This window comes from Bufo gargarizans, chromosome 4 (genome assembly GCF_014858855.1).
Source record: "Bufo gargarizans isolate SCDJY-AF-19 chromosome 4, ASM1485885v1, whole genome shotgun sequence".
Lineage (NCBI taxonomy): Eukaryota > Metazoa > Chordata > Amphibia > Anura > Bufonidae > Bufo > Bufo gargarizans.
In genome coordinates this window covers 8,149,888-8,294,066 of record NC_058083.1, presented here as the reverse complement: position 1 = coordinate 8,294,066, position 144,179 = coordinate 8,149,888, and the positions used below count along the sequence as shown (strand labels likewise).

The 144,179-nt window shown below is 45.8% G+C and overlaps 3 protein-coding genes across 4 annotated transcripts; 2 read left to right on the top strand and 1 right to left on the bottom strand.

The window, feature by feature from the left end:
• The first annotated feature begins 54,599 nt into the window (after positions 1-54,599).
• LOC122934066 (hatching enzyme 1.2-like) lies at positions 54,600-68,840 on the top strand. The gene is made up of 11 exons (XM_044289217.1): positions 54,600-54,659; positions 54,781-54,802; positions 57,980-58,039; positions 58,535-58,672; positions 60,088-60,211; positions 61,382-61,560; positions 61,719-61,800; positions 62,850-62,946; positions 63,036-63,206; positions 63,299-63,509; positions 68,707-68,840. The coding sequence occupies exons 1-11, from the start codon at positions 54,600-54,602 to the stop codon at positions 68,838-68,840; spliced, it is 1,278 nt and encodes a 425-aa protein (XP_044145152.1).
• A 2,572-nt stretch (positions 68,841-71,412) lies between these two features.
• On the top strand, positions 71,413-111,070 carry LOC122934575 (intron Large complex component GCFC2-like). 2 transcript variants are annotated; one of them, XM_044290148.1, is made up of 18 exons: positions 71,413-71,690; positions 73,700-73,807; positions 75,372-75,503; positions 78,251-78,460; positions 80,092-80,192; positions 81,876-81,994; positions 83,632-83,815; positions 85,526-85,649; positions 85,741-85,807; positions 86,824-86,936; positions 87,501-87,700; positions 89,269-89,419; positions 92,101-92,207; positions 93,649-93,725; positions 95,311-95,377; positions 96,060-96,206; positions 98,439-98,563; positions 110,631-111,070. In XM_044290148.1, the coding sequence occupies exons 1-18, from the start codon at positions 71,429-71,431 to the stop codon at positions 110,722-110,724; spliced, it is 2,388 nt and encodes a 795-aa protein (XP_044146083.1). In that variant the 5' UTR covers positions 71,413-71,428; the 3' UTR covers positions 110,725-111,070. The 2 variants fall into 2 exon arrangements, 1 of the variants encoding a protein (XP_044146083.1); XR_006388671.1 differs by lacking the exons at positions 98,439-98,563; positions 110,631-111,070 and having other exon boundaries at positions 93,649-93,778; positions 96,060-96,128.
• A 14,403-nt stretch (positions 111,071-125,473) lies between these two features.
• Positions 125,474-131,080, bottom strand: LOC122934943 (39S ribosomal protein L19, mitochondrial-like). Its single transcript, XM_044290619.1, has 6 exons — positions 130,991-131,080; positions 130,196-130,304; positions 129,455-129,573; positions 128,288-128,422; positions 126,992-127,170; positions 125,474-125,810 (listed from the first exon to the last, which is right to left on the bottom strand). Exons 1-6 carry the CDS (start codon positions 131,067-131,069, stop codon positions 125,571-125,573), a joined length of 861 nt encoding a protein of 286 aa, XP_044146554.1. The 5' UTR covers positions 131,070-131,080; the 3' UTR covers positions 125,474-125,570.
• Between the last annotated feature and the right edge of the window lie 13,099 nt (positions 131,081-144,179).

Below are 144,179 nucleotides of genomic sequence, written 5' to 3'. Positions count from 1 at the left end.
GATGGTGGAGAGAGGGAGCCCCCTCCCTCTATTAACTCCATGGATGCTGCTGCTGTGGCATCTATGGGGTTACAGCAGAGTGTCAGCATAGAGCTGACACTCTGATGATGGCGGCGGCTCAGGAATGGAGCCGCCGCCGCCATCAAACACAGCAGGGGGGCAGACCGAGCGGGGGGCAGCGCTGGAAGAGGGGGGGATGGAAATTGTCACGGCCAGCAGGAGGGGGCACTGGAGGACACAAGATGGGGCACAGATGGAGGGGGCTCTGTGACAGCATACAGGGCAGGGGCAGAAGCTTTAATCCAAGCGCTTTGCAGCGCTTGGATTAAAGAGCTGCCAGAACATATATATAGGTGGTAGCTGCACGGGGTATGTGCAGCTATCACGTATATATACAGATTGCGGTCGGGAAGGGGTTAAACCAAAAAAATTATGTTTTAGTGTCTCCACTAAAGAGAGCAACAGAGCCATAGATTTTTTATTTTTTAACGGATTGTCTTAGGTAGGTTCTCATTTTTTGCAGGATGAGGTTACGGTTTGAGTGGTTCTATTTTGGGGGGCATACACCTTTTTTATCGCTTGGTGTTTACATTTTTGTGACGTAACAGACACGGAAATACTTAATATGTGTACTTTTTTTTTCTTTTTCACTTTAGCACAATAATAGCATATTTGAAACGAAAAAATGATGTTTTAATGTCTCCATGTTCTGAGAGCTGTAGTTTTTTTTATTTTTTTTTGCAATTTTTTTATGTAGGGGCTCATTTTTTGCGGGATGAGGTGACAGTTTTATTGGTACCTATTTGTGGGACATGCGCCTTTTTGATCGCTTGGTGTTGTACTTTTTGTGAGGAAGGTTACAAAAATTGCTTTTTTGACACAGTTTGTATTTATTTTTTATGGTGTTTATCGGACAGGGTGGATCATGTGATATATTTATAGAGCTGGTCGTTACAGACGCGGTGATACCTAATATGTGTGTTATTTCCTTTTTTTCTATTGTTTATTATAAAATCAGGGGAAAGGGGTGTTTTTTTTTACTTGAAACTTTTTATTAAAAACACTTTTTTTTTTTTAAACTTTATTTCTGTCCCACTCTGGGACTTCCACTTTTGGGGGTCTGATTCCCTCTGAAATGCATTACAATACATCTGTATTGTAATGCATTGCCTTTTTGTGTATTACACTGAGTAATACACTAACAGTTTGCCTAGGAGACGGGCCTGGGGCTGGATCTCCTCGGCACCCGTAGAAGGCAGGTCCCAATGCCGTGCAAGGCATTGGCCAGCCTGTGCATGGCATCGGGCTGTCTTGTCACCCATGGGCTCCCTCATCCACCTCATGCACCTTCTATACCACAGTCAGCGCTGACCGCAGCATAGAAGGGGTTAATCCTGCTGCCATTGGCTTTTACAGCGATGCCAGCGGATCCAGCAGGGGTCCAGATATCAGCGACTGCCAGGCCCCTACAGTGATCGGGCGTGCACCGTCCTATTACGTCATATGTCGGGAGGGGTTAAACAAGTCAATTTTGTAGATTTTCTGGAAAATTTTAAAAATTGCTTCTAAAATTCTAAGCCTTCTAACATCCTAAAAAAATTTATGACATTTACTAAATAATGCTGACATAAACATATGGTAAATGTTAATTAATAATTGTTTTTATGCTTTTTAATTGTTTTTTCAATAAATGGGCACCGTTCTGTGTGCATTCCGCATCACGGATGCGGTCCCATTGACTTGAATGGGTCCGCAAATCCGGAGATGCGGAATGGTGTGGGACGGAAGCACGGAAAGGAACCCCTTGGAAGCATTATGGAGTGCTTCTGTGGTGTTCCGTGCTTCCGTTCCGCAAAAAGATAGAACTTGTCCTGTCTTTTTACTGAACGACGGATCGCGCACCACATTTAAGTGAATAGTGTCGCGATCCGCATGCGGCTGGCCCAGGGTCTGTGTCCGTGCATTGCGGCCCGCAGTACGGGCACGGAGCCATTACGTTCGTCTGCAAGAGGTCTTAAAAGCAGAGAAATTCAAAGTTGCTATTGTTTCAAAATTTCCCATAAATGTTAGATAAAAAAAAAATAAGGTAAACATATCAACCTAAATTTACCACTGATATGAAAATTACTATGTCACAAGAAAACAATCTTGGCTGGATAAGTAAAACAGAAGTTATAATTATGTAAAGTGACACATGACACGTGGATTAGAAAAATGACGCTCGGTCTTTGAGCAGAAAACTGTCCTGAAGCTGTTTAAGGGTTTGGTATGGACATCATTGTTATAGGAGTTGTTATTGTGGAACTGGAAAGTCATTCATTAGTATAGTCAGGTACAATGGTTTTCTACTTAACTACGTCCTCCAGCAAGCTTCCACATGCTGATGTCCCAATTATAGACCATGACTATTCTGTGTACCTGGCTTAAGCATTAATCAGGAGATAAAAGGCTATAATTTGGGATGAGAACCTGTTGTGGAATGAGAACCTGTGAAAACCCAGTCTATGTGCAGCGTGCCAGGGCCCCCTAAGGATTATTTCGGGCGTGAGCATACTAGTGAATGAGGTGTCAAGGATAGTAGTACTCACGGCAGACGAAAGAAAGACACAATGTCCAGTGGTCTCAAGCCCCAATCTTTTTTCTGACATTGAAGGAGGGACCATGTATTCCATCCATTTCCACATAGCAGATGCCTGGGCTGTCTATATAGTACATATTCCCTCTATGCTTGAAAAGCACTATATTGAAATTCCTCATATTCTTACATATTGATTATTATAGTGCTCGAAAAGCACTATACCGTTATTCCACATATCCTTATATTTTATTTATTCTTCTTCAGTTTTCTGCAATTAATACAGCTCAAACAACTTAACGTACAGACTCCCCCCGGGTACGCCATCGACTCAACTTTTTATGTAGATTACAACAATAAAGGTTGTATAAAAGTGGAGCTTTCTATTAGATTTTCCAGAATTTTTATTTACAAGCTGAATCATTCCCATTGGGGAAGATATCTGTATGTATTTGTCCAAACAAGTGTCCTAAACATAAAAAATTCTACAACTCTGGTCAGACTGGGGGGGGGGGGGGGGGGGAATCAAATCTTTTTGACTTTTTTGACCAACCCTACTTCCTCCACCATTTGGGGGCCATTGGTTCCTGAATGTATTTGCCAAAGTCCCAAAATACATATAGCTGAGCCTTTGTGTAAACATAATGAACTTTTTCCCCTCCCCGGGTGACGTCTGACCCAAGTACGTTTTTATTGTTTGGAGATATGGTTGACGTGTTTTTTAGCTCTCCTGTCAGGAACCCAAATGCAACCTCTGAAGATTGTGGAATATACAGGACCGTATACATCAGTTGATGACACAGTTGATATAGTTATAAATCTGGAATTATCATACATTTTTGGATGTACACCCCTAGGTAAAAAAAATCGTGGGGATTTGCAGAGATCACATTTTCTTTAGTTGCTCTCTTCAGTTCCCCCTTAGAAGAATAGAGATTGCCTTTACATGTTTACATCTATCGAGGTCATGACTGCTCTCTTTCTCCTAGCTGCAGGAGACGGGCTCAGTAGAAGTCTATGAGCCCGTCTCGATTTTGTCATCTGCAACGAGGACAGAATCTAGTACAATCTACAAGCACTTCTCTCTCCTTGTTCTAGGAATCAGGGGGGTCTCAGCATTCAGACCAACACCATTCAAAACTTTTGATATGTCTCTATGACAAAGTTTTTTTGAAAACTCAGTGACCATTTAAATGTATAAATTGCAAATTATTCTGAATATTCTACTATTAATTGGGGTTTTCGACTGTTTCTAAGTGATGACCTATCCTCTGATCAGTGGGGGTCAGAGACCTGGGACCAACCACTGATCAGCTGTTTGAGAAAGCCCCAGCCCTCCTGTGAGCGCCACGGCATCGTCACAGCTCACCAAGCACAGCAGCCGCACAGTGTATAGCGCAGGGATGGCTCCAGCTGTTGCAAAACTACAACTTCCACCATTCCCACTCTGCTTACAGAGATCAGCCTACAGCAGGGCATGGTGGGAGTTGTAGTTTTACAACAGCTGGAGAGCTCCAGGTTGGCCATCCCTGGTATAGCGGCTGTGCTTGGTATTGTAGCTCAGCCCTTGTGGTTTTTGCCATGGAAATGGCTGTGGAGGACTTCACCCTTACTATTGCAAAGGGTAAAACCTACACATTAGCGTGGTATTAAAAAGCAGGAAGTGCTCAACCCCATATGCAGTGGTGCATCTATACTGGGGGGGCAGATCCTGCACTTGTGGCCCGTTGCTAATGGCAATCCCCAGCAAAAATGCATACAATGGAGGATGCCTGCAGCGGACCACAAGTACCACAATGGACATCCTACACAGGATAGCAATTGTGTGGATGTGATAAGCAGTCAAAATGACATAACAAAGACAGGTGCACTATGCGGTCTTACTAACCCTCATACTGGTGTAAAATTGAGAATTAGCCAACATATCCTGCTTGGAGGACATGTCTGAGCCCGAGCACCACGCCAAGGTTTCTCAAGTAGCTCGGGAACCTAACGCTAAACCTACCTGAGCCGTATGGGCAATACCAGGAGCCAGTGGGCAAATTACAGGTGCGCAAGGTCCGACTCAGGTAGGTTTAGCGTTAGGTTCCCGAGCTACTTGAGAAACCTTGGTGTGGTGCTCAGGATCAGACATGTCCTCCAAGCAGGATATGTTGGCTAATTCTCAATTTTACACATCAGTATGAGGGTTAGTAAGACCGCATAGTGCACCTGTCTTGTTTTTGTTATGTCAAAGGGTAAAACCTGTAGTGGAGATCCACAGCATAAATTGATAAATCAGCCCCACAGGTCAATTTACGTTGAGGATTTTTTTTATGCAGCACGTTCTTGAAATCTCTTCCACTTTGCTTGTACTGTTTAACGCTCAGAATTTGCCACATGCAAATACACAATGGCAAATCTTCTGAGTATCCACCATGTGTGAACATATCCTAATGATATCTGTCACCCAACTTCCTAAGAATAGACTTGAACAAATCCGGGAACTTTTTGGCTATTTTTTTATATGTTTGGATATGTCACGCATTGTACCATAATTTACACATATTGCTTTGTTAACATTTTGTATAATTATAATGGTACTAAGGAAACTGTTGCCATCAAGCTTCTATGTAAACAAAAGAGAAAAGTCCTACAAGATTCCCTGGCATGACTTGTTTTTCATGTTGTGTTGCTTTTGTTGGGTATTGAAGGGTCGTGTGTCAGGGTGATGATTGGTTATTCCCGTCCTCTGGGGGGCTTATATACAGGGTCTATTGCAGATGTTTGAGCAGTGACTTACAATGTGCGGGACCATGGACCTGATGAGGTTGTCACTCTTGCTGTGCTTGGCTGCCCAGGCTCTGACAAGACCGGTAAGTCAGGATCCACCTATGGTACCTCTGTTTCTTATGTCTATGCCGGGACTGTAACTTCATGGGAACATCCTCCACTACTTTCTTCTTAGATTTAATGGTCTCTTATTTCTTCTTACAGATGGAAAGACATCAGGACCAGGGTAAGTTCACAACACTTTCCTACTATTCATATTAGTATATTGTAATATCACATGAATCATCTCCTGTATTTGTATGTCCCTGTGATTGTGAATGTCCCCATCCTGCTGACACTGCTGCTCTGAGATAAAATAATGGGGTAGACCTTCAGGTGACACATCATGGTATGTAGGGCCACTCAGGATAAATCATCAATAGTGCAGCGTAATTGCAGCTTCTCCATCCCATTCACTTGAATAGTAACTACAAATGGTCTTTGCCAATCAAGTAAACGGGACAGAGAAGCTATAATTACAGGGCTTACCACGGCAAGCAGGTAAACAGCAAAGAGAATGCGGACACCCGCCGATCTTATATTGATGATTTATCCTGAGGATAGGTCTTCAATATCAGAAACTGGACAATCTCAAGTACCAAGCTAGGCTACGTTCTTAAAGGGGTTGTCCAGGATTTTGTTATTGATGGTCTGTCCTCAGGATAGACCATCAATATCTGATTGTGGGGGTCTGACAACCTGCACACCTGACAATCAGCTAGGAGCAATACCCAGCCCCGTCCTCTACACCATGGAGGGAGCAGTGTAGTGGAGAAACTTGAGGCTTTATGTAATTGTCATAAACTGAAACTTTCTAAAGCAGACGTCTTTCCACCCAGGAGCACTTTCACTATTGTGTAGGGGAGCGGAGGTGACAACTTCCCGAAGTACATTTGTATTATTTGGAGCAATGGTTGAGATGTTTTGTAGCTCTATGGACTAACCATGCTATCCTGTGTTCATAGTGATGGCTCCATGTACTCACTTTCTATATTATCTCCGCAGATGACTCTACCTCTGACCAGGAACCCTTTATATTTCAAGTACTTGAGTCTGCAAACAAAGGTAAAGCTTCCAAAAAGTTGATTACTGCTCATGTTATCATAGAGAGGGCATCGGTCAATGACATAGCATGATGGTCATTACATGTTTTACCATAGACGGACTGGTTCCATCAGGTGCGGATTGGCCATAGACCCTACAGGGAAATTTCCTGGTGGGTCGATGCCCAGGGAGCCGCCTGAGCCCTCCTCATGGCCGGCCAGTGGAAGTTTTTGGGGATGTATTTTTGTGCTGCTGGCAGTATTTTGTGATGGACTGTGGTATTTGGCTCTGTTGGGGTGGTATAATGTGCCACAATATGGTATTGCTGGCCCTGCCTTCCATCAATTTGGACACAACTACAAAACGGGGCCACTTTTAGTATTTTTTTACAGGGCCACTTTAAGTTCCCAGTCCGCCCCTGGGTTCCACCAGAGCAACATCTCTTCTTTAACATCTCTGAACTGTAGCTCATAGAGGGGGATCCTGAACAGGGGTCTTCCCATTATAGGGTCCAAATAACTTAATAGGTTTTTAGGACAGGGCTTACCTTTCTTAGTCCCAGTGCCTAAGGGCAGGCTTAGGCCATTTTCTGCTTTTACACGGAGATATAGTTTGCTGTGATAGGGACAGGTAAAAAATGGGAGTATGACTGCGGGATCAGACTACAAATGGTTTGTTTGTAGTGTGTAACTATGGTAACACATAGGTCTGTATAGGAGCTGTATACACAAATGGTAGTTGACATTTAATTAAAACCTATTGCAAAATGAGATTTGAGAAAATCCATGTTTTTCATCTTCTTAGAAAGTCCTGTAGTGCTGACAGAGACTGATGTTCGCGTTGACACATACCGTAACGGTAGAATATGTAGAACCTGCACGTGGCCGAAGAACAGCAATGGAACTGTCCAAGTACCGTACACCATAGTTCCTCAGTCCTACTGTAAGTGACTCCGGTTTTATTTATTGTTCTGTCTTTTATATGTTTTTTGTTGTAACCGAAGCGTAACAGCAACAAAAGGTAGCTTCCAAGACAGTTGACGACTATGCATATGAGTAGTGCCTATGGTACACAACTGTAGGGACAAAACTTCTAGACAAAACTTCTAGAGACGAATTCTTCTTGAGAAGATTCTTTCGTTTATTCAGAGATAAGAGCAGCAAGACAGCGTTGAAATAAATATAAAAGTCGGGCAGTATCTGGCATGATGTAGATGGAAGTGTGAAGCAGCAGTAGGAAAATGGCAGTGCTGAGCATTTATGTCCCCAAATATGCTTTTTTATACCCCAGAGAACAAAGGAATAATTAGTATTATAATAGAGGTTTGCCGCAGTGTATGGCAATCCATAGGAGTGAATGGTGACACACCCAAATTAAATCATTGCATCATTATTATACATTTGTGAGGTCACATGTTATGTTTTACTATTCATAACCATTGATGTACCTAAGCTGCACCTCCAACTTACGCCTCTTTATACTTCATGATAGTTAATTGGCTAAACTTTTCCTAACACGTATGATAATGAATATCTAGTGCATTTTTTTACCTTCGATCCATCGTCCTCTGATTCCATTATCCTTGAAAGTGTTTATTTGCCATAAACTAAAGAAGCTGACAAGTGTCTACTAACCAAGTATCTACAAGAAGCAATGGAGGACATAAATATGTCACATAAGGCTACTTTCACACTCACGTTTGGTGCGGATCCGTCATGGATCTGCACAAACGCATCCATTCAGATAATACAACCGCATGCGTCCGTTCAGAACGGATCCGTTTTTATTATCTTTAACATAGCCAAAACAGATGATGTCTTGAACACCATTGAAAGTCAGTGGAGGACGGATCCGTTTTCTATTGTGCCAGATTGTGTCAGTGAAAACGGATCCATCCCCATTGACTTACATTGTGTGTCAGGGCGGATCCGTTTGGCTCAGTTTCGTCAGACGGACACCAAAACTCTGCAAGCCGCGTTTTGGTGTCCGCCTCCAAAGCGGAATGGAGGCGGAACGGAGCCAAACTGATGCATTCTGAGTGGATCATTAGATTCTCCAACAGCTTGCCATTGGTAAAGACTATGGGGTGCATCTATTATCCGCTCTTCTCCAGAAAACCGGTGCCAAAAAGTTGCAAGGTTTAGCACACACTATAGTTGCACAACTTTAGTGGGGTCTTATGCACCGCACGCCACTTTTCAAAGCAGCAGGTGGTGTGGGGGTACGCCAGACCAGTGTGCGCCTCTTAATAATTGTGGGGAATCTGATGCCTGTAATATGCTGGTCTAAAGGGGTTGTCCCATGAAAAATATTATACAGTTTTAGAATTTTTTGTAATTGCATGTAATTAAAAATTTAGCAGCCAGTGAGTTATTCAATAAAATCTATCTGTATAGCGCCACCTGCTGTTTTTTTTTTCTTATTTCTTTGTCCTGCTCACTGAGATGGCCGCACATGCTCAGTTTCATCCTTTAACTGCCTCCTGAGCTGTGATAGGGAGAGCATGGACACGCCTCCTGAGCTGTGATAGGGAGAGCATGGACACGCCTCCTGAGCTGTGATAGGGAGAGCATGGACACACCCCCATAGCTGCAGCAGAGAAGACACACCCCTTGAGATGTCAGCTTGATATAAATCTAGCAGAGCAATGAATGGGGAGATCTCTGGATCCATGTGAGGTACAGGGCTGGTTCTAGCTTTGTTAGAAAGAGGTTGTCATGTCCTATATGATGTCTGATTTACATTTTTTACATCAGTCATGGGTCAACCCCTTTAATAAATGCCCCCCTCTGTGTACATGGCATGGTCTAATTTTCTTTATTCTAAAACCGACTTTGACCTCTTCTCGTTTTCAGCCCCCTCAGATATATCTCTGATTAATCAGGCCTTGAGCGAATTTGGAGTGATGACCTGCGTGCAGTTTGTAAACCGGACCACGGAGTCAGACTATCTCAATATAGTCTCACAGTCTGGATCAGGGTAAGTGTTAATCTTCCCTTAAAGTGGATGTTTATAATCCGTAATAAATACCATTCTCATCCATGGACTGAGTCTGGTATTGCAGATTATCATTCAAGACCTCCAATACCAGGGAAAAGTCTGTGCAAAAAATGGCGCTGTCTTGAAAAAAAAAAGAGAGAGAAATAAAAGTTGTCACCGATTAGCCTGGGGTGCAGTCTCAGAAGCTATTGCTCTTTAAAGATTTTATTCCGGTTTTATGTGAATTTGGTTAAAGGGAGTTTAATATTGATGCCCGATTTTCCTGGAGGTGGTCTGACCCCCGATCCCTCCTTTCCCAACCAAACACCTATTTGAAGAGACAGGAGCGCTCTGGTGAGCAGTGCAGCCTCTTCCTAGGCAAGTGACGTCACATTCATCGCTCTTCAGTCCTACTCAAGTGAATGAGTCTGGGCTGCAATTCCAAGCGCGGCCACTATACAATGTACGGCGCTCTGCTTGGTAAGATGTGAGGAGACTGCAGCGCTCGTCGCGGCCTCTTCAAGCAGCTGATTGATGGGGGTGCCTGGCGTCCTGAGGATAGGCCATGAATATTGAACTCCTGTAAAACCCCTTTAGCTTAATATTCAACTCTATAACCCAATTTGTGTTTCAATTGCTGAGAATTTTTGGAGGATATTATTTTATGTACAGAGGACGAAAAATCAGTTTTGGTTTCGATGCTCGTTACTGGGCATCAAACCTTTTCTCGTAATCTGAGCTAGCTGGGCATGAGCAGGATGGGATTTTAGCCCTTTGGGTGTAAACAAGAATTTACTATTAATTCAGGGCAAGCAGAGATCTTGAAAAGGGTAAAAAACTGAAAATCAAAATGTATTAGAAAGTAGCCGAATATATGATTATATGATAAATACTCTATATATTTAATAAGATGGAAAACCGCTTTAACGTCTTAAAGGGAACCTGCCACCTTGTCCAATCTGAGGGCAAAAAGTTAGCAGGAGGCACTGATCAAACTCATACATACATATTCAAAATAAGGCTACATTCACACGACATATGTGTTTTGCGGTCCACAAATTGCGGATCTGCAAAAAAACGGATGACGTCTGTATGGCATCCATTGTAACAATGCCTATTCTTGTCCGCAAAACGGACTAGAATAGGACTTGTTCTATTTTTTTGCAGGGCTACGGAATGGACATACGGATGCGGACAGCCCAGGGTGTGATGTCCGCATTTTTGGCGTACCCATTGAAATTAATGGGTTCCTATCCAATCCGACAAAAAAAACGGAATGGACACGGAAACAAAATATGTTCGTGTAAATGTAGCCTAAATGGAATATTCAATGATTGCCAGCCTTGCCTGTGTGACTGCACGTATGAGATGTGTGTCAATCACTGATAGGACCGCCCACTGGACTCCTAAGTTCAGAATGAGCAGATATTGAATAAATAAATGATTCTTTTCCCACAAATCTATATATCATTCTGCTCAGCTCCTCCTGCTCTACCGCATACTGGTTCCTTGTAAAGACGAAGATCATTTTAGCCTGCAGGACGCATCGTATATTTCTGGTTTTACCTCTCCGTTCCGAGAGCTACATATTATTTGTTCATTAACGTTGCTGTGTGAGATCTTGTTTTTTTTCATTGCTGGAGTATTGTTTTGTATGAATTTTAGGTGCAAAATATCATACATAATCTATATTCATTTTTAATTTTAAAGTAATTTCTAGCTTTTTTTATTGTCCTTCCTCAAACACCTTAAATTATGTTTTCAATGTATTAGTTGATTCATTGTACAGTATGTGCATTTTAATATTTTGTGGCTTTTATTTAATTTAAAAAAAAAAAAAAATTTTTTTTTTTTAATCACCATTACCTCTCGCTATCCCCAATCGTGACAATAAGGAGCCCCCTGCCTTGTGATGCTATCATCGCTATTTAACGCAGAATCAGAGGGATTTTAAAGGGCAGGAATCAGAGTGTTTTTTGAGTGTATTAGTATTGCATTGGGAGAGATGTGTTCAAACTGGTAAAATAAAAAGGCTGAGCAGTGGCCTATAACATCCAATCACGTTCCAGTCTTGATTTGTTAGAGGCCTGTTTGCAAAATTAAAAAGAAACTGGATTACTAGCCTTGGACAACTGGATCTTTTTCCCTTTGCAGTAATTCTAAAAAATGTATTCCAAAGTTTTTGCTATAATTTTATAAACATAAACATATCATGATCTTCCAAGCAAGATTTTCGTTTGAATGTGTAATACTTCCTTTTCATATATTTATACGTAGTTGCTGGTCTTACATTGGAAGAATTTTCGGGAAACAGACTCTAAGCCTCGAAAGTTCAAGCTGCATGACGTACGGAGTAATTCAACATGAAGCCATGCATAATATTGGTTTCTTCCATGAACATACAAGAGTTGACCGGGATAACTACATTGACATCATGTGGCGCAACATAGACCAAGGTGATGTTTTAGTAGTTCTAGAAAGGTCTAAATGCTGGTGGTCAAACCTTTGTAGATATTGGTTGCATGGTCCTCATATTTGAAAGAACCTGATAAGTCCCTCCATACGGTTGTAGCAGGGGTGCACCTAGCCTTTCTGTTGCCTGAGGCGAAAGCTGAAATGGCACCTCCCCCCCAATGCCAATTTTTTAACTTAAAGGGACACTGACAAGGCCAATAAGCATATTGAGGTATATATATGGCAGTACAGGTCTTATAATGGGTATTACAATCATCTTAGTATCCCCCCTGTCCACATTATACATACAGTAAATTTAAGTTTTATAACCTGCTCCAACGATCTTTAATCTGCCCAAGGGGCGGCGTTTCACCTCTCTTGCGCCCAGCCAGCCTCCCCCAACTGCCGCTTTGAAGCGCCTCCCAGCTCATGAATATTCAGTTTGCTGGGCGGCTTCTGCGGTCCCCGCTCTGAAGCGCTGCGCTGAACAGTGCCCTGCGCATGCGCCGGATCTTGTGAAGTCGGGGACAGTAAGCGCCGCCCAGCGAAGTGAATATTGATGAGCTGGGCGGCGCTTACTGTACCGGACTTCACAAGATCCGGCGCATGCGCAGGGCACTGTTCAGCGCAGCGCTTCAGAGCGGGGACCGCAGAAGCCGCCCAGCAAACTGAATATTCATGAGCTGGGCGGCGCTTCAAAGCGGCAGTTGGGGAGGCTGGCTGGGCGCAAGAGAAGTGAAACGCCGCCCCTTGGGCAGATTGAAGACCGTTGGAGCAGGTTATAAAACTTAAGTTTACTGTATGTATAATGTGGACAGGGGGGATACTTATATGATTGTAATACCCATTATAAGCCCTGTACTGCCATATATATACCTCAATATGCTTATTGGCCCTGTCAGTGTCCCTTTAACCTCTTTGCCACAATGAAACCGCTCATTGACCATGGCCCTTCCACTGCCCCCCTTCTGCCGCTACCTGGTGCTGCCTGAGGCGACTGCCTCACCTAGCCTCATTGGTGGTGCACCTCTGGGTTGTAGTAATGTGTAATAACATTGTTCCCACCTCTTCCAGGTTACTGGGGCAGTTTCAACATCGTTCCAGCGAACACCTTGAACCTTCCTTACGATTATACATCAGTGTTGCATTATTATAGGTACGTCCACGTGTGAGATTCTCTTTTTTTTTCTTCATTCAATATAGTGTTTTTTGCTATTACACACACCATGATTTTTTGTTGAAAATTTTTATGTTTAAACAATTTTTCAAGATATCTATTCTCTTCTGTAAGTCAACTTTTCATAATAATATTTTTTTTCCATGGAGGACCCTAAGGAGAGATGTAGGTAGGCAAAGACTGAATTCTGTATTCCCTGGCAAGGGCACAGTGGTTTGTTGGCACCTGCTTTTTTACTCAGACACCCCTTTGATTACCCCCTGCAAATCTAAAACTTGTTCTGCAAAGTGATACTTTATTTTCACACAATTTCATTTAATTTAACAGAGAATGGTGTAAGTAGCACATTTCTAAATTACTGCATTTAAATTTCTGCCTGCATCCCCCTGAAAAAAAAAACTTTAAAGTCATGGCCTCTAGGGGTCTCACTTTAACCTATTTTGCTGTCCACTGCCTGTTGTCAGGCAAGATCCATCTCTGGTAGCAGAGACTCAGAAGAGGGCTGAGAGGAGATGGGGTATGTTAGACCTAGCTGAGATCCTGAGCCTGATAAAAAGAACCCTTCTGAACATTACAAGAGCCTCTTGTGTGTCTGTGTGATGTATCCCCTCCTTATCTGTTCTGTAAGCTCCAGAACTGAAAACAAACATAGTTGGAAGTAAGGGAAAGGATGTCACAGCAGTAGAGTGCTGGCAGATTCCACAGAAGGGATATGACCCCCTGCTTGTGAGAGAAATGAATCTAGCTCTGCAGCTGAAGAGGGGAATAATTAGTAAAAAAAAAAAAAAGACCTATTCATTCAAAGTTATAATTGTACAAAGAAGCACAGCCATTATGCAATTTTTTTTAAGAACTCAGAAACGCTTTAAAGAGTTGACTCGACTCAACCTGAGATAGTTACCCTAGGTCCAGCTTCTGACACTGGGTGACTAAGCATTTATAGTCTTAAATGGCACCTATTCAAATGGATGATCATGAAAAAACAGTTTCCTGTAATCTCCGGTCCGACAGGGACTAGCGGGAGCCACAGCGCTATATTTTATCACACTGCAACCTGCCATTTGATTTATTTTTTTTTTTATGTCAGACAACCCCTTTAAAAGTCTCTTTACGCCATCCTCAGTGCATCTCACCGTACACATTACCAGGGCCAATATTTCCAATCCTCACAACACACAGCAGGTGGTTGCAGGGTCTTCTGGGTCACTATCTCTGCTCATTACTCACTCCATTGTTACCAGGTATGAGCTTACCCACCTTACCATCTCTAGGCCACACTTATGTGGAATAAGTGAGGAAAATTGGCTTCTACCTCACAGTTTTTTTTTTTTTTGCCTTCCTCTGGATCAACTTGCAGGATAACAGGCTGAACTGAATGGACAAATGTCTTTTCTCAGCCTTATAAACTATGTTACTATGTATGTTACTAATTTTATTGTGAAAAACACAATGTAGAACCTAATCAAATATCAAAGTAATCATGATAATGCAGCATCAATGAATGTAGAACAATGCTGCATTATCATGATTACTTTGATATTTGATTAGGTTCTACATTGTCCCGGACTCTACATGAGTGTTCCTTATTTGTGGACTTTGGTGAGCTATTTGTCTGTGCCTGGTCTTATTTGTACCGGCACATCCTCTACTGTATACAATTTTTAAAAGTCTTTGTCTGTGCGTTTTTCACAATACATTTTTTTATATATATTTTATTTGATTGGAGGTGCATTGTCATTGCAGTTTTCTTGGCTGTTTATTTGTCTATTATAGTGTACAAACTCCTTGTCATGGTTAGTGTGCCCCCTCTGTCCAGTAATACTTTATTTAATAAGTCTTATTTAGTGATTTTAATTTAATTTTAATGCAAAGTTATTTTAGAACCTCCATTAAAGATGATGTCTCAAGAAAACCATTGTCCATATTTCTTATTTGTCATACAGGGGCGACGCCCTGCCTTAGATCCCATCCCAAGGTGGAGAGTTGCTCTCTAAGTGCAGCTTCCAGTCTGCTAGAGTCAAACCATCCATGTATTACATATACAGCCATTCATCTCAATGTCAGGCTGGCCGAAGCTTCTACCAGCAAGCTGCGAACTCTAAGGGGTTGACTCTTTTTGGATAATGACTTGACTTGACTTTTTGGATAATGAAAAAATATGAATGACTACAAATGAATGAAATGAAAGTACATATCGGGGCTAAATATTTGGGTGGCTTTACGTCAACCATCATGTGACAATCATTGAAAGTCTACTGCAATCTCATTAAAATTGCAAATTCTTCTTCACCCATTCTCTCTGCAGGTATGCTTATGCTGACACACCGAATTTGCCTACTATAGTCTCAAAACCTGACCCTACTGTGCCTATTGGACAGAGACTAGGGTTGAGTTCTCTGGATGTGATGAAAGTTAATGCCTACTATAACTGCAGTAAGTTGATTTCCTTATCTTCTCTGCAATTCCAATTCATTAATTCTTTAAGTTACAGTATATGATTTTTCTTTTGCTCCTGACTAACATTGTCAATTTATGTAACCAAAAATAAAGACCTTTGTAGGACAAAGCTGGTGACGGCCTCAGGATCTCTTTCTGGAAACAGCTCTTCTGCAAACCAAAGTGGTGGAAACTGCCTGTGGCTCATTCAAGTCCCAAGCAATAAGGTAAAACCCATGAATGCAGATAAAATCAATCAACATCATGGAAATGTTTGTAACTCGGTCCAAACTAATAGTACTTGTTGCTTTTTTCACAGGTTTCATTGGAGGTTACCTCTCTTAACATCTCTTCTACTGACTATATTAAAGTCTATGATGGGATGCTAAAGACATCACCTGTCCTATTGGGGATGACCTATGGATCTGGACCAATCTCACCCCTGGTTTCATCTGGGCGCAACATGCTTGTAGAGTTTGTGAGCATGGCCAGTTCCAAATTCAGTAACTTTAATGCCACATATTCAACAGGTAAGTTTTCAAGCGTTCATCTATATGTCAAAATGGATGATGGATCATAATGAAATGTTCTCCTAATCATGCATGTTTGGCTTGGCCTACCAAGATCTTAATTCAATGTCCTCATAATTATGAATGTTCAGCTTCCCCAAATTCAGTAGGGAAAGGAGTAGATTAGTGGTGGACACTGCCTAGCAAGGAAAGGATCCTTGTAGTCCGAAATTACAATATTGAGGAACTGTTTGCAATATCCAATAGAGATGTGAACCTCCTGGCACTCTGGAGAATGTTGCTTGGAGTCGGGTTCCCACCCCATATAATAATAAAGAGAATACTCCAGCACTGTGCATCAAGGCTTGTTTATTTGGAATGCGTTGTCGTATGAACGTGACGTTTCGGCCAGAACAGCCTTTATCAATCAAGTGCCGCTGTAAGGAAAAACGCCAATGGATGCTGTGAAGTCGTAGCGTGTATCCACACGCTGGATGGAGAAGTGCCTCATTCCAAATAAACAAGCCTTGACGCACAGTGCTGGAGTATTCTCTTTATTATTGCAATATCCAATAGATATTACATGGGATTCCCTAATGTCTATGGCCAGCTTTGCTATCCTTTTAGTCTGGTCATACAAACTAAATAAGTGTTGGCAGGATCCATTGCCAATATGATGTCCATGTTCTCCACCTGACAGACCCAGGTTGGAAATAATTTTCAAATAGGTTGGGGTTTTACCTGTCTGTCCCTTTCCTCCTCCCAAGATAGGTGGTGACTAGGATCAGATTTTTGTTGGAAGATGTCCTATGCTGTACCATTTACTGATGGCCCCACTTGTGATCTACCATACAGTGGCCAAATAATACAGTGATCTTATTACCATAACATAAAGAGCGCCAATACTTCTCATTCACTATCAATAGACTAGGGAATATAATAGCATCCCATGTGGATGTGTGAGACTCAACAGATTGTCCACCTCTAAGGCTAGCCCAGGTGTTTGCAAAGATGCCTGATCCTTGTCCATTTCCCTCAATATATAGACTATAGCTAGAGGTATGTTATGTGTAGTGCCAACTTTGATCAAAATTTCTCTTCTAAAAGTAGTGGAAGATTTTTTTTACCTAGATCTAGCTAATGGTGCATTTACACAATCTGAGGAGCAGCCGATTGTCGGGAAGGCAGCAAACATCTTCACTGTATGAGGACGGGCGCTCGCTACTGCTATCGATTGTCCCCATACAAAATCATTGCTCCTGGGCAGCTATGGAGACAGCACGATCTGCTGCCCAGGAGCGATGATTGAGGTGACCGCACCTCCCATCATGTCATCCGATGAATGAGGGTTTTGCTCGTTCATTGGGTCATCTGCGGCACCTTTAGACGGGAAGATTATCGGGAACGAGCGTTCATAGGAACGTTTGTTACCAATAAACTAGAAATCCAACTAAACCTTAGAGGGTTCTGGCAAGAATCTAATGTCCGACGGCTCCCCAGGGCAGCAGAGGATATTCCAGTGGGCCTAATCTCTGATGCACATATAAACCCCTGATAAAGCAAGAATACTCTATTTGGGCATACCCCTTATCTGATGAAGATTTCTTTCTGATGAATGAGCCTTAAGACTTTATATTATTTTCTTGTGCAATGATAACAGAGTTTACAATGCAAATAAAAGTGAATGTGTGCATGTTCTGTATAGATGGAAAGTAGGTCCTCCTGATCTGGTGGATCCAAGGATCCCTTGTCCTGACATTAGGCCCACAATAGATCTAAATCTATCTGCAAATCTCGTCAGGGTAGGGTGGCCAACAAACCTATAATTAGTGAAGAATATGACTAGGGAAAATAAGTCATAGTGGGTGTCAGGTAGAAAATGTGATTGTTACCACACAAAAAAAGCAAAAACACCCTTAAATAATTTGTTTTTCCTAATTGCTTATCTTTACTTTCAGTGTCTTAACAATAAGGAATGAAATCGTCAGTGAGAGGCGCCTGCAGATAATGAGGAAGACCTTTTTTATTCCATTCATTTTATTAATTATTTTTCTTAATTACTGTAAATATTGTCTATTCATTTAAGTGATTGCAACAAATGCTTATGTTTTATATAAATATTCTAAAATAAAAAATAAATAAAGCTAATTCTGTAACCGCTCCTCCAACTTCCAAGTGGCAATTATAATACTGGTCTGATCTTCTCATGCCACGCTGCTATCTAAAGTCTAATGTTGCGACTATATATGTTCTAGTGATCCAGTGCATGCCTGCCCATAAGAGCCAAAGCAGAAATTTGGGTATTACACACATCGGCATTTCCACCTATCTTCACCCTTTCATCCTTTGTACCTAAGGATCAATACTAATCGGAAAATAAAACCATGAAAACAGGGATGACCTTTGATCATATGACAGGAAAGCCACGTTCCATGATTTTCAAGGACCCTGGGAATGTCTGCCATATTGCTTGTGGCTATATATACTCTAATAATGTACAGGGAAGTAGACCTACTGAATACCTTACCATAGTTTAAAAATCTGTATAAAAATCTCTTAAAGGGAACCTGTCATCAACTTTATGCTACCCATAATGACGGCAGTATAAAGTAAAGTAGAGACAGGTGAGTTGATTTCAGCGATCTGTCATTTATAAGTTAAAAGTAAGTAGTTGCCGAGAACCAACATCACAATCATTGCAGACTGGGCCTGGAAAAGAGTCATGGTTATTCATAAAATCCTGCTCTCCCTGCCCAGCTGCTGATGATTGAGAGTCTTCTACCTAGTTTTCTCCCTTTCTCTCTAGGAGAAAACTGCCAATCATCAGCAGATGGGCTGGAGAGCAGGAAATTATAATAACCAGGACTCTTCTCAGGTAGATGTGACTCTTCTCCAGGCATGGGCTGCAATGATTATGATGCTGGTTCTCGGCAACCAGTGACTTTTAGCTCATGAGTGACACAGCACTGAAATCATCCCTCAGTGAGGTCAGCATAAAGTTGATGACAGGTTCCCTTTAAGGCACCATGTTGTACAGGTGGCTACCAATTGTCACCGTGTCCTACCTCATCACCAGCTACTGTGATCCCCAACATCCGAGTCACTGACGTGGCCTACAATTGAAGGCTGTGCTGTGATACGGAGTGACGGGGAAGGTGCCAGGAAGCAGGGACGTACAGTACAGACCAAAAGTTTGGACACACCTTCTCATTCAAAGAGTTTTCTTTATTTTCATTACTATGAAAATTGTAGAATCACACTGAAGGCATCAAAACTATGAATTAACACATGTGGAATTATATACATAACAAAAAAGTGTGAAACAACTGAAAATATGTCATATTCTAGGTTCTTCAAAGTAGCCACCTTTTGCTTTGATTACTGCTTTGCACACTCTTGGCATTCTATTGATGAGCTTCAAGAGGTAGTCACCTGAAATGGTCTTCTAACAGTCTTGAAGGAGTTCCCAGAGATGCTTAGCACTTGTTTGCCCTTTTGCCTTCACTCTGCGGTCCAGCTCACCCCAAACCATCTCGATTGGGTTCAGGTCCGGTGACTGTGGAGGCCAGGTCATCTGGCGCAGCACCCCATCACTCTCCTTCATAGTCAAATAGCCCTTACACAGCCTGGAAGTGTGTTTGGGGTCATTGTCCTGTTGAAAAATAAATTATGGTCCAACTAAACGCAAACCGGATGGAATAGCATGCCACTGCAAGATGCTGTGGTAGCCATGCTGGTTCAGTATGCCTTCAATTTTGAATAAATCCCCAACAGTGTCACCAGCAAAGCACCCCCACACCATCACACCTCCTCCTCCATGCTTCACGGTGGGAACTCGTTTTTCTTTACTTAGCTGCTTTTTTCTTGCCATAATACAAATTCTAACAGTCTATTGAGTAGGACTATCAGCTGAGTATCCACCTGACTTCTCCACAACGCAACTGATGGTCCCAACCCCATTTATAAGGCAAGAAATCCCACTTATTAAACCTGACAGGGCACACCTGTGAAGTGAAAACCATTTCAGATGACTACCTCTTGAAGCTCATCAAGAGAATGCTAAGAGTGTGCAAAGCAGTAATCACAGCAAAAGGTGGCTACTTTGAAGAACCTAGAATATTACATATTTTCAGTTGTTTCACACTTTTTTGTTATGTATATAATTCCACATGTGTTAATTCATAGTTTTGATGCCTTCAGTGTGAATCTACAATTTTCATAGTCATGAAAATAAAGAAAACTCTTTGAATGAGAAGGTGTGTCCAAACTTTTGGTCTGTACTGTATTACCTAGAGGAGGGGCTCGGGCATTCTGGGGGTCTTTATAGGGATTGGATAACCCCTTTAAGGGAATGGCTTATGCCACAGATAGACTTCATTTGGCAGATATCCATCACTAGGATAGTGCTCCTCCTCGTAACCAGTTGGATGTTCTCCAATTCCTGAATGAAGCTCTACCGAAACGTTGAATCAGCTGCGAATAAACAATTCACCAATGTTTCGCAGGTCTCCACGATCACCAGATCTAACACCCTGCAACTTCTTTCTGTGGGGTTAACTCAGTGCATCTGCCTCCAGCCACCGGAACTGAAAGGGTCACTAGATTTTCAAAAAACGTTTGACATGTAATAGAGACATATCAGAAATGTACAGAGTGGAGACCCTCACCGATCCCTAGAATGAGGAGAGAGAAGCGCCCGCATAGGGTGTTCTCTCTCTAGGCTGCTGAGGATGGAATCAAGACAGGCAAAGGGTTAAATGAAGAATAGTAAAACTTAACTTTTATTAATGATTAAAAAAAATAAAAATGTGTGTACAAATAAGGGTTTGGTGAATTGGGTACTTGGCTGGGACCAGCTAGCTTGCCCTAGTCTTGGTGAGATTCCTACACTCTAAATTCTGCCCTAACATTGGCATAGCGGAGCATCGGACTGGGGCACCCCCGCTTGTGAGATAAGGGCATAAGAAGGAGCCAATTAAGTATAGGGACTGAGGAGCGAATAATTCAGACTCAAGGCTGGCTCTTAGGCTTCTATGGAGTCCGTCCCGTGCAGCAAAAAGAGAGAGCGTGCTATGCGCATGAGGGACTCACTGCTCAGACACCCACAAATCTACACTTTTTATATGTCTCTTGACAGATCAAAAGTTTTTTAAACAGTTAGTTACCAGGGGCGTTGCTAGGTTAAACATTCGGGGCCTGGGCCCTGATGTTTTGTCCCAGGCCCTTCAATGTCCTGGCTGCCTGCTAGATATAAATTTATTGCCGTCCTCAGTAGTGGTGTTATTTACATGGGACTATGTGTTGGAGGGGCTGAAGGAGGGGATTTAAGTTATTTACATGGGACTGTATGTTATAGAAGACTGTAAAGAAGAGAGAGATAATTTACATGGGACTGTATCATATAGAAGACTGGTGGGAGAGGAGTGATGTTATGTACAGTACATGGGACTGTATTGTATAGAAGACTGGAGGGAGAGGACGGGCATTATAATTTATGGGGGCACTACAGAGAAGATTATAACTCTAGGGGGTACTGCAGGGGGTATTATAATTACAGGGGGCACTGCAGGGAACATTTTAAATACTGTGGGCAGTGGTGGCGGGCATTACTACTGAAGTCTCCATAGGAGTGCCTTATAGATTGGCCTTATTTCTATTAGGGGTGCCTTATTAGTACCGAGGGCACTGTGGGGAGTGCGTCTTCCACCTATCAGTGAGCCCAGTGACGTCACCGGCACTAATGGATGGGCTTTAGCGCTGCCTTAGCCTGTAAAGCCACCAATCAGGCCGGTGACATCACCGGGAACACAGCTAGGGCTGTAAACAAAACAGCCCTTGCCCTACACTTTACAGCGCAGGCCAAGGGAGAGCATTGGAGTATGAAATGTTAGAGGGGCTGAGTGGGGGAGAAGGGGATATGTCCGGGTTCAGCTCTGATCCCGGACAACTGCTTTAAAGGGCATCTGTCAGCAGTTTTGTACCCATGACACTGGCTGACCTGTTACATGTGCACTTAGCAGCTGAAGGCATCTGTGTTGGTCCCATGTTCATATGTGCCCTCATTGCTGAGAAAAATGATGTTTTAATTTATGCAAATGAGCCACTAGGAGCAACTGGGGCGTTGTCGTTACACCTATAGGCACAGCTCTCTCTGCAACTGCCGCATCCTCTCCAATTTGATTGACAGGACCAGGCAGTGTAAATGTCATCCCTCGGGCCATGTCAAAGTGCTGAGGGCGCGGCAGTTACAGAGAGAGCGGAGCCTCTAGAAGTAATCGTAACGCCCCAGTTTGCATATAATAAAACATCATTTTTGTCAGCAATGCGGGGACATATGAACATGGGACCAACACAGATGTCTTCAGCTGCCAAGTGCACATATAAAAGGTCAGCCCTTTAATTGTGAAAGTCTATGAGGGAGTCCTGAGGGATAGCTAAAAGCCTAGGGAGCATTTTACCGTCAGCTATCTAAAAAATATGGACTTTAGTGCTGCCCCCCCCCCCCCACTGAAGTGCCTAGGGCAGCATATAAATTTTAATATGGCCATGGCTCCACAGCAGCAGCACATTGTAGTGCCAGACATCACTCTGCTACTGTTAAGGGGGGACAATATTTGGGCATAGCTACTGTGAAGGGGGCACATATCTGGGCATAACTACTGTGAAGGGGGCACATATCTGGGCTTAACTACTGTGAAGGGGGCACATATCTGGGCATAACTACTGTGAAGGGGGCACATATCTGGGCATAACTGTTGTGAAGGGGGTACATATTTGGGCATAACTGCTGTGAAGGGGGTGTAACGGTCAGCAGAGGAAGAGACCGTAGAGCAGGACTCAAGTACAGTGCAGCAGACAAGGAGGCTGAAGTAGAAACCGGCTTTATTAAAAGAGAACTCTAACTGCCGGAGAAGCAGATTTACAATATGAACAGCTTGAGAATTCACAATAAAGATAATGGAAATTTGCATAAAGAACACAAATGAATCACAAACACAAGTACAGACAATAGCAGGCTACTCTCTTCTAGGTAGTCCTATCTGTCCCCGCTACCCGGAGTGCACCTCTACGGTGCACTAAACTAAATCCTATTCCACTATGTCCTAGCTCAGGTTAGCATCAGTGCACTCACAGTTCGGTGTCCGCACATGCAGGCAGGTACAGTCTGGGTCCCGATCTGGTTGCTTGCTTGCTTGCTTCAGCGTGGCTCAGCTCTGGCCTCTCCTTGTAGTCTCTGTAACTCTGGTTAGAGATAATCAGCAGCTCTGGACGTGTAATCAGGCAGGGCCTGGAATTCACTCACAGTTCCTCTGGTAAGTGCCTCACACTACAGCAGACAGCACACAGATACTGTGTCACAGCAGGCAGGGAGAAATCGCTCTAATCTTCCCTGTGGATCTCCCTCTCAGTGCACAGCGTCCTTCTTCCTGTGTACTCAGACACCTTCAGCCCAGGCCCTCTGCTCAGCCCGGGAAAAACACTTAACTCCTTGTCCTCTGGAAACAACTCCTCTCACTGTCCTACTCAGCCACAGTGGCCTCTGGTGGCTGGAGGGAAACATGACAGTCTGCTATATATATATGTGTTGGAAATGTTGCTGGATGATCAGGGCTGCCTCTTACAGGGGCACATGTTTGGGCATAACTGCTGTAAAGGGGCATATCTGGGCATAACTACTATGAAATGGGCACAGACCTGGGCATAACTGCTGTGAAGGGGTGCATATCTGGGCATAAGTGCTATGAAGGGGGCACATACATGGGCATAAGTGCTGTGAAGGGGGGGCACATACCTGTGCATAAGTGCTGTGAAGGGGGCATATCTGGGCATAACGACTGTGAAGGGGGCACATCTGGGCATTGCTACTGTAAAGGGGGCACAGTGTGGGCATTACTACTTTGTGCAGGTACAAAGGGGGAATAATTACTATGTGGGGGCATTTAAGGGACTGGGTGTGTATAGTTATGCTTTGGGCAGAGTTCGAGGCGTGGCCTAGTATGAATAAAATATATATACATATTGTAAACATATTGACCCATATTAACCCCTTAAGGACCTTGCCATATTTTACCTTAAGGACCAGGCCATTTTTGCAAATCTGACATGTGTCACTTTATGTTGTGATAACTTTAAAACGCTTTTACTTAGGCTAGTTTCACACTTGCGGCAGGACGGCTATTTCGCCGTGCCCGCGGACCACCGCTCCATCCCCATTGACTATAATGGGGACGGGGGCGGAGCTCCGGTGCAGCATGGCGGTGCACGGAGAAAGCCGCCGGACTAAAAAGCCTGACATGCAGTAATTTTAGTTCCCCCCGGTCCCCATTATAGTCAATGGGGACGGAGCGGCGGTCCGCGGGCACGGCGAAATAGCCGCAGGACGGATCCGACATGGTGAACAGCCTGTCGGATCCGTCCTGCCGCAAGTGTGAAAGTACCCTTATCCAAGCCATTCTGAGATTGTTTTCTCGTCACATGACAGTGGTAAATTTGAGTAAAAAAAAATAATTTTTATTTATAAATAAAATAAAAAAATTGCCAAAAATTTGGAAAAATTTGCAATTTTTAAAATTTCAATTTCTCTGCTTTTAAGGGTACTTTCACAATTGCGTTTTTCTTTTCCGGCACTGAGCTCCATCAAAAGGGCTCAATGCCAGAAAAGAACTGATCAGGCGTATCCCCATGCATTCTGAATGGAGAGTAATCCGTTCAGGAAGCATCAGGATGTCTTCAGTTCAGTCATTTTGACTGATCAGGCAAAAGATAAAACCGCAGCATGCTACGGTTTTATCTCTGGCCAAAAAAACTGAAGACTTGCCTGAATGCCGGCTATGGCAATTTTTTCCATAGGAATGTATTAGTGCTTGATGCGGCATTCAAAATACCGGAATGAGGGATCCGTCTGCGCAGACCGAAAAAAAGGTGAAGAAAATAAATGTCAGATCCGTTTTGCCGGATGACACCGGAAAGACTGATCCGGCATTTCAATGCATTTTTCTGACTGATCAGGCATTTTTAAGACTGATCAGGATCCTGATCAGTCTTACAAATTGCCATCGGTTGGCATACGTTTTGCCGGATCAAGCAGGCAGTTCCGGCGACGGAACTGCTTGCCGGATCACTCTGCCGCAAGTGTGAAAGTAGCCTAAAACAGATAGTGATACCTCCTAAAATAGTTATTACTTTACATTTCCCATACGTCTACTTCATGTTTGGATCATTTTGTAAATTACATTTTCTTTTTTTGGGGACGTTAGAAGGCTTAGAAGTTTAGAAGCAAATCTTGAGATTTTTCTGAAAATTTCAAAAACCCACTTTTTAAGGACCAGTTCAGGTCTCAAGTCACTTTGTGAGGCTTACATAATAAAAACCACCTGTAAATGGCCCCATTTTAGAAACTACACCCCTCAAGGTTTTTCAAAACTGATTTTTACAAACTTTTTTTAACCCTTTAGGTGTTACACAAGAATTAAAGGAAAATTGAGATGAAATTACAGAATTTCACTTTTTTGGCATCTTTTCCATTTTAATCCATTTTTTCCAGTAACCAAGCAAGAGTTAACAGCCAAGCAAAACTCAGTATTTATTACCCTGATTCTGTAGTTTACAGAAACACCCCATATGTGGTTGTAAACTGCAGTATGGGCACATGGCAGGGCGCAGAAGGAAAGGAATGCCATTTGGTTTTTGGAAGGCAGATTTCTTTGGGATAATTTTAAGTTGCCATGTCACATTTGAAGACCCCCTGATGCACCCCTAGAGTACAAACTCCAAAAAAAGACCCCACTTTGGAAACTACGGGATAAGGTGGCTGTTTTGTTGGTACCATTTTAGGGTACATATGATTTTTGGTCACTCTATATTACACTTTTTGTGAGGCAAGGTAACAAAAAAATAGCTGTTTTTGCACCGTTTTTATTTTTTGTTATTTACAATGTTCATCTGACAGGTTAGATCATGTGGTATTGTTATAGAGCAGGTTGTTACGGACACGACAATACCATATATTTGGTTGTTTATTTCAGTTTTACATACTAAAGCATTTTTGAAAAAAATTTTCTTTAGTGTCTCCATATTCTGAAAGCCATATTATTATTATTATTTTTTTTGGGCGACTGTCTTATGTAGGGGCATATGACTTCTTGATCACTTGGTATTACACTTTTTGTGACGTAAGGTGACAAAAATTTGCTTTTTTTACACTTTTATTTTTTTTAGGTGTTCATCTGAGGGGTTAGGCACGTGGTATTTTTATAGAGCAGGTTGTTACGGACGCAGCGCTACTACCGTGTTTCCCCGAAAATAAGACATCCCCCGAAAATAAGACCTACCTCTAGTTTTGCCTATCGCTGTAATATAAGGCATCCCCCCGAAAATAAGGCCTCCCCGATTATAAAGCATCCCCCGAAAATAAGGCCTCCCCGATTATAAAGCATCCCCCGAAAATAAGGCCTCCCCGATTATAAAGCATCCCCCGAAAATAATGCCTTCCCGATTATAAAGCAAGCCACCCCAGAATGTAAGGACCCCGCAGCTATGGTACCGTAAGGCGCCGCCACGCAGCTCACTGATTGGCCGCAGCGCAGGCGGTGCGAGGTCTCTTTAAATCAGAGAGCCCGCGCCGCTGCCAGTACAAGACTACGCCTTCTTCCGCCCGCTGCTCGCTCTGCCCTGATGGAGTTTTAGAACTTGGCTGGCACGGACACACAGTGGACGGGGTGACAGGTAGGGGGGGGAATATCTGATGGAAGGTGGGGGATGTCTGGTGAAGATGGGAGGGGGGGGGGAGACTAAAACGGTAATTAAAATGACACAGGGTGATCAGGGTGGGGAGGGGGATCATTTAAATGACAAAGGGGGATCAGATGGGGGAATCAAAATGACAGGAGGATAAGAAAGGGGTACTAAAATGGTAATCCCCCCTCAGATTCTCCTGTGTCATTTTAATTCCCCCCTCTGATCCCCCTGTGTCATGGAAAAATAAGACATCCCTGAAAATAAGACCTAGCGCATCTTTGGGAGCAAAAATTAATATAAGACACTGTCTTATTTTCGGGGAAACAGGGTATGTCTGTTTTTTTTTGTTTATTTAAGTTTTACACAATAACAGCATTTTTTTAAACAAACAAAATCATGTTTTAGTGTCTCCATATTCTGAGAGCCATAGTTTATTTTTTGGGCGATTGTCTTAGGTAGGATCTCTTTTTTGTCACGCTTCAAGCTGTTGACACCCTCACCAGTCTGTTATGGGGCCACCAGTGTCCCTGTTTGGCTGTGTTGACATCACTGTTTATTTTTCCATTCTTTTGATCCATCAGAAGAACAGAAAAATATCAAAAACACAGGTCCTGTCGTTTGATCATCCATTAGGCCTCTATCACATGGGCAGCATTTTGTATCAGGAGTTGATCATGATTTGGAAGCCAAAAGCAGGAGTAGGTCCAAAACACATAAAACATGCAAATATTTCCATGTGTGTTATCTCTGTTTTAGATCCACTCCTGTTTTTGCCTTACCAAGATTGCTCAAATGCTGATGAAAAAAACTGACCAAATATTGACCATGTGATAGAGGCCATAAAAGTCCTGCATGCATGCATCTCTGTTTTGGAGCCACCTCTGTTTTTGCCTTACCAATATTAATCAAATACTGACCAAATACTGACGGTGTAAAGGCGGATGCTCAAATCACAGGATCCGCTTTTTGGGGTTGTTCTTCTGACGGATCAGAAGATCAGAAAAACAGTGATGAGAACACATCCTTACTGCTGACACGCCCCCCACTGTCATGGGGCCACTACTTAAATCTCGGGCCACTGCACAGTTAAGTCCACGCTGATAAATTAGAGCTGACGCTAAGATTGACCTGTAAGGCCAGTTCACACATTGGTCAGTTATTTCCATCAGTTTTTGTGAGCCAAATTCAGTATCCAAGCCTACTCTCGGATTAGGTATCAAGCACAGGCCGGACTTAAGGCTGCAAGCCTGGGGGGAGGCCTGGAATGACAGAGGCTTGGAGGGAGTGGAGCTGTTAGGGAGTTATGGGGTAATTTGGTAGGTAAGTGTGAGCATTGCATGAGGGGGTTAAGGTTTAAAAGGGATGGGAAGAGCGGGAAAAGGGGCCATTTTGCAGGGACAGTGGATTTGCAGCAGCCCCATTGCCAGAACTGCTGCACCACCTCTTCAGTGGTTGTTCGGGTACCTGCAGGGATGTCGTCAATTGATGTGTTGCTGGCGCAGCTCCGGGCGGCAGCAGAGAGTAGGGGTCAGGAGTGGCTGCAGGCTTCAGTGGCAGGCCTGCTGCCGGGGTCGGGGGATCTGGCCTCTACGGATGCCCCCGCGGAAGACCAGGTATCCGGCGCGCCTAAGTCTGGAGGAGACCCCGAGGGCCCGGCACCGGGTTAGGAGCCCCTCCGGGGACCCTCCGGCACGCACTGCAGGTAGGAGCACTGGTATCAGGCTGTCGCGTACCGGGAGGAATCCTGTGGGACGGCAGGACCCTGGGTGGGGGAGGCGCGATGTCAACTCACCCGATTCAGCCGGCGGGGATGAAGCAGCAGGTTCGGCAGGTGGGTCAGGACGGACTCACCTTGCCTGGCGGGGGATAGATGCCCAGGTTTCTTCCACGAGTCGGCGGGGTCAAGATGGAGGCCCTGTGCTTCCTTCAGTGATCGGGGGGCGTGTGGCTGGCTCAGAGTCGTCTCCAGCTTGTGCAATGGTGGCCTCTAGTGGCAAAGCTGCGGTACTGCAGGCTCCAGCAGCAAGCGGTGGCACAGGCTGTGCTAAAGACCAGATGACAGCCAGAGGAGAGATCAGTGCCGGTCAAATTCCATCACCGCCTGTTCCGGCTGGTGGAATCACAGCGTCCACGCAGCCAGGTGAGATACACGGGGAATCCTCATTAGCGGTTGCTTGTCTCGGAGGGGCTCCCGGGTTTGGGGGGGGGGGGGCCCGGGGGTGTCCGTAGCGGGTGGGCTGGGGGATTTCTTATTAGGTTTATTAGGTTTACGGGAGTTAGTAAAAGAGCTGGCGGGTATGGGACCAGGGACGGGGTCACTGTTGGCCACTTGGGGTGTGAAGGGGTCAGTAGTGCCGGGTATTACGGAACGGACGGGTGGTAGTGGGGATGTGGGTGTGGGGGCCTGAGGGTTGTCAGGGGCACCATTAGCAGGGGTTGAAGGATACGGTTGTGGTCACGTTTAGATGACGTGGCAAGAGGGGAGGTGAATGCTTGGATAGTAGCGACCCATGTGACTGGGGTCAGTAACTAAATTGCAGATGCATTGTCTCGTTTTCAGTGGGACCGGTTTCGGGCGTTGGCACCGGAGGCAGACGAACAGGGAAAGAGCTTTCCCCAGAAGTTGTAGAATCTGCCATTTGGTCGGTTGGAGAGTTGGTGAGGGGATCCTTGTCGGCAGGGACCTGGGCAGCATATGATAAGGCATGAGGATTGTGGATGGAATGGTGTCAGCATTTTCAGGGGAACGGTTTAGAGGATGGGGTTCTGTTGTTGTTTGTGGGGCGTTGCAGAGAGGAGGGGTGGTCGGTGTCACGAATTGGGAAGTTTTTGGCGGGGGTGGCTTTTGGTTGTAAGTGTAGGGCTAAACCGAATGTGACAAAATCATTTTCGGTGTTGCAGGGTTTAAAGGGTTGGAAGAGGGGGTCTCCAAGGGAGGATCAGCGTAGGCCTATTTCCTTTACGCTGTTAGCAGACATGATGGAGCAGTTGGGTCTGGTTTGTGTGTCGGTTGGGGTGGTTAGGTTGTTTCGGTTAGCTGTTTCTTTGGTCTTTTTTGGGGCATTGCGCATTGGGGAATTGGTCAATCTGAGTAGGAGCCGTGTGGGTGGCCTTCAGAGAGAGGATGTGGAGTTATTTGCGGATAGGGTGGAATTTTGCATTAGGAGGTCGAAAACTGATCAGTTGGGTCATGGTTGTTGGGTTGTTTTATACCAGGTAGTGGGTTCGGTCGCGTGCCCAGTTTGGTGTCTTAATGAATTTTGGGGGGAAAAGGTTGGGGGAGAGGGGCCGCTGTTGATTCACGAGGATGGGTCTTTTCTTTCACAGTTCCAGTTTTTGGCAGTGCTACGGGTTTGTTTGGCAAGGTTGAATAGAGACCCCTCGCTGTTTGGAGGTCACTCTTTTCGGATTGGCACGGCCACGGAGGCCACTAGGAGGGGGTTGGGGGATGAGGTTATTCGTTGCATTGGTCGATGGGAGTCCATCCGGTTTCAGTCCTATGTTAGGCCTGCGTTATTATAAGAGGGGGGAATGAAGTTTCTGCAGGGTTGGGGGGCATGTGAGGGCTGTTGTTTTGTTGACATGTTGTATTTTGTGTTCCCGTGCCTGGTTTGGTTCGGCTTGCCTGGTTTGGATTATGAGGCATTCCTACGTGTTCTGGGGAGCATTGCGGGCAGCAGTTAGGCCGGATGGAAGGCAACTGGGTTTTCCGAGAGAGGTGGCAGTGATTCTCTGGTTGGGGATGAGAGGAATGCTGTGGAGTCGGGTTCTTCCAGAATTCCATAGATTTGTAAGGTTAGATGTTGCCCCTGGGGTGTTGGTGTTACATGTGGGGGGAAATGATTTGGGGGTGCGCCCCTTTAGGGAGCTCACGAAGGACATAAAATTAGATTTATTGCGGTTGTGGGCTCAGTTTCCAGGTTTGGTGACAGTCTGATCAGACATGGTGCCACGGAAACAGTGGAGGGACGCCAGGTCAGTGGAGAGGGTCAACAAAGCCAGGATAAAAGTTAATAGGGCAGTAGGTCGTTTTGTGGTGAGGAATGGCGGTTTTGCGCTGCGTCATAGGGGGTTGGAAGCGGGAGAGGGGGTGTTTTGGAGAGGGGATGGAGTACACTTGAACAGGGTGGGGATTGATTTATAGTGTTCGGCTTTGCAGCAAGGGATTGACTTGGCTTTGCAGGTGTGGCGGGACGGAAGGAGGTGAGTTGTCACCACCTTGGGTCGTGGGCGGTGGTGGGTCCTTTGAGTTGGTGGTTATGATGGATCTGGTGTGGTGGGGAGGGAGCCAAGTGGGCTGTGGACTCCCCAGGTACTATAATTTGGGGCGTTATATGGCGGGTATCTGCCCACATTTGTTGCCCATGGTTACCTTTTTTCTGCCTCTGAGCTGGTGTTTATCGGCTAGAGGTATATCAATTTAATTGAGGGGCGGGGCAGTTACCTGTCAGGTTTGCGGGGCTCCAAGGATCCTCCCCATGTTTTATGTGTTCCTTGGGCAGTCCTTCAGGTGGGAAGCCTTTGGGGTTGGTTATTTATGTTATTTATTGTATGTTCGTTATTTAATAAAATGGCTGCTGTGGCCAATACAATCCACCTGAGGTGTTGTGTCTTATAAAGAGAATCCTAGTGAGTGCTTCCATTATGGAAGCGCTCACTAGTATGCAGGAGGCAGGAAGAGAAGCGCTGTGAGCACCGTACTTACCCCCTCCTCCTGCTTGCTCTTCTCAAGTCCCACGCTGCTCTGTCCTGGCTGTTTGCAGCATCAGGACGTACAGAGCGCACTCTGACCCGGCAGCGTGGGCCCTGAGAAGAGAGCCAGGACAGAGAGAGTGGAGGCAGGAGAGGTAAGTTATTTTATTATTTTAGTCGGGTCTAATGGGGGGGACTGGAGGTCTGATATGGGGTTCTGAGGGGTCTAATGGGGGGGACTGGAGGTCTGATATGGGAGTCTGAAGGGTCTAATGGGGGGGACTGGAGGTTGGCCTGAAGGGTCTAATGGGGGGGACTGGAGGTCTGATATGGGGTCTGAAGGGTCTAATGGGGGACTGGAGGTCTGATATGGGGGTCTGAAGGGTCTATGGGGGGGACTGGAGGTCTGATATGGGGGTCTGAAGGGTCTAATGGTGGTACTGGAGGTCTCATATGGGGGTCTGAAGGGTCTAATAGGGGGACTGGAGGTCTGATATGGGGGCCTGAAGGGTGTGATTGGGGGTCTGAAGGGTCTTATTTTGGGTCTGAAGGGGTCTAAAAGGTCTGATTAGGGGTCTGACTGGGGCCTAGAGAGGTATAATGGGGGTCTTGAGAGGTCTAATAGGGGTCTGGAGGTCTAATGGGGGGACTGGAGGTCTGATATGGGGGTCTGAAAGGTCTAATGGGGGTACTGGAGGTCCTTTATGGGGGTCTGAAGGGTCTAATAGGGGGACTGGAGGTCTGATATGGGGGCCTGAAGGGTGTGATTAGGGGTCTGAAGGGTCTTATTTTGGGTCTGAAGGGGTCTAAAAGGTCTGATTAGGGGTCTGACTGGGGGTCTAGAGAGGTATAATGGGGGTCTGGAGAGGTCTAATAGGGGTCTGGAGGTCTAATGGGGGTCTGGAGGTCTAATCAGACAATTAGGGGTCTGGAGGTCTAATGGGATTCAGATATGGGGGTTTGGGGGTCTAATGGGGGTCTGGAGGTCTGGTCTGAGGTCTAATGGGGGTCTGTAGGCCTAATGGGGTTCTTATCTGAGGTCTGATATTGGGGCTGGGTCTGACATGGAGGCCTAATGCGAGTCTGATATGGGTTCTTACAGAGGTATAAAGGGGGTCTGGTCTGAGATGGGGGGGTCTTATCTAGGGTTTGATATGGGGGTCTGATCTGAAGGGTAAGGGGGTATTTTTTAGTACTGGCACACTATCTGTATGGTACCAGTATTTTTAGGGGGACTGTTTCTGCAGTATAGTATTGGGGGGGCAGGATGGGGTGTTGAGAAGGTGAGGAGGATGATGGAAAATTAGGAAAGTAACATGTCTGTTTGTTAAACTCTGCAGGGAGGAGACGCAGCTGAAAGAAGTCACCATGGCGGTCTGGTCTGAAAGGAGAAGATGAGGAAAGAGAATATCTACATCAGAGGAGACATCACTGGATGTAAGAGGTACATATGTGGCGCTGTATGACTCTGTATGTTCTGTAGCGCTGTATATAATGTTTTCCAAGTATGTCTTAAAATGGGTTGTCCGCTTTTTTTTTCATACGAGCGCTGCCTTCTCTACTCTGTTTACCTGCTCATCATTGCAATTGCTGCAGCGAGCAGGTAAACAGAGCAGAGAAAGTAGCTCTCATATGAGCACTGCCCTCTCTTCAAACAGCTGATTGGCCGGGGTGTCGGGAGACCCCTGCCGATCTAATATTGATGACCTATTTTGAGGCTAGGTCATCAGTAGTAAAAAGAGGACAACCCCTTTAACAGTAGGACTGGAGGGAATGGGTTAGGTTGAGAATTTGGCATAGGGGGGCATTTCAATTTTTGCCTCAGACAGCAGAAAGGCTAGGAGCACCCCTGCCCCTTGCCATAAAGCACTGAAGGAAGGTGGGGGGGGGGGGGGGGGCAAGCTGAACTCTTGCACCAGGGCCCATGAGCCTTTAGCTACACCCCTGGATCTAAGCCTAATAGGACCCACAGTCATTCTACAGGTATTTTCCTCCCAACATGTGGTGCTGGGCTGATTTACAGCCAGGTGAGGTCAAATACTGGACCGGATTTTAAATGCCGGTCTGGGTTTTGGCAGCACCAGGCTGTCCTTGAATAGGCAGCGAAAGGCCGTCGGACTAAAAGTCCTGCATGTCTGACTTTTTAGTTCGGCGGCCTCTGACCGCGAACTGCCGTACTGCGCCGGAGCACCGCCTCATCCCCATTATAGTCAATGGGGACGGAGCGGCGGTCCGGCGGCACGGCGAAACAGCGGAAGGACGGATCCGACAGGGTGAACAGCCTGCCGGATCCGTCCTGCCGCAAGTGTGAAAGTACCCTAATGTGTGAATAAAACACTGAACCGTTTGATCCAAAGAACTTGTATTTTGCCTCTATACTGCGTCCGCTAATCCTGTCTACCAGAGCGAATCCCCACAATTAGTGGAGGATGCGGGTAAGAGCAGTGAGGCTGGCGTGAACACCGATATTTTTGGTTTCTGCATTTTTCAGGCACGGTTGCATGTCGTACAATAAACCAGCTGTATTACAACCAGTGCCCCATGAAAAAAATGGAGGCTGTTGTGAAGGCCCTCATGGAGGCTAATCTGCAGCAACGAGAGACAAACCTGCAGCAACGCGAGGCTAATAAGCAGCACCAGGAGACTAACCAGTTGCTGCTACAACATGTTAAGGCTTTGCAACAGCAGGAGCAACCCCGAGCGTCTACGATGCCCGGAAAGCAGTTCGTACCGCGATTCCTAAGATGACCCCCGCAGATGACATCGAAACCTACCTGGCGATGTACGAGAAAGTGGCCATCAGGGAACAGCTACCCCGTGACCAGTGGGCTGAGGTCGTCGCTCCATTCCTGGCATCCGATTCCTAGCGGGTGTATTTCGACTTGCCGGACGATCAAGCTGCCGACTACCAAAAAGTATAGGGTGAGATTTTGGCAAGACTGGGTGTGAATGTGTTGGTCCAGGCCCAGCAGGTACATCAGTGGGTGTTTAAGCCGGCTGAGCCGAGGACCCAGTATTATGACTTACTCCACCTCTTGCAAAAGTGGCTACAGCCTGATGTGCTGAGTCCCACGGCTATGCTGGATAGACCATTAGCCGATATGTTCTGGAGGGCTTTGCCATACCCTCTCCAGCACTGGATTGGTCAGGTGTCTCCTGGCAATGCCCTTGAGGTGGTGGTCCTGGTGGAACGCTATGAAGCTACCAGGAATCTAAAGGAGGGTTCTGTTGGGAGGGGGGACGGCGAACCCCAGAAATCTCCACCCCAGGCCTGGAGATTTGAGACGAAAAAACCCCCCCGGGATGTACCCACGGCAGACCTGGCTCCGATAGTCTGCTGGCGGTGTCAGGAGCCTGGCCATGTAAGGGCTGACTGTCCCCATCGGGTTGAGCCCATGGACACTAACTATGGCTACCGTCAGTCGCTATATGCCAGGAGGCTGTGTGCAACAGGTACCCCAAAGTCTCTAGATCACTTGTGCCAGGTGAAAGTGGGAGACACTCCGGTGGAGGCTCTGCTGGACTCAGGGAGTTTGCTGACCCTAGTAAGGGCTACCCTGGTGTGGACCACTGGCCAGAAAGTTAGGGCGATGTGCATCCACAGAGACTAAAAAGACTACCCCACCACGCTGGTGTCTCTAACCACGGTGGTCGGTAGATGGATCCACGAGGTGGCTGTCATCACAAATCTACATTATGAACTCATAATACAGAGAGACCTCACGGGCTTCCCAGCACTGTGGCCTGCTATGAGAGTGACTGACACCCATGAGACAGGGGTAACCCTAGCAGAGGGTCCCGGCTCAGGGGTGAGACCAGAACCCTGGAAACCTGAGACCGAAGGGCCAGCGGTAGGGGTGACCGCCACTTCGGTGGAGGAGGGGGAGACAACCCCGCTAAGTGTGATGGTGGGAGACGTGGAGGACTTGCCGTCGGGTCCTGAATTGGCAGACCTCAATGTCTCCGGGGATAATTTTGGTACCACCCAACGTCGGGACCCAACACTATCCCGCACCTGGGAAAATGTGTTAATAGTAGATGGCGAACCACAACAACCTGGGGCAGAGTCAGTGTTTCCCCATTTTGTGGTTCATCAAGATATGTTGTATCGGGTAAACCAACTACGGGGTGAGCCTATTGAACAGTTGGTGGTCCCCAAGGCTTATCACAAACTTGTGTTAGATCTAGCCCACCAACACTTTCTCGGGGGTCACCTGGGGCTGCAAAAAACTCAGGATCGTATTCTACAGCGGTTTTACTGGCCCAGCATATTCAAAGAAGTGGAAGAGTTTTGTAAGTCTTGCCCGACCTGCCAGATAACTAGCCCCCAGCCACATTTCCGTAGTCCCAAAGTACCTCTCCCGATTATCGAAGTACCCTTTGACCGAATATCTAGGGACCTCATAGGCCCAGTACTGAAGTCTGCCAGAGGGCATCAACACATCTTAGTCATTCTAGACTACGCCTCTCGGTACCCTGAGTTGGTGCCTCTGGGACATACCTCGCCCAAACTCATAGCTAAGGAGTAAATGGAGATGTTTTCCCGAGTAGGACTACCTAAAGAGTTTCTGACCCCTTTTATGTACACGGTGATGAGGGAACTCATTGCTGCACATAAAACTACTATGGACGTCCGTTTACTATCCGCAAATGGACGGTCTGGTAGAACGGATTAACTGAACAGTAAAAAAAATATTGAAAAAGGTAGTGTCTAAAGATGGGAAGGACTGGTACCGCCTTCTGCCCTATCTCATGTTCGCAGTTCGAGAGGTACCCCAGGCCTCTACTGGGTTCTTGCCCTTCGAACTGCTATATGGCAGACACCCTCGCGGTCTCTTGGACGTGGCCAAAGAGGCGTGGGAAGAACAACCTACTGCACATAAAATTGTCATTGAGTACGTTACCCAGATGCAAGATCGAATAGAGACAGTGTTGCCTCTTGTTAGGGAGCATATGGAGGCAGCTCAGCGAGCCCAGAGTCGGGTCTATAATCGGCAGGCTCGGGTCCGGAACTTTAACCCGGCGATCGGGTTTTAGTTCTGGTGCCGACCGTGGACAGTAAGTTCCTGGCTAGGTGGCAGGGGCCTTACGAGGTACTCGAGAAAATTGGATATGTGAACTACAAGGTACACCATCCAGGGCGGAGAAAGCCGGAGCAGGTTTACCATGTGAATTTACTCAAACCGTGGAAAGATAGGGAAACCTGTACAGAAGACAGCCCGCGGCTGGGTTATCTAGGAGAAGAGATACTGGCCCCTCTGTCTGATGCAAGAGAGGTGGCTGCCACAGTAAAAATTGCTGACAGCCTCTCCTGTAACCAGACTCCGGAGGCCAGGGAGTTCGTTAGTCGGAACACGGATGTGTTCTCGGATCTCCCTGGACGCACTTCCATAATCCAGCATGACATTGTCACTGAGCTTCAGGCAAAAGACAGATTAAAACTATACCGGGTGCCCGAGGCTCGGCGACAATATCGGAGGAGGTGCAGCTAATGTTGCAGCTAGACGTCATTGAGGAGTCAAAAAGTGAGTGGGCCAGTCCTATAGTATTGATACCCAAGCCGGACGGGACGTTGCGGTTTTGTAACGACTTTCAAAAACTTAACAAGGTTTCCAAATTCAATGCGTATACAGTGCCCCGGGTGGATGAGCTCATCGAGAGGTTAGGACAAGCCTAGTATTTTTCTGTTTTGGACTTCACAAAAGGGTACTGGCAGGTACCCTTAACAGAGGCTGCCAAAGAGAAAACTGCCTTCATCACGCCTGAGCGACTGTATCAATATAAGGTCTTACCCTTTGGTCTGCATGGCGCCCCCGCCACTTTTCAGCGACTAATGGACATTGTGCTTCGTCTACATCGTAGTATGCTTCGGCTTACCTGGACGATATTGTCATCCACCGTACCGACTGGGAAAGTCACCTACCCAAATGCAGGCTGTAGTGGAATCCCTTCGGAAAGCTGGCCTAACTGCTAACCCAAAAAAATGTGCGATAGGGTAAGAAGCGGCTAAGTACCTGGGGTATCTCATTGGGCGCAAAGTCATCAAACCCCAAGTGAACAAAATAGAGGCGATACGGACTTGGCCCCGACCTGTCACCACTATGCAAATAAAGTCATTCCTGGGAATGGTGGGCTATTACATGAGGTTTGTTCCCCACCTTGCTACTCTAGCCGCTCCCTTGACAGGACTCTTGAAGGGACACAAGTCAATGATGGATCGCTGGGATGATCGGGCGGAAGAGGCTTTCTCCGCTTTGAAGTCGGCCCTGTGCGGGTCCCTCGTTTTGGTGACGCCCGACTTCAAAAGGGAGTTTATAGTACAGGCCGATGCCTCCGAAGTAGGCCTCGGTGCTGTACTGTCTCAGGAAGTCAACAGGGAGGAGCATCCCGTTGTCTTCCTCAGCCGTAAGCTCACCCCAGCCTAGACCCGGTATAGCATAGTGGAGAGAGAGTGCCTGGCCATCAAGTGGGCATTAGAATAGCATCTCTGCTATTATTTATTGGGGAGAAAATTCCATCCTAGGTGACTGACCACTCCCCTCTCAAGTGGATGAGCCAAGCCAAGGACAGAAATGCCCGGGTCACCCGATGGTTTCTCTCCCTACAAAACTTTACGTTTTCGGTGGAACACAGGGCAGGCCGGTTACAGGGAAACGTGGATGCCCTGTCCCGGGTACACTGTCTGGCGTGTGTTTCACCCCCTCAGGTTTGAACAAAGGGGGGGTATGTGACACAGTGAGAGGTTTGGTCTGGGAAAACAGGTATTTTCCTCCCAGCATGTGCTGCTGGGCTGATTTACAGCCAGGTGAGGTAAAATACCTGGACCAGATTTTAAATGCCAGTCCGGGTTTTGGCAGCACCTGGCTGTCCTTATAATAGGCAGCTGGGCTCAGAAGCCAGGTCTCTGTTGGATCTGGGAGCCTTGTGTCTGGATGAAAGGCTTGCTACCTGTTTGGCGATAAAACAGGTTGGTGCTGCTATCAGCAAGGACTCTTTGAGGCAGAATTGCAGCATGGTGTGAATTACGACCAACACCGCAAGGTGACTTTTTGTTTGAATATGACTGCTTGTTTTGTCATTTGCCTAAAGTGTGAAGAAAACGCTGAACTGCTTGATCCAAAGAACTTGTTGTTGCCTCTATACTGCGTCCGCTAATTCTGTCTACCAGAGCGAGTCCCCACAGTAGTAATAATCTCCATGCATCATATGTCCTGGGGATGTAACATTGGGAGAGTCACTTATAGAGAAATATTTGGGTGTCCTTGTAGATGGTAGAATAAAAAACAGCATAAATAACAACTCCTTCTAAGGCCACCAGGATATTGTCATTCAAAAAACGAGGCATGGACTCGCTGGGCGGGGATGTAATACTACCACTTTACAAATCATTGGTGCGGCCTCATCTGGAATATGCAGTTCAGTTCTGGGCACCAATCCATAGAAAGGATACCCTGGAGCTGGAGAGAGTCTAGAGGAGAGCGACTAAACTGATAAGGGGCATGGAGGGTCTTAGTTATGAAGAAAGATTAAAAGAATTACATTTGTTTAGTCTTGAGAAGAGATGTCTAAGGGGGGACATGATTACCCTATACAAATATATAATTTGTCCATATAAAAAATACGGTGAAAAACTGTTCCATGTAAAATGCCCCAAAAAGACAAGGGGGCACTGCCTCCGACTGGAGAGGAAAAAGTTCAGTCTCCAGAAGTGTCAAAGTTTCTTTACTGCAAAAACTGTGAATCAGTGGAACAGACTTCCTCAGGACGTGGTCACGGCAGGAACAGTGGACAGTTTTAAAAAGGGTTTAGATTAATTCTAAAAAGTAAATTACAATAAAGGATAACTGTCATATTTTTTTTTATTTGCTAGTTTATTAGAACTAGGCATGTATACCTGACTTAGTCTGTCAATGATTGCCAAAAGATCTGTAATTACCTTATAATAACAGGTTCCATCAATGTCTCCTGTCCCTTTCCACTGCTCTCTTAAAAGACCGTTGCTATGGCTCATCTGTCTCCGGCTAGGAAGACAGAGGGGCGGTCCTTCACACTGCATGCCTGCATTAGGCTTCAGAGTGAGGAGGCGTGTGTCTCAGTAATCCAATCTGATTGGCTGGCAGGAAGCTGCTGGCTACAGCAAGTTTGTATGTGACCTGAGGGAATGCAGTTTTGGCCTCAGAGAACTGGCAGAGGAGCCATCTTGAGAAGATCCTCATAATGTAGGATTCAAAACAGCTGTAATTAAGGGGAAAACTCAAGGAAAACAGTGGTAAGTCAAGAAACTAAAGATTGCTTTATGCACAATGCTGCTGCAGCAGTAACACATGCTAAAATATATATATTTTTTGAAAATATGACAATTATCCTTTAATGCTTATGTAGAAGTCTGAGTCTCACTTACTTCTGGGATTCGCATCCCCACCTGTCCCTGGATAGACCTTGATGGACTTATGTTTTTTTTTTTAACCGTATTAACTATGTAACTATGAAATGACCCCACCCTGTGAATAGACCATATCAATTCAGTGAATTGAGAGCGATTCTGGCTCCATAGGCCCCTTAATAAATGCTGTATCCACAATTCACTCTAAAAGGGCACACCGCACCAAAAATGTAGGAACTGATATAGTCTTCCTTACAGGTTTTTAATGGTTTTTTTTATAGATGATCTCCACAAAAAATGATTCCCAAAGATGTGGAGAGGTCATCACTTTATGATTAGTGAGGAACCAACCTGTAGGACCCCCACCTATCCTGAGAATTAAAAATATGCAACGCTTATTTAGTGCTGCATCCCCTTTCCAAGATCTGCCTGCGTTCCATTGATTTTAGGCATTGATGCTATGTCCATGTAGTCTATCGACAACAATGATTATTAATAGAGATGAGCGAATCGATTCTTCTCATCAAGCAGGGAACATCTCTGAAGCTGAGGATGCTTCCCTCGCCGCTTGATTAAGAGGGCTGGACATCTCTCTTGTGTTGCGACCTGGAAGTGTAGTGGTGCTCGCGCAGACACTGCTCCAGTAGCGTCTCACGCTGTAACTTGGAACAACAACGCAGGTGCGAGATTGTCAGGGCTGGCTGAGATGTCCGGCCCTTTCAATCAAGCAATGGTGATGCGTCCTCAGCTTTTAGAACATCTAGTTGCAGGTCCAGGACCATAGTTGATGAGAAGAATAAATTCTTATGAATTGGTTTGCTCATCTCTAGTCATTAGAAACTATTTCCAGTGGCAATATTATTATTTTATCCATTTATAGCCTCAATATATTCCAGAACACTGTACAAAGTTTATCATCACTCCGCGTCTTCACTGGGGCTCAAAATCTAAATTCTAAATTAACTCATCAGTATGTTTTTGGCATGTAAACCCACATATACATGTGGAGAACATAGAAACCCAGGTTGTATTTGAACCCAGGACCCTAGTGCTACAAGGAAACAGTACTTACGATTGAACCACTGTGCTGTCCATCCACACATATAATACCCTGAAGGGGTTTTCCACATTTTTTTTTACTTTTTTAAATTTGAAGTCAGACCTGCTCCCCACCGCTGGCTCTTTGGGATCCAGGCTTTCTTCTGCAGTGTTTGGGTCTCTGTCCTATAGATCTGGATGGATTAAATCACATGAGTCGATGTAGCCAATGCCTAGCCTCAGCAGTTAAGTGTCCTCAAGAGTCACTTGACCGTGCAGTGTGAGGCCTGAGTGGACATGTCTTCAAGAAAAATACCACAAGTTCAGTTGCTCTGACTTATTACTACTGATATTGCATGACCTGGTTGAATGAGAACCATAATGGGAGAACCTCCTATCTTATATTCAATCTATTTTAAAAAAACTTTTATTACTAGAAAACAAAAACCTTTACATTCAAAATTCAGATATTTAACCTCAGGGTTTTGCAATTTCTTGGAAAGTGCATGTAAATTGGAGTATTTAATATATTAACTGCAAGCTGAAACCAATACAAATGTAATATCAAGGCCTACTTTAACATGTAAAGATTCAGATCTGCTTGGGCTAGTAAACACCTTGTAGGCATCTCAGGTGGCTTCCTAGTAACCCTTGGTATACAGTAGCTGTTAGGACCCCTAATTGATGTTCTTATCTGGTTAGTCTACACAGTATTGGCTCATTATCACACCATTTAACAAAAAAACTGGAATCAACAAAAGGTCAAAGGGACCAATAATGAATCAATTAACTATTGAGTTTGCATATGAATTAGTTAAACGACTACAACACAATAGTGTGTGAATAACTCCTGCACTCCCCATCATCAATATGGACAATTAAAGGATACAGGCATGAATTTTAGTACAGTTGTTATTGTGGAACTGGAATGTTATTCATTAGTATAATTAGGTACAATGGTTTTCTACCTACGTCCTCCAGCAAGCCTACACATGCTGGTGTCCTCCATTACAGACCTTGAATATTCCATGTACACTGGCTTAAGCTCAGTTTCAGCATTAAGGAGAAGATAAATGGCTCTAATTTGCAATGTAATAAGGGATGAGAACCTGTTACTTGGTTTCTGTTGACTTCTATTAGGGCTGCAGCCAACAATTATTTTAGCAATTGAGTATTCTATTGATTATTTTTATGATTAATCGAGTAATCTAATAAGAAAAAAGAATTAATAAACTGTTTTCCTTTATAAAATCTCATCAGACCCCCCTGCCATCAGTCCCCAACACCCTTTGTTTCCCCCTGTGCCATTAGCCCAAGTGCATCAGTTCCCACCAGTGCCATCAGCTCCAATTCCCCCAGTGCCATTAGCTCCACTATCCCCCAGTGCCGGGCCACACTTCAGTTAAACCACGTACGCATGGTCCGTGAAAGCCTAGCCTGCCATCCTCCTGTACACCCAGAGTTCACAGCATCATTGGTTGCTATGACGCTGTGCAATCCGGTCGCCCCGCCTGAGTCGCGCCCCCACCTGCTAGATGTCACCTACTTACAATTCCAGCAGGGACGCCGCCGACACTCCATCGTTCCGCACTGCTCTGGGCCTGACGTCACACAAAGCGTCAGGTCACGGCGTGCGTACGTCAGGAGGTCAGTGCAGCGCGGGACCATGTACACGCTGTGGAGTGTCCAGAGGCCCCCTACTGGAAAGGTGAGTATTCCGAGCGCATTGCGGGCCAGCGGGAGACCACGGAGCGGGAGTAATAGCAAACGCTTCACTCCCACTCCGTGGTCACATGACACAAACAAATCCTCTATGCAAATTTTTTGCATCAGGGATTTTTTTGTGTCGAATTACTCCATTTAATCGAGTACTCGTTGCAGCCTAACTTCTATATAAGGCTGAGTTTCTACAGAGCAGCTGTAATGTGTTGGCCAATGGCATGAATGTGAAAGTAATACCTCCGTTGACCTGAAAATTTGTGCGACCATTGCCCATCCTGTGAGAACCCAGTCTGAGGCCGAATTCAAATAACCAGATTCAGGACTTTATGATGCAGTGAGTTCAGGTCATTAAAAGAGTTTTCTGATACTTAGAATATTGATAGGCCTCTCCTTAGGATAGGCCATCAGTGTCAGGTCGTGGAGATCTGACATCTGGCATCTCCACCGATTAGCTGATTTGTGCAGCTGGCAATGAAAACTATACATTGGATGGAGCCAGAAGCAGAAAGTTCTGTCCACGGTGCAGTGACCATGCTGAAACATTGCCGGTCAGATCCCATTCTGTTTGCTGAGCTACCGAACACTGGCACCAGATACTACACAGCTGATGGAGCCTTCCATCCACTATATAACACCTGGCGACTGCAAATGTCCAAAACAGTTGATCGGTGGGGATGCCAGGAGTCAGACCCCTGCCTGAGGATAGGCCATCAATTTCTAAGTCCCGGAAAACCTCTTTTTATTAAACACATGGAGAATGTGGATCTGACTTTAGAGGTTGCGCATCGTTAAAGGGGTTTTCAAGATTCCTGATATTGATGACCTTTCCTCAGGATAGGTGACATTAATATCTGATCAGTGAGGGTCTGACACCTGGCACCCCCACCGATCAGCTGTTACCTGCAGCCTCCAGCGCTGGAACTAGCGATTTGAATTGAACAGAAAGCACAGCTCGTTATACAAGTGCAATATAAGAGCAGTTCTCTCTCCTCATTCTAGCGATCGTTGGGGGTCTCTGTACTTAGACCCCCAACCATTCAAAACTTTTTTTTATGTAATCTCTTTTTATTGAATATTCAATTAGCAAAAGTTAGGAAAGTAAACACGTCACATATCACATAGGCAATTGTAGGCAATCGGACAATCCCTACAAAAGTAAAGAGAGTGAATAACTATACAGCAAATCAAAGCTAAGTGCATTCTCTTACAATGGTAGTCATTCATGTCTGACCCCTCAACTTGGAAAGAGGAAAGTATGAAGTCTCTAGGTCAAGGTGAGTTGCTGTTGTTCCTAGATATGTATATATCACGATTGTCCACTTTGAGCAAATAAAGCTGGTGATTAACATAAACTAAGTAGATGATCGGCAAACATATATAAAAAAAGAAAAACAAATGAACCCAAAATAAAAAAACCTGAGTCCATGACCCTCGGCAGGACCCCCAGGCACTCCGATTAGTTCTTATTGGCGACATATTCCAATACTAATATTTTATGAAGGCCATGCCTTGTGAACAGTACAATAATGGAAGAAAAAATCCCTACAATGTATTTCGATCATCCCTCAGCAGTGTATTCCTTCATGGCTGCCAAATCTTTAGATACAGCTGTCTGTAATTTTCCCAGCCTGCGAGCTCTTCTAGTCTATTAATATGTTGCACTAGAACAACAAGACATGAGGCGGCACTGCCGCAGACCTCTTCAGGTAAGGGGTGGTATACTGTGGAAGCCAGTCCTGATTAAGGCAATATAATGCGGTGCTCTGCTGCTGAAATAGTGTAAAGTCCAAGCAATTATGATGTGATCCAAAGATGAGAAACAACATTGGCACTCACCAATTGCAGTAGTGATAAACTTCTTTATTCGCACAATCGAAGCAAGTTATACGGGCCCGTGTAACTTACTTCGATTGTGCGAATAAAGAAGTTTATCACTACTGCAATTGGTGTGTGCCGCTGTTGTTTCCTATTAATATGTTGCACTTGGGCTTTCCAAAGGTCAATAGTTGGATGGATCTCTCCATTTTGCAGGGATAAATAGTTTGGCTGCAGCTATCATATGCGTAGGAAGATTTAGTTTAGATGGTGTGAATGTTGATTGAGGCAGCCAGAGAAGAACCAACTCCAGGGACAGTGATATATTCATAGAACATATAGTGTTTATAGCTTTTTCCACATCCTTTCTAAAACTGCACTATCAATGGGCAAGACCACCATATGTGATACATAGTACATTTTTCTTTCCCACATCTCCAGCATTGATTGTTGGGTGAGAAACCCAGGGTGAATAGAAAATCTGGTGTTTTATACCATCTAGTGACAATCTTAAAGAGTCTTATGCATCTAGAAAAGCCACTGGCGTGGGCAAGAATATACTCAATGTCTTCTTTCAAAAAGGTCCGTACTCCTTCTCCCATTGCATAATATAGTAAGGTTTTGATGGAGCTTGGTTCTCTAGCAAATTCCTGTATATTAGTGAGACCAGGTTCTTCGGAGGTGTGGGAAACAATGTCAGGTTTTCCAACCACGAAGGATCAGAAATAGGCAAGGAAGTGGCTCCATGAACTTTTAGGCAAGTGTGTATGTAGTCTAAAGTGTGTAAGGAGAGTGGTGTGTCAAAATTAAGTGTATTACATATCTCTAGTAGGGATAGGGAAGTCCTGGTATCTAGGAGGGAGGCGATCCTTGTATATCGCAATTTAAGCCACCAGCTCACCTCCGGATTCCATCCGTGATCTACTGTAGAAAACTAGGAAGAACTGTCAGAGGGGCCAGTTTAGAAAGGCCATTTCTAGACTGGGGAAGGAGGGAAGAGAGACGGCACACCTTTATCATTCCCTTGGTCATATCATTGATCCTGGTATTGGATTGTTCAGGCAATACATTTAATCATAGACAACTCTGTAAATAAGGACCTATTAAGTGTCTTTCAATATCTAGGTAAGGCGTAACCAGGCTGTTATTCGCCAGTAGTGCCCATCTAGCAAGTTGTATGGATCTATAATATAAGGTTAAATCAGGTATGGAGGTACCTCCCTGCTTCTTCTTTTATGTCAGGTAAAAGTAGGCCAACCTCGGTCTTTTAGTCCTCCACAAAAAGGAAGTGAACACTCTTCTAAAACTAATAAAACATGTGTTAGGTATTTTTATCAGGAGTGACTGCAAAACGTATAAAATCTGGGGAAGAACATATGTGGAGAGCAAGTTTTACCTTCCAAACCAAGAGGCATAAGGAATCTGTAGAGAGCTCAAGTACGTCTTGATTTTTGGAAGGAGCGGTTTATAGTTTAGGTTGAAAAGACTTGGGGGATCGGATGGCAGCATGAGTCCTAAATATTTAATGGCAGATAAAGGGCATTTAAATGGGGATGAGGCTTTTAGGTTGGCGAGAAATGTAGGGTCTACTGATATGTTTAAGGCTTCAGATTTAGAGTAATTATTTTGAAGTTGGATACCTTGCCATAAGTGTCAAAGATCTGCAATATAGTTGGAAAGGCCTCAGCTGGATTAGAAACCAACAGTAATAAATCATCCGCAAATGCTGCAGTTTTATGTGTGAACTGACCAAGGGTGAGTCCTTGAATCTGTTCTGTTTGTCCTAGTTTGAGCAGGAGGGTTTCCATACATAGAATAAAGAGCGACGGGGATAACGGGCAGTCCTGGTATGAAAGTGTTCCGTTTATCAATACTTGGGCGGACGGTTGGGAGTATAAAGAACAAATTGCAGTTATAAATTGTGTGGGAAAACCACATTTATTTAACGTCTACCTCATGAACTCCCACTTCATCCTGTCAAACGCCATCTTGGCATCTGTACCCAGAAAGAGAAGTGGCAATTTCTTATATTTCGCTGCATATATTGCCTGTGTCATTATGCTTCCCCTCCCTCTGCGGCACAAACCCAACTTGTTCTGGATCTATCAATTTGGATAGTAGTGGAGCTATCCAGTGGGCAAGAAGTTTTGGCCACCATTTAGGATCACAGTTTAAAAGAGATATGGGTCTATAATTTCCACAATCCTCTGGATCTTTACCTTCCTTATGCAGGATAGTGATATGCGCTCTCAAAGCCTGTGGTGGTAGGGGTGTGCCGAGGAGGAGGAAGTTACATACCTCAAGAAAGCAGGGCAATAAGTGTTGTCTAAACTTTTTGTAGTAAATGATCGGCAGTGCGTCTGGGCCTGGGCTTTTGCCCGAAGGGATGGAGTTTAATACCTTCTATAGTTCTGCAGCGGTAAATGGGAGCAGGAGGGAGTCTTTCTCTTCTTTAGTTATCCTGGGGGAGAGGAGATTAATAATGAGGCTGACTCATATGTTTTAATAGCGGGTGTTGGGTTGCTAGAAATATTGTATAGTTTGGTATAGTATTCCTGAAAAGCCTGTCTAAGGGCCGTAAGGGCTTTCAGGTGTGTTTCAATTTTGGATTTTTTGTGCAACATTTGAATTTGGGCCATTAAGGAGTTAAGTTCTTTTGTGCGTTGCTTTTTAACATATAAGCCAAGACCTATAAGTTCCCCTCTGATGAAGGCTTTATGAGCCTTCCAAACCACGGGGTGGAGATATTTGTGGATCAAGGTTATTACAAAATAACTCATCTAACTTCTTTCCCAGTTTCTCAACATGTACAGTTGACTCTAGTAGGGTATTATTCAGTCGCCAGGACCATGCTCGCTGGGGAATACATTTAAGCGCTATCGTCATCTTGCGAGCTGACTGTACATGTGGTTCTGAGAGAAACAAGTAGTCAATGCAGTGATAAGATGCATGTACAGTAGAAAAATAAGTATAAGCCCTATCAGTAGGGTGTGTAAGTCTCCACATATCTACTAAATGTGCCTCTGCTAAGGCCATTTTCAGCTTTTTCCATTGCCTAAGAGAGAATCCATAGGGGAAAGGGGAAACATCTACAGGTGGCTCAAGGGCCACATTTAAGTCTCCACCAATGAGCACCACCCCTTCAGCATATTTCTTCAATATTTTTAAGGAGGGGATGATCCAAGGGATTTGCTTTTTGTTAGGCGCATATACATTGGCTAAGGTTATTTTGGTGTCATACAGTAGTCTCTGTAAAAGTCTCTGTCTACCTTCTGTGTCTACATATGACTTTACCAGTCTAAATGGGATAGAGTTCTTGATAGCTATTGAAACTCCTCGGGAAGCAGATGAATATGTGGAGTGATACCACTGGGAAAATGGAGAGGTGGGGAGTTTTGGGATGTGGTCATGGCGAAAGTGAGTCTTATGCAAGAGAACAATGTCAGCCTGTTGTTTATACAGGGAGTGCAGAATTATTAGGCAAGTTGTATTTTTAAGGATTAATTTTATTATTGAACAACAACCATGTTCTCAATGAACCCAAAAAACTCATTAATATCAAAGCTGAATATTTTTGGAAGTAGTTTTTAGTTTGTTTTTAGTTTTAGCTATTTTAGGGGGATATCTGTGTGTGCAGGTGACTATTACTGTGCATAATTATTAGGCAACTTAACAAAAAACAAATATATACCCATTTCAATTATTTATTTTTACCAGTGAAACCAATATAACATCTCAACATTCACAAATATACATTTCTGACATTCATAAACAAAACAAAAACAAATCAGTGACCAATATAGCCACCTTTCTTTGCAAGGACACTCAAAAGCCTGCCATCCATGGATTCTGTCAGTGTTTTGATCTGTTCACCATCAACATTGCGTGCAGCAGCAACCGTCCACAGCCTCCCAGACACTGTTCAGAGAGGTGTACTGTTTTCCCTCCTTGTAAATCTCACATTTGATGATGGACCACAGGTTCTCAATGGGGTTCAGATCAGGTGAACAAGGAGGCCATGTCATTAGATTTTCTTCTTTTATACCCTTTCTTGCCAGCCACGTTGTGGAGTACTTGGACGCGTGTGATGGAGCATTGTCCTGCATGAAAATCATGTTTTTCTTACCTTGCAGACTTCTTCCTGTACCACTGCTTGAAGAAGGTGTCTACCAGAAACTGGCAGTAGGACTGGGAGTTGAGCTTGACTCCATCCTCAACCCAAAAAGGCCCCACAAGCTCATCTTTGATGATACCAGCCCAAACCAGTACTCCACCTCCACCTTGCTGGCGTCTGAGTCGGACTGGAGCTCTCTGCCCTTTACCAATCCAGCCATCTGGCCCATCAAGACTCACTCTCATTTCATCAGTCCATAAAATCTTAGAAAAATCAGTCTTGAGATATTTCTTGGCCCAGTCTTGACGTTTCAGCTTGTGTGTCTTGTTCAGTGGTGGTCGTCTTTCAGCCTTTCTTACCTTGGCCATGTCTCTGAGTATTGCACACCTTGTGCTTTTGGGCACTCCAGTGATGTTGCAGCTCTGAAATATGGCCAAACTGGTGGCAAGTGGCATCTTGGCAGCTGCACGCTTGACCTTTCTCAGTTCATGGGCAGTTATTTTGCGCCTTGGTTTTTCCACACGCTTCTTGCGACCCTGTTGACTATTTTGAATGAAACGCTTGATTGTTCGATGATCACGCTTCAGAAGCTTTGCAATTTTAAGAGTGCTGCATCCCTCTGCAAGATATCTCACTATTTTTGACTTTTCTGAGCCTGTCAAGTCCTTCTTTTGACCCATTTTGCCAAAGGAAAGGAAGTTGCCTAATAATTATGCACACCTGATATAGGGTGTTGATGTCATTAGACCACACCCCTTCTCATTACAGAGATGCACATCACCTAATATGCTTAATTGGTAGTAGGCTTTCGAGCCTATACAGCTTGGAGTAAGACAACATGCATAAAGAGGATGATGTGGTCAAAATACTCATTTGCCTAATAATTCTGCACGTAGTGTAAAGTAGGCTAAATACCTGTCTACATTTCTGTGGGACATTGAGACCATTGACATTGTGGGATATAACATGGAGGTTAGCCATTAGGGAATAGTTTGAGAAACGAGTACCTGAAAAAGGAGGCCCCACCACACATCGCAGAATGGACTAACGAAAACACAAAAGATATAAACAATTCAGCAATCAAGCAGAATATGATAGTTGTATCATCCATAATGTCTATGCCCTTGCCCCAAGCCCCCCCCCCCCATCCCTCTGTAAATTTGTACACAATTATGTAGAGGTAGAGTAAGAGGTGAGAACCTTGGGGGGAAAATGGCACAAACCTAAAGGGGGGAGAAAACATCCATCATTATCAGCCAGAACGCTGACTTTTCTTCCTAAAATTTAGCACCCATATGCATAAGAGCATATAAGCAATATTAAGAGTTATATAGAGTAACAAGCTAACTTCAAACCCATAACCTGAATGAGAAAGGAGACATTTTGAGAGACCAAGGGCCCAGGCAGAGAAAAGGAAAAGGCTCATGCCAACCCCCCCCCCCTCCCTTTTTTTCCCTCCCCTTCCCTGGTTTTATAAGTAAAAATACATAAATAAAAACCCAACTATTGAAAGGAAAAGAAAGGAGGCACAGATATGAAAATAAAGTCATAGTCATCTCTATGTGTAATCCACGCTGGTCCGGTGGTCTCGGTCCCCTCAGTGTCCCTCATGAGAAAATGGCATCATGATGTGTTGAGCGGCTTCTCTTTCAGGTGTCCCCTTTAGGGTCCATTCACACATCCGCAACACCGGACACCGGCCATGTGCGTTCCACATTTTGCGGACAGCACATGGCCGGCACTAAAATAGAAATGCCTTTTCTTGTCCGTGGATGCGGACAAGAATAGGACATGTTCTATTTTTTTGCAGGGCCGCGTAACGGAAGTGCAGATGCGGACAGCACACCGTGTGCTGTCCGCATCTTTTGCTGCCCCATTTAAAATTAATGGGTCCACACCCATTCTGCAAAATTGCAGAACGGATGCGGACCCATTTTGTGGACGTGTGAATGGACCCTTATCCTGTAGAGATCTCTTTGCCCTGGGGGACTAATTCTTGCGAACCACTTGCCAATGCAAGGTCTTGGGTAGGTTGGGTATGAGAACATCATGGGATACTGAAAGCCAGGATGGGACTGTAACCGGTTCAATGCCTAATTTCTCCCAGGCCTCCAGAAGATCTGCTGGCGTTCTGATAGTGACTTGGCGGCCATCTTTGATCATAGCTAGGCCGAACGGGAAAAGCCAACATATCGGGAGCTTGTCAGCTCTGAGAGCTTCAGTGAGTGGCTTCAACATCCTTCGTTTGGCTAGTCTGCTGGGTGCCGAGTCTTGAAACACTTGTATCTTAGCATCTTTATATAGTAGCTCTTTGGAGGCTCTGGCCGCTTGCAGTAATGCTGCAGTGTCAAAATAGTTCAGAAGGCCACAAATAACATCCTTTGGTGGGTTTCCCGGAGCCCTGTGGGACCTCTCTACAGCAATAGAGGTAGCTCTCTCTGGGCCCACCAGAGAGGAGAAGATGGTGGTTACAGTCTGACGGAGCGTATCTGAGTGGATCTCTTCCGGAATACCCCGAAGGTGGAAATTTTTCAGTCTGCTTCTGTTTTCCTGGTCTTCCATCTGTAGCAAGGCCATATTAATTGTGTTTGGTGAGAGTGTATAGACTCACTGTGGTGGATGACTTGTTTTTGTCTGTCCTCCAGGTCCGCGACTCTCTGCCCAATCTGCTTTGTCTCTGTCTTGATGTCTGCAATGTCTCTGTGCAGAGGGGACAGTGCCTTATGGAGGACTTTCTTGAAGAAGGAACGAGAGAGTGGTAGTTCCTCAGCTTTCCCTAGCCCCTCTGACATAGCGTAGAAACTTTCACCATCAGAGTCATCCCTCGTGGCCGCGAGTCTCTCGGTCCCCTGAGCCATCTTGCTTCTGCACGTGGAAGAGGATCCACTTTTCTTCAGGAATTTCTCCATGTCAAGTTGTTTTTTATCACTTCTAGGTGTTCCCTGACAAATCTCGGATTTGTCTCGTGCAGTTTTCACCATGATGTAGGTAACGAATGCCCGTTAGTGCTGTGGAAGCGGCAGCGTTCGTGAGGAGCTCTGAGTTAAGGCAGCCATCACAGCATGTGGCTAACTCCGTCACCATTCAAAACTTTTGATATGTCTCTATGACATATGAAAAGTTTTTATAAAACACAGTAACTCTTTAAATGTATAAATTACCTGTTATACAGAATATTCTCCTATTACACTATACATCCATCTGCTCTATAATATTCTGCTTACAGATGAGAAACCACTTTTAACGTGGCTACATTTCTTGCTGATTCTTAAGGGGACATAGAATAAACTACCTTCAATGATGAGGGTGATTGATGATTAACGCCGAATAACTACTACATTTTCTGGACTATAAGACTCACTTTTTTTTAGCAATAAAAAGTCTTGCTAAAAAGTGTCTGCACTGTGCGTCTTATAGTGTGCCGTCAAGATTCCCCAGCAGTGCCAGACCCCCTGACTGCTTCCTTACTGATCCGGCAGATTACTCACAGTACTTTGCTGGATCAATGACAGAGGTGCTGATCTGTGTGATCCCAGTGCAGTCAGGAAAGGAGGCTGAACCATGGTTCAACACAAGCACAACTAAGCGTACTTACTACTTTCACACTTGCGTTTGAGGATCCGGAAAAATGTTTGCAACGGTTGACAAATGCATTGAAATACCGTATCCGTCTTTCCGGAAAAACTGATCCGGTATTTATTATTTTCACATTTGTAAAGGACTGCGCACGCTCAGACCGGAAGACCGGATCCGTCCATGCAGCAATTTTAATGCCAGATCTGCCACTAATACATTTCAATAGAAATCAATGCCGGATCCGGCATTCCGGCAAGTGTTCCGAAATTTTGGCCGGAGAAAATACTGCAGCATGCTGCAGTATTTTCTCCGGCCAAATACCGTAAAAGGGACGGAATGGAAGACATCCTGATGCGTACTGAACGGATTGTTCTCCATTCAGAATGTATTAGGATAAAACTGAAGCGTTTATTCCGCCCCTAGGACGGAAATCAATACCGGAAAACTTTAACGCGAGTGTGAAAGTACCCTAAGGACTGTGAAAGTAACAAAAAAGTTACTCAGATGAAAGATCTGTTCTGTAAGGACCTTCGATGATGCCTTCTGTACCCTATATCTATTACTAAAGATGTACCGTACCTTATGTCTATATGTGTGTGTATTGTAGAGCTGTGTGTGTGTGAGTGCATGTAGCATAGCTGTGTTTCTGTGCATGTAGCAGGGCTGTGTTTGTTGTATGCATTTAGCAGACCTGTGTTTGAGTATATATAGCATAGCTGTGTTTCTGTGCATGTAGCAGTGCTGTGTTTGTTGTGTGCAATTAGCAGACCTGTGTTTGAGTATATGTAGCATAGCTGTGTTTCTGTGCATGTAGCAGTGCTGTGTTTGTTGCATGCATTTAGCAGAACTGTGTGTGAGTATATGTAGCATGGTGGTGTTTTTGTGCATCCGGCAAAGCTGTGTTTGTTGTGTGCATGTAACATAGCTGTGTGTTTGCATGTAGTATAACTGCATTTGTTGCGTACATATAGCACAGCTGCGTTTGTTGCGTGTATGTAGCAGAGCTGTGTGCGCATGTAGCAATTATATATATATTTTTATTTCCTGTTGTACAATCCTGGGCTGCATCTTATAGTCGTGTGCGTCTTATAGTACCAAAAATACGGGAGATTTAATTATCAGAAGCCTCATTACGTTGAGGGTATGTCCACACTTGATGTAAAATATGGATCCTGATAAAAACACATTATTGCATATCATTTTTGTCACAGAAATGGCTGTGCACGTCACCCTCAGAGGGTGAACCCCGTGGTGTGTCAATTTACATTGCGGATTATTTTACGTAGCGGGTTTTTAAGATCTCATCTACTGTACACCGTTGAGGATGTGACAGGCTCGTGTGCATCACAGGTGAACATATCCTAATGATGACCATATTTGTCACCCAACTTCCCAAAAATTAGATGTAAAAAACTGTTTAGAAGAAAAAAACTTCAGGATTTTTTATTAATTTTTTTGCTAAATTTTTGTTTTTGTGTTTGGATATGGAACCCATCTTAGGGTACTTTCACACTGCAGTGTGATCCGGCGGGCAGTTCCGTCGTCTGAACTGCCCGCCGGATCCGCCGATCTGCCGCTGACTGAAAGCATTTGTGAAACAGATCCGGATGCGGATCCGTCTCACAAATGCATTGCAAGGACGGATCCGTCTCTCCGCTTGTCATGCGTATCTTTTTTCACATTTTTACCGGTCTGCGCATGTGCAGGCCAGAAGGACGGATCCGTGTTTTGAATGCCAGATCCGGCACTAATACATTCCTATGGGAAAAAATGCCGGATCCGGCATTCAGGCAAGTCTTCAGTTTTTTCCGCCGGAGATAAAACCGTAGCATGCTGCGGTTTTATCTTTTGCCTGATCAGTCAAAACGACTGAACTGAAGACATCCTGATGCCACCTGAACGGATTACTCTCCATTCAGAATGCATGGGGATATGCCTGTACAGTTATTTTCCGGTATTGAGCCCCTGTGACGGAACTCAGCGCCGGAAAACAAAAACGCTAGTGTGAAAGTACCCTTACAAAAAAAAATACAAAAAAACAACAGCATCTGTTGTGCTTATTTTGCATCGCCATTTCTGCCTGAGATCCGTTATTTTTTACCGTCATGACGGCCCCCCACCCCATCCAAAATAAATGATTTGTTTCTAAAATAAGAACAACAAATGCTCAAAATAAAGAACCAGTTTTTTTATTTAATTTTTTTTTTTCATTTTCAGTTTTTCTGGCAGATAAAAAGAACGGAAAACGAAACTGTGATGTGAACCCGGCCTTAACGACATATATTTTTTTAATTTTTTTTACCATTTTGGATATTTACGGTGATACTAAGAGACTGGGTCCATCCAGTTTCTATGTAAACAAAAGAGAAAAGTCCTACAAGATTCCCTGGCATGACTTGTTTTTCATGTTGTGTTCCTTTTGTTGGGTATTGAAGGCTCATGTGTCAGGGTGATGATTGGTTATTCCCGTCCTCTGGGGGGCTTATATACAGGGTCTATTGCAGATGTTTGAGCAGTGACTTACAATGTGCGGGACCATGGACCTGATGAGGTTGTCACTCTTGCTGTGCTTGGCTGCCCAGGCTCTGACGAGACCGGTAAGTCAGGATCCACCTATGGTACCTCTGTTTCTTATGTCTATGCCGGGACTGTAACTTCATGGGAACATCTTCCACTACTTTCTTCTTAGATTTAATGGTCTCTTATTTCTTCTTACAGATGGAAAGACATCAGGACCAGGGTAAGTTCACAACACTTTCCTACTATTCATATTAGTATATTGTAATATCACATGAATCATCTCCTGTATTTGTATGTCCCTGTGATTGTGAATGTCCCCATCCTGCTGACACTGCTGCTCTGAGATAAAATAATGGGGTAGACCTTCAGGTGACACATCATGGTATGTAGGGCCACTTTTATAGAAAATGGGCCCTGGGTAACACACAATATAGGGCAGCATGACTGACAGAAAAGGCTAAAAAGTCGCTAATTTTGATGCAAAACAGCCCTTATCACAAAATGTGCGTCTTAATACATTTATTCTTAAAATTTGTAAAATATGTAAAAACCTCCTATCTATCTATCTATTTTCTACCGGTATCTGTCTACCTATGTGTCTCCTATCTATCTATCTCATATCTATCTATCTCCTATCTATCTATCTATCTATCATCTATCTATCTCATATCTATCTATCTCCTATCTATCTATCTATCTATCTATCTATCTATCTATCTCCTATCTATCTATCTATCTATCTATCTATCTCCTATCTATCTATCATCTATCTCTCCTATCTATCTCCTATCTATCTATCTATCTATCTATCTATCTATCTATCTATCTATCTATCTCATATCTATCTATCTCCTATCTATCTATCTATCTATCTATCTATCTATCTATCTATCTATCTCCTATCTTATCTATCTATCTATCTATCTATCTCCTATCTATCTATCTATCTATCTATCTATCTATCTATTATCTATCTATCTATCTCATATCTATCTATCTATCTATCTATCTATCTATCTATCTATCTATCTATCTCCTATCTATCTATCTATCAAATCAAATCAGCTTTATTGGCAGGACTAAATACATTTTAGCATTGCCAAAGCAAGTGGTAAATATTTGTGTAGGGTTGGGGGATGGGGACAGGTCCAGGGTGGGGGTATAAGAGTCCATAGTATATCAGGCTCCTCTCAGTCTATGGCAGGCAGTAATATATTGTGCTGCTGTGGCCGCTGTGTTCTCCTCTCCCCCCAGCAGTATGGAGAGTCTCTCTTCCTCCTCCATGGAGATGAAGTCTGGGCAGAGATCAGACAGTCTCCTAAAGTGAGTCTCTCTCACTGCTGAGTATTTGGGGCACCGCAGCAGGAAATGAGCCTCATCCTCCACGGTCTCCTGGTCGCACTGCTGGCACAGTCTGCTCTCCCTGGGCATGTACCTCTGTCGATGACGCCCGGATTCAATGAGCAGGCTGTGGGCGCTCAGTCTGTACCGGCTCAGGATCTGTCGGTCTTTTGGATTGGGCAGTTTCTCCAGATATGGGGCCAGTTTGTACTCCCTCTGCAGGCTCTGGTATACTGTCAGCTTCTGGGATGTTCTTATGTCGTTTTTCCAGACGCTAATATACTCCTCTTTGCTCTTGTGTATCGTCCTCTGGATTCCGCCCTTTCTCAGGCTATATTGGTTGGTGGATTGGGCAGGCTGGGTTTGGGTGACTTGTTGCGGGGTGCTTTGTTTTTCTGGGGCTTCTTGGTGTAGCAAGGCTTTGTGATGGTAGGAGCTGGGACTGCTGCTATGAAGATGGGCTCTGAATGATAGCGCCCTCTTCTGGACAGCAAAGTAGAGTGGGAATCTGCCCAGTTCTGCTCGACAGGCACTGTTTGAGGTGCTCCTGTGGACCTGGAGAAAGTGTTTGCAGAGTTCTAGGTGGAATCTCCTATCTATCTATCTCATATCTATCTCATATCTATCTATCTATCCATCTCATATCTATCTATCTATCTATCTATCTATCTATCTATCTATCCATCTGATATCTATCTATCTATCTATCTATCTATCTATCCATCTGATATCTATCTATCTATCTATCTATCTATCGAATAAAGTTAAAAGTAAATTCTTATTGAACAGTTAACACAGTTAAAACAAAACCCTAAAAACAATGGTGGAATTGTGTTGTTCTTTCACACTGTCACCAACCCCCCCCCCCCCCCCCCCCAAAAAAAATAATAATACCGTAGATGTACCATTCACTTCTATGGGAGCAGCGCTTGGTGGTGGACGGAGGTCTTCCAGCCACAGCTCTCCCCGCTCCGCACCTATCAGACAATAGGGACATATCCTAGCGATATGCCCCCATTGTATGTGATGGGGATACCCCTTTAACCCCAGAGTAAGACAAAAAATTTCAGTGGATCATTTTCCGTGTGGATCCAGATTAGAAAAGGAGAATCAAGTAATCTTAGTGGATTTGGTTCTAGACTAGCCAGGACCAGTATCAAAAAAACTGCAGCCATGTGTGGAGAGTATACGGAGAACGGTGTGCACATAAAACAAATCCTCATATGGCTATGTTAATCTAAAAATAAAAAAGTTATGGCTTTTGAAGTGCAGAAATTAAACTTTCTAAAGCGATTTGGGGGTTACTATCTCCTTAATCACCATGAGGAGACTCATAGGCCGTACATGCTCCTCTGGAATTCTGGAAAGAAGGGAAGCAAATAAGCACTTAGCAAGCTCTGCCTCTAATGCCACCAGATGTAAGGCAGCCATCCTAGAAGTCAGTATTCGACCCTTTAAACCGGCCTTGAGACATGACTTGGATAATAAATAAGCCAGCATCTCATCTGCAGACAGCTGTTTGGGGTGACTGCCGCCTTTTAAAGGGTTGAACATTGACTTATAGGACAACTGCCTTATATCTGATGGCGTTCAGAGATAATTAGCAGATCGCATTCCCAGAATTCCAGAGGAGCATGCATGGCCTATAAGTCTCCTCACACCAACTAAGGTGCTCTCTCCCCCAAGGAGAGATAGTACCCCCAAATCCTGACCTAGGCCTCTAAGCCAGTACTCTCTGCACTGATGGGGAGCAATCGCCCGAAACAGCTGTCTGCAGAAGAGATGCTGGCTTATTTAATATCCGAGTCATGTCTCAAGGCCTGTATGACTTATAGGATAGCTGCCTCACATCTGGTGGCATCAGAGGCAGAGCTTAAGAGCTCATTTGAATACTTTCTAAAGCGAACGTCTTTTCACCCAGGCACACGTGTGCCCAAAGTACATTTTTATTGTTTGGAGCAATGGTTGACATCTTTTGTAGCTCTATGGACTAACCATGCTATCCTGTGTTTATAGTGATGGCTCCTTGTCCTCATTTTCTATTTTATCTCTGCAGATGACTCTGCCTCTGACCAGGACCCCTTTATATTTCAAGTCATTGAGACTGCAAATGAAGGTAAAGCTACCAAAAAGTTCATTTCTGCACATGTTATATTATAGAGGGGGCACTAATGGGACATTTTCACAGCCAGAGAGCGCCGATTGATGACATAGCATGATGGTCGTTGCTTGTTCAATACATTTAAAGCACGTAAAATATGGATAGACTGGGACGGCATCGGCTGGAGCAACAGAAGGTCTTCTTTAACATCTCTCCACTGAACAGGGGTCTTCCCTTTCTAGGGTCTAAACAACCTAACGGGAACAGGGATTACATTTCTAGGCTTGATGTCTAAAGGCCTTTACATGGAGATATTTTTGATGTGATAGGAATAAGGAACACATGGAAATAAATATAACTGTAGGATCAGACTACAAATGGTTTGTATGTAGTCTGTAACCATGGAGACACATAGGTCTATATAGGAGCTGTATACACAAAATGGTAGCTGATATGTAAGACCTATTGCAAATTGAGGTTTGAGAAGATTCGTATTTTTCATCTTCTTAGGAAGTCCTGTAGTACTGAAAGAGATGGATATTTTCGTTGACACCTACCGTAACGGTAGAATATGTAGAACCTGCACGTGGCCGAAGAACAGCAATGGAACTGTCCAAGTACCGTACACCATAGTTCCTCGGTCCTACTGTAAGTGACTCCGGTTTGTTTTATTGTTGTGTCTTTAATATGTTGTTTGTTGTAACCGAAGCGTAACAGCAACAATATCAATACTACTAAAAGGTAACTCCAAGACAGTTGACGACTATGCATATGAGTAGTGCCTATTGTATACAACCAGGGACAGACTGGCCATAGACCCTACAGGGAAAGGTCCCGGTGGGCTGACGCCCAGGGGGAAACCCAAACCCTCCTTACTGGCCAAGCACATAATGACCTGATGCTCTCAGCGTTAATTAACACTGGGAGCATCAGGTGCTCGTGTACCTGGCCGCCGGCCATGAATTTAATCGTATGGCTGTCCTCAGGGTGGTGATAGAGTTGAATACTGCATTGAAGCTCCATATCTTAATTAGAGATGACTGACGGCCACCACAGAGGGATAGCTTCTTGGGCTTCTACTGTGGTATTTAGTTCTGCTGGGGCGGTATTTTATGTTGCACTATGGTATTTCTGACCTCGCCTACTTGTGTTGCCCCGCCTTCGATCAATTTGGACCCACTTACAAGATGGGGGCTACTTTTTTTTTTTTTCCAGGGCCCCTTTAAGTTCCTAGTCTGCCCCTGTAGGGGCACTACCCATTTTCAAGACTTTGGGGTACATTTTCTAACCCCTCTGCGGCAGAAAACTGGCGCTAAAAAGCTGAAAAGTTTGGCGCACGCCGTCCTTGTGCAAAACACTATGACTTTTTGGAGGTTTTAAGCACCGCTCGCCGCGTTTCAATGTAGCAGGTGGTGTGGAGCCAGCAGAGATGGCCCATCACATTTATTTTAACCGGAGCCAGTTTCCTGGGATAGATTATAGAGGAACTCTACACCAGCTCCCTTGTTGGTGTAGATCTCAGTTTAGGCGACCTACACAGATGTGCCATATTTATTAAGAGGTGTGCGGCTTTTAATAATTGTGGTAGATCAGATGCGAGGGGTGGATGGATTAAGACTGGCCTGTAATATGCTGATCTTAAAGGGGTTGTCTCATCTCCGACAATGGGGGACATATTGCTAGGTTATGCCCCTATTGTCTTATACGTGCGGGTCCCACTGCTGGCACCCGGAGCCCAACAAGGTAGTTCATAGAAGTGAATGGGGACGCACCGCACATGACCGGCCACCGCTCCCATTCACTTCTATGGGCCAGAAGGAAATAGCCGAGCCAGCGCTCACCTATTTTCGGCAGCCCAACAGAAAATGGATGGAGGGCGGCTGTGCATGCTCAGTGCACCCGCCACCACTTTCGGGCGCCGTTCTCGATATAAGTGCCGGTTCCAGCACCTATCAGACAATAGGGGCATATCCCAGCGATGTGATGAGACAACCCCTTTAATAAATGTCCCCTCTATGTACATGGCTTAGCCAAAACCGACTTTGACCTCTTCTCGTTTTCAGCCCCCTCAGATATTTCTCTGATTAATCAGGCCTTGAGCGAATTTGGAGTGATGACCTGCGTGCAGTTTGTAAACCGGACCACGGAGTCAGACTATCTCAATATAGTCTCACAGTCTGGATCAGGGTAAGTGTTAATCTTCCCTTAAAGTGGAAGTTTATAATCCGTAATAAATACCATTTTCATCCATGGACTGAGTCTGGTATTGCAGCTTATCATTCAAGACCTTCAATACCAGGAAAAGCTTGTGGAAAAAAATGGCGCTGTGTTGTAAAAAAATAAAATAAAATAAAATAGGGAAATAGAAGTTGTCACCGATCAGCCTGGGAGTCTTTAGACAGTGCGGTGTCAGAAGCTATTCCAGGTGGAATTGCTCTTTAAAGGGGTTTTCCGGTTTTATGTGAATGAGGTCAAAGGGGTTTTCTGGGAGTTTAATACTGAGGGCCTATTTTCAGGATAGGTCATTAATATCTGATCAGTGGCGATCTGACTCCCGCCCCCCCCCCCCCCCCCAATAGGCCATAGCTCTCTAGTGAACTGTGCAACCTCTTCCTAGGCCAGTGACGTCACATTTCCTACGTGCACCTCTGTCCCACTCTAATGAGCTTTTTATTTTTCATCACCGTAGCCTCTCTATCACAAAGCTACAATTGCGTTTGATCGCAGAATCACATGGATTAGAGGTCCGGGAAATGATAATCACATCAGCAGGAGTCTTGTTCAGCTGTGTCAGGGAGCAGTCGCTCTTACCGGAGCTTCTTCCGGCAGCTTTTCAAGCACAGCGTCGTCGCACATTGTATAGCGGCTGTGTATGGTGACGTCACATAGCCTAAGAGAAGACAGAGAGCCGACCTCTTCTAACAGCTGATCGGCTGGGGGGTCCCGGATTTCAAAACCCCTGCCCATCTGATATTGATGATCAATCCAGACGATAGGTCATCAATATAAATTCCCGGATAACCCCTTTAAAGGGCTGGGATCAGAGTGCTTTTTTGAGTATATTAGTATTTCAATGGGAGAAATATATTAAAACTGGTGCAGTAAAAAAGGTTGAACAATCGCATTCCAGCCCTTTTACAAAAAGTAAGAAGAAATTGGATTGCTTGTCTTGGGCAACTGGACCGCTTTCCCTTTGCACCAATTTAAAAATATGTATTCAAATGTTTTTGCTATCGTTTTATAAACCCTAATAGTGGTACTAGATAAGAAATGAGTAAAATCTTCCAAGATCTTCCAAAAAGTTTATTTCACCAAGATTGAATTTGTAATATCTCCATTTCATACATCTATCTGTAGTTGCTGGTCTTACATTGGAAGAATTTTCGGCAAACAGACTCTAAGCCTCGAAAGTTCAAGCTGCATGACGTACGGAGTAATTCAACATGAAGCTATGCATAATATTGGTTTCTTCCACGAACATACAAGAGTTGACCGGGATAACTACATTGACATCAAGTGGGACAACATAGACCAAGGTGATGTTTTAGAAGTTGTAGGAAGTTCCAAATGGTGGTGGTCAAACCTTTGTAGATATTGGTCCTCATATTCGATTGTTGTCTATAGACAGAGAACCTGATAAATTCTTCCATAGGGTTGAAGTAATGTGTAATAACATTGTTCCCACCTCTTCCAGGTTACTGGGGCGATTTCAACATCAATCAAGCGAACACTCTGAACCTTCCTTACGATTATACATCAGTGATGCATTATTATAGGTACGTCCACATGTGAGATTTTCTTTTTTGTTCTCCATTACATATACTGTTATTTGCTATTACAAAATCACACACCATTTTGGTTGAAAAATTAAATTTTTGAACAATTTTTGAAGATATCTAACCTTTTCTGCAAGTCAAGTTTTCAGCATAATAGTTTTAGAGGGTTTTTTTTCCCATGAAGGACCCTAGGCAGAGGTTTAGGTAGGCAACGGCTGAATTCTGTAGCCTTGTTTTTTCAATCCTAATACCCTGGCAAGGGCATAATGGCTTGTTGGCACCTTCCTTTTTACCCAGATACCCCAACAGTCCACCCTACAGATCTGAAGGCCCTAGGGACAAATCAAAACGGTGTTCTACCAAATGATACTTAAAGAGTTGTCTCGACTTGAGATAGTTGCCACAAGTCCAGCTTCTGACACTAGTCTACTAAACTTTAAATGGCACCTATTCAAATGGATGACCATGAAAACATTATGGCAAACAATGGGCTGGCATCATTTTTGATCTGGCAGGGACTACTAGGAGCCACAGCGCTATATTTAAACGCGCTGCTACCTAGCATTGGTTTTTACAAATTATGTCAGACATCCCCTTTAACAGGCAGTGGCTACTAGCCACAGGACAGTCACTTTACTCAGGTCTCAGTGCATCTCACCGTACACATTAACAGGGCCAATATTTCCAGTCCTTAGTACACACACAGTCGGTGGTTGTAGGGCCTGGCAGGCTGGCTGGGTCACTGCCTCTTGTCATTACTCACTCCAGAGTATCAGGTTTGGAGGCCACATGGCATAATATAGTACTCTGTAATACCATCTGTAATACCTTGTATTACATACACAGCTATTCATCTCAATGGCAGGCTGGCCTTGGCTTCCCCAGGCAAGATTATGCAGCTGCGAACTCAAAGGGGTTGTCTCTGATAAAACAATATCTTTTAGGAAACCATTTGGAGAATAAAAATATGAATGACTACGAATTAATATAATGAAAATATTTATTTTGGCTAAATATTTGGGTGGCTTCTTCGCCCATTCTCTCTGTAGGTATGCTTATGCCGAGACATCGACTTTGCCTTCTATAGTCCCAAAACCTGACCCTACTGTGCCTATTGGACAGAGACTAGGGTTGAGTTCTCTGGATGTGATGAAAGTTAATGCCTACTATAACTGCAGTAAGTTGATTTCCTCACCTTATGTCTTCTCTGCAATACCAGTTCTTTTATTCTTTAGGTTATATCATGTGTTCGTTCCTCGCTAACATTGTCCATTTATGTAACCAAAAATAAAGACCTTTGTAGGACAAAGCTGGTGACGGCCTCAGGATCCCTTTCCGGAAACAGCTCTTCTGCAAACCAAAGTGGTGGAAACTGCTTGTGGCTCATTCAAGTCCCAAGCAAGAAGGTAAAACCCATGAATGCAGATAAAATCAATCAACATCATGGAAATGTTTGTAGCTTTCTCTAAACTAATAGTACTTGTTGCTTTTCTCCCAGGTTTCATTGAATGTTACCTCTCTTAACATCTCTTCTACTGACTATATTAAAGTCTATGATGGGATGCTAAAGACATCACCTGTCTTATTGGGGATGACCAATGGATCTGGACCAATCTCAACCCTGGTTTCATCTGGGTGCAACATGCTTGTAGAGTTTGTGAGCATGGCCAGTTCCAAATTCAGTAACTTTAATGCCACATATTCAACAGGTAAGTGGTCAGCATTCATCTAAAGGTCAAAACGGAAAATGAATCGTAATGAAATGTCCTCATAATCTTGCATGTTTGGCTTGGTCTACCACATTATAAAGCATGTTCAGCTTCAACAAATGCCAATACTTTTTCGGTAGAGGGAATACTGTAGATAAGTGGTGGCCACTGCCTAGCTTCTGAGGACAAGTAAAAATTGAATCTGTTGATCCTGGTGGCCCGAATTAAAATATTGATGGACTGTTTGCCATATCCTATAGACATTACATGGGATTGACTGATAAAAATCTAATATCTATCGTCAGCTTTACTATTCTTTTAGGCTGGTCATGCAAATTAAATAAGTGTTGATGGGATCCACTGACAATGTGATGCCCATATGCACCACCTAACAGTCCTAGGTTGAAAATAAAGTTCCTGTCTGGTCTCTCCCCCCCCCCCCCCCCCTCCCCCAAGATAAGTGCTGACTAAGATCTTCTTTTTGTACTATCTACTGATGCCCCGTCTTGTGATCTACAATTCAGTGATCAAATAATAGTCATCTGGTGACCATAACATAAAGAGTGCCAATACTTCTCAATCAATATACTAGGGAATATAATAGCATCCCATGTGGATGTGCCCTCTTTATTAGTAACAAATTAAGTGCCATGTGAGACTCCACAGGTTGTCCACCTCTAAGGCTAGCCCAAGAGTTCCATTACTGCTTATTCAATAAACTATGAAATTTAATAGCATTCTCAAGTTTTGGCACTAAATCGGGGTCTGAGCTTCACATTCCAGGTGCCCAAACCATCATGGCCATTGGTGCCCTTTTCAGTGGTAACGAGTTGTGTGCCCTGTGAGACTTCATAAGTTGTCCACTTCTTAGGCTAGCCTCAGTGGTGGTAAAGATGGCTGTTCCTTGCCCATTGTCCTCAATATATAGCCAATAGCTATGTTATGTGTAGTGACAATTTTAATCCCAATTTTATTTCTAAAAGTAGTCCAAAATTTTTTTTATTTTTTTTTATCTAGAGCTAGCTAACCTTGAAGGGTTCTGCTAAGAATCTAATGTTCATGCCCCACACCATGGCAGAAGGTCCACCAGGGTAGCAAAGGATGTTACACAGTCTGATACACACATAGACCCCTAATAAAGCAAGGCCCCAAAAGAATGCCCCCTTTGGAGCTGACTTTGAAGGCAATATTGAGGAATTAATCTTATGGGATGATTCACAAATAAACCTAACATTGTATATTATGTCTGATATGTTCAGTGAAAACAGAATTTACAATACCATTAAAAGTGGATCTGCATGGAAAGTGTTTTTTTATGATCTGGTGGATCTAAGGAAGTCCAGTATGACATTAGGTCCACCATAGATCTAAATCTATCTGTAAATCTCATCAGAATAGGATGGCCAACAAACCTATAATCAGTGAAGAATATGACTAGGAAAAGCAGTCGGAGTGGGTGTCAGGTAGAAAATGGGATTCTTACAACAACAAAAAAAGCAAAAAACATCCTTTAATGACAAATTGCTCCAAATTGTTTTATGTTCTCTACTTTACAGTGCCATGACAATAAGGATTGAAATCGGCAGTGAGAGGCGCGTGCAGATAACGAGGAGGATCATTTTTTATTACATTCATTTTATTATTTTTCTTAATTATTGTAAATATTATCTATATAATTGATTGAGTTTGTGTTTTATGTAAATAAAATAAAAAAATTGAATAAAAAAAAAACTGAGGCGGTAATTCCTTAGTCCTAAAGCTGATTCTGTAAAGGGGTCTCCACCTACCAGGTACCATTTACTGGTGTCTTCTCATATCACGCTGATATCTAGAGTAACCTCCCATAGACGTATATATATGTGCCAGTGATTACTGGGGCAGCGCATGCCTGCCCATAAGAGCCAAAGCAGAAATGTGAATAGTATATATAGTGGCACATCCACCGATCTTCACGAGTTTAAGGAAGTTTTGTCAGCATGATCAACCCTATTAAAGCAGACATACTGGCTGGTAGGGATCATCATGCAGATTAAAACAATACCTTTCGTCTGTATGCTAAACAGCTGCAGAAAAATCTGCATTTTTATTCATAAAAAATTTGCATGTTGGAGCGGGCGGGGCTAAATCCTTTGAGCACTGGTTTGTAACACCCCCTGTGCTCTGCACACTCCCTTGATTGACAGGGCTAGACATCAGCATGCTGAGGGCAGAGCTGTTTCCTAGCATCTACATATCATATGCACTATGCACTATGTACTATAGCTTCACCATACAGAGATCTGCTCAGAAAGCTAATCTACATATTACTGCTTTATACACAGGCACAATATATGATTATAAAGACACCAGTAATATGTGTTAAAGGGAACCTGTCACCTGGATTTTCGGTATAGAGCTGAGGACATGGGCTGCTAGATCGCCGCTAGTACATCCGCAATATCCAGTCCCCATAGCTCTGTGTGCTTTTATTGTGTCAAAAAAACGATTTTATATATATGTAAATGAGGCTACTAACGTTTCTGGTGCCCAGCCATGCCCACTGTGAAGGAGCCCAGTACCGCCCCGCATCCTCCGAATCTCCTCCTTTCTCCCCGACGTCACAAAGCTAGAGCGCCGTAATCTCACGATGCACGAGCTAGCGCATGCGCAGTGTTGGCATAGTGTTCCTTCCCTGTGCTGGCATCGGCCTCGGGGAACGAACTGCGCATGCACTAGCTCGCACATCGCAATGTGACGGCGCTCTAGCTCTGTGACGTCGGGGAGCAAGGAGGAGATTCGGAGGATGCGGGGCGGTGCTGGGCTCCTTCACAGTGGGCATGGCTGGGCTCAGAGTCAGAGAACGCTGGACTCATCTCTCAAGCATGGAGGAGACAGGACTCATCTAAGGTTAATTTACATATTTATAAAATTGTTTTTTTGACACAATAAAAGCACACAGAGCTATGGGGACTGGATATTGCGGATGTGCTAGCGGCCATCTAGCAGCCCATGTCCTCAGCTCTATACCCAAAATCCAGGTGACAGGTTCCCTTTAAGTTTCTACGTATAGAAAAAACATTCTTCTTTAAAGAAAGGCTAAAGCTTAGTAATAGGTGCACAGACTTGTATGTAGAGACTGGAAGTTCAAGTACCAGGGGAGACTTATATATAAATAATAATAATAATAATAATAAAAGGCCTTACTATATTGAGGATAGTGTTTTTTTTCTTAGAAACCTGAAACTTATTACTAGTTTATTCATAGGCACAATAAATGGCTATAAAGAAACCAGCAATATTTATTAGTTGTTTAATCATAAAAATATTTGGGGGGAGATTTATCAAACTGGTGTAAAGTAGAACTGACTTAGTTGCCCATAGCAACCAATCAGATTCCACCTTTCATTTTGGACAGCTTCTTTGAAAAATGAAAGGTGGAATCTGATTGGTTGCTATGGGCAACTAAGCCAGTTCTACTTTACACCAGTTTGATAAATTTCCCCCATTATTCTTAATATGATAAGGATATAGGAGGTAATTTACCAAATTGCTGTAAAGTTGAACTTGCTTAGTTGCCCATAGCAACCAATCAGATTCCTCCTTTCATTTTCCAAAGGAGCTGTCCAAAATGAAAGGTGGGATCTGATTAGTTGCTATGGGCAACTGAGTCAGTTCTACTTTACACCAGTTTGATCAATGACCCCCATAGACTTTTATTATGTGTTAAATGTGGAAGAAAAAAATGATTCAAACCTGAGTGTTTATCATTACGGTCCATTCACACGTCCGCAGTGTTTTGCGGATCCGCAAAACACCGGGCCGGCACCCCAATAGAAATGCCTATTCTTGTCTGCAGCTGCAGACAAGAATAGGACATGTTCTATTTTATTGCGGAGCTGCAAACCGGAAATGCGGATGCGGACAGCACACTGTGTGCTGTCCGCATCTTTTTCGTCCCCATTGAAAATGAATGGGTCCGCACCCGTTCCGCATAATTGCGCAACAGATCCGGACCCAAAGTGCGGATGTGTGAATGGACCCTAAAACTATAAGATTACCACATAGCAAAAGCTGTTTTATATGCTTAGAAGCTAACACATATTACTTGTGTCTTTCTACTCATACAGTATATTGTGCTTGTGAACAGTGATGGCCAGGTCGCAGTGTTCGCCAGCGAACACATGCGGGCTGCCATCTTGACTCACAAGTCCGGCGATGCACAGGTAAGTCCTTACCTGTGCCGCGAGCCGGTCTGAAACAAATGCAGTCACCGGGAGCAGGGAGTTCCGAGAACAGCCCTCGGGGGCCTTCATCTGGCTGTTCTCGGAACTGCCTGCTCCCGTTGACCGCATTTGTTTCAGATCGGTTCCCGGTACAGGCACAGGTAAAGACTTACCTGTGCATCTCTGGACTTGTGAGTTAAGATGGCAGCCCGCATGTGTTTGCTGGCGAACACTGCGAACTGGCCATCCACTGCTTGTGAATAATGCAGTAATATGTATTTTAGCTTTCTAAGCAGTGGTACAGCTATAGTACATAGAGCATATGATATGTAGATGCTAGGACACAGCTCTGCCCTCAGTCTGATATCTAGCCCTGTCAATCAAGGGGAGGGAGGAGGGTGTAGGGCACAGGGGACGTCACAAAGCAGTGCTCAAAGGATTCAGCCCCGCCTCCTGGTGCTCCAAACTTGCTCATTTGCATATGGATAAAAACACATATATCTCTGCAGCTGTTTATGGTACAGACAAAAGGAAGGTGTAGTTTTAATCGGCATGATGTCTGGCAGTATGTCTTGTTTAATAGGGTTGATCATGCTGACAGAGCCTCTTTAATCTTTTGTACCCAAGAATCAATCAATACTAATTGGAAAATAAAACCATGAAAACAGTGACGACCTTTGATCATATGACATGAAAGCCTTGTTCTGTGCCCTCACACAGTAAAATACCCCCTTAGTGCCCTCACACAGTAGAATGTCCCCTCAGAGCCCTCACACAGTAGAATACCCCCTTAGTGCCCTCACACAGTAGTTCTGGCCCTCTTAGTGTCCAAACACAGTGTAATGCCCCCTTAGTTCCCCCCTTACACTAGGTTTGCCGCCTTAGTGTCTCCCTTACAGTGATGCCCGTGTACTGTTAATTAAAAAAAAAAAAAATCTGTAATTCTCACCTAGCCCCATTCCCTTGATGAATGGAGAACATTATGCTCTCCCTAGCAGCAGGTGTGATCCTCAGCAGGAGACAGCACAGACTTGGGGATGATCCTCAGCTGGTGCACTCTCCTCCTCGGCCCTTAATGCGAGATGATGCCATTGCATTGGCTGTGGAACGAAACCTGGGGCCTAATTGATGACAGACACTTCAGCCAGACTCAGGCCCAAATTTGGGACCAGAGCATGGCTGCCATGTCTGTCCTCCATTACAGGTCGAGCCTTGCCTACCAGTTCACACAGTTATCATTACTGTGTGTGTGTCATGCTTTGGCTGCCAAGGAGATGGATCCCCCTGTACATACAGTGGAAAACGTCACCCATAGTTGCCTACTGTCCCATAAAAAATGGGTGGGGCTAACATAAGACCTGCCCATAAGTGGGTGTTCCTGTGTAGGTTGGGGCATTTTCAGGGGCAGTGCTTAAATGTCCCAATTTTACCAACTGAAACGTTGGTAATTATGGATACCTATAGGGTCCAATTGCAAAAATACATTAGTTAATTATGTAAATATGTCACTTTATATTTGCCCTGGGTGAAGGAAACCCTAGCTACGCCTCTGGCTGGGGTACCATAAAGATGGGTATTGCACTAAGGAAGGTAAAATGTGCACAGGCTCTGGACACAGCTCATAAATGCTGGGAAATGTCACAGGTAGCATATGAATACAAATCACCACCCTGTGGGAGTCATACATCATGTACAGGATGTGATGGACATTGCAGATGAGTTGCACTGTGGACAAGGAAACACAGACAACTAGGGACTCTGACTGCTTTCCTTATATACAGTTTGTAGCTGAACTAGAACCTTCTAGTGGGAGGGTGGAGTGGAGAGGCACAACCTAAACAGAAACACTGTTGCAATTCCAGTCTAGCATCAACTTATATAGAGCTTTAATACAAGTCTATGGGAATGACTAGCCAGTTCTCCAGACATAAACATGTCTTCAGACGTAAACAACTGAGCTAAACCAATCAGAAGGTCAGTGTTTATATGTTTTTTCCCCTCCAAAACTTTGCATTGTCCTAGTAATTGTGGAAGATTTTTTAACTTCTCAGTGCAGAGATAGGAAGTCCCAAAGTCTCTCAGTATTAGCTGGCTGTGTATTAACCCTTTCCACAGTGCAATGCAGATGCGGGTTCCACCGGTGGGACCTGCACCTACATCGAGAACAGAGCAGGGAAAGTGGTGGCTGGAGGACTCCGGCCACCACCAAGCGCACTCCCCATAGAAGTAAATGGGAGTGCACCGCGCATGACCGGCCACAGCTCCCATTCACTTCTATGGGCCCGACGGAAATAGCCGAGCCAGTACTTGGCTATTTTCGGCAGCCCGATAGAAAACGGATGGAGGACGGCTGCGCATGCGCAGTTCACCCTCCAACACTTTCAGTGTAGGTGCCGGTCCCAGAGGTGGGACCCGCAACTATGAAACAATGGGAGTATATCCTAGCGATATCCCACCATTGTCTGAGATGGGAAAACCCCTTTAATAGAATTTTTCTTTTCATAAATTAAACATAAGAATTATATAAATGGTAAATAGATTATAATGAATTAAACATACAACTATAACGACAAATTATTCACCTCATTCTTTATTGTTTATCAGGGAGGATTCACATCCGCGTTTAGCTTTCCGTTATAGCATTCCATTCTAATGCGATTAAAACTAAAAATAACGGAATTGCCATAAAAGAAAAAAAGTCCACAGGACGTGACAGAATGCTGGTTTCCGTTTTTTTTGTTTTTGTCTATTCAGCGCTATTAGGACGGATAAAAACTGAATGTCTTTTAAAGTGTTCTGTTTGGCTTTCCGTTATAACAGTTCCGTTATCTTCCATTTTAATCGCATTTGAACAGAAAGCGAAACGCTAGTATGAACTCCCCTTTACAATTAATATATTCAGATCAGAAATAACCACAAAACGAACAAAATTGTTGCACAAAATGTTTTTTTTTTTATTGTTAAAGGGGTTGTCTCATCATAGACAATGGGGGCATATCGCTAGGATATGCCCCCATTGTCTTATAGGTGCGGACCAGAACCTATATCGAGAATGGAGCTCCGCAAGGTGATGGCTGGAGGACCCCGGTCCGGCCACCACCAAGCCGGCTCTCCACACAAGTGAATGGGAGCGCACTGCGCATGTGCAGCCACCGCTCTCATTCATTTCTATGGAGCCAACGGAAATAGCCGAGCCAGCGCTCGGCTATTTTCACGGGCCCCATAGAAAATGAATGATGGGCGGCTGCGCATGCGCAGTGCGCCCTCCTTCACTTGCGGGGCTCAGTTCTCGATATAGGGACCCGCACCTATAAGACAATGTAGGCGTATCCTCGCCATATGACCCCATTGTCCATAATGAGACAACCCCTTTAATGTTTGATAGAATTATGTATTTTAGAGAAATATGTACTATAATTCATATTTTATAATAACCAGTTCCAAATCGTAATTTTAAAATTAAATGAAAACCAGTAAAAATTCAACAAGTCCAAAAAATTCTGCATATACTGCAAAAGACATTGAGGAAATATTGCTCCCAATCTCATACTGATAGGTTCCCCTATCTGAATACTAGCAGTGCACCTGAAGCCCTGTTTTCAAGCTATTCATAAAGTTTTTTTACAAAAAAAAAAAAAAAAGTTCGCGGCCCTTGAATGGTTGAGCCGGACACTTGTCGGCGCATCGCGATGACGTAGAAATTAGGCGACTGCAATTATGTTTCGGAAACCGAATCGAAACCTGCGGGTCCGGAGAGCGTCCTCCAGCGAGAATGAGAACGAGGAGGACCATGGGAAAGTGGAGCGGCCGAAGAGAGCGGGCGGCCGGGGGCTGACGTGTGCGACGAAGAAGAGGGCGGAGGCGGCGGCGGCCAGCGATGAGCGGCAGTCAGAGGGAGAGGAGGATGCGGCCAGTGCTGATCCGTCCTCCCAGACTGCAGGCCTCCACAGCGCTCTCAGCTTCAGCGCGGAAAAGGAAGGTGAGCGCTTCCTGCCGTATCTATGGCAACCTTAAAGGGACACGACACTGTGAGAGACACCTTTGGAAAGCCAGTGGAGGCTGTGTATCCCTTTCCTGAGCTCCGCACCAGGGCTCCTTTATTACTCCTCTTCCATTGTGGGAGGTTCCATGTCTGCCTGTGGGGTCGCTCTCTAAGGCCTGTTTCACGCTTGCGTTGTTTCTGTTTCCGTTCAGGATGTCTTCTGTTTTGGCAGCATTCCGTTTTGTGTGCGGTCAAAAAACGTTTTTTTTTTTAGTAGCCTTGAAAACCGGATTTGTCACCCACTGACTTTCAATGTATTTAGTGACCGATCAGTTTTTTTTTTTCCATTTTGATTTTACACAATTGCGTCCTAACGGAACGGATGCGTCCTGATGTGCAAAATCAAAACGGATCAGTTTATTTCCGGTATTGATGTCCTCTGTCGGATTTGAATACCGGAATTAACAACGCCTTAGTGGGGTCTGTCGAGAGGGCTGCAGCTCTTGCACATCATCCGCAGTAGTGGTGCTGGCTTGTGATGGCCGCTGGCTCAGTTACATAGGTAGTCATGGCGACACATCACATGACTGATTTTCAACCCTTTATATATAGGAGAGCAACAACCTTCTCCAAAACTCCTGCAGCATTTACCTTGGAGGCGTTTTTTTTTTTGTGATGATGACCTATCCTCAGGATCTGTGAGGGTCCGACACCTGAGACCCCCGCCGATCAGCTGTTTGAAGAGAAAGCAGCTCTTGTACAAGCTCTGCCTTCTCTGCTCTGTGCTTGTGAGCGGTGTAATTACAGGTATGGCCTCCCCATTCACTTCTATGGGACGGATCCGTCCTGTTCATGCCCATAGAAGTTGTTGTTACAGCTGCTCACCGCTGCGATGGAAGAGAAGGCAGCGCTTGTAGGAGCTGATCGTCTAGGGGGGCCGGGAGTCAGCCCCTTCAGTTTTGACAAAAAAAAATGCTGAAAAGGTTTAATAAAAACTATTTAAAAAACGATCTATAGCCCAAAATGAGTAGAATGCAATAGTTAAAAACAAACAAAAAAAATAATAAAATGCTCGCCCCCCCCCCCCCAAGGACATTATAGACCGCTTACATAGCGCTGTAGCAAAACTATAAATGGTACCTTTTGTGTTCTAAAGGTCAACAGAGGCAAAATCGCTGTTTTATTCTTATGTAAATGAGGGTTCGCAAGTGCCCAGGGGCGGCATTTGGGCTGTAGGTGCCCAGGGGCGGCGTTTGGGCTGTAGGTAGGTGCCCAGGCCGGTCTGCCTTCTTAGATAACTCCTCCCAGCCTTTTGCTTGGCCCGCCCTGTAAGCCCCTTGCGTCATCCACTGTACTGGACGAGTGCGCAGTTCACCGCCGGCAGTGCGCATGGATGATGCAAGAGGCTGGGAGGAGTTATCTAAGAAGGCAGACCGGCCTGGGCCCTTAGAGCCCTCATTTACATAAGAATAAAACAGCGATTTTGCCTCTGTTGACCTTCAGAACAACACAACAAAGGTACCATTTGACTCGTGTATGGTTCTGCTACAGCGCTATGTAAGCGGTCTATAATGTCCAATTGTGGGGACAGACTCCCTTTTTAAAGGTTTTTTTTCCGAGATTTTAATACTGATGACCTCTCCTCAGGATCCGATCGGTGGGGGTCCTACCACTGGGTAATAGTTATCCTCTATCCTGTGGGTAATTACTGGAATACCCCTTAAGGAAGCCACTTGGACCATCACATGGGACATTTAAATTTGTTTTAGGGGCCGGATAGAAAACACTCCTTACCATTATCTGCCACTGTCATGCTTGTTGTTGCGTTGTGGCCCTGAGGTAGATGAGGCATCTACTATGCCTCCCTTCATACAGAGGTGGTAGATGTGTCCAGTTCCCTCAGACTCTGGGTGCAGGAGAACATCTGATGTGTGGTGGCCAGGAAGGCTGCGAGGCTCCTCACAGAGCAGTAACCTCCTCAGCCCTCGTGTCCTTGGTAATTACAGGTGAAGATGGTCACTTTAAGATCAAGAAGCCGACAGTAAATGCCATCATATTCAAAGTACAGAAGAAGACAGAAAATGCTGAGCAAGATACCAAGCCTCAGGAAAAAGGTGGGTAAAGTCTGAACATGGACCAAAAATAATAGATCCCGAAACTGAGGGGAGGAAAAAATGGCAGAATAGAATCCTTAAGGGCCCTTTCACACTTGCGTTGTCCGGATCCGGCGTGTACTCCACTTGCCGGAATTACACGCCGGATCCGGAAAAACGCAAGTGAACTGAAGGCATTTGAAGACGGATCCGTCTTCAAAATGCGTTCAGTGTTACTATGGCAGCCAGGACGCTATTAAAGTTCTGGTTGCCATAGTAGTAGTGGGGAGCGGGGGAGCGGTATACTTACAGTCCGTGTGGCTCCCGGGGCGCTCCAGAATGACGTCAGAGCGCCCCGTGCGCATGGATGACGTGTCATGCGATCACATGATCCATGCGCTTGGGGCGCCCTGACGGCACTCTGGAGCGCCCCGGGAGCCGCACGGATGGTAAGTATGCTGCTCCCCACTACACTTAACCATGGCTGCCAGGACTTGAGCGTCCCGGCAGCCATGGTAACCACTCTAAAAAAGCTAAACGTCGGATCCGGCAATGCGCCGAAACGACGTTTAGCTTAAGGCCGGATCCGGATCAATGCCTTTCAATGGGCATTAATTCCGGATCCGGCCTTGCGGCAAGTGTTCAGGATTTTTGGCCGGAGCAAAAAGCGCAGCATGCTGCGGTATTTTCTCCGGCCAAAAAACGTTCCGTTCCGGAACTGAAGACATCCTGATGCATCCTGAACGGATTTCTCTCCATTCAGAATGCATTAGGATAATCCTGATCAGGATTCTTCCGGCATAGAGCCCCGACGACGGAACTCTATGCCGGAAGAAAAGAACGCAGGTGTGAAAGAGCCCTAAGGGGGTTGTGTCACTTCAGTAAGTTGCATTTATCATGTAGAGAAAGTTACTAATGTACTGTGATTCTCCATATTGCCTCCTTTGCTGGCTGGATTCATTTTTCCATCACATTATACACAGTTTGTTTCCATGGTGACGACCACCCTGCAATCCATCAATAGTGGTCGTGCTTGCACACTACAGGAAAAAGCACCAGCCCATGTGCGCGCCCACAGTCTCGGCCACCAGAGAGGCCAACGCCTTTTCCTATAGTGAACAAGCACGACCACCACTGATGGATTGCAGGGTGGTCGTCGCCATGGAAACAAACAGTGTATAATGTGATGGAAAAATGAATCGGCCAGCAAAGGAAGTAATATGTATAATCACAATACATTAGTTAGTGCCTTGTATTAACTTTCTCTACATGATAAATGCCATTTGCTGAAGTGACACAACCCCTTTGTCACCTGGCCTGCTGGATGAAGTGCCAGTCCTATGTAAAGGCCTGCCCCTCTACGTCACTTTGGCGCTTCCTCTGCCAGAGCAGAGGACTTTGAGACAGACGTGGAAAATGCCGGTCTTAGGAAATGTCGCCCGTATTGCGTAGTGCAGGACTTTCCGACTCTCCGGTTACTGCAGTATGGCTGTCCATTAGACATCGGATGGTCAGGATTTTGACTGTAGATTTCACGTTGAAAAGCTGAGGATTAGTGAAGTGAGATGTAACTATTACAATTTAGGACCGGATGTCAGTTCAGAGTCCGAAGAGAGCGAGCGCGGAAAGGTGGATGTTCCCGAGAAGGAAGAGTATTCCAGTCCTGCGGGCAGCAGTCCAACGTCTTCTCCGCCATCGGCAGGTCACCTGCGACATGGTCAGTGGAGCCTTTTCCAAATGTATTTCTAGAGTGCTGTTTCTTCAGTACAGAGCCCTCTTCCCCCATATACACACACTTGTAGTGGGAGACCCGTATACCCCTCCTGGGAGGGGCCACTATGTAGATATGTACACGTCCTTTACTTCACATGACTACAGAGGGAGTCATACACCGCTATACCGCACGGCAGCATTCAGAGCGCTGTAAGATGATACTGGGGCACTTACCTATGGGATGCACTGGGGTCTAGTGACTGCCGTTTGGTTGACTATCTTCATAATTTTTATAGGTTTAAAGGGGTTGCCCAAGTTCTAGATACTGAAGACCTATCATGGGGATGCTCAACCTGCGGCCCTCCAGCTGTTGTAAAACTACAACTCCCACAATGCCCTGCTGTAGGCTGTTCAGGCATGCTGGGAGTTGAAGTTTTTCAACAGCTGGAGGGACGCAGGTTGGGCACCCTGACCTATCAGATGAATGGGATCTGAGCTGCAGTACCCTTACATGGCCACTGCACAGTGGATGGAGCTGTGGTTCTGTGTCCTTCCAGTATCTGCAGAACAGCTGATTATTTGGGGTGTCAGGTGTTGGCACCCCCCCCCCCCCCCCCTCTTTCCTTATGATAAGGCCTAAATATCCAGGACCTGGGCAAACCCTTTAAGTGGAGATAGCAGAGTGCAACCACCTCTCATTTATTTTTTTATCAGATATTTTTTATTGTAAAGAGTTATACAATGTTCATGAGCAGAGCATACAGTACAAACATTGCACCATCGCCCAATTTTCTAGTAGAAAAGTACACAATAGAGAAAAATGTAATAACAATATCCCCCATAACATTAATTGAGATCAGCAGCAAGCGTGACATATCATATAGGTATAGTATAATATAAAATAGAATGTGCGACAATGCATACATTCCAATTATGAACACGCAAATGCCCTACCCAGTCTAAGACCGGCCTACAATATTCCAGCAGCTAGAATGTAGGGATAGCCACTGACTACTCCCACCAGATTTGTCTATCCAGGGTCCCCAAATGGATTCAAATTTCGAAAGACAACCTCGTTTCAAGTATGTCCCCCTCTCTAGCCGTATGATCACATTCATTCTGGCCACAAATTCCGCAAAACTAGGAGGAGATGGCTGAATCCATTTAGCAGCAATGGTTTTCCTGGCCTGATATAAGATCCTATTTATGCCTATCTTAATGGGAGGCTGTAAGGAGTCAGAGTCGAATTACCCCAGTATACACATCCTAGCATCTAGCATGTACGTAGCACTGTATATTTTATTAATCAAAGATAGTATCTTCGACCAATATTTATGTAGCGCGCTACAGCTCCAGATCATGTGCAACAGTCCAGCTTCATCTACATTCTGGACAAGAGGAATCGGGCCGAGACCCTATTTTCTTCAGAAAGAGTGGCGATCTGTATACTCTATGCAGAAGAAAGATCTGAGACAATCTCGCCGTCTCACTAAGTGACAAAGCCGGAGTTAGCGCCAACACCTCCTCCCATTGAGCATCTGAGATGGGGCCTACATCTTTTTCCCAATTGCTGCTGATCGTTAATGGATATTTTTTCAGATTCTCCTCCTGCATTGCCCAATATGCCCTAGAGATCGCCCCGCTAGAGGGTCCCGCCACCGCCAGCATACACAACACCTGGTGGGAAGCAAATATCAAGGGCCCACCTTTGGTCTGTGTGGTTATGGCATGCCGAAGCTGTAGGTACTTATAGAATTGCCTGGACTCCAGCTCAAATTCTGTACTGAGTTGTTCATACTGCTTCAGGATACCCCGAGTATAAATCTGACCTACGCTCCACAGCCCTTTACGCTCCCAACCCTTAAAACCAGACAGCCCAAATAACTCCACCAGATTAGGATTGTTCCCGATCGGTGATAAGTCGAGCAAGTCCGCTACATTTAAAACCTCCCGAGATTTAGCCCATACTGTGCGCATTAGATGTCAGGGGAGAGAAGGATCAGGTGAACTAAATTATTTCTACCAATCCTTTTGTTCTCCCAGGAGATAGGTCGCCACCAAAAGGGTCTTCTTTCATCATTGACAACACATACATGCTCTGTGGAACCAGCCACGTACGTGTATTGGGAAGTCGGGAGAGACGGCTGTAGACTGAATGATCATTCGGCCGTCAGCTATCGAGTCCGTATGGCCAGCCTTAGATGCTGCGGTCTTATGGATCCGATGAATTTGGTGACTGGGTTTAGAGTCTGAGCGGAGTGTCGGCTGTATACTACTGCTGACACTTGGCGCGGGCACAGAAGCTTACATCACAACACAGAAGTATGGCAGTGCATGAATGGGTTAATCCTACGCTGCTCCAACAACTGTGCTCAGTGGTGCCCTGACTTGCTGCAGACGGTGACATGCCATACTGGCATTTGACTACTCCAACCAAGGCACTGGCCTCGGGCAGCTTGTGACCGGTCAGCCCAGTGATTCGCTGCAGTGGACATGTGCCCGTGAGGCAAGTCATTCCTCTCAGCATGGAAACTTAGACTGGCAGGGGCCTCCGGACAACCCCCTTTAAACCATTATTCACGTGAAACTAGAAGACGCGTTTAATTTCTACCTAATCTGCCAGTGTCGGTCATCTGCATGCGTCAGACGCTGACGAAGTCACTAGCCGTATGGCCATATTTCGAGATGAAACAGACAGAGATGTAAATCAGGACTTGTGACCAATTCTTACTGAATTTTTGTTCAGCACAGATGACATCCCGGACGCTAAGCAGATCCGAGCGGCTCGCACACGGAGGAAATTGGCCCGCACTCAGGGAGATTACATATCACTAGATGCCTCTCACGAACGGTCAGATTCCAGCCAATCGGAAAGCGACGATGAGCTTGACGATCATGAGAAGAGGATTCAATTCGCCCCAGGGATGAAAAACATAAAAGAGCAGATGGCTGAGGAAATTGGTAACTTAAAGTGGATTTTTTTATTATAATCTAACTAATTATATACAATCATTAACTACTAAAAAGTGCCTTAGATGTATTCACTTACTGGTGTGACAGATGGTTACCTCATAATATACACACAGAGATGCCGCATGCTAATGAGCTGATTTGAGTCCAGCGTGATGTCAGTGAGTCCAGCGTTTTTTTATTTTTTGTTTTTTTTTATTTTTATTCTGAGATCTAGCCACTCCCCTGCCCACCTGCTGCTGATTCAAATGGAAAATAACTGTCAATCAGCAGCAGGTAGGCGGGGAGAGTCAGGAGCTCATGAATATTCATGACTCATCATTATTAGCTGGATCTTTTTAATACAAGATGTTGGCAGATTGACTGGGTCAATTAAAGAAAGTGACCCAGCATTTTGCTAAGAGAATCAGTCACTTATTTATGTTGCCCTTAGTTAGGACACCATAAAACTGGTGACAGGTTCCCTTTAATTTGTTCCAATGAAAACAGATTTTCAATCCCTACAAATGATTTCTCATATTGATGGCCCATCCTCAGGATGGGTCATTATAAAATTGGTGGGTGGGGGGGGGGTCTGAGTCCTGACACCCCCGCTGATCAGTTGTTTGACAAAGCCGTGGCGCTGCAGCCTCCTTTCGGCTCTCCAGACACAGCGCCAGCTATATGATAGTGGCTGTGCGTGGTATCGCAGCTCGGCCCCATTCACTTAAATGGGAATGAACTGGGGCCTAGGCCACATGACCTATCAACGTGACCTGACATGGCCTACGAAAAGGCCTAAATGCTCACATAGTGCCGCAACCTCTTCATACGGCTGATCGTGGGGGTCCCAGGAGTCAGACCACCACTGATCTCATACTGATGACCAATCCTGAGGATAGGGCATCATTATGCAAATCCTGAAATGCCCCTTTAAAATGTAAAAATGTTATTATAAAAAAGGACGTGGGTACCTTAGGCCCCTTTCACATGCGCAGGTACAGTGCGTGACGTGAACGCATAGCACCCGCACTGAATCTGGACCCATTCATTTCAATGGGTCTGTGTACATGAGCGTATATTATTTTTTTTTTTCCACGCATCAGTTCTGCGTTGTGTGAGAATCGCAGCATGTTCTATATTCTGCATTTTTCACGCAGCCCTGGCCCCATAGAAGTGAATGGGGCTTCAGTGAAAAACACATTGCATCCGCAAGCAAGTGTGTTTTTCACTGATGGTTGCTACGAGATGTTGTAAACCTTCAGTTTTTTATCACACGCGTGAAAAACAAAAGCGCATTGCACCCGCGCGGAAAAAAACTGAACTGAATGCAATTGAAGACAAAACTGACTGAACTTGCTTGCAAAATGGTGCGAGTTTGACTGAACGCATCCAAAGCAAATCCGCATCGCTCGTGTGAAAGAGGCCTGCGAGGCAGACTGAGGAGCCGCTATGAGCCCCTATTCGGGAGGCAGCCCAGACCATCCCCTTTCTGCCTCATGTCAGTTTATGCTGCAGGTTTTCTCTGTGGATTTCATCCCTTGCGATTCATGGGGCGAGGTCCGTGATACATCTGCACTCTTTGCTGTGGCTGTACCCTTACTCCACGATCAGCGCGATAACTGAAGTACATTTTGTTGTAGCCTCCAGTAGCGGGTCAGACGGTGGTGATGAAGAAGAAATGGACGACATTCAGGACAAGTGGGAGGAGCTTCAGATAAGAAAGGCGATCAAGTGTCCTCAGGTCTGTATTATTTCTGACGACGTAAACGTGTGAACTTTATAGAGAGCTGCAGCCATTTATGAAATGTATTACAATAGGCAGCATGTAATACTGTGGCTGCTGCAGGGAAAACGCACGGCTGTCTTTTTATTTATTTATTTTTTCCCGTGAATTGGACCCGCACACATTTTACTCCACTGCCCTTTAGCAAAGCTGGTCTGTGGCCATGCTATCGGCACAGTCCTTACTCCATGCAGACTTTTTCCAAAAGATGTGGTGGGGACTGAAATTATAATTTTTCACATGCATTGTGTCACGGCTGTGTCATGGTCTTGTGGTAGTGGACCGTAACACTTTTGCCGTGCATGCTTGTTGCTGGTGGCAATGTGTAGTTTGTAGCATGTTTTGACACTTTCCCTTTAAGTCTGGTTCCCTTCCCATTTCTGGTGTGTATGGGGTTAAGGTGTGAGCAAGGTAGAGCTGGGTGTGGCCTCTTGGCTCCTTGCAGACGAGCGTTCCTCCTGCAGCGAGTCCGCATCACAGCACCCGGCCTGACCTCCCAGCACTGACGGGATTCACATAGCATTATATTGATTTATGATGCTATGTAACCCTTACAGTTATGGAATGTATTGGATAACACTTGCCACCTGGATAACAAGCTCTGGGACACATAGCACTTACCTGCTGCAGCAACGGGAAGAAAGATGCTCACTGCCTATACTTGTGGTTCACCCCTCTTTGAAACCATGGAGCCCACTTCCGCAGGCTGGTGGTAAACGCTGTTCCCCCTCCGAGGAACACAGAAGCCCCCTCACCGGAGGCACAACACCCAGGGTAACGCCTTGCATACATGCCAGATATTAAAAAAACAACTGACTAGACATGTAACAAAAAAAACAAGACAAGACACCACACCCTGAACATAAACCCACACACAGGTAAGGTAGGGGAACAAGAAGGATAGAATGGGAAGGCAAACTATGTTCAACAAGGTGGCCCTCAAGCTGGACAGATGGAAAAGTCCAGGATGGCAGCATAACTCCAGCTCCACCAGAAACTGAAGTCCACTCTGACCTCAGGCTCCAAGCACCAGTACTATAAGAGGCAAGAGGCCACACCCAGCCCCACCTTTCTCACACCTTAACCCCATACACACCAGAAATGGGAAGGGAACCAGACTTAAAGGGAAAGTGTCAAAACATGCTACAAACTACACGTTGCCACCAGCAACAAGCATGCAAGGCAAAAGTGTCACGGTCCACTACAACCAGACCATGACGCATTGCCAGCGGAATTGTTGCAAATTCTGTCTGAGGTTAGCTGCAGTAATCCAATAGTAAGGCTAGTTTCACCCTAGTGATAAGAGGTCCAGCAGTCACCTGATCAAGGGGGGGGATCATGTAGGAGAGGCTTTGCGGGTGGAGGGAAAACCTCCATTCAGGATAAAATTTGCGTTTTGAAATTTTTATATGGAGTTTCCCTTTAGTGGTTGTCATGTATCTAACTCTGCCCCTGATCCAACCAGAATTACAATACTTTGCTATGTTAGAGACATACATTACACTATCTACCATGATAACAGATTTTGTGGTTGTATCTCAATCGTCTGTGTATGTTTGGCCGCTTCTATTGAGCCTTGTCTCCATGTCGTTAGCGCCCACTGTTGTTCATAATAAAAAAAATTAATTCTTTGTCCAATAGACTATGGACAACGACTTGTTACACGGACACAGACCCACTCGTAAAAAAAAATTTGTTGCACCAAAGTTTTCTTCACCACCAGTGACTGTGGAAGATATTCGAAAAAGGTTGACGGCAAGGTAATTGTTTCCAACTGGTTTTCTGTTTGTGCGGGCTCTCTCTTAAAGGGGTGTTCCAGGATTTTAGTATCAATGGCCTATCCTTAGAATAGGCCTTCTATATGTGATTAGTAGAGGTCTGACACCCAGCCCCACCTTTGATCAGCTGTCCCCGAATAGCTCTGCTGTTGGACGTTGGTGCCAAACTACACGGCACGGTTCACTATGTAGTGCGCATTGCTGTTTACTGCAGGGCTGTGTAGTTCCAACTTCTACTGGACAGTGGGTGTGCGGGGTGTCAGACCCTTCAGATTGGATATTAATGGCCTGTCCCGAGGATAGCCCATCAGTATTGATAGTCTGAAATACCTAGCTAAAGGGGTTGTACCAGGTTAGAAACTGGCAGGGTCCCAGCAGTCAGACCCCCATCAGCATATCTCTGGCAGTCTTATAGAGAATGAATGGAACGGCAACAGTCATGTGCAACCTGCCGCTCCATTCATACAGGGATATGAGACCCCCATTTTTGGGACTGGTGGGGGGGATCCAGTGGTCAGACTCCCCTCCCTTCAGATCTAGTCCGCCAAACAACTAGGTGATTGAGTGAGGGATTGATACTAGGGATCGACCGATTATCGGTTTTACCAATATTATCGGCCGATATTGAGGATTTTTTAAGTTATCGGTATCTGCATCTATTTTGCTGATATGCCGATAACGAATCGGGAACAAGGATCGCGCTGCTGTCAGCGAAATCCGTGTTCCCTCAGCAGCAGCACAGGGGAGAAGGAATCAGTGTCTCCCTCCCCCTGTGCTGCTGCTGCCACTGCCACTGCCACCAATGAGAGGAGTAGAGAGGGGAGGGGCTGTGGCCACTGCGCCACCAATGATGTTGACTCACTCATTCGCTCAAATTCAACAGGAGGCGGGTGCTGGCTGCAGAATCATATGGCCGCACCCGACCTCTATGACAAGTAGCTGCCATCCACGGTAGTTAACCCCTCAGGTGCTGCACCTGAGGGGTTAACTGCCGCGGATCGCAGCTACCGCTTATAGAGGTTGGGTGTGGCTATATAATTCTGAAGCCAGCACCCGCCTCCTGTATATGAATTAAAGTAAAATAAACTAACAAAACACCAAAATATTAAGTATAAATGAAAAAGATTTACAAAATAAAGCTTTGCGTTAACAATAAACGTGTTCATTTTCAGCAGATTTTTTTAGGAATTTTTTGTTTTATCAAAAATTCAAATGCACAGAATATCGGTATAAATTATCGGTATCGGCTCAAAAAAAATCAATATCTGTTGATCTCTAATCGATACTACATAGTAAGAGAAGCTTTTCGCTGCCTCCCATTCCATGATTGATAGGAGTCCTCACAAACAAGATGCTCTCTGCTGCTCCTCCTGCACGTATAGGGGAGGATGCCAAACCCCCCACCCTCCCAGTTATGAAAATCCCATACACTAGTAAAGCATGTAGACCCCCCCCCCCCCCCCCCCTTGTTTTACTTCTGTGCTTAGCTTGGTGTGACCACCTACCTGATGACCGATTCACAACAGACAAGATGGGTATACAGCTCTAACTAGAGACGAGCTCATTGTGCTATACATAGTCTTTGTACCTGATGTTCTCTCGTTCTTCCTTGTCTTCAGAATAGCCTCCATTGATGAGGTGCACAGAGCACACATCTTAGACAGTGAAAGATACACCCGTGATCTTGAAAATGCCAGGAACACGCTGCAGAAGCTCGAGACATCATCGAGTGAAAAAAGCTACAAATTCTTCAAGTCGATGAAGGTTTACGTGGAGAACTTTGTCGACTGTCTGAATGAGAAGGTAATGACATCAGAATAGGACTAGGAGATATAACTCCTCCCATCACATCTCTCTCCTGTTGTCCATGCTGAGACATCTTGTCTACGCCGATACATTGTAACAGCTGCATAAAGGCCACCTTGTAGCTGGTGAGGAATTGAAATGCAGACTATATTAGAAAGCTGCAGAGCTTTTCATTATGGGAGATCCCTTTAAAGCGTTTCTGTCACCAGATTTAAAGGGAGTCTGTCATCAGCATTTCACTTTTTTAACCCTTCCCACAGCACCCTAGCATGCTTACAGTTAATAAAAACGTTACCTCTGGCATCAATCCTGGACTTATAAAACGATCTTTATAACATATGCAAATGAGGGCTCGCAAGTGCCCAGGGGCGGCGTTACTCTCTTAGGTGCCCTGCTTGCTCAGCCTTTTCCTTGCTTCCCCCCGCCCCTTCCTTCCCTCCGCCCGCCCATCCTTTCCCTCTGACCGCCTATCTACCAACTTGTTATTCCACCGAGATCCCGGGCCTGCGCACTCATTCCTTTGGCCGGTGCATGCGCACTGCGATGCCCCTTCCTTGTACGGCATCACAGTAATTAATGCGCATGCGCCGATGGACCGCCTCCTTTGTTGTGCTTTTGCGTCGTTAGCCGGCGCATGCGCAATAGTTACTGTGATGCCATACAAGGAATGGGCATCGCAGTGCGCCTGCGCCGGCCAAAGGAATGAGTGCGCAGGCGCGGGATCTCGGCGGAATAACAAGTTGGGAGATAGGCGGGCAAAGGGTAGGAAGGGGCGGGGGGAAGCAATGAAAAGGCTGAGCTACCAGGGCACCTACGAGGGTAACGCCGCCCCTGGGCACTTGCGAGCCGTCATTTGCATATGTTATAAAGATCGTTTTTGATGGTTTTAGAAGTCCAGGATTGATGCCAGAGGTAACGTTTTTATTAACTGTAAGCATGCTAGGGAGCTGTGGGAAGGGTTAAAAAATTGAAATGCTGATGACAGACTCCCTTTAACCCTATTACGCTAGCTGACATTAGCGATGTGCTAATGTCAGCTAAACCTAACTAGCCTATTCCTAGTTTTATCTATGCCCCCGTTACACCAGCAGCCCCCCTGCTCCTAAAAGCTAATTAGCATATTATAAAAGTTAGGGAGAACGGAGCCTCTAGGAGCAGGAACAACGCCCCCTGCGTTGTTCCTGCTTCTAGAGGCTCCGTTCCCCCACCTTTTGTCACCTCCCTCTAACTCCTGATTGACAGGGCCAGACAGCCCTCGCATCCTTTTGCCAGCCCTGTGCTCTGGTGAAATCTCGCGCCGTTCAGCATTCGGCGCAGCGAGGAAGCTGGCAGCCTTCGAGCGTCTTTCCCTCACCGCGCCTGCGCCGAATGCTGAACGGCGCGAGATTTCACCAGAGCACAGGGCTGGCAGACAGATGTGAGCGCTGCCTGGCCCTGTCAATCAGGACTTGGAGGGAAGTGACAAAGGTGGGAAAACAGAGCCTCTATAGTACATCGCTAATGTCAGTTAGCTTAATGGGGTTAAATCTAGTGACAGAAACCCTTTAAATATAATCCAGAGTGGCTCTGACTGATTTTACTCCGGATGCTCCTCTTGTCTTTTTAGGTTGCATTCACACTACATCAGGAAATCCCCATGATGTATATACCTGATGTACGCAAACACAGTGTGAGTAAACCCTTACTAACGTGCAATGTCTTTCTTAGATTCAGGAGATTTATCAGCTGGAGTCTGAGATGTCCCAGATCTTGGAGGGTCACAGCAGATCGCTGCTGAAGCGCAGACAGGATGACCTCCAGCGTGAATCTGCTGCGATCCAGAAACTTGCTGGTGGGTATATAACTAAGCTGTGGTCGCTGGCTGCCGTGCACTCTTCCTCATCACATCTTAGAAGGTTTTTATGGATTGTGTCTTTCTTTAGGAACTGGAAATGATGTGGTGGCAGATGAGGAAACGAAGAGCCACCTGCAGGACATGGAGCTGCGAAGGTGACTTAATGCTGCGTTTCATGGCCATGCATTGGTCGTTGGCCCAGTACAAAAATTTCTTGATTAACCCTCCCATCCCTCATATATAAAAGAAGCGAGCCCTGCCTCCCTCCCGCACTAGAGAGAATGTAATAAAGCAGGTCACAGTCACACCAAAGGCAACCCAATTATTTTCTTATTCCTTGTTTTTTAGCCCCAATGTAACTTTAACCCCTTTCTGCCATATGCCATGCAGTTTCAAGGTCCATACCGTAAGCTGCCATACAATTACGGCACTCGCATGGCATGGCCTTTGTAGCTGAGCCCAGGCCGTCTGCAGTGGGAGCCAGCCTTAAGTGGTTCGAAATGGGGGCTCCCTCTGTCACCCCATGGCCCCCATCATACTGGCGTGATGCAGGGAGTTGCTATGGCAGTAGAAGGCCTAACAAGTTCCTCATAGAGGACAAATATATACTGGGTCAAAAAAATATAGTGACAAAAAAAAAACTAAACAAATGATGTGCAAAAGTGGTAAATTCATTAAAAAATATTAATTTTGTGTCTGCTCAGTGGGGTCCTACCACTGGAGCCCCTACTGGTCTTGAATAAGGGGACTGTATTCCCCTTTTTGAATGGAGTGGCAGAGATGCATTTAAGTCCATTGCTTTGTTGGAGTACAAGCGCTTGGCTATCTTCACCAGTCCCATAGAGTGGAATGCAGCGTGCGTGTGTCCCCCCCAATCCGCTCAAACAGGGGAACACTGGCCCCTGTTCATGTGATCGGTGGGGGTCCCAGTGGTTGGACCCCCACGATCAGACACTTATGGATAGGAGATAAATTGTCTTACAACCCCTTTAATATCACGGTAATTGCACTGACCTACATCAGTTTTACTGCACAAAGGGAAACAAAAAAATCTAAAACGTAGAAAAATTGAGTTGCGCCCCCCCCCAACTAAAGAGTTAAAAATAAGTTATATGCACGTCAAAATGTTATAAGAATTATCTAGCTCAAGGGCTTAATTTTCCCTGTACAGGGAGAGAAGGCGACAGAAACGTGAGGATTCTGGCCAAATAGATCACCACGAAGGGATGTCTAGTGACGACGAGCTGTCTCTCGACCAAGAACGTGAATACAAGCAAGATCAAGGTGATGGGGGGGCGGGGAAGATGCATTTTGCTAATTTGTGTGTCACAGCGTGCACTTACAGAACCACTGATGACGCATCAACCACAATGTCCTACACCGACCTACCCGGCCTGCTACATGTGTCCTGATCATACCCAAAGGGCAGAGGCATAAGGCTCATTGCGGAGCCATCTCTTATACTGACCTGTGCGCCTACAAAGTGATCAACATGTGTTCTCAGCTTCTGGATGTAGACCGGAAAATGATGATAAATTGGGATGGGAAACGTTTCATTTTACAGTGATTTAGCTTTAATCACAGTGCGACCCTTCATAAGGAGCTCAGCTTCAGACCTCATTTCAGCCATTACAGTCAAGGGCGCACCTTAGTGTCCGTATTGCCCGCCACGGGTCTAATGAACAGCACGGATCTAGTGTGCTCGGATCATCTGAACCGTGGTTGAGGTTTGCAGCAGTAGTACGAATATTGTGGCCGTTTGAATAAGGCTTGGATTACGTCTTGTAAATCTTCCATTCGTCATAATTTTCATTTTATTCCCGGGTCTAATAATGTTCCCTTCTACAGAGGACGTCCTGCTCCTGTGTAAACCCATCTTTGACGACGTCCATGAGGATTTCTGCCAGACTAAGAACATCCTGTCCAAGTTTCACGAGTGGAGGGAGCAGTTCCCGGAGACGTATTACGATGCTTACATCAGCTTATGTATTCCCAAACTGCTAGGCCCTCTGGTCCGGAAGCAGTTAATAGGCTGGAATCCTCTGCAGGTAGGACATCACTTCCCATTATGTTAAAATCTGTATTAGGCCTCTTTCACACGGGCGTCCCGGATTTGCTCCACATGTGTCGCGTGTGCATTGTGAGAAAACCGCGCGAGTAGGTACACAATTGCAGTCAGTTTTGACTGTGATTGCGTTCCGATGTTCAGTTTTTATTGCGCGTGATAAAAAAACTGAATGTGGTGCCCAGACCCGAACCCGGACTTCTTCACTGAAGTTCGGGTTTGGGTTAGGTGTTCTATTCATTTTATTATTTGCCCTTATAACATGGTTATAAGGGAAAATAATAGCATTCTGAATACAGAATACTAAGTAAAAATGTGGATTGAGGGGTTAAAAAAAAAAAAAGTTAAATTGACTCACCTCATCCTGTTGTTCGCGCAGCCGGCATCGTCTTCTTCCTTCATCTTTCAGGACCTGCAAAAGGACCTTTGACGTAATCTTCTATCTTTATTCAGCAGGACCTGTGCTGACGTCACCACGTGGTGAGCGCTATTACGTCATCAAAGGTCCTTTTGCAGGTCCTGAAAGAAGAAGACGACTATGCCGGCTGCGTGATCAACTGGATAAGGTGAGTTAATTTTATATATATTTTTTTTTTTAACCCCTCCAGCCCTATTGTACTATGCATTCTGTATTAAGAATGCTATTATTTTCCTTTATAACCATGCTATAAAGGAAAATAATACAGTAAATTGACTCTTTTAACAATTTACTAACATCATCTCCTAGCAACCATGCGTGAAAATCGCACCGCATCCGCACTTGCTTGCGGATGCTATGCGATTTTCACACATCCCCATTCATTTTTATGTGGCCTGTGTTGCGTGAAAAACGCAGAATATAGAACATGCTGCGATTTTCACGCAACGCACAAGTGATGCGTGAAAATCACCGCTCATCTGAACAGCCCTATTGAAGTGAATGGGTCCGGATTCAGTGCGGGTGCAATGCGTTCACCTCACGCATTGCACCCGCGCTGAATTCTCGTCTGTGTGAAAGGGGCCTTAAAGGAGCACTCGAGGCAACCTGCATTGTGTTATGCCTAGTGCAATACATGGAACACCAGAGAGAATCTTTGTGTCATGCTTCACCCCCTCAGGCTCTGCACAACGTATCAGTGGAGTGTTCCTTTAAAGGTGTTGTCCGTAACAGGTAATTTGTAACAGGTGCCGGCAGCCTACCTCCCCTTGTGAAAGGATCATACTTACCTGCACACTGGCTCCAACACCTCCATCTTCGGATGCGGTGCTGGTTTTCGTGCTCCCCAGCATGGTAACCTCTTCAGCTAACCTCTGCTGAAGCCGATGAGGTGACCATGCCAGGGAGGAGACGACAAACCCCGGAGCGGAAGATGGAGGCACAGAGGACCGGAGCGGTGTGGAACAGGTAAGTATGATCCTCTCAGTGGGGGAGGCAGGCTGCGGGCTCCTGTTAGAAAAATATGTATTCCCAGGCAACACCTTTAAGTCACAGGTCACATGAGTTTATTATTGGTGAAATTTCCGCTTGTGCTATGAACTCCTGCATTGACATCCTTGTTCTCCGTGGCCTAGGACGCCACTGAGCTTGAGCACATGTCATGGTACTGTGACCTGGATGATTTCTGCTATAGCAAGCATGACCGTGAGGACAACATGGAGGACAACCCAAATCATAAAGTGCTGAGCGCTGTCATTGAGAAGACTGTGATTCCCATAGTTTCAGGTGAGAAAATACAGCGCAGGGATGTGTGTTGGGCCATTAAAGGAATCTCCAGTGAAATCATGAAATCGGTGCCGATTCTTCAGTCTTTCTGGATAATTAGGTATTCGATAAAATCTGCCTCGGACTTTGTAAAGTTAACAGTCCTTACATTGGGTGACGATGGAAATTCATTCTCATGCACTGATCCTGTGTTACAGCCTGTGTATTACACAGTATTCCATGGACACCATGTGTGAGTGCAGCTCTGGAGTGTAATACAGGATGTAACTCGGGATCAGTACAGGATAAGTAATGTAATGTATGTACACAGTGACTCCACCAGCAGAATAGGGAGTGCAGCTCTGGAGTATAATACAGGATGTAACTCAGGATCAGTACAGGATAAGGGTTCTTTCACACTTGCGTTGTTTGATTCCTGCAGGCAGTTCCGTTGCCTGAACTGACTGCCTGATCAGGCAAACTGTATGCAAACGGATGTCATTTTTTCTGACTGATCAGGATCCTGATCAGTCTGAAAAATGCCTGATCAGTCAGAAAAATGCATTGCAATACTGGATCCGTTTTTCCGGTGTCATCAGGCTAAACGGATCCGTTTTGTTTGGTTTTTTTTCTTTCTCATTTTTAAAGAAAATGCGCAGACCAGAAGGACGGATCTGGCATTTCGGTATTTTGAATGCCGGATCCGGCACTAATACATTCCTATGGAAAAAAAAAAGTCTTCCGTTTTTTTTCGCCGGAGATAAAACCGTAGCTTGCTACGGTTTTCTCTTTTGCCTGATCAGTCAAAATGACTGAACTGAAGACATCCTGATGCATGCTGAACGGATTGCTCTCCATTCAAATGCATGGGGATATGCCTGATCAGTTATTTTCCGGTATAGAGCCCCTGTGACTGAACTCTATGCCGGAAAAGAAAAACGCTAATGTGAAAGTAGCCTAAGGGCTCTTTCACACTTGCGTTGTCCGGATCCGGCGTGTACTCCATTTACCGGAATTACACGCCGGATCCAGAAAAACGCAAGTGAACTGAAAGCATTTGAAGACGGATCCGTCTTCAAAATGCGTTCAGTGTTACTATGGCAGCCAGGACGCTATTAAAGTCCTGGTTGCCATAGTAGGAGCGGGGGAGCAGTATACTTACAGTCCGTGCGGCTCCCGGGGCGCTCCAGAGTGACGTCAGAGCGCCCCATGCGCATGGATGACGTGCCATGCGATCACGTCATCCATGCGCGTGGGGCGCCCTGACGTCACTCTGAAGCGCCCCGGGAGCCGCACGGATGGTAAGTATACTGCTCCCCCGCTCCCCACTACACTTTACCATGGCTGCCAGGACTTTAGCGTCCTGGCAGCCATGGTAACCATTCAGAAAAAGCTAAACGTCCGATCCGGCAATGCGCCGAAACGACGTTTAGCTTAAGGCCGGATCAATGCCTTTCAATGGGCATTAATTCCGGATCCGGCCTTGCGGCAAGTGTTCAGGATTTTTGGCCGGAGCAAAAAGCGCAGCATGCTGCGGTATTTTCTCCGGCCAAAAAACTTTCCGGTCCTGAACTGAAGACATCCTGATGCATCCTGAACGGATTTCTCTCCATTCAGAATGCATTAGGATAAAACTGATCAGGATTCTTCCGGAATAGAGCCCCGACGACGGAACTCTATGCCGGAAGAAAAGAACGCAAGTGTGAAAGAGCCCTTAGTAATGTATGTACACAGTGACTCCACCGGCAGAATAGTGAGTGCAGCTCTGGAGTATAATACAGGATGTAACTCGGGATCAGTACAGGATAAGTAATGTAATGTATGTACACAGTGACTGCACCAGCAGAATAGTGAGTGCAGCTCTGGAGTATAATACAGGATGTGGCTCAGGATCAGTACAGGATAAGTAATGTAATGTATGTACACAGTGACTCCACCAGCAGAATAGTGAGTGCAGCTCTGGAGTATAATACAGGATGTGGCTCAGGATCAGTACAGGATAAGTAATGTGTACACAGAATTTACAGTAAAAGGGTATTCAAATGTGTGGCATACAGTACATGTTTGGCAGAACAGTGGATTAGTACTTAAAGGGGTAATCCGGTTACATCGCAAGAACAGGGACTCTGTAGGGGATATGGAGCCCCCGTTCTTGTGATCGGTGGAGGTCCGAGTGGTAGGCCCCCCACCCATCTAATAGTTATCCTCAATCCTGTGGATAGGCGATAACTTAAAAGGGTTTTCCAAGATTTTTTTTTTTTTTTACTGACTACCTATCCTCTGGATAGATGATCAGTATCTGATCGGTGGGGGTCCGACACCCGGGATCCCTGCCAATCAGCTGGTTGAGAAGCTGCTGCCTTCTCTCATCTCTCCAGGCACAACGCGGGACATTGTATAGCGGCTGTGCTTGGTATCCCAGCTCAGCCCCATATACAGCACAGTATTAATTGCACTGTCCACTACCATTTGTCTCTACAGTTTGTTATAGGTGTACTGGGCTATACCTGCCCAGTGGATGGTGAATGTGCCCTGTAGATATGTTTTGTATGTGTGTCAGGAGCTTTCCCAGCACATACGCTGACATTAGGGCATATAATGTGAGCAGAGCCTTATCTGTACAGTGCAGCAGGATTGGTCTTCTCTATATGAATTCAGGGTAAACGATACATCAGGACTGAAGGATTAATGTTATATTTCAGGACTTGTTGAACGTGTTTGGGATCCTATGTCATCTGCTCAGACCCGCAGACTGGTGGATTTCTGCAAAACGCATGTACTGGGAGATGAGAAAAGCAAACCTGTGCAGGTGAGATGATGTGATACGTCCATGTAATCATCAGGATTGGAAGCGGGACTCGAGAGGAGGTCATTACACAGTGTGGCTCCCCATGTAAGCAGGTCTGGCTTGGACACAACTGCTGCTTACTACAGAACTGAAGACAGATGCAGCTTACCGCTACACCGTGAACGTCCTGTATGAATGGCCGTCCTTTATACTTTCTTTTTAGTTCCAGCATTGTGCATGTGCTGAGTTAATCTGTCATTTATTTTCATAGAAGTTGTTATTTCTGACGCTGAGCTTCATATCCCCTGCTCAGACGTAGAGATTAGAGATGAGCGATTTTCATATTTTGAAATTCGTTCACACTTCGTTTGTTGGTAAAAGGTGAATTGCGTTATGGATTCCGTTACCACGGACTATAACGCAATTCTATGACGGAATGCCTTTAGAGGCATTCCGTTATTCATTCCGTCATATTAGAAGTCTATGGGCTGCAAAACGGATCTGTCCTGTTTCCGTTATGCATGGGAGTCCATTATGACATAATGAATAAAGGAATGCCTCTAAAGGGATTCCGTCATAGAATTGCTTTATGGTCCGTGGTCACGGAATCCATACCACAATTCACCTTTTACCAACAAACGAAGTGTGAAGGAATTTCATAAGCTGAAATTCGCTCATCTGTAATAGAGATAAAAGATAACATTCTGTCTCCCTGGATCTACCACTAGGGGGAGCCTTCTGCATATGCTATATTATTATAGAGCTGAATGCATAAATCGTATGCGGTAAGCTCCCTCTAGTGGTGGCTGCACAAAGACGGAATGTTATGTTTTATCTCTGTGTCTAAGCAAGGGATATGGAGGTAATTGGTAAAACGTACATCTAATTGCTATAAAGTTATATTCTGAAATGGACAAAAAATGCCTAAAATAGCGATTTTTACATTGATGTCTGATCCTCAGGGTAAACCATCAATGTGTAATCTGTGGAAGCCCCCACTTTTGGGTACCTCCCCAACGAGCAGAACAAATGGCGGTGATAATCACAGATGCTGCCCTACAGCCCTTTTACTTCAGGCTTGCACAGAGATTTCTCGTATGCGTCTCGGCCCATTCTAGTGAACGGCGTATAACAGCGAAGGGGCTGCCCACTCATTCTGCCACTAAACATGCCATGATGTAAATGTATACCGTATCTATAGGGCAGGGCAAAAGTGTGTGGTCTGACCACCTGGTCCCCCTCTGATCATGAGAACGGAGGTCCTGTGTCCCCCTGTGGAAATGGAGAAGCAGTTTAGCATGCAGAATGATGACTGGAGCGGCAGCATGCATGATCAACCACGCTCTGTTCATTCAGGGGGACAAAGGACCCCCATTGTCATGTTTAGTAGATGGAGAGAAGTTTATATATTGGCACGACTTTTTGGGATTGTGATGTATAATAGTGGCACTTTATATTTTAGGGTCTTCTCAGTTGTCTGATTTCAAGATTAAAGAAAGCTATAGAAGAAGACGTATTCATCCCTCTCTACGCTAAGAGGTACGTCCAGATTACTTCAAGTCTATTGAAACAGCTTCTTCTGTATTAATGTGGTAAGTGCGGGTAGGAAAAGCATGACTGATGGCATATGATATATGTTGTGTATAGATGGCCTGAATCCTGACCCATTCATTTTGAAAAACACATAAAAAAACTGAAACACTGCACATAGTCGCAGACAAAACTGAGTAAATTTTCATGCCAAACCATCACTTTTTCCCTGAACCGATCCTGACTCATTCCGTATCATTCGTGTGAAATAAGCCTAAGGCCCCTTTCACTCCGGACTGGCAGCGTGAGTATGCGGAAGGTCCAATCCTGACCTCCCAGCACTGACTGGGTCGCATAGCATTATATTGATTTATGATGCTATGTAACCTTTAGTGATCTGGAATGTATTGGATAACACTGACAGCATTATGTCAGTGTTATCCAATATATTCCAGAACTGTAAGGGTTACATGGCATCATAAATCAGTATAATGCTATGTGACCCTATAAGTGCTGGGAGGTCAGGATGGGAGCTGCCGCATACTCGCGCTGCCTGTCCGATGCCTGGAACTCGCGTGTCTAAAAGTGGCCTAACTCTGAATTCGCCAATGGGGTGTATGAAAATGGGGTTTCTAAATTTAATAATTCCTTTAAAGGGATTCTGTCACCAGGTTTCACCCCTGTCAGCTAAACATATGCTGATGTTCAGGGCCTCATCAGGATTCCTAATGTGGGCTTCTAAATGTGATCCGTAGCCTTATTTTGCTAAAAAACAGGTTTTACTAACCTGTCACTCAAAGAAATAAAGGTGCCCAAGGGGATGTCAAGGGATGCAAGGTGCCGGCCGCACCCACCGCCGTTCGTGCCCTGCGCCACCTTTCCAGACTTCTGCACCGCCTCCTAATCCTCTGTGCAGCCTCTCGCTCTTCCTCCCCCTCCTCCTGCTGTAAGATCTCGCGCATGCGCACAGGGCTCTGCATGATGCGCCCATGCGGACTTCTCGATTTGGCTTCTTAAAGCGAAGTGCGCATGCGCCGTCACTTCGCTCAACCCAGGTATGACCTGCACTCTGGCGCCAGCCTCTTAGAGCCCTGTGCGCACGCGCGAGATCTTACAGCAGCAGCAGCAGGAGGAGGAGGGGGAGGGAGGGAGAGCGAGCGAGCGAGAGGCGGCACAGAGGATTAGGAGGCGGTGCAGAAGTCTGGAAAGGCGGTGCTGGGCACGAACAGCGTTGGGTGCGGCCGGCACCTTGCATCCCTTGACATCCCCTTGGGCACCTTTATTTCTTTGAGTGACAGGTTAGTAAAACCTGTTTTTTAGCAAAATAAGGCTACGGATCACATTTAGAAGCCCACATTAGGAATCCTGATGAGGCCCTGAACATCAGCATATGTTTAGCTCACAGGGGTGAAACCTGGTGACAGAATCCCTTTAAGCATTAACAGAATGGTTGGCATTGAAGATACTGCATGACATAAAGGTGACATTCATGCTTTTGATTTGGCGTTGACTACAAATACTCAGGGTTCTGGATAATGCCATGATACTGGTTGTGGCCATAGAAGACTGATCCTTGGTGTCCTGTGTCTTACAGATTATTACAGGACAGGACTTCTCCACATTCTAGATTTCAGGAGAGGCAGTTCTGGTCGGCTGTAAAAGTAAGTACTGTTGCTGTGGTCATTCTGCCCTTATGCGGTATGTACATTAATGTGTGTGCAGGACTGAGACGAGGTGAAGGCAGAGATAGGCAACTGTGTAGAAGGGGAGAGGACGCACTTTTCCTACAAGAAACCACCATTTCGCATTGTGCTACAAGCTGCACTGAAGTCGCTGGGGCTGTGACACTGGGTGCAGGTGTCCGAAAACAGAGGTGACTTTCTGATGCCTGCACGCGACGCCGCGGCCCCAACAACTGCAGTGCAGGTGCATAGTTAATAATCCTCTCTCTCTGCAGAGCCAAAAAGTGGGTCGTCTTATTTAGTTAAAGACGGTCCCCGATAAACATGCGCACGCTTTACATCTTCGTCTGTCATTTTAGTACCTGTATGGTAAATTTAGTAGTTTTGTTGCCCAGTGTACTATAGAGATGGATTACAGGTGGCTGAGATGACCATATTGTCTTGTCGGCTCAGCGGGGCCCATCTCCTCTGTCCACAGCCCTTCCTGTAAATTCCCTCACAACCTTGCATCTTCTTGTTGCCTGCACTTTGCTTAGGCGGCCATCAGCAAATTATTGGCAAAATAAAATACCTGACCTAGGCTGGACCTGATGAATAAGCCAGACTCTTCTCGGGAGGAGCCTTCGCTATTTACTCTAAATTCTCTTGTTCTTCCTTTCAGTTGTTTGGGAATATTCTACTATGGGACGGTTTTCTTCAGGAAGAAATATTGCAAGAGCTCGGCCTGGACAAGCTGCTGAACCGTTACCTCCTCCTAGTCCTTCTCAATGCGGAGCCAGACTCTGAGCTGGTGGACAAATGTCACAAGGTAACGCCCGGCGCTCAGCACCGCAGTCATGATTGTCAGCTCCGCCCACAAGGCTTTTATGCTTTGCTTTATTCGGCCAATTTTTTTTTTTTAAATCAGATCTTTTTTATTGAAAAATTTATAATGTAAATACACATTATTACATGTCACAAACAGATATGACATAGAGACATATTATCCAGCAAGTCTGGTAACACACAGGGTACCAAGCCATGAGTAATAATCAAATTTCAACCCAACTCCCCATCCCCACCCATCCCGCCCCACCTTAACCTACACAATACAAAGGCGCACTATTATATATTCCTATGCAGACGTCGAAACGACAGCCACGGTTCCCATAATTTTTCAAATTTTGCTGGGCATCCACGCTTTTGGTATACCATCCGTTCATAGCTTAACATTGTGTCAACAGCACTTAAGAATTCGCCTAGGGTTGGCGGCGCTGTCTGTATCCAGTGTAGGGCGATCAACTTTCTAGCAACATATAACACTCTACCTATAGCTATTTTATGCACCTGACTAGTGGCCAATTCAGAGACGTATCCCAACACACACACTTTCGGATCAGGCGGTATCCGTACCTTGTAAACGTCCTGTATTGTCTGAGATACCATCTCCCAGTATCTCCCTAGCCTCTCGCACGTCCACATCATATGCAACAAATCTGCAGAAGCCATAGAGCACCTTGGACATTCATCCGTGGGTCTAAACCCTATGCGAAACAAAAAAAACTGTGTCTTGTAGACCCTATGGACAATGAACAGCTGTGAGAGTTTACGCCCTTCACTCAAGGAAGAGAGAGGTATCGCCTCCAGTATGTCAGACCATTGGTCGTCGGTTAGCTCACCAACATCCTTTTCCCATTTACTTTTAGCCACAAGCGGATGCGACAGTAGAAACTTATCAAGCAACAGCTTGTATATACAGGAGATCATACCTCTCCTTGCCCCCCTGGACAGAATCTGGTGCAGTGCAGCATCTCTCCCTGCCACCACAGTCACGCCTCTAAATGTGGAGTTGTACGCGTGTCTCACCTGAAGATATTTATAAAAGTGTGTTCTAGGTAGGTCATACAACTCCTGAAATCTGGTAAAGGACATGAACTTCTTTTCTTCCAGAAGGTGGCCCAACCTCAGAATACCCTTCCTTTTCCACGCCCCAAAATCAGACAGAGAGGAATTCCGGCAGCACGGGATTATCCCACAATGGAGTGTATTCCGTGTTGCCGACAACCCCCCTCAGGAGCTTAACCCTGTACCACACTGAGTGCATCAAGTAACCCAAATCTCCCAACAGACCATTCTTCCCAGCCCCTCTAGTCTCAAGGATCAGCAATAGGTCCTTAGATGACAAGCAATGCTTAAACAACTGACACGACACCTCACTCGACTCCAGTTCTATCCACCCTTTAAAATGTTGGCATTGTGCAGCCAGGAAGTATACCCAGGGGTTTGGCACTGCAAGGCCCCCTTCCGTCTTAGGATATTGCAGCGTTTCGATCTTAATTCTCGGTTGCCCCTTCCGCCATATGAGCTCGCTGAAAGTAGCATTGATTGGAACAAATTTGGACTTTGACAGCCAGACCGGGGAATTATGTAGAACATAGAGTAGCTGGGGCATCAACACCATTTTAATGAGATTGGCTCTTCCCGCCACCGACAGGTACAGTTTACACCATGCCTTAGCTTTGTTTCGAAATTTAATAACCAGCGGGTCAAAGTTAAGGCGCACGAAGTCCCGGATTCTAGGGGATATATGGATACCCAAATACTTAAAGGACGCTACACATGGAATACTTCTGTCTCGCACTGTCTGCGACTGCCCCTGCCCGTCAAGCAGCATAATTGCTGATTTACTCCAGTTAATAGTCAGACCCGACAGGGCACCGAAGCAGTCAATAATTTTCATAGCCGCTTCCAAAGATGGACCAGTGTCCCCCCAAAAAAGCAAAGTGTCGTCTGCATACATCGCCACTTTATTATTAACTGTTCCATACTGGAACCCCCGAATGTCCAGTGACTATTCGGCCCATTTTTAGTTGAAAACCCTATAGCTTGAGACCATAAATCTGTGGGAAGATAGAAAATTAAGAAAAAAAAAATCTTTTTCAGTGGTACTGATTTTGTGGCGGATTTGCCCCGTGCATTGCAGATGGTGAAATCCGTGCCGTAAATTGACATGCTGTGGATAGGAAACAGTCTGAGTCGCTGAATTTTTGTTTCTCTGCAGATAGTCGAGTATCTTCCCCAGAGCTGGTTTAGGGGCCTCAGCAGTGGCGAAACGTTGACACGACTGGGAAATTTCAGCAAGCACTTGGTAAACTTCGTCCACGCTCTGCACAAGCTGAATGACAGGTGAGTGACTGCAGGACGTATTCTGAACACTGTGGACATGCGAGACAAACTTAAAGGGGTTATCAGGATAGGTCATCAATATCAATCTGAAGGGGGTACCCACACCAATCAGCTGTTAGAGGCCAGTGTTCCGTGGCCCTTCCTACGCCATGTGACATCACCGTACATCAGTCACATGGTCTAGTTGCAGATCAGCCCTGTAGTAGTGAATGGGGCTGAGTTGCAATGTCAAGCACAGCTGCTATACTATGTACAGCGCTGTGCTTGGTGAACTGGCTGCACTACTGCTGAGCGTGGCGGCTCCCAGGAACAGCTGATCCGCAGGGGTGCCGGGACTCGGACGCGAGGACAGGTCATTATTACCGTTTCCTGTAGAATTCCTTTAATATAACCTTTCATCTGATGATCATATGTTTGACAAAGGCACCATATAAGTATAATGTTCTCAAACTACCCCCATCTCTGGTAGTCCCATAGAAGTGAATGGAGCTATGGCCACACGTGTGGTGCGCTCTCTATTTATTTCTATGGGACTTCTGAAGCCGAGTATGCTTGCTTGGCTATTTTCAGAACTTCCATAGAAATGAATGGATAGCGTGCCACGGTTGTATGGAGCACTCTCATTTGCTTTCAGGGGCCCATTCTGAAGATAGGAGCAGGTCCCACCTATAGGACCTGCACTTATCTGACAATGGTAGCATATCCTAGCGATATGCCACCAATGTCTCAAATGAAACAACCCCTTTAACCACTTCACATCCAGTCAATTTCCCCCTTCCTGACCAGGCCTAATTTTGCAAACCTGACATATGTCCCTTTATGTGTACGCTTTTACTTATCCAAGCCATTCTGAGATTGTTTTCTCGTGACACATTGTACTTCATGACAGTGGTAAATTTGAGTCTATAAATTTCACCTTTATTTATAAAATAATCCAAAATTTACCCAAAATTTTTAAATATTCGTAATTTTAAAAATTAAAATTTATCTGCTTTTAAAACAGTGATGCCTGATAAAATATGTATTACTTAACATTCCCCATATGTCTACTTTATGTTTGCATCATTTTGGAAATATCATTTATTTTTTAGGACATTAGAAGGCTTAGAATTGTAGAAGCAAATCTTGAAATTTTGCCAAAAATTTCTAAAACCCACTTTTTAAGGACCAGTTCAGGTCTTAAGTCACTTTGTGGGGGCTTACATAGTGGAAACCCCCCATAAATTACCCCATTGTAGAAACTACACCCCTCAAGTTACTCAAAACGGATTTTACAAACTTTGTTAACACTTTAGGTGTTCGACAAGAATTAAAGGAAAATGGAGATTACATTTCTAAATTTCACTTTTTTGGAAGATTTTCCATTTTAATCCATTTTTTTTCTTTAACACATCGAGGGTTAACAGCTAAACAAAACTCAATATGTATTACCCTGATTCTGCAGTTTACATAAACACCCCACATGTGGTCGTAAACTGATGTAAGGGCGCAGAAGAAAAGGAGGGCCGTATGGTTTTTGGATTTTGCTGGACTGGTTTTTAGAAGCCATTTCCCATTTTAAGCCCCCCTGATACACACTTACAGTAGAAACTCCCAAAAACTGACCCCATTTTGGAAACTAGGGGATAAAGTGCCAGTTTTATTGGTACTATTTTGGGGTACATATAATTTTTAATTGCTCTATTACATTTTTTGTGAGGCAAGGTAACAAAAAATGGCTGTTTTGGCAATGTGTTTTTATTTTTTTACAACATTCATCTGACAGGGTAGAAGATCATGTGCTATTTTTATAGACCAAGTAGTTACGGACGCAATGATATCAAATATGTCTACTTTCTTTTCTTTGTTTGTTTCAGTTTTACATAATAAAGCATTTTTTAAAACAAAATTATGTTTTTGTGCCTCCATTTTCTGAACGCCATATTTTTTTTATTTTTCTGCCGATTGTCTTGTGAAGGGGCTTGTTTTTTGAAGGAAGAGTTGACGTTTTAAACATATTTGTGTCTCCATTGTCTGAGAGTCATATTTTTATTAAATTTTTTGACCGATTTGTCTTGGGTAGGGTCTCATTTTTTGCGGGATGAGGTGACTGTTTGTTAGGTACTATTTTGGGGGGCATACGCCTTTTTGATCGCTTGGTGTTGCAATTTTTTTGATGTAAGGTGACAAAATGGCTTTTTTTATGTCAACTTTTTTTTTATTTATTTCACTTTAACACCATAGCTTTTTTTGACACAGTTTTTATTTATTTTATGGTGTTTATCAGACAGGGTGGATCATGTGATATATTTATAAAGCCGGTTGTTACGGACGTGGAAATGCCAAATATGTCTATTTTATTTATTTTCTATTTTTAACATTTGTTTTTAATAACTTAATTGGAACGTTTTATTGTTTTATTTTCTATAATTTTTTTTTATTTTACACTTTGCGTCCCCCATAAGGTCATACAAGACCTCTGGGGGACATTTACCTTCACTTTATTTATTTATTTATTTATTTATTTATTTATTTTTTCCCACCATTGATTTCTCTTGTAACTGGGGCTGACATAGTAGCCATGGTTACAGGGGAAATACACCCCCCAGAGAGGCTCTACAGCAGAATACAATGCTGTACAGCCTCAGTGCAGGGCTGATCGTGGTCTATGGAAGACCCGACAGCTCCTGCACTCACCCTGCCCTGGCGGTCACATGAACGTCCATTCAGAGATAAACATCCACCCGAGTGAGTTTTCCACGCAGATTTTTCTCGTGAATGGCATCGGGGGACACAGCACCATGTGTATATGCCCTGCTGCCAGGTGCACCTTTTACCCCATTTTTTTTTCCCCTCCCTGGGCGTCGCTTCCCCTCAGGAGCCCCCCCACCTGTTTTATCTTTTCCGGAGGGCCACGAGTTTCCTGTGGCTCCTACCCGGCGACTGCGCACCTTTTCCGGACGCTTCACTAACCGAGGCCCCGGATTTTCCCTCGCCTAGGCTGCATCCTCTTACACGTTCCCCTTGCTTCCCAGGCTTTTTTTATTGGCCCCTCCCAGCTCCTCTTGGCTCTTGGGAGGGGTTTCCTTCCCTCCTGTCCCAGTCAGGATTCGGTCAGCTGTCAAGGAAGCCTATGTGGCGAAGGGTCGTGTTCCCCTTTTCACGTTGACTGCTCACTCCACTAGGGCGGTCAGGGCATCCTGGGCAGTCCGGCATCAGGCCTTTGCCTCCCAGGTCTGCAGGGCCGCCACCTGGGCCTCAGTTCACACCTTCTCAAGGTTTTACCACATCCATCCAGTTTGGGTCGCAAGGTTCTGCAAGCGGCAGTGCGTTAGGTTTTTCGGATGGCTGTCTCTTCACACCCTCAGGGACTGCTTTGGGACGTCCCATAGTGCTTTGTCCCCAATGCCATTCACGAGAAAAATAGATTTTTGTACTTACCGTAAAATCCTTTTCTTGTTGGATGCATTGGGGGGCACAGATCCCACCCTTGTTCTTTTCTTTGTTCGGTTTACCGGCAGCTGGGCATATACCTGTGGTGCTGTGTCCCCCCCAATGCATCCAACAAGAAAAGGATTTTACGGTAAGTACAAAAATCCATTTTCTCATTAATGGCACTGGGGGACACAGTACCATGGGTATATGCCCAGCTACCATTAGGAAGCACTAGATATCAAAAAAAGGTTTTGCTGCTATTTTATTTTTTCATCTTAACTTTCTCCTTGGTCATTCCACTTCCTTTGCGGCCTTCCCCGGCCTCCCATCCCTGCCAGGACTAGGCCGTGTTTTCTCCAGGCCGCCCCCGGTGCTTCTTTTGCCCTGCTTTTCCCCTCCCTGAGCGATGCTCCCCCTTAGGAGCCCCCCTCACCGTTTTATTTATTTTTTAATTTTATTTTTTTCATTCCGGAGGGCCCTGGTCTCCCGCGATTTGCTCCCGCCGACGGTGCACCTTTTCTGGCCACCTCATTAATCGAGGCCCCGACTTCCTCCACTGCTAAGCTGCATTCTCTCCCGCCCCCTTCCCTTGTTTCCCGGGCTTATGCTGGCCCCTCCCCGCTCCTCTCAGCTTCTGGAGGGGTTCCTCCTCTTATGTCAGCCAAGCACGGGCTTTAACCCCGTGGGCACTGTTTTCTGATGAAATAGCCTCCATCTTGCCAGCAGAGTCCTTTCTCTCAGAGTTGCTGCAGCAGCACCTCTTTGGGGACTCGGCTCCTGGGACCCAGTAGGCAGCCTTGGCTGGCTGCTTTCTTTTTCAGGCTTCCTCTCAGGCCTTATGTCCTCTTTCTGAGGACTCCCATTCCGAGCCCCCCTCGGGGGTCGCATGTATTTGGGTGCGCCCGGGGATAAAGGGTTGCCACGCTGTCAGCTGGGCCTCTTCCCTGTCCCAAGCCATAGGGAACGCTGTCCGACTCTCCCAGCCTATGGCAGAGTCGCTGCTCCCACTGCCTGTCCAAAAATTGCGGCCACCTCTGCCCCCCCAGAACCCTTCCACGGATGGGGCACACTCTGCGAGGTCTCGCAGACAACCTCTGGTTGTCACAACCATGTCCCGCTCCTCCTCGGGTCACTCCCAGGACAAGTCTGAGGCTGGTGACAAACCCTTCCCTGCCATTCCATCCGCTGCCTCGGGGGACACCTCTGCTCCGATTCTCTCTCGGTAACAGAGCATCAGGCGGTCTTCCACCATACAGATTCCCTCTGGGTGGTTAAAGACCAATGTCCACTGAGGAACCTCTCCTCTCCAGGGTTGGAATCCCCCCCTAGTGGATTTTCGGATGGCGCTCCCCTGGCTGCACACAGGTAAGTCAGCCCGCCACGTGTTTAGCACGCTGGCACACCTACGTGGTGTCCCAGGTACATACATACGCCTTCCCCTTAACAGGGGGGTACTTGCACCACTGCCAAATGCTGTACCCAGCACTGCAGCTATTTCTCTGTACCAGGGGCTATATTCCACACACCCTCCTAGTCGGAGACTGTTCCCGCCAGCCGCTGTAGCCAAAACAGCCAGTCTGGTGCTAGCGTGCGACACGCAATCACAGTGGCGTAACTAGTGTGTTATGGGCCCCAGTGCAAACTTTGGATCGGGCCCCCCCCCCCCCCCCATTTATACAAAGAAGCGGCAGAATTTCTTACTAAGGGCTCTTTCCCGTGCGGCTAGTCCGCTGCGTGAATGAGAGCCAAGCCCCATTCCGGACAGCAGAGACAGCTCCGTGCCTCTCTGTGACCTTTTTACTACAAAATCACAATGAGATAAAGTTGTCACCGTGATTTTGTAGCAAAACGATCACAGAGAGGCAAAGAGCATTATCAATCATGTTACTACTCAGTGTCTCTGCTGTCCGGAGCGGGGCTTGGCTTTCTTTCACACAGCAGTTTAGCCACACGGGATCCGCTCGTGTTAAAGAGCCCTAAGCCCAATGCATGGCTACACTCACCCAGTCCTAATAAAATCTGGTCCTACCTCATCCAGGGTGTCTCTGGCGTCGGCGTGATGTCCGCTGGATCCAGAACAAGGTTCCTGTGGTGATAGAGAAAAAAAGAATAATCACATAAGGAAGGGATGGTGACTGCCCCTATGAAACTACCAGCAGGGGGCGCTGTGCTGGCCTGGTAGACTGAGCTATGCCAATGTATAGCAGGGTAATTTAGGACATTTCCCCTAAGTGCAACCACACAGTACTAATGTCTACATTGTGGCCCCTCACAGTACTAATGCCCACCTTGTGGTCCCTTCACAAAAGTTATGTCCTTCTTGTGGCCCCTCACAGCAGTTATGCCTACCTTTGTTCCTGTCACAGTAGTTATGCCCAGATATGTGTCCCTCACAGTAGTTATGCCAAATATGTGCCCCCTAACAGTAGTTATGCCAAATATGTGCCCCCTCACGGTATTTATGCCAGATATGTGCCCCCTCAAAGTAGTTATGCCCAGATAAGTTCCCCCTCACAGTGGATATGCCCAGATATGTGCCCGCTCACAGGGGTTTGCCCAGATATGTGCCCGCTCACAGTGGTTATGCCCAGATATGTGCCCCTCACAGTGGATATGGCCAGATATGTTACCCCTCACAGTAGTTATGCCAGATTATGTGCCCCTCACAGTAGTTATGACCAGATATGTGCCCCCCTACAGTGGTTATGCCAGATTATGTGCCCCTCACATTAAATATGCCCACATATGTGCCCCTCACAGTGGTTATGCTAGATTATGTGCCCCCCTCACAGTAGTTGATATATGTGCCCCCTCATAGTTATGCCTTTATATGTGCCCCCCTCACAGTAGTTATGACATATTAGGTGCCCCCTCAGTAGAGATGCCCACTTTTGTGCCCCCTCACTCTAGTTGTGCCCATCAACCCCCTTCCCCTTTGCCCCCAGTCTGCAGTGTTAGGAAAAGAAAATAAAAAAACACATACTTACCCTCTTCCCTGGTGTTGCGCTGCCACACTCACATGGCACTGCTGGCTGTGCTGAAGGCAGTTTCCCGGGCCTTCAGAGCTCCTCCCACAGCCAGCAGCGCGATGTGCGGCCAGCAGAGGGAGCTCTAGAGCTCCTGCTTCACTGATGATCTGGATACAGCCTGGCAGTGACAAGAAATGCCGGGCGGACTGTATGTGAGTGAGTGAGTGCGCGCGTCCCCCCTCTTCCTCCTCCCCCCCTCTGCGCAAACCTCCCCCACCTTGCTTCATATTAAACATGTAATGGAGCGCCCTGATGGGGGCCCGGCATTGTCACTGTACTTCATGCTGGGCCCCGTCACAGCGCTTCATTACATGTTAGTACAGCGGGCCCCTCCCCCCGCCGGGCCCGGTCGCAGTCGCACTCCCTGCGACCGCGATCGTTACGCCCCTGCGCAATCATATATACAGAGGGAGCCCTGGTTCACCAGAGTAAGTGCCTGTAGCCGATACAGTAGACTATGCAGCCGTATCCGAGCAGCTACATTACTCCCTTCATAGGTAGAGTACCTGTACCATCTCCAGACGCTGTAGTCAGTACACCTGTCTGGTTCTCGGGTGCTCCATCTCCACTGGCTGTAGCTATTACACCTGTTCTAATGTGCACCAAGAAGCCCCATTGCTCCTCTCATAGGTAGAGTACCTGTACCATCTTCAGACGCTGTAGTCCGTACACCTGTCTGGTTCTCGGGTGCTCCATCTCCACAGGCTGTAGCCATTTATTATGCCTGGTTCTTGTGTGCACCAAGCAGCCACATTGCTCCCTTTAGAGGTAAAGTACCTGTACCATCTCAATAGAACCAGAGAGGTGTAATTGCTGTAGCCATTACACCTGTCTGGTTCTATTAAGCACCATGCAGCCCTTTTTCTCCCTTACCAGGCGAGGTATAGAGGCCATCTTCTAATGTGATAGCTATTGAACTTCTCCGGTTCTAGTGCGCACCACGCAGACATCGCTGCCCTCTGACGTAGAGTTCCTGTGCCATCTCCAGAGGTTTACACCTGTCTGGTTTTAAGTCTGCACTTCACAACTGTATTTCTCCCTTATTAGGTAGAGTATCTGTACAGCCTCCATATACTGTAGCATTTCCAATGCCGTAGCTATGTTTCACTCTTATTTTAGTGAGCACCATGCAGCCACATTACTCCTATTATAGGCAGAGTATTTGCAGTATCTCCAGGGGTCATGCCCTATTGGTACAATCTGCGGCCCATACGGATCCTGCATTACTGGGCGTATCTCTCCCTTCCCTGGCTCTGATCTGTGGCCCCCCCATTCACGTGGAGTGGTGTTTCCATCTCTTCTGCTTCTAGCATACATGGCATACCTATATCCATATGTCTCCCCCCTCCCTGGGCGGAGTAGAGTTACTCTGTTGGTTTCAGTATATTGCTGGCCTGTTCAGATCTGACACCAGGTGCAGTTCCTCCTGGATCAGGCCCTCTAGTCTTCTCTTTGCCTTTGTACTACAAATGATTGATTTTTACTTCATTGTCTGACGCATTATTTTACAAGACTTTCCAGTCCTGTTATACACCAGACAACTGCTTGGCTGGCATGCTAGGTTTGTACTTTGTCAACCCTGTGAATTGCTACTGCATGCTGCACCGCCGCGTTACCCCATTTCTGATGGAGTACTCGCGTTTTTATTTCTGCTCCTTGCTTTCTTTTCACAGAGTTACATGGCACAGTCCTGGCAGAGTACAGGGATCACCACTGGATGTTCTATCCTGCAAGAGTACGCAGTGTTGTGAGCACCAGCTGCCGCTGAAGTTTTGGGTCATCGCTGATGTCCTCCACCATACAGAATCCTTCTGGGTGGTCTGACATGTGTCTTCGCTGGACGTCCTCTCTGATATGGCTGTGACAGGACTAGTGAGTGCCATACTACTGCTGGTGGGTGGACTTTTCCGCGGCTTGCACTGGTATCGGACATGGTCCCGTACCTCTTCCATGGTCTGTGTGTTCTTGGTACTCCCTTATGTTCTTTGATTAGTTGTGCTACATGGCAGAAGGGCCGTTCCTTGGACCTGGCCGGTGTATGCACCTGTCAGTCCCTTCCCCCTTCCCTGGGGGTTTCATTGTGCTCTGCTGGTAGCTCGTTCTACATGTCAGTGTAGTCTCTCCAGGCTTCCCCTGCCGACTTCTGCATCCTTTCTAACATATGGATGTCTGGGGAAATCCAGGCTGCTGTACTTGCCCCTTCTGGGACAGTGTTATACAGTTGGCTGGTCACTACACTTGAGATGGTTGGTCACCCGTGGCCGAGATGGTTGGTCACCCGTGGCCGATGTTATTTCCTTGGTTTTCGGACTATTGTTGTCCTTAGGTGGTCCGGTTCTTTGGACCTTTATCCTGCTTGGAGTCCCTGAACCCACTCTCTCAGATCATCTAGCTGGCCGCTCACTTCTGGGGAAGCTGCCCATGGCATTTTGGACGCACAGGCTCTGTATAACAGCTGCTTCTTTGGGCCGGGTTGGTCCTTTTTCCTTCCTGGGTCCTTATAGGTTGTTGCCTTCTTGAGATTCTAACCTCTCTTCCCATCCCCCCCAGGTCAAGTACCTGGTACCTAGTTGTTTAGTGCTATGGTTTGAAGTTTACATCGTATGGTCACTTTTGGGGTGGAGTTTTCCCTCGTTTGGAGAACTGTTTCTCCTTAGGCTGTTTTGGAGTCCTCTCCTTCTACTCCAATATCTCTCAGACCAGTGGGTCTCCATTTATATTATATTACCAGGGTATGTGACTGGTTCCTTTTTTTCCCTGTGACTTTATGTGGCCAGGGTTTTCTCTGGTCTTACATTTCACAGCGATTTTATTATGTCTTTCAGAGGCTTGTTCCTCGCCTCCTCTGTATGGGGAGCAGGTCTTTTCTCCTGACCATTACCTAAGACTTCCCTCCTTCGGGGGTTGGCTGTTTTCTATGACAGGAAGATGTTTCCACCTTCTCATAGGGTGTTTCTCTTTCCCCCCTTCCTTGCGGTGAAAGGAGGCTCGCTCCCTTCCCTTTGTTATGATTTCTCTCAAGCGTTTAGCCTCCAGTGCTTCTGTTTCCTCTCTACCCTGGCCCTTACATGTGGTTGGCCACGGACAGGCTGTGTTTTAGTCTGTGATAACTTAGTTTTAGTCTTTAGTTTCCGTCCTTTTTCCAGGCATTTTGTCTCCTGCCAGGCACCCCCATTTTTATTTATTTTTTTGTCTTGTTGGGTCTGTCCTCTTGGGGCTTCTCCTCCTGGAGCTTCCTTATATATGCAGAGCGCTAGGTTGTTTCCAATCCTTCCATTTGCAGAGCGCTAGGTTGCTACCTACAGACGTTGCTGCGCTACTCTCCCGTTTCCTCAGGGGGAGCCCTGGTTCATCTAGATCCTTCCTCGAGCTCTCTAGTGCACTCTTGATTCCCGCGCAGGACATCTGGTCCTGTCCCTTATCCTCTAGCGCTTTATTTTATTCCCACCTTGGGTGGAGCTAGGCGTTTCCCCTTGTTCCTTCTTGCAGGCCTGGTTTCCCAGGCACCTGTCCTTGGGATCCTGACGGTCTCCCATTTTGTCTTTGGAACCATTTCATGCTAAGGCCTCTCCTGGTCCTGTTGGGTCACATGGTTCCTCTGCACCTGTGCACCCTTCTTTTTGCATGAGTTTTCTTTCCCACCCTCGAGGACTGCTTTGGGACGTCCCATGGTACTGTGTCCCCCAATGCCATTAACTAGAAAATTGGATTTTTGTACTTGGCGTAAAATCAGTTTCTCGCTTGATGCATTGGGGGACACAGATCCCACCCTCTGTTTTTACTTGCTCTCCCTGTCACCGGGCTGCGGTTCTCTTTTCCTTTCCCTGTCCAGGACATGTTGGTTCTGCTATTGGTACAAACTGAATAGCCTAGTGCTGTGGAGAGGGTATAGCCCACTTGGGCAGAGCCAACCTTTTTTTGATATCTAGTGCCTCCTAGTGGTAGCTGGGTGTATACCCATGGTACCGTGTCCCCCAATGCATTGACCGAGAAACTGATTTTACGGTAAGTACAAAAATCAAATTTTTTTCACGCAACCCTGGCCCCATAGAAGTGAATGGGGCTTCAGTGAAAAACACATTTCCTCCGGAAGCAAGTCCCAGATGCAAGGCGTTTTTCACTGATTATTGCTAAAAGATGTTGTTTGTAAAACTTCAGATTTTTTTTTCACGCGCATGAAAAACGCATCAAAGCGCATTGCACCCGCACGGAAAAAACTGAACGCCATCGCAGACATAACTGACTGAACTTGCTTGCAAAATGGTGCGAGTTTTACTGAACGCATCCGGAGCCAATCTGTATCGTTCGTGTAAAAGATTAAAAACAGACTGCCAAGTTCAATCAGTTTGTGACGGAAGCCTATAACAAATCATCTGTGTGTGATGAAAACCAGAGGATATGCCATAGAGTTATGATCATTGGGGTCTCAACCAAGCTTAGAAATGAAGGGACAGAGGTCTCCTCCACAGTTTTCCAGGGCGGCAGCAGTCACAGCTTGCAGGGGACTGTAATCCATCCCTATCCAAGTGACGTGGAGCTTCGCTGTGCAGGGAAATCTTGTGAATGGGCTGCAGTGCTTACAAGGGTACGATCACTGGGTTCTGAGACCACGCAGTGTCCTGAGTCCCCATTTAAATTTATCTGACAGGTGTGAGTAGTGTATTGAGGAGCTGAACATAACGGTATATACACCATTACTCACTGCAGTATGTCATCGTGTCTGTCAGTGACTATGTAGATTATTTTTTATTTTATTGATTACACTAAACTTTATTAACATGACAAGATCACCTAGAGACAGGCAGCCATTTTACAAATCACCTACAGACAGCCCAATGAATACAGTGATGTAGTTACTGTAATAACCACAATATAAATTACGGTAGGATTCCACCACTAGTCCTATTTACTTATCTCACGGATGTATGTCATGTTACACTGCTGCTTACTGAATGTCAGGGATCCATATGATGTGAAGAGTGTCACGTGACTGATGCCATGGATACATCACATAGGATTGATACATGAGCTATACCATTCTACTGCATATAGGGATCGACTAACTGATATAAGAAAAGTATGTATGCAGAATTTTAAGTGCATATATATTAGAAAGTTGTATTATTTCCTATTATATAAAAAATAAATAACCATTTAACGTTTTTTTTATTTTCTTCGTTATATGCGTGTAGTACTTGTGTCTACAGATCTTGATTTCAGGGTCATTATATTTGTTTGCATCTCTTCTTCTTGATCTGTATGTTTACTTGTGACTACTGTGCTCGTTGATTGTCACCGCTGCTTACTTAAGCCTCATGCTGATGTCCGTGGAACACGGTCCGTCAGATATTGGACTGGCATTGCAGGAGCGCACGGCGTCATTGGTTGCTATGATCTATACGAGTGTATTACTGTACAGTGGCGGCGGCGTCGTCATCATCGCAGCCAATGACGCCAACCGCTCCTGCACTCAGCAGGATGCCAGTCCGGTATCTCGCGGACCGTGTTCCACGGACGTCTGCATGAGGCTTTATTGTGCAACTTGAGTCATTTGGAACACTTATTAAATCTTCAAAAAATGGCTACTCCACATGTACACTATTAAGTTTTGTCTGTACTTCCAGGAAAAGCATGGAGGTTCTTGTGTCTCTGCTGCTGAAGATAAAAGCTGAGAATCTGGCAGAAGATGTTGTTGCACAGTACAGTATCGCCGTATGACCTGCCGAACAGAGCCGCCCAGCTGTGTCTGTACATCAGCCATCGGACACATTGTCCTCACCTAAGACTGCATTTGGAGTCATACAAATGAACAAACCAACTGATCTGTTTTTTAACCAAAAACTTCAACACCCACGTGAACTGGGCCTTAAGGGGTTATCTGAGATGCATAAAATTTCAGACAGTAGCAGTAAATATCATAAAATATCAACACGAGGTCCTACTTTCCCTGCCAGTGTTTTGTTCTGGCTGCAGCAGTGACATCCAGTACAACTGTCCTTTCCTCCGCACCGCAAAATAGTGCATGCACTGCTTTTTTTTTGCGGTGTGCACCGTCTGATGCAGATCGCGGACCCCATTCAAACAGGTCGGTGCCCGTGCATTGCGGACCGCAACACGGGTACGGTCATGTTCATGAGGCCTTAGGCCTCTTTCACACTTGCGTTGTCCGGATCCGGCGTGTACTCCACTTGCCGGAATTACACGCCGGATCCGGAAAAACGCAAGTGTACTGAAAGCATTTGAAGACGGATCCGTCTTCAAAATGCTTTCAGTGTTACTATGGCACCCAGGACGCTATTAAAGTCCTGGTTGCCATAGTAGGAGCGGGGGAGCGGTATACTTGCCATCCGTGCGGCTCCCGGGGCGCTCCAGAGTGACGTCAGAGCGCCCCATGCGCATGGATGACGTGCCATGCGATCACGTCATCCATGCGCCTGGGGCGCCCTGACGTCACTCTGGAGCGCCCCGGGAGCCGCACGGACGGTAAGTATGCTGCTCCCCGCTACACTTTACCATGGCTGCCGGGACTTTAGCGTCCCGGCAGCCATGGTAACCACTCTAAAAAAGCTAAATGTATCCGGCAATGCGCCGAAACGACGTTTAGCTTAAGGCCGGATCCGGATCAATGCCTTTCAATGGGCATTCATTCCGGATCCGGCCTTGCGGCAAGTCTTCAGTTTTTTGGGCCGGAGCAAAAAGCGCAGCATGCTGCGATATTTTCTCCGGCCCAAAAACGTTCCGGTCCTGAACTGAAGACATCCTGATGCATCCTGAACGGATTTCACTCCATTCAGAATGCATTAGGATAAAACTGACCAGGATTCTTCCGGCATAGAGCCCCGACGACGGAACTCTATGCCGGAAGAAAAGAACGCAAGTGTGAAAGAGCCCTTAGCCGCATCTTGCGCCTCACAGACGACAATCCGTGATGCGGGGTGCACATGGTTTGCGGTCCGCAACACGGGCATGGCCGTCCCACGGTTGGGAGAATGCGGCCTTTTAGTGAGCCCTGGGAGTCCTGCTTCTTCCATTCACTCATAGATAAAGCCTGAGAGGCCTGCGACTGAATGAAAGGACAAGACACAATGAGGCTTATTTATTAGACAGTAAATTATTTCGACATTGCTTTTAGAGGAAATGTCACCTGATCTGGTGTCTGTTTAATTCTAGTTTTGTAAACAAATAAATAATTTTATGTATGTAAATGCATCTCGCCATGGCGCAAGTCTATTACTGATCCACCCAAAAGGGATATTCTGGTCACATCCTGTTAATGGTGAATATTACTGAACTGTGAACACTAAAGGATAAGGGGGTTGTACTGGGCCATGTATGGTTCTGCAGCTCCTCTCTGTTCAGTTGAATGAGACTGAGCTGCACTACCAGGCACGGCCCATGGACGAGAGAGGCGCTGTTTCAGGGAGAAAAAAAACACACACATATTGCTAAATCTGTGTAACATTTCATGTGTTTCTGTCCATATAAATGGATAGGACTGTTTCTTCACATAGAAAGCACAACCATATCCAAAGGCTTTGGAGGGAATTTATTAACCATTTCTTCTTAAGGCAGTTTTAATAAGCTGGCATAAGATACACCTCGTAATAGTCTGTGCACGGGTCATGCGAGACAACCTGGCCCTGTCGATCAAGGAGGAGAGGCCGGCCGAGGAAGCAGGAGGAGCCAGGGTGCGCAGAGTGACTTGGGCCCGCCCTCAGTAACTGCTCATTTGCATATGGATTAAAAGTACTTTTTCTTCAGTATGTAAGATATCATGACTTTCAGTTGAGCTATTCCTACAAGACTCTGGCCCCGGTTTATCTGGGAATTTTCTGGTGGAAAACTCCCTTTTTAACCAGTGTTCATTCTTTTAGTATGAGTCCCCGAAAGCCATTACCTTTTTTTTTTTTTTTTTTTTTTTTTTTTTTTCGTTCGGTTATGTAAATTCTTTTTTGGGTGGTTTTCAGACTTTTTGAAAAAAAAAAAGAAGAGATTTTTGTAAAACTTACCAGTAAAATCTCTTTCTCGCTCTTCATTGGGTGACACAGAGACCATGGGTATAGCTATGTCCTCTAGGAGGCGTTGACACTAGTAAAAGCTGTTAGCGCCTCCCCTGGCAGCTATACCCCCTCCAGCCTGGAGAGAGAGAGCTTCAGTTTGTGAGATGCAGTAGGAGAAGCAAGTAAACCAACGAAAAAACGTGGAACAGCCAAGGCCGAGAACCAAACTAGGTTCCAACCAGCAACAGCCACAACTGTGGCCGAACAACAATACTGGGTGGGTGCTGTGTACCCCAATGAAGAGCGAGAAAGAGATTTTACTGGTAAGTTATACAAAAATCTTGTTTTCTCGCCCATATTCATTGGGGGGACACAGAGACCATGGGACGTCCAAGAGCAGTCCAACAGGGAGGGAAAACCACAGACACATGGAGCAAGCACCCCTGCAGGCAACTAAGAACTGCTGCCTGCAAGACCATGCGACCCAAGGCAGTGCCTGCCGATACATGAGTATGCACCTGGAGAATTTTGTGAATGTGCAAAAGGAGGTCAGTAGCAGTCTTGCACAACTGCGCGGCCGAACCTTGAATCCTCCGATTGACACCAAAGGGGAAAACCCTGCCCCGGGTGCAGTATGCTTCAGCAATTGCAGACGTGCAATTGCCACCCCGTAGGCCGCCTACACCTTGCGAGGATCTTCCGGGATGTGAAAAAAGAGGAGCCTGTACGCTGGAAGGAACTGGAGGCTGGCAAATAAATAGTCAGAGCCCTGACAACGTCCAAATGGTGTAACTCCCGTTCCCTAGGGTGCGGACACAGTGATGGAAAGACAATTTCTTCATTGAAATGGAAATCGGAGACCACCATCGGGAGAAGGAATAAACGGGCCGGAGGATCGCTTATCCCTGTGAAGAACCAGGAAGATTCTCTGCAAGAGAGCACCCCAACCCGGACACCCGCCTGATGGATGTGATAGCCACAAGAAAAAAATACATTCCAGGATCGGGGCCGGAGAGACATCTCCCGCAAGAGTTCAAGGGGGGAATTCCGGAAACGGTAATTGGTCCACCGAAGTCCCCCCGAGCTGAAGAGGCTTGTGGGGAGACTGAGAAGCCGGCTGATAAACTACCAAGAAAAAACGCCTGAATGAGGCATGTCCAACTGCAAGCCAAGGAATCAATACATTGGACAGGTAGAAGAGATGATATAAGAATCACCGGCGGAGAGAAGGTCCGGAAATATCGACCAGACCAAGAAGAGAGAAAAAACTCCTGCCTCGAGGAGGAAGAATAGAAGGGGTGTTCCGTTCCAGGAACGAAACTCCAGCAACGGCGGCGAGTCGCAACAGCACCCCCGCTCTGCCTGGCGTGGTGAGTCTCATAGTCTAGACACGCTCCACTTGTAGAAGAAGCTAAGGCATCTATAGCCGCGGCGTAGTTAAAGTGCAACATCCAAGATGTGTGCTCATTTCCCACGGTAGTGGGAAGGGGCAATGCAATGCTGCAACTGTCCCACCAATGAAAGGGGGTAATGCTGACAGCAAGCACTGCACTCAGTCATAGTGCAAGTACGCCACCATGAAGGGTGGCAATGAATCCAGCAGGAACCGAATCTAAGTAGAGAAAGAACGCCTCTTTCGGAAAGGGCAAGGCATATGGAGAGTCCCGTATCAATACCCCACCTACGTAAGGGGGTAAGACATACAGTAAACACTGAACCAGGGATAATGCCATAGCGCCACCTATGGAAGCTGCTAAGCATACAGTAAGTACTGACCCCAGTGGGAATGCAGTTCCGCCACCTATCAAAAGGGGAACGCCTTCTGCCGGCACTGACAGTTCTAGTGCGGTTAGACCCCGATGGAGGGAGGTAATATCCAAGGGAGTACAGCATCCAGTAGTAGTGTTATACTCCACCCAAGGAAGGGGGTAATGCATACGACAAGTATTGCGGTCTACCTCGGACGCCATCTTGGAAGAACGCACCGGAATCACAGCAGAGACCGAACCACTGATATCCCCCCCCCCCTTCCCCTTCAGACCGAACCTCTCCAGGGAGAAGAGGGTGCGACTGAGTGTGACCCTAGGGAGGAAGGGTGGGGGTGTGGAGGTGACCGAGGAGGAAAATATCCTGCTCTGGCCCATTGTGTGCAGTCTTAAAGGGAACCTGTCACCGGGCTTTTGTGTATAGAGCTGAGGACATGGGTTGCTAGATGGCATCTAGCACATCCGCAATACCCAGTCCCCATAGCTCTGTGTGCTTTTATTGTGTAAACAAACCGATTTGATACATATGCAAATTAACCTGAGATGAGTCCTGTACATGAGATGAGTCAGGGACAGGACTCATCTCAGGTTAATTTGCATATGTATTAAATCGGTTTTTTTTACACAATAAAGGCACACAGAGCTATGGGGACTGGGTATTGCAGATGTGCTAGGGGCGATCTAGCAGCCCATGTCCTCAGCTCTATACACCAAATCCAGGTGACAGGTTCCCTTTAACTCTCAGAATCTTGTCCATGGCAGTCGCAGGCTCGCCGGTGGGAGCTATCAACCAAACTAACTACACGGGGGTGGAATTGGAACTTCTAAAGGTACACTCACCGGATTGCGCAGTCCGTGCTTAACCAACCAAACGACCCCGGAGGGAGATTGGGAAGTCCGGAGATCCACCATTGTAGTGCGCAGGCGTGATAGGGAAAATCCAGAACTTGGATGCCCAACATCAAGTGGGCAGAGGGACAGGAAGGGGTTAATTATATAACATAGAAGCACCTGCACTGAGATAGAATCCTCAGAATAATCTGGTGCTGGCCCTCAGTGTCTGGCCAGAAAGGGTTAAGGTGTCCTGGAGGGGGCGGGCCCAGCGGCTTCTGGGGGCGGGTGGCGGGAAGGATTCGCGCCAGAGCGCACCCCTCACTCCTGTCAGGGAAGTTATTAACCCCCTAAGAGACCTGTCCGCCGGTGCATGTTCCTGGTCTGCAGCGGGGGAGGTCGGGACTATGCATTAGGGACGGAGGAGCGCAGAGGGACCCGAGTCGCATTAACAGGGCATCAGTGCGGGCTGGGCAAAGAAAATCGCGGCCGGAGCACCGACGCGGTGCCGGCTGAACATATGCAGTTAACCCCCCTCTGGAGCGGCCCGACTGTCGTCCGCTCCCGAAGAGGGTTGCAATGAGGTAGGTGCCGCAACAGTAAACGGCGCCAGCAGACTCTGGAGGGTGGAGGGGAGCAGAAGACTCCTGCGCTCCCCTCCCTGCATGTTACGGCGTATTAACCCCCCATGTGCTGATGTCCCTTCTAATGACAAGAGGAGAGAAGGGAAAGACAGGAGGGGTGCTGATGGCCTCAGGCAGACAGGGTGGTACTGGAAATGGTTGCAGGCATAAGTATGCCCCTGATTGTTAATACAAGAGGGAGCGCCAGGAGGGCTAACCCGGCGTCAGCTCCCGAAGGGTAGATGCCGCCTTGTAGGGGAGTGGGAGCACTCCCTGCATGATAATCGGAATTACGTCAGGTCCAAATTCGCGCCAGAATGCATACAGCATACCATTATGGTCCTCCACTCAATCATCAACCAAACGACCTGTGCCGGAGGGGAATACTTCAGGGGTGCTGGAATGGCTGCAGGTGCTGGGCTATGCTGCAGCCCTGTCTGTTCGCAGACTATTGCCACCACGAGGGAGGGGGAGACCAACCCAGAGGGTCAAACATACTCACCTAATCCCGTGCACTCACCTCTCTTCTCTGCCGCCATCTTTACCCCACCTCTGGTCCAGCAGGGTCACCCCTTCAGCTACTGGCACCGTAGTGGCAGGATGCTGGAAAAGGGGGGCTTGGATGGGTGACCCCTTGGCTGGCGGGATGCAGGGGAGCGAGGCTGCCCTGGTCCACATTGTCTTCTGTGGGGGAGGCAGCAGTGCGGGTGACCGGCGCTGGCGCAACTCTACCCCGGGAGAACAGGGAGGCGAGGCGTCCGCTGTTTCCCATCTGAAAAGAAGGAAAAAAATAATAGTCTTGCCTCCTATTGACACTAGAAAAAAAACTGAAGCTCTCTCTCCAGGCTGGAGGGGGTATAGCTGCCGGGGGAGGAGCTAACAGCTTTTACTAGTGTCAACGAGGACATAGCTATACCCGCGGTTCCTGTGTCCCCCAATGAATATGGGCGAGAAAAGTATATTAATATTTGTATTTTTTTTATTTTTATTATATATACCTGGTAAAATGTAAAAACAAGGTTTTTATTGGTAGACTGGCACACTGTATCTGGTAATTAAGGGGAGGACAGGTGATAGTTGAATTAAATGATATTGTACTCCTAATATAGTAAAAAAAAGCAATGTGGATATATACAAAAAGGAGAATATATGAAGAAGATATAGTTAAAAGTATCAAATAAGGTCACAAAAATATAAAATCACAAAAAAAGCACGGTAGTCTGGAGGTTAAAAATGGTGATAGTCAATATGGCCACAGACAGGTTAATAGTCAGTACTCCTATTGGAAGGACTCAGTCGGTCAATTCAGCTGATCAGTAATAAAAGATAAAGCAATAATAAAACAATTGCTATGATGCCCAACAGATATTGTCAAGGATCCAGTAGTGGGCTGGTGTCTTGAGTCACTCCTGTGGCGTCCCACAAGGAGCGAGTACACTGCCTGTTGTTACCTTACTGGTGTCTTCTTGCACACAGCGGATTCAGCGCCTTGCGCCCGGCAGGTTCAGTGTCGGCTCGGTGTCTCACGTGGTATTTTAAGAAAATTCAGCGGGACACGTGATCCTATGAGAAGTCAGCGTAGTAGTGTTTCTTCTGATCGGTTTTGTGCCAGGGAGGCCGCGGTGAATGAATGGGCTGTTTAGTTATGTGGAAACGCTTCCTATAGATCTGTTATATAACGTCCTTTTTATTCTCTGGACAAGCGGGTAGTCATGGGTATCACCAGACGCGTTTCGGAGTCTAGCCTGACTCCTTCAGTGTAAAAATAATTATCGCCTTTCCATAACTGTCATTTTGACATAGGCGATATATAGTTTAGGTTGCCGTGTGTGGGGCTAGAATATGTGGTGACAATTTTTTTTTTTTGTCCCCCGCCTCCATAAGGTCATACAAGACTTTTGGAGGACATTTATCATGACATTTTTATTGCTGATTTCTTCTGTGTTTGGGGCTGACATATTAGGCTTGTTTCCCTTCTGGCTGGACAAAAAAAAAAAAAAAACGTTCGTGCAATGGTTTTTATCTGGCCGAAACTCAGCATTTATACTGGAAATCGGGCGGACTACATTGCAGTCAATGGAGATCCAGTGGTGAAGTAGAGGATCCAGCAGGTTTCTCTGTTCCGGAACATCCTGCCGGATCTGAGAACGGAGATGTGAATGAAGCCTCAGCTCCAGTTCCAAGGGGGATACAGCCCCAGGAGGTTTACAAGGCTCTCACTGCAGAGCTAATCTGGGTCTGCTAAGACCCTGCAGACATCCGGCTGCCATTGATCTCATAATCACTAGGACTGGAGAAGGATGTGCTGGAGGGATGATCAGGAATATAAATGGGGACCGTACGATCAGGTGGTCCCCAAGTGGTAAATAAGCAGAAAGCCTAAGGCTGGATTCACACGTCCTGATATATACCAGTGTATTACTGTACTGCAGCAGGAAGCGCACGGCCTCATAGCAACCAATGACGCTGTGTGCTCCTGCACTCGGAAGAAATCCAGGCCGGTATCACACGGACGTGTGAATCCAGCCTAAAAGTGATGCAAATGTAGATCTGCTCATAACAGGCATAGATACGATTTCATTACTTGTTCAGCTGTGCGCTTTTTTTTTTTTTTTACTACCCCTTAAAAACCAGGCCAATTTTCCAAGAGGCATCTACTGTATGTTTAAAAAGGAGATTTTTGTGAAACTCACCTGTAAAATCTTTTTCTCGTCTTTTCCATTGGGGGACACAGCTCCCACCCATTATTCCTGTTGCAGGAGGGGTCTTTAGTTCAGTTTTTCTGTTTCTGGTTGGACCTTATGGCTTGGTCCGATGGTTTCCATGATTTTTTCTTGCTCCTTCTCCTACTGCTTGTGCAACGCCTGAGTTCCTCCTGGTGGAGTCTGGGGGTATAGCCCGAGGAGGAGGAGCTCTTTCATTTGCATAGTGTCCCTCCTACTAATACCTCTAAGCTATACCCATGGTCTGTGTCCCCCAATGGAAAAGACGAGAAAAAGATTTTACAGGTGAGTTTCACAAAAATCTCCTTTTCTCGTGCTTTTTTCCATTGGGGGACACAGACCATGGGACGTCCAAAAGCAGTCCATGGGGTGGGAAAAAATACCAGCACCGCCAGGAGGAACGCCCCAACGGTCAAACAGGAACCACAGCCTGCAAAACCCTGCGGCCAAAGCCGCATCAGCCGAAGCCAGTGAATGCAACTGACAAAAATTTGCAAAGGTATGCAAGGACGACCAGGTGGCCGCCGTACACAGCTGAGACGCAGAGGCACGACTGCGTCTTGCCCAGGAAGCCCCCTCCGCCCCAATGGAGAGAACGGCAATTCTAGCCGGGGGAACTCCACCACAAGCGTGACAAGCCGCGGAAATAGCCAAGCAGATCCAGAGCGCCAAGAACGGCGGACGGAAGCAGTAGCCGCGAGACACACCTCCAGGACCCGTACAACATCCAGGGAATGCAGAGTGCATTCCTTGGGGTTAGCCGGAGAAGGACAAAAGGAAGGCAGGACAAGATCCTCATCAAGGCGGAAGGGAGAGACCACCCTGGGCAAAAAGAAGGGGACTGGACGGAGCACAACTTAATCCTGGTGGAAAACCAGAAAGGCTCCTGACAGGAAAGAGCGGCCAGCTCCGACACCAGTCTGACTTAAAAGCTCGTGATGGGACGTGAACTCACAGCCACTGCATAATAGCCCAGAACTTTAATCACTACGCTATGTAGCTGTATCAGAAGCTATGGTCACAAGGAAGTCCAGATGAGAACAGTCAGAGAGACCCTCCTCAAAGGCTCGAAGGGGGCCGACTGCAGAGCGCGCAGAACCAAATTGAGATCCCAAGGAGACAAAGGGGGAACATACGGGGAACCGAATGCGCCACCGCCGAAGAAAGGTCACCACCGGACCCTTAAGAGCAAGGGACCTCTGACGGCCCGCGCCGAAACCTGACCTTACAGGGAACTAAGCGACAGTCCCTGCACAAGCCCAGACTGAAGAAAAGACAGTACCATCAAGATGGAAAACCGAAGGGGAGGGAACCCCGAACCCTCAAAAAAGGATAGGAAGGCCATCCAGGTACGATAGTAAATCCGGGAGGAAGAAGACTTCCCCGGACTGATCATGGTCCTAACCACTGAATCCGAGAACCCCATCTTTATCAGGATGGCGGTTTCAACAGTCACTGCCGGTAAACGAAGAGACCGCAAATTCCGGTGGAAGAACGGGCCCTGAGACAGTAGGTCCTGTCCGTCGGGAAGAGGCCATGGGGCGTCCGCCAGCAACCGAGCCACGTCCGAAAAAACCACGCGCGGCGAGGCCACTCTGGGGTGATGAGAACGGTCGGAGTCCCTTCCGCCTCGAACTGGCGTAGACCCTTTGGTAGGAGAGGAAAACAGAGGAGGCTGAAGTCCTGCCACGGAGACACCTGCGCATCCATCCGTACGCCTCCGGATCTCGGGCGCGAGCCAGGACCACTGGGATCTTGTTGTTGAACCCGGACGCCATTAAGTCCACATCCGGACGGTCCCATCTGTGGCAGATTTCCTCGAACCCTTCTGGATGCAGAGACCACCCGCTTGGATCCACCGTGTTGTGGCTTAGAAAGTCCGCTGTCCAGTTGTCCACTCCTGGAATGCAAACTGCTGACAACACCGGAACGTGCGTCTCCGCCCACGTCAGAATTCTCTTCACCTCCTGCATCACCATCCGGCTGCGGGTCCCGCCCTGATGGTCGATATAGGCCACGCGGCATTGCCCGTTTGAACCCGCACTGGGAGGCCCGCAAGGAGAGAGGTCCAATAGGAGAGAGAGAGCGGAAAAAATCGCCCTCAGTTCCAGAAAGTTGATTGGAAGGCGAGACTCTGCCGCCGACCAAATTCCTTGAACCGTGCGAGACTGGAAAACGCCCCCCCCAACCCAGGATGCTGGCATCGGTGGCGGCGATCGTCCAGGAGAATGCGAGAAAGGAACTCCCCGACCTCAGGTTCTTTGGGAACAGCCACCAAGGGAGAGCTGCCCGAACCCGCTGAAAGGTAAAGGATCTCCTGTTGCGCCAGGCGAGTGTGAAACTGGGCATATGGAAGGCCTCGAAAGAGGCTACCATAAGACCCAGGACCTGCAAGTATTCCCGAATGGAGAGGCACGGGGAGCGCAGCAGATGCGACACTGCCCCCTGGACCTGGGAGGACTTGAAGGCTGGTAGAATACTTAGGCAGCCGAGGTGTCCAAAATCACCCTCCGGAAGGAGAGCCTCTGGGACGGGAAGAGGCAGGAGTTTGGGAAAGTTACCAGCCAGCCGAACCGTTCCAGGGTCTGAACAGTGATCCGGACGCTGTCCGTGGTCTGCGGTAGAGAGGGGGGCCTCTATCCGGATATCGTCCCGATAGGGCAGCAAAGGAATGCCCCTGGTACGAAGAAGCGCCATGAGCGGTCCAGGACCGTGGCAAGGACCCGCGGGGTGGTCGCCAACCCGAAGGAAGGGCGACAAACTGACAGTGTCGACCCATAATGGCGAAGCGCAGGAATCGATGGTGGGATTCCGCAATCGGGACATGTGATAGGCCTAGGAGCAGCAGGGCGGGCTGACTGGGCCCTCTAGTGCCGGGAAGGCTGGTGCAAAGGAAGGGCTCTTTGCGGGCGACCTGAGACCCCCGGCGGAGGAAGCAGGCGACGGCCTACCAGATGAGAAACGGCAAAAGGCATGCAGAGATGAACTCGTCCAGCTGATCCCCATAAGGTCTGGAAACCCCAAAGGGGAGATTAGCAAGGGAACGCTTGGTGGAGGCGTCAGCATCCCACACCTTCAATCAAATCTCTTCGCGCTGAGTGACAGAGATGGCCAACCTGCGGGCAAAGAGGGAAACAATGTCCCTAGAAGCTTCGCAAAGAATCTTAGAAGCCTGAGACATCTGGAGAACCAACTCCAGTGTGTTAGTAGCCGCATCTCGTACCGCCAGTTCCTGGTGGTGGTGTTGTAACCACACCGAGAGAGCACTGGCTACCCCTGCTGAGTGAAAGGTAGGTCACAGGGACGCGCTGCCAGCGAAAAAAGGACCTGGAAGAGAGTCTATGCGTCTGTCTACAGCATCCTGGAAAGAGGAACTGACTAAGACAGGAAGGGCCACATAATTGGCTAATCCGGCCACCGGAGGATCCACCTTAGGGGGAGGAGACACCTCTCCTCGCCGTCAGCAGGGAAAGGAAAGTATATTCATGCGCTGGGTGGTCGAGAACCTTATTAAGACCACCCCAGGCCCTGGACATGACCGCGGAAAAATCCCTCATGGACCGGGAACATGGTAGTCTCCGACTGCCTGGACGGAAAAAGGGGGAACTCCTGACCAGTGGAAGGAGGAGAATCCCCTTGGAGAATAAAGGTGTCTCGGACAGTCACCACTAAGTCAGCCACCCTGGTGGAGAGCTTAGGCGAGGGGTCCCGCTCCATGACCTAATCAGAGCCGGAAATTCTCCTTCAGACTTGCGCTCCCTAAGGGAGGGGAGAGTCGCCCGAACGCGCCTCTAGACGAGGGGGGGGGGGGGGGGGGGAGAGCCAGAGCCATCCGAGGAGGGATGCTGCTGCTCACGCTCCCTGTTAGTAGTCGGGCGTCTTCTGTGGAAAACCACTTAGAGAGGTGGTTGGCGTCACAGGATTTGAAAATGCCCTATAGTCCAAAAAGGACCTGGCTCGTCCGAGCCGGATAATTCTCCTTCGGATTACTCTCCCTAGGGAGGGGGAAGAGCAGTCCGCAAGCGCCACCGGCGAGGTGAGGGGGGTGGAGAGACGGAGACATCCGAGGTGGGATGCTGCCGCTCACGCTGCCTCTTCGTAGTCAGTCACCCACTGTGGGGACCACTGAGAGAGATGGAGTCGTTAGCGCCACAGGATTAAAGGACATGGTTGCCTTGGCGACTAAGACCAATTTAGCGGCCGCGCTGGACATGGCAGATGCCCAAGCGGGGACCGCAGGCCCCCAGGGACGTGGAGGAGGGGTGGAGGAGGGGGGTAAGGCAGGGATGCAGGTAATACTTATCTGCTCCTGCAGAACTTCTCCTGCAGAACTTCTCCCTCGACTCCAGGACCAGCAGGGATGCACCTCATCAGGCTTCTGACTCCTTGTCCAGGAGTGCAGTGTTCTGGTGGAGGGTGGCAGCAGGAGACCCAGTAGCTGGTGGGATACCGGAGCTGCAGGTCGAGCCCGGATCCACTTGTCTTCTTTGGGGGGCAATGGAGGCAGCCAGGCAGCGTCCAAGGACGGCAGCGGGCATTCCACGGGGGACCAGGAAGGCGCCATGCCGACCTGTGTCCCCATCTAGAATAATATAAACAATTTTTGAAGGCTGAAAGGGGCTTTGAACTCAGAAAGCCTGGACATGGGGCAGCAGCAGCAGTACCACTGAGCTACCAGCTTGCCTGGCACAAAACGGAGTAGAGTGATGAGGAGCTGCACGGCCATGAGCAAACAGAGTCTCCGGTGTAAGGAGAGTCAGAGCGGCATGCCGAGGCTCCGCCTCCCCGAACGCGTCATTATGGCGCGAAAAAAGCGCGCGAAAAATAAGCGCGCGCGAAAAATAGCGCGCTGCGAAAATATGCGCGAAAATAAGCGCACGCGCGAAAATAAGCGCACGCGCGCGGAAATAAGCGCGCGCGTGATTTAAACAAACACCACGTGGAGGAGCGGCCTGCCGGCGGGCGCTGAGGGAGCGCAGCAGCCAAGGCCCGACGAGAGAAGCGCTGAAGCCCACAGTTTAAGGGGGAAGAGATGCCAGTACTCCAGTGCCAAAATGAAGAAAGTGCCCCATCAGGATCCTTCTTCAAGTTCACCCAGGTAGCCACAGACAAATAGACACAGAGGGAGGGGGAGGGATTGGGCAACACTTATCTGCTCAGCATGCTCCCTCGATGTCCAGACCAGCAGGGATGCGCCTCTTCAGACTTCTGACTCCAATCCAGGAGAACAGTGCTCTGGAGGAGGGTAGGCAGCAGGCGTCCCAGCAGCTGGTGGGATGCCGGAGCTAACAGGTCGAGCCCGGATCCACTTATCTTCTTGGGGGGAAATGGAGGCAGCCAGGCAACGTCCCAAAGACGGCGGCGGGCACTCCACGGGGGACCAGGAAGGCGCCATGCCGACCTGTGTCCCCATCTAGAATAAAAATAACAAAAAGGAGTAGAATCAGAGAGTGTCAACCTCCTTCACCAGACACTAAGCAAAGACTGAGTTCCTCCTGGTGGAGTCTGGGGGTATAGCCCGAGGAGGAGGAGCTCTTTCATTTGCATAGTGTCCCTCCTACTAATACCTCTAAGCTATACCCATGGTCTGTGTCCCCCAATGGAAAAAAGCACGAGAAATAAGAGATGCTCAAATTTCATATTTTGAAATTTGTTTACTTGTAAAAAAATTGCGTTTTGGATTCCATTACCACGGACCATGACGCCTTTAGAGGCATTCAGTCATAAGTCTATGGGCTGCATAACGGAAATAGGATGGATCCGTTATGCAGGCCAAAGACTTCTATTATGACGGAATAAATAACGGAATGCCTCTAAAGGCATCATGGTCCGTGGTAATGAATCGCATATTAATTTCATAAGCGGAAATGACTAGACAACCTTATTCTTCGGGTCAGCATGAGTACAGCGATACCTTTTGATCACTTTATTCTTTGTGACCACAAAGCAGCAAATAGTCCGTTATATTTATTTCATTACAGCGTTCACTTCGCACGATAAATGTTTTATTTTAGTAGTTTGGACATTTTGAGACAAATACTATTGCAGGCTTGCTATGGCAGAGCTGGGAGCCTTCACAAAGCCCCAGGCTGCCATAGTATCTATTTGGATTGCTCTTCCATGATGGGGGTTGTGACTGGAGAACTGGCGAGCCTGCTCCCTCTAAGCTCTCAGATGGCATGGGCGCTATTGTCACAGGGGGTTAAATGACCAGGATTAGGGTCATCTCTTCCCAGTTATTGAACCTGGGTGGCAGCCGTCTTACACAGCCGACACCCACCGTGTATGGAGCCGGCTCAGCTCGTGAAGCTGCTCCATACATCCTTACACGCAAACAACGTAGTTACATCATTTTGCATCGAGGCTAATAGAGTGGGCACAAATCACTCCAATTATCTCCTTAGACTGGTGTACGATACAGCAGCCTGAGTAGTCGTGGGCTAAGGTGTTAGAACATAGAATGTTACATTACACCCTGATTAAAGGGTTTGCATCAAGAAATAAGACTAGGGGATAAACAATCATTACAGTGGTGATCCCGAATGAATGGAGCACGTCTGTATAAACCATTTATTCACATGATACATATAATAATCTCCACGCCATGTCGAACCCTGCTCTTCAGCTGGTTCTGCCATCAGGCTGTGATAGTTTTTGGCTGATTTCCTCTAATATCGCCTTTTCTATTTTGCTGGTGTCGTATTCCTTCAACATGTCAAACTTGTCCCACGGCCTGGCCGACTTCTTGGCTCTCTCCTTGTGCTTCTCCAGAAGATAGTAATCGAAGTTGATCCCTTTAATGTTGTGTTTTTCCTGTTCCCAACGTTTGGACCAAGGTCGTGGCCTCATCTTCACTTGCATCTTAAGGAGGACGAAGTAAAGACCCAACATTAGACTTGTTAATGAACCTACTCATATTAGAAGATTGTTTAAAGGGGTTGTAAAAAAAAAAAAAAAAAATATATAGGGTGTGGGTGTTAACCACAGCCAATCACAGGCCTTGGTGTCAGGCTTCCCCTGCGTCTTGACAAATGGTTGCAAGGGAAGCCTGACACCATTACAGCCTGTGATTGGCTGCGGAGATGTCAAACCAGATGTTGACATCTCGGGAGCCAAGGAGCAGGTAAGTCATCCCCGCAGAATGGGGGCTTGCTGGAAATTGGATGCTGGAATATACCTTCTTCTTTCAGAACCACAGCAAAGTGAGTGAGATTTGACAAATCTCATGTAATATACACTATTTGTATATTTGCAAAGAGTGAGATCGGGCAAAACTGCAACAAAATCTACAAGTAACAGGTGTGGAAATGCGGAGAAATCCATACACAGAAACTCTGTTTGGCGTTTGTAAACCCCCATCCATGTGCAGGTAGCCTTAAAGGGGTTGTCTCACTTCAGCCAATAGCATTTATTATAGACAGGAAGTTAATACAAGGCCCTTACTAATGTATTGTGATTCTCCATATTGCCTCCTCTGCTGGCTTCATTCATTTTTCCATCACATTATACACTGCTCGTTTCCATGGTTATGACCACCCTGCAATCCAGCAGCAGTGGTCGTGCTTGTACACTAAAGGAAAAAGCACCAGCCTATGTGAGCTCCCACCAGAGAGTCCGGTGCTTTTTTCTATAGCGTGCAAGCACGACCACCTCTGATGGATTGCAGGGTGGTCATAACCATGGAAACGAGCCGTGTATAATGAAATGGAAAATGAATCCAGCCAGCAAAGGAAGCAACATGGACAATCACAGTACATTAGTAAGAGCCTTGTATTAGAACCTCCTTTAAGAAGTTGGTATTTATGCTATTCTCCAAGATATAGAAATCAGCTCTCGCACATCATAACTTTAGCAATAATAAGTATTTGCGTCCAACTGCTGGTTATTGCCATTGGTCAGATATTGATGACCTAGCCTGGGGATAGGCCATCAATATATGAATCCTGGAAAGCCCTCTAATGGGAACCCATCACAAAGATCGCATCCTATGTGAGTACGCACACGGTGACAGTACCTATGAGCGCTCAGGTACAGTTGCTCACCTGGTTCAATGGAACTTCTGAGTTGTGGGAAATGATTGGCTTCATATTAACATCGAAAGTGCTGTATTCGGGGAGGGCGTCCCGCAGGTAGAATAACTTGTCATCCACTCTCTTTTCCAGCTTCAAGACTTGGATGTCTTGGATGAGAGGGTTGTACAACTCGTACCTTATTTCTACTCCTACAGAACAAGCACAGATCTGTGAGGATAATTTATGTAGCTGTAACATTAATATTTGTGGGTGTGAACAAAGACTGCCTTTCTCCCCCCCCCCCCCTCTGCAAAGGGAGTGAATAAAAGTGATGCCCTGTCTGCAGTGTGACTGCTGGGACACTTATATTGTATGTGTAGGACTACAAGTCCCAGCTGGACAGTACAATGACATTGCTGATATACACAGGATCTTCCCCCTACCTCTTCTTGTGCAATGCTCTGCAGACACTTCCTCACAGACAGCAGAAGAGTACAGAGGAGAGGACTCCTCTGGTCTCTGTCAGCTCAGTGCTTGCAGGGTGAGGAGGGAGAGAAGATCTGTGCACAGCATTCATCTCCTCACTGCCTGGAGAAGAGGAAACCCTGTAGCTGCTCAGTACATGAGGCAGAGCCTCCAACCCTGAGTCTGTGCTGCTGATAGTAGAAGGGGTTAATCTTTGCGGACGAATCCAGTGGGAGGAGAGACACAGGGCAGACAGCTTGGTCAGCAGATTGGGCAGTGCAGAGGGTGTGGCCAGCAGATCAGGCCGTGCAGGGGGTGTGGCTTGTCTCTCCAACCAGCACAGCCCACAGTGACGTTTCATGCACACAGGCAGAGCCGCTCCTCCTGCTCCCTCAGGCTTGTGCACAGAACATCAGAGCAGAGAGAGAAGCTGACATCACAGGTCACGTGACCCTCAGCTAACTAGGAGAACGGGGCCACTGGGGATGACATAAATAATAATTTCCCCCCCCCCCCCCCCACACTCTGTTTTTATGCTATTCTTGTACATTTTACATATTCTATTTTATGTCCATGATTATTAGGAAATGTTCATTGACCTCTATGGGAGAGTGTTGTGGGCATGCTCTGTGGCGTGTGCAGAGGCCGCCGTACAGGGAATGGGGAGTAGATAACATGTTACATCACCTATTGTCAATGGTTGATCCTAAGATATCTATATAGAGGTATTATCTGGCATTGTAATCCCGCCTGTCAAGAAAATCAGGGGACTGATTTCCACAGAAACAGAATGAATACTTGCTTCCTATTTAAGTGTAGAAGTACAAATGAGAACCTAAAAAGATTGCGATCACTACCAACCTTGTCCGTCAATAATATTTCGCAGCAAAAAGGTGGCTCCCAGGCCGCGCCCAGATCTGTGTATGCAGATTCCTACAAATCTGCTGCTCTTTCCGTTTGCATGACGTTCTGCCACCGTAACGGCAAGAATGCTGCCTATTGATGGTAGACAAAAGTGATTACTATCATTATCTATATAACTTCATTAAAAGGGGTGGTCTCTCCTCAGCAAGTGGCATTTATCATGTAGAGGAAGTTACTACAAGGCACTTACTAATGTATTGTGATTCTCCATATTGCCTCCTTTGCTGAGGTGGATTCATTTTTCCATCACATTATACACTGCTCGTTTCCATGGTTACAGACCACCCTGCAATCCATCAGTGATGGTCGTGCTTGCACACTACAGGGAAAGCACCAGCTTATGTGCGCTCCCATGGTCCTAGCCACCAATTAGAGCGGTGATTTCTCCTATAGTGTGCAAGCACGGCCACCACTGTTGGATTGCAGGGTGGTCGTAACCATGGAAACACGGCGAGTATAATTTGATGGAAAAATGAATCCAGACAGCAAAGGAAGCAATATGGATAATAATAAAACATTAGTAAGTGTCTTGTATTAACTTTCTCTACATGATAAATGCTACCACTTCCACTGGGACCCCCACCAATCGTGAGAACAAGGGCCCCCCCTGAAAAGAACAGAGCTCCATTTATTTCTATGGGAATTCCAGAGATAGGTGAGCACTGTACTCGTATATGTCCGGAACTCCATAGAAATGAAAGGAGTGGCCACAAGCATGGTTCTATTTAGGGGAGCTGCAGGGGGTACGGGGCCCCTGTTCTCGTGATCAGTGGGGGTCCCAGCACGATGCTAGAGCGGCCCGTCCCCGCCTGCCATTGGCTACCCCCCCTGACATCGGATGATGAGAAGAAGCAGCGGCGGCGGTGCGAGGACCAGGAGCAACACGGAGAGCCAGGTAAGTAGAATCAGTGTGAGGGGCCCGGGCATATGGGGGGGCATTTCCAGGCTCAGATACAGTCCAGGGCATTAATGGATGGTTTAGATGTCTCTGGGCCGTAGCCTGGCACAATCAGGGCAAACCGACCTCTCCGTGCCCAGAGGTGAAGCTTCCCCCATCTAACATACTGGCAATCTGAAATCTTAGTCATCTAACGTTTCCCGCACCTACGTAGAACTCGGGAATGTTCAGGACTTTTCTCCTCTCGATCATCTCTTGTCTTTCCACATAGTACGTCAGAGGGTTTTTCCTGCTTCGAGGGGGTATGAATTCTGGGCTCAGAAACCTGCAAGAAGTAAAAATGTGGAAGTGTATATTAAAAAGTGCGGAATTATATTGCATTCGCCACACGCCGGATTACAGAAGCAGCCATGCTGGCCGGGGCCCCACAGGAGTGCAACACATTGCCCGAAGATGCTCTGTGGTTCTAAAAGGCATCTTACTCCAGCGCGCATCTTACTAAGGCTACTTTCACACTTGCGGCAGAGTGATCCGGCAGGCAGTTCCGTCGCTGGAACTGCCTGCCGGATCCAGCAAAACGTATGCCAACTGATGGCATTAGTAACACTGATCGGGATCCTGATCAATGTGTAAACAAGGGCTGTTTGTTTACATTTAGACACTGCAAGGCGGAGGCTTTCACCTAGCAGTGATCCCAGTGACATCAACGGCTCTAATGGGCGGTCTTTAGACAATCAATATCAGACTGGTCAGGGTCTGACTCCCAGCAGCCCCAAGGACCATCTGACAACCGCCAGAGGCTCTAGGAGTCAGACCTCCCACTGATCCGATACGGACCACCTATCCTAAGGACAGGTCATCAATGGTAAAGTAACTGAAAATCCCTTTAAATATCCCCTTCCCACAAGTTATGTTGGGGGTTGTAAACCTCCCTACCGTACACTCACCTTTTCTGGGATTCCTGTGACGCTCTCTTATCTATAATTAATGGTTTAACAGGCGGCTTGAAAGCTGTAGGCTCGCCATCGCTAAGGAGTCTGGCAGGGGTCAAAATTCCTGTAAGGAGGAGAGAAGTGACGATAACAGATAAAAAACGTACAGGGAGGATACACCAGAAGCGCTGCATTCAGCTCACTCTCAGGGGCTCTCCTCTACGGGGACTACCCCCTTCAGGGTATGTTCACAAAATGCGGACATGCTGCAGATCTTCCCGACATAGAATTTCCGCAAAAAAAAAACAAAAAAAAAAAAACGTAGTAGCGCCAACGTGGATGTGATTATAGCAACTGTAAATCCGCAGCCAGACCAGAAGTGTGTGCTCACATTGCGGACTTTCATAGTCGATTTTACTCTGCAGAGCGGAGGGCGAATTACACGACAAATCGGCAGAAAACCTGATGCGGAAACTCCTCCTTGTAGGGTGTTCACATGGAAGGGTACGGGACATGGACCCACACGGCCAGAGCGGACATGGCACAGGGCTCCCACTGCCAGTAATGGGACCATAGAAATTAGGAATCAGGATAGAATTTGGGCTAAAATCCGAATGGAAAAATCCACTGTGTGAACAGACCCCAAGGAGAAAAAGTGCTGTATTCACCGGCTATAACTTGTGTTATGACAGCACTGATTACATATATATTACACACACAATACACATATGAAGCAGTGCTCCGTATTTCCCGGTACAGAATTACACATGACATCCACGTCCACTCGCCCCCGAGCATCCCTGGGCTCACCTGCCCGGTACCGGACGAGAAGCAATGACCTCCCGCACAGCGCCATGTTTGTCCCATGCGACTGTCTAACAGAGAGCATGCGCAGTAAAGGGCGCCGCGACTTCTACGGAGTGACGCAGAGGTCAAAATCGTCAGAGAAGCGCAGCGATAAATGTGCTGTAGGTTTTACACCATTACTTCGGCTTCGGTTGCGTCGAAATGTATCATGTGACGTCTATGAGGAAGTGTGTGTGCATATGTGTATGTAATATATCGTGTGTATGTGCATATATGTATATAATATATCGTGTGTATGTGCATATATGTATATAATATATAGTGTGTGTATATGTATGTAATATATAGTGTGTGCATATATGTATGTAATATATAGTGTGTGCATATATGTATATAATATATAGTGTGTGCATATATGTATGTAATATATAGTGTGTGCATATATGTATATAATATATAGTGTGTGTGTGCATATATGTATATAATATATAGTGTATGTGCATATATGTATATAATATATCGTGTGTGTATATATGTATATAATATATAGTGTGTGTGTTCATATATGTATGTAATATATAGTGTGTGCATATATGTATGTAATATATAGTGTGTGCATATATGTATGTAATATATAGTGTGTGCATATATGTATGTAATATATCATGTGTATGTGCATATATGTATATAATATATCGTGTGTATGTGCATATATGTATATAATATATAGTGTATCTGCATATATGTATATAATATATCGTGTGTGCATATATGTATGTAATATATAGTGTGTGCATATATGTATGTAATATATCATGTGTATGTGCATATATGTATATAATATATCGTGTGTATGTGCATATATGTATATAATATATAGTGTATCTGCATATATGTATATAATATATCGTGTGTGCATATATGTATGTAATATATAGTGTGTGCATATATGTATGTAATATATAGTGTGTGCATATATGTATATAATATATCGTGTTTGCATAGATGTATATAATATATCGTGTGTGCATATATGTATGTAATATATAGTGTGTGCATATATGTATGTAATATATAGTGTGTGCATATATGTATATAATATATCGTGTTTGCATAGATGTATATAATATATCGTGTGTGCATATATGTATGTAATATATAGTGTGTGCATATATGTATGTAATATATAGTGTGTGCATATATGTATGTAATATATCGTGTGTGCATATATGTATGTAATATATAGTGTGTGCATATATGTATGTAATATATCGTGTGTATGTGCATATATGTATGTAATATATAGTGTGTGCATATATGTATGTAATATATAGTGTGTGCATATATGTATGTAATATATAGTGTGTGCATATATGTATGTAATATATCGTGTGTATGTGCATATGTATATAATATATCGTGTTTGCATATATGTATATAATATATTGTGTGTGCATATATGTATGTAATATATAGTGTGTGCATATATGTATGTAATATATCGTGTGTATGTGCATATATGTATGTAATATATAGTGTGTGCATATATGTATGTAATATATAGTGTGTGCATATATGTATGTAATATATAGTGTGTGCATATATGTATGTAATATATAGTGTGTGCATATATGTATGTAATATATAGTGTGTGCATATATGTATGTAATATATAGTGTGTGCATATATGTATGTAATATATAGTGTGTGCATATATGTATATAATATATAGTGTGTGCATATATGTATATAATATATAGTGTGAATGCGCATATATGCAAATTGCAGCCCCCAATGTACGGCCAAACAACTGTCGTGTGAATGAACCCTAAGGCCTCTTTCACACGAGTGTGTCCGGATGCGTTGCGGCAAACCCGCGCAAGTAGGTATGCAATTGCAGTCAGTTTTGCACACGCTTGATAAAAAACCGACTGTGGTACCCAGACTCGGACTTCTTCACAGAAGTTCAGGTTTGGGTTCAAGGTTGTGTAGATTGTATTATATTCCCTTATAACATGGTTATAAGGGAAAATAAGAGCATTCTGAATACAGAATGCATAGTACAATAGGGCTGGAAGGGGTTAAAAATAAAAAATAAATTTAACACATGGTCCATCACATGAACTTTTACCACGCTGATGGATCGTGTGATGGACCATGTGATGAGCGTAGTGACGTCATCAAAGGTCCTATTCCTCACAGAACAAGACAGAAGAGATGCCGGCTGCGCGAACAAGTGGATTAAGGTGAGTTAAATAATTTATATTTTTTTAACCCCTCCAGCGCTATTGTACTATGCAGTCTGTATTCAGAATGCTATTATTTTCCCTTATAACCATGTTATAAGGGGAAATAATACAATCTACACAACAACTAACCCAAACCTGAACTTCTGTGAAGAAGTTTGGGTCTGGGTACCACATTCAGTTTTTTATCATGTGTTTTTTATCACGCGCGTGCAAAACGCATTGCACCCGCGCGATAAAAACTGAACAACGGAACGCAATCGCAGTCAAAACTGACTGCAATTGCGTACCTACTCGCGCGGGTTTGCCGCAACGCATCCGGACCTTATCCAGACCTTATCCGGACACGCTTGTGTGAAAGAGGCCTAAGACCTCATGCACATGAACGCATTTTGTTTCCGTGTCCGTTCCGTTTTTTTTGCGGATAGGATGCAGACCCATTTATTTCTATGGGTTCGCAAATGTGGACAGCACACCGTGTGCTATCTGCATCCGTATGTCCGTTCCGCAAAAAAATGTAACATGTCCTATTCTTGTCAGTTTTGCAGACAAGGATAGGCACTGTTACAATGGATCCGCCCAAAAAACGGATGCCATACAGACGTCATCCGTTTTTTTTTGCGGATTCACAATTTGCGGACCACAAAACACGTACGGTCGAGTGCATGTAGCCTAAAGGTTAGAGTGCCTTTTAGGTTCACCCACAAGCCAAATATCCCTAACTTTTGTGAGTAGTGTATATATATAATATAATGAGTACCAGGTATTATAAGGTGAAGAGCCCACTTTCATGCTTTTGGACCCGGTGAATGGAGAAATTGATCATATATTCTATGCTTATTTATGAGCAGTTACCATGACAACCATTGATAAAACGCTGATTGATTGTGTTGAATAATCTGCCCTCCCCCCAATTAATGGGGTTGTCTGTGCAATAAAAGCCTCAAAATGTTGTACTTTTTTTTTTTTTATCACGCCTCACTAATCCCCACCATATTCTGCCTATTGAGAGAAGCCAGGAAAGGGGAACAGGAACCGCTGGAATGGGAGCGGCGAGGTATACATTTTTTTAGGAAAATGTTATTTTATTTTCAGACATTTCTCTTTTTTTTTACCCGGGCAACCCCTTGGAAGGTGTATTCCCATCTTCCCATATTGCTAGGGGGATGTGTCTTCACTTTATGATTAGTTGAGGACAAGGTCCGTCCTTTGGGACTCCAACTGATTCTGGAAATGAAGGGGGCACAGCCCCTTGTTTTTACTCTGTACAGGTTAACGGCACCCATTATCAGTGATGGACAGTTCACAGTGTTTTCGCCAGCGAACACATGCGGGCTCCCATCTTTAGTAAGGTAGACTCACCCGTCAGGAGCCGGTCTGAAATCAAATGCGGTCACCGGGAGCAGGCAGTTCCGAGAACAGCCGTCGGGGGCCTTCATCGGGCTGTTCTCGGAATTGCCTGCTCCCGGTGACCACATTTCATTTCAGACCGGCTCCTGCCACAGGTAAGGGCTTACCTGTGCATCGCCGGACGGGTGAGTCTACCTTACTAAAGATGGCAGCCCGCATGTGTTCGCTGGCGAAAACACTGTAAACTGACCATCACTGCCTATTATACAGGGCTCCGCAGCATGGCCCCAAAAAACCCTTATGCATTAGCGTCAATTACGCATGAACTGTGACCATCTGACAGCAGGGGGGAGGGTTCGTGTCTGATATTTTTCAGCGCTGTGCACGGGAAAGTGTAAGACAGTGGAGGCTATTTTAAAATGCAGGAGGCGGCATGGGAGGCTAATCGTAGTTGTCATGGGTTTGGACTGAGGGGTCACTATACGTCCCAAACAAACGTGATTGTATGCGCGATTGTACCGGCGTTTACAATCGCGCATACAGAGACAAGCGAACGCCCATTGTCGCGCGTTCCCAAATGTCTATGTACGGGAACGCGCGACAAAACGCCCCAAAGAAGCTCATGTACGCGTTGTAAAATGCTCAGGTGTGAACCCTGCCTTAACCCTATGAGAACATGCCGATTTTTCTGTGTTTGCGTTTTTCACTCTCTACCTTTCCAGAGCCATAACGTTTTTTTTATTTCTGTTCACATAGACATATGAGGGCTTGTTTTTTGTGGGACAAGTTGCACTTTCTAATATCACCATTTAGGCCTCTTTCACATGGGCGAGATTTCCGCGCGGGTGCAATGCGTGAGGTGAACGCATTGCACCCGCACTGAATCCGGACCCATTCATTTCTATGGGGCTGTGCACACGAGTGGTGATTTTCACACATCACTTGTGCATTGCGTGAAAATCGCAGCATGCTCTATTTTGTGCGTTTTTCACGCAACGCAGGCCCCATAGAAGTGAATGGGGCTGCGTGAAAAAATGGCAAGCATCCGCAAGCAAGTGCGGATGCGGTGCGGGTTGCTGGGAGATGATCGTGATGGGGACCCAATCATTATTATTTTCCCTTATAACCTGGTTATAAGGGAAAATAATAGCATTCTTAATACAGAATGCTTAGTAAAATATTTTAACCCACCTTAATCCACTTGTTTGCGCAGCTCGGCTTCTCTTCTTTCTTCTTCTTTGAGGAAAAGGACCTGTGGTGATGTCACTGCGCTCATCGCATGGTCCATCACATGATCCATCACCATGGTGATGGATCATGTGATGGACCATGTGATGAGCTTAATGATGTCATCAAAGGTCCTTTACCCAAGTCAAGAAGAAAGAAGAGAAGCCGGGCTGTGCGAACAAGTGGATTAAGGTGAGTTAAATAATTTTATTTATTTTTTTAACCCCTCCAGCCCTATTTTACTAAGCATTCTGTATTAAGAATGCTATTATTTTCCCTTATAACCATGTTATAAGGAAAATAATTGCATCTACACAACCTTGAACCCAAACCTGAACTTCAGTGAAGAAGTTCGGGTTTGGGTAATACATTCAGTTTTTTATCACGTGCGTGCAATACGCATTGTACCCGCGCGATAAAAACTGAACAACGGAATGCAATCTCAGTCAAAACTGACTGCAATTGCATACCTACTCGCGCGGGTTTGCCGCAACGCATCCGGGACGCATCCTGAGCCAAAACGTGACGCCCGTGTGAAAGAGGCCTTAATGTTGCTCATGAAGTAGTGGGAAACTGGGAAAAAAATTCCAAATGGGGTAGAACTGTGAAAAAAAACACAGATGCACAATAGTTTTATGGGTTTCATTTTTAAGGCATTCTCTATGTGCTAAAACTGACCTGTTCCCTTCATTCCTGGGGCAGTACGATTACAGCGATATCACATTTAAATAGCTTTTTTTGTGTATTTATACTGAAAAAAAATAACTTGGGAAAAAAAATGTTTTTCTTTGCATCGCCATATTCTGACTTTTTTATATTCCCATCTACGGAGCTGTGTGAGCGCTCATATTTTGTTGGCCGACCTGTAGTTTTTATTGATGATTTTGGTGCGTGTATGTGATCACTTTCTTTCGGGAGGTGAAGCAATGAAAAAAATGGCGAATCGGCCATTATGATTTAATTTTTTTCCGTTACAGCGTTCACCGTATGGGATAAATACATTTATATTTTAATAGTTCATGCATTTTTGGATTGTGGCCATTTTTGGTGTTTAGTCTGTGTTTTTCACGGAGCGATGGCAACATTTTTAGCCTAGCCGTGTCCGTGAAACTCTGATGACACGCGGACTGACTATGTTGGAAGCACGGATCAAACACGGATGGATCATGGACAGTGTAATGGATGAAAAACAGAAGGCACTGTACCACGGACATGGATGTGAATCCTATCGTCATGGTCCTTAGCACTGTGATGCATATACAGTATGATGAGATACACACACAAGACCAGCAGGTGGCGCACTAGTCCTTACAGTTTCCAGACTCTGGTTTTCTGATTTACGTTGCGGCAGGGATAATCTAGTAGTAACCTAAGATTTTTTTTATAGAATATGAGGAAATCTTGGTTTTAGTACATGTAAAGTGGCACAATTTCTTAATGGTTCAGAATAACCAGTATGAAGAGTATGTTCACACATGGCGGATACTCTGAGGATTTTCTGTCTGGATTTGCGGTTGGAATATCTGCAGCATTTAAAGTAGCAGCAAAGTGGATGAGATTTTAACAAAATCTTCTTAGAAATTGGCATGCTCTGTGAATTTTAAACTTCCTTGCCAAGTTTTAAAAGCTGTCCGGTGGGGCTGGGGGGGATGTTTGACATAACCATAACCATAATCATTTACCCATTTTCACATATCATACCCCATTTACACTTGGTCACGGCCCCTTTCTATGCTCCAGCTTTGTCCCCACTTCCCATTTCACCTACCATGCCCTATTTATTCTTGGCTATACCCCCTATCCATAACACCTCCCAGCACCCGGAACAGCGTGCCTAGCCTTCTTTCCCAGGTCCCTTTTCATCTTACCCTCAGAACTATGTTGCTTCACACAGACTTCCGCCGAGTTCCCAGCATCCACTGGGCATCCAACAGCAATCGTGTCCACTCACTTTCCTTCCAAGTCATTGGTAGGCAGTTCCAGTAGGGACAACCGGACCGTACTTCAGATCTACTCTATAGTCACTCACCATCTCCAACTGTAGGTCAGCCTTCCCACCTTGGCCTTGACTCCCAAGGTCTCCTACTACGTCACCCAGTCCTATTGTCTACTCCACCCAGTACTGTCTAGTTCCTCACAATCTTGAAAAGCGGCCCCTCTCCTCAACTCCACACAGGCCCCTGACACATCTCCGACCCTCCAGTACACCACTTTACTGAAGCCTCCAGTGCCTTCCACCTCTCCTGCAGGAGAAGAAGCTCACCTCTCCAGGTGGCCAGGTTCCAGTCTATACCCAACACAGACCCTCAGCGCTCAGATTTAGCACCTCATGCGAATCACGGCCCCACACTCTTCTCATGTGGTGCCAAACCTCCTTTTTATATGAGCTCTCCTCTATATAACTTTTCCAGAATCAGAGCCCAGCTATATCTGGTTACATCTGACAGGGGGTGCTAAACCGCAACCAGCAGAATTTTTATGATCATCAAGTAATCTGTGGGCAGGGTTGACCACCATTTGAGCAAATATCATAAAAGGCCGATGCTGGAGTGGGCCACCAGATCATGGGTCGTCGCTAGGCCAAAACATAGTGGGGCACTTTAGGGGCCCTGGTTTCTACTAGGGGCACTTTAGAGTTCCTTTTCACTACAGAGGACACTATGGGGCATTGTTACTACTGGTTGTACTGTGGGATGAATTATTATTATTGGGCACAGTATGAAGGACACTACTAATAAAGGAGAGCATTATCACTGTAGTGGGCACATTTACTTATGAGGACACTCTTGGAGAGAATTACTATTGGTGGGACTTTTGGAAGCACTATTAGTTCGTGGTGGACTAGTTGTGTGATTCTGTCATTTCTGAGGTATAGTACTTGGGGGCATTGGGGTGCACAGTATTGGGGGCAGCAGCAGGATAATACTTTTGGGGCACCAGGAGGGGGGTAAACTCTACAAAGTGACTGAAAGATGTCATCATGGCGATCTGCAAATGAGGAAACATCTAGGTTAGAGAACAAACCACTGGATATAACACGTATATAGTACTATATACTCCTGTATGTTTGGTAGTTCTGAATGTAATGTCCATTCAAATATATCATTAGCACTAGGGTAGGGGGCGCACAAACATATTTCACATTCACCACACAGCAACCAGACTTGTGTGTTTTAAAATACCAGGCCTGCATTTTAATCCTGTCTGTGGGCAAGTCCAGCCGAAAGTGTTCCATTTTTCTCCAGCGCCTCCACAGGAGAACTGAGGTATTACAAAGTTGAAAGAAATGGACCGTCTATGTAATATATGGATCTGATGCTCTTTGTAGCCGCTCTCCTTCAGGCTTATATTAGATTGTCCTAGTCAGGGACCCCCCCCCCCCCCCCTTCAAAGTCAGAATCCTCTAATAAACTAGATAAGTTCTACTAATAAAAAAGTGGAATTCCCCTTGAAGAGTTAAACTTTGAGGATCTTCTAATGTTCATGTTCAGGTCCAGGCATGCGCTGATTACATCACTACACTCTAGACATGACAGATTAGTAATTGTGATTAATTAGCTGCCTCTGTGTATGGAAGATATTTTATTAATCGCATTCAGTTGTAGGATTCCTCCAGATGTCATCATCTATTTACCGTAGCCTGAGGCTGAGCACATTCCACCTGGCGAATCTCACAGCGTATCTAATACCAGTCACATCCCCGTCTCCTCCACGTGTAGACCTCTGCTGCACGGAGCGTCCTTTGTAGTATCTTGTCCCTGGTGGCTTCGTCTAGTGTGAATATACTGGGCCTGGTATAAAACTAGCACGATGGATCAGCCGCTCTAGAAAAATAATTAGAGCTCATGCACATGAACGTATTTTCTTTCCGTGTCCGTTCCGTTTTTTTTTTTTTGCGGACCGTATGCGAAACCATTCATTTCAGTGGGTCCAGAAAAAAACGGAAGTTACTCTGTGTGCATTCCATTTCTATTTGTCCGTTCCGCAAAAGAATAAAACATGTCCTATTATTGTTCGCATAACGGACAAGGATAGGACTGTTGTATTAGGAGTTAGCTGTTACGTTCTGCAAAATACGAAATGCACACGGACATCATCCGTATTTTTTTTTGCAGATCTGTGTTTTGCGGACCGTAATAATATACATATGCATTGGCCGGGTTTGGGGTGGCCCCAACGCTACGCTGGGTCCCCCGGACACCGTTGAGGTGTCACCACGTGTTGCTGCCCTCAGGAAGAGATCGTCAAGCGTGGTGCACCCCAATGGGAAATAAGTCCAGAGAGTCAGGGTCTGCAGTAACCAGGGGGCTTCTTTACTTGAGGAATTCAGGTGCAAAACAATACAGGTGAGGCATTGGGCGGGCTTCTCCAGTCTCCTCCCTGGCAGAAGAAGGATTTGATGCTGAGGAAAGGCCTGAGCTAGCCGTCCCTCTTTCTCTTATGAGGCTGGTACCCTGGTCCAAGGCTGGAGATCCAGGGTCTGTGGCAGCGTATCCACGTCTCAGCATCTTCTTCTGGTCACCAAGGAGTCTGGCAGAGTCTCCTCTTCCAAGCACCGTTCCCTAACTGCAGCACACTAGGGGCTCTGACTGCTTTCCTTATATACAGTTTTTACTAGACTAGAACTTTCTAGTGGGACGGGTGGGGTGGAGAAACTAGGGTGACCACATTTCCAAACTGCCATTCAGGGACACCCGCCCCGGCCCCCCCGCACCCATGTCCACTCCCCATAAAATATGATTTTTGATACTTTTTTAAAAAAATTAAGTCACTTAGTGACAGCGGCGTACTTTGTACTTACGCTGGCAAGTTCATTGCATCGAAGTTATGCTTGAGATTGCTATAAACATAACTGCCTGTGCATTGTTCAGTAATTTGTGATTGTGCCCTGCACACAATCACTGGCTACCTAAAACAGGTCATATTTTTAATGTGTTAGGCTACTTTCACACTTGCGCTTGATCGGATCCGTTCTGAACGGATCCGATCATATTAATGCAGACGGAGGCTCCGTTCAGTACGGATCCGTCTGCATTAATAACTTTAAAAAAATTTGCAAGTGCGCAAGTAGCCTGCGCGGATCCGTTCAGACTTTCAATGTAAAGTCAATGGGGGACGGATCCGCTTGAAGATTGAGCCATATGGTGACATCTTCAAGCGGATCCGTTCCCATTGACTTACATTGTAAGTCTGGACGGATCCGCACGGATCCGCACGCCTCCGCACGGCCAGGCGGACAACGGAACGCTGCAAGCAGCGTTCAGCTGTCCGCCTGTCCGTGCGGAGGCGAGCGGAGCGGAGGCTGAACGCCGCCAGACTGATGCAGTCTGAGCGGATCCGCTCCATTCAGACTGCATCAGGGCTGGACGGCTGCGTTCGGGTCCGCTCGTGAGCCCCTTCAAACGGAGCTCACGAGCGGACAGCCGAACGCTAGTGTGAAAGTAGCCTAAGTCAATGGGGACGGGTCAGTTTTCACTGACACAATATGGTGCAAGTGAAAACTGATCCGTACCCCATTGATTTTCAATGTAAGTCAGGACGGATCCGTTTTGACTTAGAATTTTAAAAAAAAAGAATAATGCAAACGGATCCGTCCGACTTACACTTAGACCTTTTTTTTACATAGTAATGCAGACGGATCTGCACCTAACGCAGGTATGAAAGTAGCCTATTAACTCTGCTATATTTCTGTAGCCTGAAACCTCTGACTGCACAGTTGGGCTGAAACTACTACACCCAACATGTTCTGGCAGTAATAGTAAATGGATATTGGTGCAATTCTGAGCTACTAGTCTATGTATTATATAGACTAGTAGCTCAGAATTGCACCAATATCCATTTACTATTACTGCCAGAACATGTTGGGTGTAGTAGTTTCAGCTCAACTGGGCAGTCAGAGGTTCCAGGCACCAGGCTACAGAAATATAGCAGAGATAAAGCCACTAGCCAGCCCCCATCAGAGTTCAGACCCTACTCTGAGTCTACTCCTGACTCTACTCTGAAGTTCTGAACTTACTCACCAATTATGGTGAGCTATTATGAAGACCTTTTTTTTTTTTACAAATCTTATCTTCTTCCGGCATCGGCTTCTTCGCGCAGCGCTCGCGCTCCTACAAATCTTTTCTGGCGCCTTCTCCCTGCTGCGTCTCGGCGTTGTTGTGCGCCTGCGCAGCCTAGGGAAACCTCATGTTCGGTGCGGCCGCCCGGGGAGGAGACTCAGGGGGAGCGCTGCGGCAGTGAATGTTGCAGAGTGCAGACTGGCAGTTGATTCCGGGACTCTCTATTGTCCCGGTTTGAAGGCTCCCGGGACACGGGACAAAAACTTAAATTACGGGACGATCCCGGGCAAACCGGGACACGTGGTCACGCTAGGAGAAACAGATACAATGTTTCAGCTCCCGTCCGGTATAGACTTACATTAGAGCTTCAATGATACTCAATGGCAATGACACAGCAGGTTTTCCAGACAAAAACAAGTTTCCAGACATAACAACAGCTTTTTGGTGGTAAACAAGTCTGTTTTTCCCCCCCAAAACATGGTCTTCTTTAAACCCTATGGCCCCTTTCACACGAGCGAGTATTCCGCGCGGGTGCAATGCGTGATGCGAACGCATTGCGCCCGCACGGAATCCAGACCCATTCATATTAATAGGTCTGTGTACATGAGCGTTGGTTTTCACACATCACTTGTGCGTTGCGTGAAAATCGAAGCATGTTCTATATTCAGCGATTTTCATGCAACTCTAGCCTCATAAAAGTGGATGGGGCTGTGTGAAAATCGCATCCGCAAGCAAGTGTGGATGCGATGCGTTTTTCACGGATGGTTGCTAAGAGATGTTGTTTTTATACCTTCAGTTTTTTATTACTCAAGTGAAAAACGCATTAAATCGCATTGCACCCGCGCAATATAAACTGAACGTGATCGCAAACAAAACTGAATGGACTTTCTTGTGAAATTGCGCAGTTTTCACTGAACTCATCCGCAACGCATCCGGATCTAATCCGGACACGCTCGTCTGCAAGGGGCATATGGCAGCTGTTGAAAATTACCAGCTTCTCAATCAAAGCCCTAACAGTCTCTCAGTATTCATTAACCCTTTCCACAGAGCCATGTAAATACAGTGATAATGAACAGGATATATAACACAATATATACATATATATATATATATATATATATATAATGCAGTTACACAGTATTAAACAGTGCAAGTTAACCCTTTTAGGTGAAATAAAGTAAGACGTTTTAACTTTGCATAGGGGTAATAGGCAAATGTCCAAATGTCAAAGTACTCCCTGCTTCAGGGCACTACATACAGTCGTGTGCATGAGCCCTTATGCTGTGTTCACATTGGCAACATGATTCTGTCCTGATCCATTGTAACCTTTTTTTTAGACAAAGGTCCACATCTGTTAATCTGAACCCAAAAAGTTGCAATGTTTGCAAAAAGTCCCAAAGTGATTTTTTGTGCCACGCTTGTAAGGGCTCATGCACACGACTGTATGTATTTTGTGGTCCGCAAAACATGGATCCACAAAAAATACAGATGATGTCCGTGCGCATTCTGTATTTTGCGGAACGGAACAGCTGACCCCTAATAGAACAGTCCTATCCTTGTCCATAATGCGGACAATAATAGGACATGTTCTATTTTTTTGTGTGACGGACATACAGACATAGAAGTAACTTCTGTTTATTTTGCGGACCCATTGAAATGGATGGTTCCGCATATGGTCCGCAAAAAAACTGAAAGAGAATGCGTTTGTGTGCATGAGCCCTTAAAAAAATCGAAAAGTGGGTGTGGTTTACTAGAAGAGGCCTGGCCATTTACTTAATAAATCTGCCTTTTAGGCTGAGACTATATTACAGTTTCAGCAACCATCACCTCAGAATCATAAACACTCCAACACTGCTGGATAAAGTAGAACTGGCTCAGTTGCCCGTAGCAACCATTCAGATTCCACCTTTCATTTTTCACAGCACCTTTGGAAATTGAAAGGAGGAATCTGATTGGTTGCTATGGGCAACTTAGCCAGTTCTACTTTACACCAGTTTGATAAATCTCCCCCCCATGTTTTGAGGTTGCACTGCTACACAGTGCCCATCTTTGGTCACACACTGCGGACAAAGTTGCTGTGTAGCCTAAGCCCTAGAGGCATTTTTTTAAAGTTTGAACCATTTTATTTTTTTAGTATAAATAAATATGTCTTGAAATTTTAGACCCCACCATCCTCATAAACCCACTTTTTCACATTTTAGCGAGTGCAGGGCAAAAATGAAATTATTTTTTGTGCAAATTGCAACTTTTTGGAGCTCTCACTTTACACTTAAAGCAATGAAATGGGATGTCCCAAGAAATATTCAACTT

Bases quoted from the DNA above. Each gene is read 5' to 3' on its own strand.
- LOC122934575 (XM_044290148.1), top strand. From the start codon at position 71,429: ATGTTTCGGAAACCGAATCGAAACCTGCGGGTCCGGAGAGCGTCCTCC. The intron at 85,650-85,740 runs GTGGGTATATAA...GTCTTTCTTTAG, and splicing joins TGCGATCCAGAAACTTGCTG to GAACTGGAAATGATGTGGTG. The intron at 93,726-95,310 runs GTACGTCCAGAT...TGTGTCTTACAG, and splicing joins ATCCCTCTCTACGCTAAGAG to ATTATTACAGGACAGGACTT.
- LOC122934943 (XM_044290619.1), bottom strand. From the start codon at position 131,069: ATGCTCTCTGTTAGACAGTCGCATGGGACAAACATGGCGCTGTGCGGG. The intron at 130,305-130,990 runs GTGAGCCCAGGG...TCCTCCTTACAG, and splicing joins TCTCGTCCGGTACCGGGCAG to GAATTTTGACCCCTGCCAGA. The intron at 129,574-130,195 runs GTGAGTGTACGG...TACTTCTTGCAG, and splicing joins TCACAGGAATCCCAGAAAAG to GTTTCTGAGCCCAGAATTCA.
- LOC122934066 (XM_044289217.1), top strand. From the start codon at position 54,600: ATGGACCTGATGAGGTTGTCACTCTTGCTGTGCTTGGCTGCCCAGGCT. The intron at 54,803-57,979 runs GTAAGTTCACAA...TTATCTCTGCAG, and splicing joins GGAAAGACATCAGGACCAGG to ATGACTCTGCCTCTGACCAG. The intron at 60,212-61,381 runs GTAAGTGTTAAT...ATCTATCTGTAG, and splicing joins GTCTCACAGTCTGGATCAGG to TTGCTGGTCTTACATTGGAA.